Raw genomic sequence first — 138,812 nt, forward strand, 5'->3', positions numbered from 1 at the left:
ACTCCCTAGGATTTGTTGGACTTTGTGGATCCTGAAGGGACTCCATCATCATCCACCTCACACATTCCTTCTGATGTTCCGCAAGGCTCCATTTTAGACCCGATTGCATATTCTATACACATGCTACATATTTGTCAGACCAAAATATTCTAAAATATAGCTTTGTTGTTGTTGATATAGAAATATGCTTCCTCTTGAGGCCTGCTGTCCTAGGATCCTGGATGTTTTGTTGACATAAATTAAATCTCTCCCCTTATCAACACATGAAATTGCTCTGTTATCTTCAGTTACATCCATTGCCAAAACTCAGTTCCATGCGATCACATCCCCTTTTGGAGTAAAGTACTTGATGCATTCCTCTTCTCAAGTGTGGACATCTCTAACTCCTTCCTTTTACATATAAATCAGAACTCATCTCCAACTGGATCAAAATGCAGCAACTAGAGTTCTCACTGGTATCAAAGATGACATCAAATCACTCTTGACTTTGCTTTTGTATATTGAATATTGACTTATTTTGAATGGATATAAAAACTTTTACTCATCACTTTTAAGGCAGGTCTGGGTCTATCTCCAAGCCCAAGTGACCCGGCATGTGACCTCAGATCCTTTGGTGGGGCCCTTTAGCTGTGCCAAAGTTGAACTTCTAATTAAAATGTGACCATTGTTTGGCCTTGGCCTGAGAATGACCTGTTTGAGCAAATAAGACTTGGAAAATAAGTAACCTCATTTGATTCAACCTGTCAAATTTCTTTCATAATACTTTTTATTCTGTTTGTTCTTTTATTTTACTCGTTTTATGATTTAATTGGCCAAGAGGAATGTCTTGTTATACAGCTTTATTTTTTTTGCTTTATTGCCTTTATTTTATGATGAGATGTTTTCTTTTTTGTTGGTTTTTATTTCTTTACCGTCTTTCTCATCTTTCCTATCTCTTATTTAAAGACAGTAACAGTTCTCAGATCTTTTCCCTGTTGTTTCTATAATATAGATTTATTTTCAGCATTGTTGGATACTTATTTTTAATTTATCATCTCTATCTTGTACTTTTTTGGCCGTATGGCATTGAGTGTCACTACCTCCGACGTTTCCTGTTTTTGTTTGCTGTAATGACATTTAGGTATCTGTCTTATCATTTTCACAATGGCCTATGTTACAGAGAACTGGTGCCACTTGGTTCATTTAAGGCAACCTTACCGGGGTTAAATGCAGGGAAGCTGAGGTGTATATGATTCACGTTGCCCGTCTGACCCTCGCTGTTGCTGATAAAATGCTGATAAGTATCTTTTGACACATATCTTTTTTTGTAAGGCAATGTAATTAGTCTTTCAACAAATTGTTAAACAAAGTAGATAAAAAACAAGGACAAATGCTGTATTTTAAGTGTAAGAATGTTAGGAATTAATCCCTGGTTGTTAGGTGTTGGATTGTTACATAACTGAATGTCACTGCTGATCAGCAAGTATTTACTGTACTTATATAATGGGAATGAACTGGATAAAGCAAAGAAACTCAAAAAGTTAAAAACACAATGACATGATCTGACACTGGACCAAATAAAAATTGATCAGAGTACTGTGACCAATGTTTTTACGATGTGTACTAAGCACGCCAGTGACCAGATTGTATAACAGTTTTTTTGTTTTCCCCTGTAAGTCCTTTGCTTATGAGCAGAACTTGTTTCTAAAGGAAATAGAAATTCAAGGTAATAGAAGAAGTTGATTTTGATCACAGACCTGTGGTGATCATCGCCCAGTTTTAATCTGTGGCAAGCAAAATCAAGCAGGTAACAGTCAGCATTAGTTAATTTGATTTCCATGTATAATTAGGTCATCATGTGGAATTTGTTGGGCCAGGGTCAATCAGTGACTGCAGAGGCTCTGGGTTCATGGACTTGGAAAACACTCCAGATTTACAATCTAATAACAGTACTGCATTCTTTAATTCTTTTTGAATGGAGGATGCACGCTGTATCATTGCATCTGTGATGAGTATTGTGTTATTCAATCAAATTACTGAATTTTGCACTTATTTCAAAATACCACAAACTAACTGAAAAAAAAATGCCTTGAAAGCAAGTCAGTTATTGGAAATTAATGCAAATCTACATTGAAAACTTTTACAGTAAATGATGCCTGAAGCAAATATCTTTTAACTGCGTACAGCATATTATTTTCAAAACATTACAACCAAAAAAATTGAACCACCAGTATCTAACATGTTCCTTGGTACATACTCCAACTCACCATCAGTACAAGAAATGTCGAAATCCATTCAACCTTTATTCAGGAAAACTACAGATGGACGAAGAAGGAGGGCAGAAACTTTACCTCCCTTGCATGGGTAAGATATCTGAAACTTTTTTATGTCTTTATAAATCTGCAGCACTACATGAGTTCCATGTGAAACTTACTTTCTTTCTTTTATTTTTTTCAAAACGCCAGTGAGTGCGAGGACCTCTTGCCCCGTCTCTGTTACCGATAATATAATTAGCCTCGGGTACCCTTCAGCTTCAGCTTTTGAGCTGCCCTCATTTCTTTATGCGTCATCGCTGCCGTGGGGTCCTCGCCTGGTGAAGACACTTGGATATGGCTTCACAGCAGCGCGGGACCGCTTAGCCACACCAGGTGCAGGGCTTTGGAGTAAACGCGTCTTCAAGGAAATAACGTTAGATTCAAAACTTTGATTATGCTTTTTTATTAAGTTTTAACTCTGGAAGAAAACAGACAAAACAAAACAAAAAGGATATGCGCGCTACTGTTTGCTGGGATGTGTATGTGCTTCAGTCGCTGTTTCGGCACTAAATTTTGGTGTGTGCGCGCCAGCGCGCAACCCTCTAGGGACACCTGAGGAATTTGCGCTGCTGGTTTTAGGTGGGACGGTTCTGCCTCGGAAAAAGGGAGCGCGCTCCTCTCACAGTGATATCACTGACATCTAAATTGAATCTGCGGCTCCAGGAGACTGACATGCTTTACAAATTAGCGAAGCAAAGCTCTTAACATGCACGTCGGTAACCATCAAATTACATCAAACGCGCCCTGTCATATTTAGCTGGTCGGAACACTTTTTTTTTTTTTTTTTTTTTTTTTAATCATTCGCGCACTGGAGTGATTTTGCAACAAGCGTAGTTGGAAACCGGGTTTTCTCTGCAGACTGAACTGAATCTTGTACAATGAGTTTAAGAAGCATCATTTTGTTTATCGCTGTCTGCTCTTTTACCGCTTATTATATTTATGAGCCCATCCCTGATGAGATTGAGGAGAGATGGAAACTTATGCTGACCAACTCTTTCTTCAGAAGTCTCAGCCACCTGGTAAGGGAAATGTTTATGTACTTGCAGGATGTTTTGCTTCTTTGGAAATAAATCTCCTTTTGATAAGATTGTAACGCACACGATGCCCGTTTCCTACATGACTTAACCATATGGGCTTCGAATTGACAAACATGTAAACATTTCTTTCTTGTCAATTCTTTCAGAATATATTTACAGGTGATTTATTTCCCCTGGTTGATGTGAATATACACACTGGTTGTACCAGATTATGTCTGATGATAATCCATGTGTGGTACAGTCCTGCTCACCTGTTCTAATAATAGACCCTATTAAGGGAACTCCACTTGTTAATGACTGTTAGATGCCTGTGGTTAACTGCAGTCCTTTGCGGTGCTGCTAATGGGACTTCATTATACACTTCAAACACACAGCTAATGCATGCATATGTATGTATCAGAGGAATAGCAATGAAACACATTCTTCTGATGCATGTTTCCTGCTACAGAATATTATTATAAATTATCTAAATATTATATACTTAGTTCAATTAAATAAAAAAGCTTCAGCAAACATGTAGTATGTAATTATGTATTTCAGGCTACAGATTGAGTGCTGCCCATAACCACACAGTGCTATTCTAAGTGTGTGAAATACTTGTTTAGGAAAATGTAAACTATCACACAGCATTTACAATTACATTATGAAATAAATTATGAATCGTTATCTGCTCCTCTGAGTGAGTATTTAATCCCAGCCTAAGGCTAAGGGCTGAATTTAAGGGATGGCATGCTGAAGATTTGAGTAAGTGAATTTCTTTCTTTTGCTTCAAATCAAATGTATTGTGGTATACTTCTTCAAACTTATGTCAACCATTTGTAAACATGATTTTGACTTTCAATTAGGTTTATGTATGAAAGCAAAGAGACAAAATGTCTGAGTGTTTTCTTTTTTTTTAACCAAATTGCTGAGTGCACTGACAGAATAAGATCTGCTGATGAGCTTGTTGTAGTAGCAGGAAAGGGCATCAGCTGACTCACCTCATGCCAGCCACCGGCTGCCTTTGTCAGCATACACTGCACTGTATCTTTTAAATTATGAGTCATTGTTCTGTAACATCTCATAATCATTTTCAAACTGTTGGCATTTTGGAAACAGTAACTGTCACATGACTATAGCCTCCATTTCTTTCTCTATAACACAGCCACATGGTTTCATATCCTAGCCATTTCCTTTTTGAATATCGTGGTCAAAGACTTTGTTTTTGAAGGATGAACTGGGTTTCCCTGGCTTTACTCTATGCATGAAAGACAGTATTAATACCTTGGTATTCGTGAGCCTCTCTTTATGCCATGCTCTATTTATCTTTCTAGGCAGACCTCAGTGAATTTCTGGGGCTGAAGGACTACATGGGAGTGATGTACTTCATTACTCTGGCTGAAGAAATTGCACCTGTGTCAGACAAGCATGTCAAGGTGACGGAGATGAAGCTGGATGGAGTGGACGTACTGCTTTATGAGCCAAAACAACAGGCTGGTGACCATGATCTCCGGAGGGCCATTATATACTTCCATGGTGGAGGATGGTGTCTCGGGAGCTCAAGTTAGTTAAAAATTTTCTACAAGTTATGATTTGTAACTGTTGTAAGTATCTCTGTGACATGTAAGGCAGTCTTTTATTACGTTAGATGTAAAAGTCAGTTTTATTGATGTGCCAAAGGGCTCTACAACTTTATATCAGCTTCAGATGACAGAGTTAGAACACAACTATAAACAACAAGTTAACTGTCAAACAAAAGTCAGCGCGTTCTTCGTTTCCTGAGGAAATGAATGCTGGCTATTGTTTGAGAAGAAGACAGGGTGAACATAAAGATGTCTGTCTTACTGTGACTGATCTTGTGATGTTTTCAATGGTTCTAACAATTACAATAAGATAGATTTGCTTAACAGTGTTACACCTATGTAGGGTGACATATGATGTCAGGAATATTACGTGACTTTATGTCATCATTGCCACTGGGGGCGGCAGTGACTCAGTTGGTAGAGCGGGTCGTCCAATGATCACAGGATCGGCAGTTCAATTCCCGCTCCCCGCCCCATTTCAGAGTGTGAGCTGACAGTGGGAGGTGTCAGCTCACCTGCTGAGGCGCCCTTCGGCAAGGCGCCGTCCTCTTTTTAAGTCACTCATTAGGGTGCACCACAAAGGGGCTGCCCACCACTCTACCCCCACTTTAATGCATGCTCACAGGCCCCTTGTGTGTGTGTGTGTGTGTGTGTGTGTGTGTGTGTGTGTGTGTGTGTGTGTGTGTTACGTGCCTGTACACACTATAAATATGCATGTGAATAACTGTGTGCTAGAGTTTGCCAACAATTTCCCTAAAGGGATTATTAAAGTATAGTGTATTACATTTCCATTACCTGCTCCTTTGGATTAGATTTTAACTGCATGTTGTTGTCAATGATCTGTTCTGATCGATCTCTGCCTCTTCTGTTTATGCAGGAATGTCTCCATATGATCTGCTGGCCAGAACAATGGTCACTGAGGTAGATGCAGTAGTTTTGTCTGTGGAGTAAGTATTAATACATACATATAAATCACATTTTATGCAGTATTATTCAGTACTGAATCAGCGACTGTGCAAATTCCTCTTCTTTTTCTCTGGCTCTGACTCCGTGTTCATTTCATTTGTGCCTTTCCTCTTCCATTAATCACTGGCGAGATGGAAGTTAGGATGCAGCGGAGTGAAGCTAACAGGTTTTCATTCGGGTCTGGGGAAGCTTTTCCCTGCTGCAGCTACACTCACTGTTGTTCTTTGACACGTCCGGCATTAACTGTCCCACTCAGTGCTTTATGTCCTATGCCAGTGCTCTCTCTCCTTATTCACTTTGGCCTTGTCCAGTCAACAATCATACTAAAACATACTAAAGTACTCAAGTTTGTCAGCGAATGGCAATGTCAAGTAAAGTTGATCTGTGTGTGTGGGTATTGTCTAATTTGGCTCATATAAATTCTTATTTTTAAAAGAGTAATTTCAGCATTTCCAAATTCGGACATCAGTCTAACAACTGGATCAAAACACTTTAAAAGTTACATTAACGGGTTATGGTCCTGTGCGTGTAAACGTGATACAAGAAAAAAAAACAAAACATTGTTATTTGAATATTACAAATGGGTTTGTATTTGTTTGACATTCTGCAGTGGAGTTTCAATAAATGAGATCATTCTGAGATGCTGTCATGCACACCCTGTCATCTTTGTTTGATTTTATTCATTCACTGGAACATTTGTTTTTCATTAGAACTGCAATTAAAACCAAATCAATTTAGATTAATGTGCAATGAACAATGTGTATTGTGATAACTCTGTTCATGCGTATTACCAATCAGGCTTGTCTAAAGTTACCCTGTGTGGAGGTTTTATAACAGACAAATGAGCTGATGTAATGCTCACTGCTGGGTTGATCTTCCACTGCTTGGTGGACCAACTTTTGTAACGTTCATTTATTTAGTTTTATTTACTTCTTTCTTTCTGCAGATATGGCGAAATAAAAGGAGACTGCTAATCTTCTAATAGCTTTTTATAGGAGTGTTAAAAAAGCTAACTTCATGTAGTAAGATTATAATTAAAGTAATTAAAATGGCCCTGTACCAATTCCCTAAATCTGGATGATTGTACAGCCTTTCATGATTTGCATTTTGTCCCTGAAAATGTCATTATGTTGATTTACATTCACAATTCTGTGCATAATCATGGCCATCAAGACCAATATGTATTGATGAACTAATTTTAATAATGCCCTTCCTATTTTTCCAGGTATCGACTTGCCCCTCCTCACCACTTCCCTGTTGCGTATGAGGATGTGTACCGAGTGGTCAAACACTTCCTCCAGAAGGGGGTGCTGGCCCAGTATTCTGTGGACCCAGAGCGTGTTGCTGTTTCTGGAGATAGTGCTGGGGGCAATCTAGCTGCTGCTGTCTCTCAGCAGGTATTGAACCAATGTTTTTTTCTCACAGTTAAAGTCAGGGTGAACATTTCTATTAGTTAAGACACAGTGGGACTCTTTATTTGTCTTATTATGAGTTGTCTTATAACAACTAAAACGAGCAATGGAGCAATATCCTCACAATCCTTTGCGTAATCCTAGAAAATGTTCTTAAAACATGGACAAGAGTTTTGCTTTCAGTAAATTTACATTACACAAGTTATATAGAAAGGAGAAGAAGAAAGTCCACTTTATTATCCCCAACAGGGAAATTTCTTTTACACTCAGCTACACATATTTGTATTAGATACAATGTTGTGTACATGCCCCTGAAGCACAACCACAACACACAAGGGGCCTGTAGGCTTGCAATTCGTACACACAACAAACAGTACATGGGGAGGCAGAGTGACAGGCAGTGACTTTGGGGTGCACTCAATTTGAGCAGCTTGCAAGGAGCATGACGCCATGCTCAAGGGCGCCTTGGCAGTGGTTGGTAGGTGAGCTGACACCTCCCACTCTCAGCCCACACTCCAGGAGGCTGGACGGTAGTGGGAAATCGAATTGCCGACTTCTGATCATAGGGCACCTGCTCAACCGCTGAGGAAGAAAGTTTGGGGACTACTGATAGACAGAATAGGCTTGATTGTGAAGGTAGAATTTGTTGGAAGTCTTCTTTTAAGGACTGCTCAGTAAAGTAACACCTATAGTCAGCAGATGGGATCTGAGGAAGAACAGTCCTGTGATTATAGCATTCATTGAAGTTTTTCATGACTCAGCTTGGTGCTTAAAGCTAAATTTTGCTATAAGCTAGTAGCACAGAAAGACAAATGGAATTAATAACAACATTACCTAACTTACATTTGATTTTTTCAAAGTTAAAAAAAAGTGGAGCAGGTAACCTGGACAATTACCAGACCGTGTTATTGTTGTGGTAACAATATTTGTGCACTCAGAGTTCAAGTATGTGCTCTTTCTCAGATTCTCAGTATTTCTCAGATTTTACTGTTTGTATCAAATTATCTCATATTACCATTGATATCCAAAGTGATAATATAAGAAACATTGTATTGCATTTGGTTTTAAATGAGGCATGGTGGTACAGTGGAGTAGGATTTCAGCTCATAAGAGTCATAGAGCTCAGCAGTGTAATAAACAACAGATACCTGAGGGGTTAAGTGAGAGCACAAACCCTTTCCAAGAGAAGTGAAGCGCTTCTAATATAATCTCTGAGGAATTTAATTTTTTTAGCAGTTTAGATTTAAGTTAAGTAAGTGGATTAATTCCATGATGCTATTCCCCCTAGTTTCAGTAGTTTCATGCACAGTACAGGAACTTGTTGCAGACAAATATTTGCATTCATAACAGTTTTGTGAGCAAGGATGTTTACGTGTGCAATTCCAGCTAGTCTCACACTGATGGGTTAGTCCAGGTAATTGGACTCGACAGTGTGGTACACATTCAACTCTTTAACAAAAAAACTTCATTCAATACGGGATTAAAATGAAGAAAAGCACCATTCCTTAGCCAAACAGGTGGGTGAAGCTGAAACCTGTATTTTGCTGTCCAGTACAATATTCTGGAACAACATCATCAGGAACGAGGAGTCAGATATCAGTTTGGTGCATTGAAATTTGTGTGCAATTTCACAATAGCGACCCCATGATGATCCACTCTAATTGGATGTGGATGTCTCCCAAAAAGTTGCTGCATACCTTTTCTCCTCATTTTTCAAAGGCAGTCACCCTAGGAGATGTGAGGCAGGTAGATACCCCACAGAACTCTATTTCATCAGATTATCCCCTTTTTTTTAGACACTCATATCTGAATCCATCTATTGTTTCTATTTTTATTTACATTTATATCTTGTTTTAAGTCATATTTGCTGACTTTCAGCTAGTTAGTCATCATTACAGTGTGGGGGTTATGCATCCAGAATCCAAGTTCATATGGCTGTCAAGCTGTTACAAGCGAAGAGAATAAATGTCAGATGAAGTGACAAGCAGCCACTCTGGTGGTGTTTTTAGGCCCTCCAATCATCTCTTACAAAACTGTAATGAGCCTCTGTTGGTCAAATAGAGACCAAGATCCTGTTGCTCTCCTCTTGTCTAAGTTCTGTTGTGCTTGGTCCAAATCTGCATACCTATATTAGTGCACTCACATGGAGTGTTCTATATATGACAGAGAGGATTGATTTGGTATTGCTCTAAATAACTCCTGATTTCCATTTCATGGAAAATAAAGAATTCCTTAAATTCTCCCTGTGACAAACCCATGTGCTCAGAAGAAGAAGAAGACACTTTATTAATCCCACATGGTGAAAGTTTATTTCTAAAAAGAATGAAGACGGGACTATCAACAAAAACGGAGTGATTCTGCGCTGCCAATCTGCGCTGTAGACGCCTCCGTCAGTCTGCCCCAGGGCAGCTGTGGCTACACACGTAGTTACCATCATCAAGTATGAATGAGGAGTGAATGAATAATGGATCCGATGTAAAGCGTCTTTGAGTGTCCAGAAAAGCGCTATATAAATCGAATCCATTATTATTATTGTTATAATAATAATAATAATAATAATAATTATTACTATTATTATTATTATTATTATTATTATTATTATTTGTACCTTTTGTAAAAGAGAATCACCGAAGCAGCTCCAGCCTAACATCATTTAAATGCAAAACATGTCAAGGACACAGAGTTGAAGGTTAGCTTTTAAAGGAAAAGCATGTTGGCATCTTGCTATTTAGTTGCCTTATTTAGAGGCATGTTATACTATTCATTTTGAATTGCTGTATTGAGTCAGCTTTAGTATTCATTTTGATTGCGAGTCTGCTTATGTGCCTATGTGAGACTCAGCCTTATTTTATTTCTGAATTGTATTTATCTTATTTAACTGTATTCGTATTGGATTTTTGAGAAGTACACCTGGGCTAATTGGTTTGCTGATGTGCTTGGCCTTTTTTCTTTTGAATTTCAATTATAAAGCACGGTTAACCAATAACAATGTGGATTTCAAATCTTCTCTTCTTGGTGTATTCTATTGATTAGTCGTGCACTACAATTTTGAAATATCCTAGAATTAAAATCCTTTATTTGATTAATTAATTGCAAATCCTGTAATTAATTAGATTATTTTTTTAATCGCCTGACAGCACTAATTATATATATATATATATATATATATATATATATATATATATATATATATATATATATATATATATATATATATATATATGTGTGTGTGTGTGTGTGTGTGTGTGTGTGTGTGTGTGTGTATATATATATATATATATATATATATATATATATATACACACAAACACACACACATACAGTATATATATTGCATGCTTATACATCCGTGTTTTTGTTTGTTTCAGGGGCCTGTGCACATATTGCAGAGTCATCAAAAGTTTTATGTTCACATTTAATCTACTTGAAAGTATTTATTCAAATTTCTTTGAACTGTTCTCTTTACCCCTGTGCACAGTTACAAAAAGAGCCTGGACTGCAGGTCAAGTTGAAGGCCCAAGCATTGCTCTACCCTGTGACGCAAGCTTTGGACCTCAACACTCCTTCCTATCAACAAAATCAGGACATGCCAATTCTGACCCGCACCCTCATGGTGCGTTTCTGGAGTGAGTACTTCACCAGCGACAAGGCTCTTTTCAGAGCCATGATGACCAACACCCACAACAGCCCCGAAACCTCCAGCCTGCTGAAATTTGTCAACTGGAGCACCTTCTTGCCAGAAGCGTACCACAGGAAATACAACTACAGCGCTCCTGCTATAGATGGAGTTAAAGGGGGGGCAGCCTTGAAAAACAGACTATCTCGATCGTTTACCGACCCGAGGGCATCGCCTCTGCTGGTTCCGGACTCGGCCTTACGCTCACTGCCTAAAGCCTACGTTTTGACTTGCGAGTATGATGTTCTCCGAGATGACGGGCTAATGTATGTCACACGGCTACGTGCTGCAGGTGTGGAGGTGACGCATGAACACTACGACACTGGGTTTCATGGAGCGCTGATGTTCAACACATGGCCAACCGAATTCCTGATTGCACGTCGAATGACCGACAATTATATAGAATGGCTCAAACAAAACTTGTAAAAACCTCTTTATTGTTCATGTCCATTCCAGTTGTGCAGGTAGTGGTGTTAGTGGTGGTGGAAATGGTGGTGGTTGGGGGTTAGTACACCCTGGATGATTAAGACAAAATTTTCAAAGAATTGTTGATGCTTCTTCTCATACAGTGACTTCGTAGCTGAGCATGTGTCACAGTTTGGTGCCGCAGTAAGTGAGTCTTTACAGTCTATCAAATGCAAATACTATTCACACGTCACTGTTTTTGTTTGGACCTTCCGCCTGGGTCAGGATCAATGATATAATAAATATAAATAAGTACTATAATAATTAGCTAATGCACGTAAATCAAATCTAAACTGTCCAAATTAGCATTTTTCATTTCCAGGCTAAGTATAGGCAAAGCAGGAACGGGTTGATATTAATCTAGTTTAGCACAAAGGTAACATTCATTTTAACTGACAATGACAGTGAGATTGTTTTTGATGAATCCAGGATGCTGCCTGGTTTGTCAAACGACACTGTTTAACAATGTGCATAACTTCACAGATTCTTCACAGCATTGGTATGCACATACTGTATCTTGTGATTGAGCTTAGCTGGATGTGATGTTGCAATATGTCAAACTGAGTAGTGATATCCAAAACGGGTTTGGCAACCTTTTATCTGCAGCCTTAAACTTACAGCACACCACATATTTCCTCAGGCAAGTGTTCCAGGAAAATGAGACAAGGGTGGTGTTAAACCATCCGTTGTTTGATTTTATCATAGTGTGAGTAAAAGCCTCCGGGCTGATGCCCCAAACAGTGCAATCATTTGGTAATAACAATATTACTTAAGACGGTAGTAAATCTCACCATACCAGCAACAAATAAGCTAGTATAGTTCCTAAGAGACCGCCTTTTTACATATGAAAATACAAGTTAGCAAAGATAAAGGCTGCTTTTGATGTTAAAAAATGAAGTTTTAGTGGTATTGATAGGGGGTACCACAACTGTAATCGGTGATTCTCACTGATTGTATTTTTTTTCCAGTCAACTTTTATTCCCTGGACTTGCAATTTTATCCCTTAAGGCCCAGCAATTGTCTGATGTTGATTGTGTGTGTGCGTGCGTGTGTGTGTGCACGTGTGTGTGCGTGTGTATGGATGCCTGACATCACCCTGTGAATTATCTGCACACGGAACAGCTACCTGAAAATATAACGGAGGTATGAGGTGAACAAAAAAAAAACAAACCCTCTGCTGTCTAATAACTATTTGTTCTTCATGATTTGTTTTTCAAAGTGATGTGAATGATGAAAATATGAGTACCAAAGTCTCAACTTATAGGATGTCATGTCTATTTTTTTTTTAACGTCACAGTTTTTTGTCATTATCAAAAATACAGGTATACATAATTGCATAATGTCAAATTCTTGTCAAGTGACAGCTTTACAATTGTTTTTGGTTATTTAAGCATTGCTCCATCCTCAAGTGTGAACATGACTACTTCTATATGTCTTTTGAAATTCTTACTTATGATTCCCTTTTTTTTGTCATTTGAATTTTATTTATCAATAAACTGATTGACCTTTAACCAATAATCTGTTGTGCTTGTTTGTGTCTCTATGATCAAGTATAGACATTCAAGAGTGGGTATGGATGTAACATAGAGCATGGGGGGAAGAGGGATACTCTTGTTTTACTCGGATGCACTTTCTGTTGCTGAAACTGTTGCATTAAGATCGGTTCGGGATTCATATTCTAAAACGCGACAGCGTTGTTGATCTGCACACATGTGTCAGCAGATTAATCCTAAAAGTCCACCACAAATTTAGTCTCAGATAATGGAAAAAAAAGAAGCTGTTATTTGTCCTCAGGATAACAAAGACAATGAATGTGTGAGTGCAAACAAACTGTTTCCGTACATAAAAAGGATTGTTCAAATAGGTCAGCCTCAGCTACCAGCACACAATAAACAAAAGACACCGTGCCTCTTAGGTGTATTGTGAACTCTGTTCTGCAATATACTGCCATGTTCTCCTGTGTGCTTCCTTGTGTGCATGCACTTATATTGTATATGAACCTGTTTATCCCGTTGTAGATTAAGTAGTGGTTCTCAGAATCTAATAACAGCAACGTGAAATGGATTAAGGCAGATGATTCTTTGAAACTATTACTGTATCATGGTTTTGCACGGATTATACATACAGTAGAGAATGTGGTCTTACTGTGCTCACATGCAAGAATGTGGCTAAGCATGAATAAGCATGCCCACATTGGCCCTGAAAATATGTGCTTGGTGATTTTCTGTCAGGTGTGGTGCAACTTTACACTGCTTGAGAGCAGTCATGCCATTTGTACTGCCAGATTGTGAAATATTTTAAGGCAAAACTATATTAGTTATATTTCCACTCTTCATGAGGAGTTGAGCCGATTCAATTAGACAACTCACTGTCTTTCACTTGTAGATTTTATCACTACAACCTTATTTCTACCTTGAATAATAAATAATTTAACATACAGCTTCATTCTTAACAAACTGGAACCCACATGTCCTCTAATGACCTTCTTGACAGATGTCCTGGATGTGTGTGTGTCCCAAATTGACTCTAGGTGTGTGCGTGCGTGTTTGTCTGTGTGTCCGTGTGGCTCTGAGCGTCCCCCGCCTCATGCCCTAAGCCAGCTGGGATAGGCTCCAGCTCCCTGTGACCCACGACAGCAGACAAAGCGGTCAGGAAATTAAAATGAATGAATAAATATAGTTTGAGTTTGTCCTCAAATGCACTTTTGCGTTGCCTTTTTTCCCTTGGGCTCTGTCTCAATACCAACTCTTCAACCTATTGTGATGAAACAGGATCCTAACAATCAGGACACAGCCCTATTTTCATACGAACTTCATTTCTTTGCTTAGCCCTGGAGAGATGCCAATGTCAATGAAAGGATGGATCTGGCGTTTTGTTGCTTATCATAAATGAAAGAAAGCACCTGATCCTGACTGATATGTGAGAGCTCCATGAAGTGTGTTTGATGAGAACTCATTCCATATGGAAACACCAAAGGTTACACACAGACCAGAATGAATGAAGCTTTAATGAGAAAAACACAACAAGGTACTAAAACACAACTCAAATCAATGAATACCAACAGGTACTGGCCTTTACATACCTGTATATGTACAAGTTTTTATTTTGTTAATCGCTTTATGTTTGCAATGAAAACAGGAGTCAAATTTGTTGAGTTAGTTGTATTTGTTGCTCTGTCTTTCTAACCATCTTTCTTAGCTTAGCCTGAAAGAATTCTCTAAACTTGTCACCAAAAAGAAAGTAGAACACGGGGTTGATGACACTGTGCAAAAAGGCCAAAGGTCGGGTCAAGATATAAAGTCCCTCTATGTACTTCAGTGTACACGGATGCAGTCCTTGCCACACTTGCCAAGATGCAATTCTAATATTTCTGAACAAATGGTAAGGAGTGTAGAGAACTAGAAACATGGCTGCAGCTAATGCCACAGCCCTGAGTGGCCGTTTGAAGGTAGCTGTCCTGCGCTTGAGGCACCTTTCCTGGGCACGAAGCAGATGTGCAATTCGGTAGGAGAAACTGTAAAGTCCAAGTAGAGGAAGCAAATAACCAGCCAAGGTTAGCCCCAGGCTGTAGCCTAAAGTATTGATATCTCCCTTCAGGCTTGCAAAATCCTTGCAGAACTTCCCATTTCTGCTTTTCAGATCCTGGAACATTAACACAATCATTGGAGCGACTTCCACATTGACCACTAGCCAGCTCAACGCAGTCACCATCAGAGCTGTGCGTGGCCTCAGCAGGTAGTGGTTCCGTGTTGGATATCTAACGAGTAGAAAGCGGTCCATGCTCAGCCAAACCATGAAGAGGATGGAAGAGTAAAGGTTGACATGCAGGATGTAGCGGTTGGCGATGCAAGCAAAGGGACTGGTCTCTGATTGGTTGTTTGCATAGAGGTACGCGAGGCGAGGTAGTGTGCAGAGGAAAATTAGGCCGGACACTGCCAGGTTGAAGAGGTAAATATTGCAACTCTGCCAGTGAGGTAAACAAAAGATGTAGCCAAACACAACCAGAAGGTTGCCAGGGAAACCAATGCAGAACTCGATGCCATACACAATTGGAAGGAAGTATTTTTCCAGCATGTCACCAATCTCTGTACAGTTGAGTCCCTACGAGCAATAGAGGAGTGGAGAAGACATCATAGGAAGAGAAAGCAAAGTTGGAATGGAGGTGTAAGAGATGAAGAGTTGAGTCAAACTGTCATAATGTTTCAATTCAACTATGGCCACTTTTCAGCATCACAGTCAGTCAAAAATAAGTAAGGTTTAGAGATTCACATATTCAGCCCAATATGAACACTAAATGGATTAAGGTTACTCACCATGTTGAAGTTGTTGCCTACTAGTCAGTAGTGTGAATACTGAAGAGAGTGTGATCATGTGCAGGTGTAGCGAGTGGAAACAATAAACACAGTTCTAAGGGTACTGGTGCCTCAGGTATGACACGGTTGGAAGGTCCAACCACAGTCACTGTTTATTAAATGGCTGGAATATTTTGGCTTCATTTACACACAGACTATGGAGTAAAACATCTCAGCAGACAAAATAGGTGACTTTTGGTCTCTATGGTTGTGTTGTTTCTTGTGATATCCAACTCGTAATAGGAGTTAAACTTACATTTGCTATGAAATAAGATTCACACATATGTAAAATAGCCGAGTGTGACACGAGTGGGATGAGGATCAACACCTCTAAATCCGAGGCCATGGTTCTCGACTGGAAAAGGGTGGTGTGACCTTTTCAGGTTGGTGGAGAGTCCTTGCCCCAAATGGAGGAGTTTAAGTATCTTGGGGTCTTATTCATGAGTGAGGGAAGGATGGAACGTGAGATTGACAGACAGATCGGTGCAGCTTCTGCAGTGATTCAGTCATTGTATAGGTCCGTTGTGGTGAAGAAGGAGCTGAGTCGTAAGACAAAGCTCTCGATTTACCGGTCAATCTACGTTCCTACTCTCACCTATGGTCATGAGCTTTGGGTCATGACCAAAAGGACAAGATCCCGGATACAAGCGGCTGAAATGAGTTTCCTCCATAGAGTGGCTGGGTGCACCCTTAAAGATAGGGTGAGGAGCTCGGACTAGAGCAGCTGCTCCTCCGCCTCGAGTGGAGCCAGCTGAGGTGGCTTAGGCATCTGTTCCGGATGCCTCCTGGACGCCTCCCTGGGGAGGTGTTCTGGGCATGTCCTACCGGGAGGAGACCTCGAGGTAGACCTAGGACGCGGTAGAAGGACTATGTCTCTCGGCTGGCCTGGGAACGCCTCGGGCTCCCCCCGGAGGAGCTGGAGGAGGTGTCTAGGGAGAGGGAAGTGTTAGAATAATGTATATAAGTTATCTCATATTTACTCTTTTATTTTTCCTTTATTCTTTGTATTACATCCCATGACCATACAAATGTTTATATCTGTGTGTAAGTGCCTTGCTATGTATTGAGTTCTTCTTTTTAGGGAGACAACAGCAGCAATGGGATCACTAGAGTAATAGCAGAAGGTCCTTTGAGCAGGATGTGACCTCTGAATTGCTAATAAGGAATGTCCCTGGTGTTGTCTTTTAAGGAGAGGATGCCGTAAACAGAATGACTTTATTACTCTTTTTTTGGCATCATGCCACAGGTGTTGTACTGTTGTTTCTCTGCCCCCCCATCCCTTAGAATAATAATGTAAACAGGGTATGCCCCAAGTGAATAAAGCAGAGGGTTCGGCAGAGACATTTTGAGAACGGGGCGGAGATCTGGAACTGAGCACATCTCTGTCTGTTCTCCTCGTGAGTAAAAAATACAAACTGTTGTCTTCTCCTTTTTGTGAGTGTGTTTTAAATGTTCTAGGTTGATATCTGATTTTACTTATATGATTTCTTCTAATTTTACAAATGTGTAAAATTATAGAAGTGAAAAAAAAAATGGAGTGAAAAAATTTGCCAAGTTGCTAACGTCAGAAGTTCTAATGTGGATGAAGCAGAGACATTTATTTTTATTTTTTTTCCTTGTCAAGTCAATTTTAAGACAGAACAAGACAACATTCACATCCAAATGTGTAACATTCACCTGTCTGAGGAGGAGAGAGTTTGGATCAATTAAACCACCTATGTGATCACTATTACAAGAGAGAGTGCAACACAAATCACTCTGTGGACTAGTTCTTGCTTCGTAGCATTTTAGACATAATACGATGGTGGAGAATGGAGTAGTCTGGCTGCTAACTGTGTCTCAGAGAACACCTTAACACTTCATAAAACACAGAGTACAAGAACACCTCATTCTTACCTACGTTGAATTTACATCCTTGTTAAATGTTGGTCCAAGATTCATTTGGCTGTGCGAGAAAGTAAATTAAAGCAACTGATTAGACAGTCGTCTGTAGACAAAGACTTGATGTGGTTTTAAACTCTTTCCGACTGTAAAGTGTTACCAGGCAGAGTTAAATTCAGTTTGAAAGAGTTTGTTCTTCATTTAGCCCAAACCCACGCTTGGATGTTTGTTTGTTGATACATAATAGGTACATTTTTTTGTAATACTTTAAAACTGAAGTTGCTGTTTTGATATCCTGATGAAAAACATCTGAGAAATGTGGCAGATTTAGTCTCTGCCAAAGAAGGAGTGAGGCCTTAAAGCGGTTCCAACAGCTGAATTAAAGTTTCATTCAGTCGTGTTAGCTTTAATTATCTGGGGAAAAAAAAAGAACTTCTGACTCACCCACTTCACTTTGGAGCTCACAGATATCAAAACACAACTGCAGTGTTGACTTTTAAATTTTCAAATTATGGCACAAAGAACTTTCCTGTGGTTGCAAAACACACTCTGATCTTGAGGATGATCATTCTGGTAGGGAGCCTACAGTATATTTTGGAAACAAGGCTTACAATGTTGGTCAGGCCTTGGAAAAGCACATGACCTGCTGCTGAGAAACATGTGAGATACAGTCCAAGTAGATTTTTTTCTTACTTTACTCTGCAGAGAAAGTGAGAGAGGTAAAGTAAGGAGGACATGTCCTTAAGAAACCCATTAAAGGACAAACATTGTTTCATTTGCTTATAAAACAGCGGGATGATCATTAATCTTTATCATTCCTGTGCTTCAGAGGCATATTTTTTTTACACTGGAGGCCAACAGTGGGTCAATTATAGCTTAATTTTTTTAACTGACTTTCATTACTGACTTTTTTAGTCTGATTGGTTTATGTTGTCATAAAAAATCAAGTACTCTTGATCTGATAAGTCATTAAAATAGTAGTACAAATTGCTTTACATTTGCTTGTTTATACAGTGAGAACGCCCTCTGGTGGGAAGTATCCTAACAGTAACAATGACTTCAAGGTTTTTTCAGTTTATTCATGCTCATGCTTCGTGACTTATAGTAGCCGTTATGCGACTAACCTGCACACATGGAGTGGAGGCTCATCACAGCATGGATAATTCAAACTGACTGCCCTGTGGACTCTATATTTAGCCTTGAAAATGAATGCACATGTCTTTTTGATCACATGTCAAATATTATGAGGGGCCGTCAGGGACAAAATTCAGAATAAATGCTTTCACAAACACTACTGAAATGTTATAATTATTAATTATTATTATTATTATTAATTATTAATTTTAATAACAAGTTTGAATGTATCTATCTATCTATCTATCTATCTATCTATCTATCTATCTATCTATCTATCTATCTATCTATCTATCTGTAGTACTCTTTTTTGGCATGAAACCATACTGCTGCTCACAAAACAAAAAGTTTGAACTAATAAACAGAAAAAAAGAAGAGACGATTCATTTTCATGATTCAGTTTCCTCCCGCCAATCCAGACCGCATGCTCCTGAAAATGCTCAAAAGAAGAAAATGCCCCACACATCCTATTTTGAGCTGCCTTCCTGTGTCACTGAAATGCCTTCCGTTTCTACTGACATGTCCGACACGTACACTACTGAAATGTCTGCACACGCACTACTTAAAAGTCCGCACACACACACTACTGAAATGTCCGCACAAACACCACTGAAATTGAAATGTTTGCACACACCCTACTGAAATGTCTGCACACACCCTACTGAAATGTTCTCACACACACTATTGAAATGTTCAGTAGTGTGTATGGGAACATTTCAGTTGTGTGTGTGTGAGAGCTTTTCAGTTGTGTTTGTGAGAATATAACATTTCAGTAGTTTTTGTGAAAGCATTTATTCTGAATTATGTCCCTGACAGCCCTTCATAAAATATTACAGCACGCAGTCACAATATTCTTACTTTTCTCATAGTTTCCTACAGCACGACCTTGACTACTGTCTAGTTCTGTGCAATGGCTCTGGTTACTGATAATACATCGCCCATAAGGCATGTGGATTGAAGATATCCTCACAAACTACAAGCTACAACTATCAAACAGTAAATTATTCACTAAACCAGTTTGACACTTGAAGACCCATTTTATATCCAGGAAAACAAATAATAAAAATCAACTTTGTAGAAGAAACAAAACAGAAATCTGTTTTTGAAATGTAATGGACTTCTGTCTCTTGGTGTTTCCTAATAAAGGTCACTGAGTTGCATTCAAAATTGTGCCATTTAAAGTAGATTTAAGGGTAAATTTGAATGCAATGCTCATGCTTGTGAAATTGCCCATAAAATAAATTAAATACACAAATACATTAAGGTGTATTTGTGGCTCCTAAAATAAACTAGAGTGCAAACTTTTGAAATCAAAATTCATATTAACAGGAGAACCACCGTGCATAGAAAAGGATTAATGTAATTGTGTGTAATACATCCTTGTTTTTCAGTAAGGAATTTCATAAGCCATAAATTTACAAAGAGTGCAATGTAAATTTAATCCAGCAGAGGGCAGTACCAAACCAAACGCTCAATGTACTCTACAGTCTGTGGAAAATTACACTAATTAAAAAAGCACATTAAAGTTTGATAAGATTAACTTGAAATTAGAATATATTTCAGTGGAAACTCACATTTTCAAATCATTATCGGCTAACTAGATATCAAGATAGAAAAATGGAAATGGAATGACAACCACAAATGCATAACAGCAATGGATGAAGAATACAAATATATAACAGCACACACTCCCACATGATTTTAAATTTATGTTAACATGTGAGTGAGGTCTGAATGAGTGTCTGTCTCCTGCTGGGCCATTGAGACTGAGTGTTCCCATTTGCTCCAGTCGCTTCAACTGTCCCAGTTCTGGAAAATGGCACACTTAAAGCTTTATCAGTACATCTCTACACTAATTATCAACATGGTTCACATTTGACAGCAAGTTAATTGGATCAGAACTGGGTGTAACATGTGGCTGATTTATGTTGTTGTGGTGCATATCACATGACATGAAGGAAGAGAAAGGGAGAGATTTAACAGAGAGAAAACATCTTTACATCCGGATATTTTAAGTGCAACAGAAAGTTTCTTTTTCTTTTGTCAGTCTCTTTTTTTTCCATACATCAAATTCCAATATTTTCTCACGGACTTCAGTCAGAATGTTTTTGAATAATTTAACCTGTGTAAATTTGAGCAGCAGTCAACTTGGCTCTTACAGTCAGGGTTGAAATTGAGGGCTCCACCTTCCCTCGTCCCTCTGCTGGGGTCACAGTCAGAGCCAAAACTGGTTTACAAATGTCCTTAAAATCCCCTAAACCATCTTCACTTTCCTAAAATGTGTTTGTTATTCTGTTCCAGAGAAACATGATCAGTATCTTCACATTACAACTGTGAAAACAGACAGCTAGATATTGGTTTCTTCGCCATTTACTGTTTGTCTGCTGTTTGTTTGCTCATGTGTGTGTGTGTGTGTGTGTCTGTGTGTGTGTGTGTGTGTGTGTGTGTGTGTGTGTGTGTGTGTGTGTGTGTGTGTGTGGTGTGTGTCATACACTCTACTGGCAAATTAAATTATCCTTTTAATTTTCTCTATTCTGAAAGAAAAAACAAAACAAAACAAGAAACCAGAACAAGAAAAGTGACATTTCCAGATTTTATTTAAATTGAAGTTGTCATTAGTCAATCTTTTTTTTTTTTTTTGCAACCATTTATCCTTTCCAGATTTGAGACTGGAGCTTAACACAAAAAAAAGGTGGGGTGCAACCTGGACAAGACAAGTCTTCACATTGAAAAATGACAGTCCAGAGTCATCCATCTATTTATCTATCTATCTATCTATCTATCTATCTATCTATCTATCTATCTATCTATCTATCTATCTATCTATCTATCTATCTATCTATCTATCTATCTATCTATCTATCTATCTATCTATCTATCTATCTATCTATCTATCTATCTATCTATCTATCTATCTATCTATCTCTCTATCTCTCCATCTCTCCATCTCTCTATCTTGGAGCATCCTTCGACCTACCACTCCACTGGCTTGAACACCTGCTTCAAGACTTTTTTTTATTTTGGTTTCTTTCCTTTACTGTAGATCTCATTTGCAGTAACGTGCTCTCCAGAGGCTTGTTTTACACATGCTGGTTGTGTACGCTGCGTCAGGCTTTCTCAGCATTACTGATATGATAGCCTCTGGTGTCTGCTGGGACATATAAATTCAAAACCACCATCAGGTCAGCTAACATAGTTGCTGAACACGTTTTGCAGATCCAGGACTTCCTGGCCTCAGCAGAGCTAATATCTTACCCTACCATGATTTCACTTCTGCTGCTGATAGCCAGCTCTCTGGGTCAGTCAAGCACAACTAATGACACAAAACGGCTTCTGACGCTCAGAAGAAACCTCTGCCACATTTTAATTTTCTTACAGTAGCTCCAGTGGTGCTTCGCGCATAATTTAAGAAACTATGAAACCTCCCCTTCTCACATTAAACAGGCAGCTGTGCAATTTTCCCATTGGGTCCTTGTCATTCCCAGCTCATGTGAGTCATGAGTTTGTTTGGCAGGTTGTACAATCTCTTTTACAGGAGTTGTTTTCCAAGCACACACCTTTTGAAAGGCTTTTCTTGTTTCATTGTGGGCATCTACGTTTCACAGATGTGATCATTAGTGCACTGCACACTAAATAATGGCCCTCCTGTTTCTGAGTCTTGACTCGGTGACTTCATACAACCTCTACAGGGGGAACCTGGGAGCTATGAAACAGGTTATATTATGTAAAACACATTGCAATGGTTCAGCAAAAACAATGAGCGTCTTGTTAGACACTTTATTATAAGAAAAAAAAACAAATTTCTCGAAAATGTGAAGGGTAAATCAACTGTTATAGTTGACATCTACTTTAACAGCACATCTTGTCACTACTTTTCTGTCAGGCCTCAATCGGTGTCTCTGTCAGCTGACAGTCAAGTGTGGGCTGACGACAGGATAGACTTCCCTTTGCAACAGCCGTTGTTTACTCTGTCTCCAAGCTTCAGCTCAAGTTCTCCCCTCTCTATTTTATTTTCTCCCTTCATTTTTTTTTGCATCTACACTAAGGTCTCCCCTTCGTAAATTTTAGTCTCTTGTCTCCGTTTTGCTCTTTCTCACTGTAACGCCACTCACAAGAGGCGAAGCTAAAGACTTTTCTTGTCAGTTACAGCGTTTGGAACAATGGGTTGTCATATCCACAGCCTCTTAATTGGTGTCACATGGTGTCAGGGGAGTGGGAAATTTCATAACACCACCGAGGTTGTCACACAAATCTGTCTCCACGCACGAGAGACTCGTAGGGGAAAACAACATTTTGAGCAGTGACATCAGTTGATTGTCTTCACTCTAGATTTGGTGAGATAAAAGTAAGATGGCAATTTGAGATTTGACTCAAAAGCAGTGGTGGGCCGTCAAGGCCAGCAAGGCATTCTCTGCTGGTCTAACATAACCAGAAATCACGATAATATTTATGATGAAAGTTAATTATATTTTAATGCATTTTCCTTAAATAAATATATTCAAATATACGTATAAATATATAATTATACATTTGGATATAATATGACATAGGCCAACACTGGGTCAGTGTTCTATTTTTAGGTTAGAGGGGTTTTATCCAATCAGAATTCAGCTAGCTTATGTTGCCAGGTTGACTGAAATCTGCCCAGGACCTTGAGAGTCTTGAATGCAGGTCTCCCTGCAATGTGAGTGAACGAGAACATATACGTAAAGGGACAGTAAAGTTAATTTTAAGTGACATATATGTTATTCATCATTATGAAAAATAAATTATTTTTTTTTATATATGTAGCATCATCCCTTTGGTCAGAAAAGCTTAAAATCTACGCCACAGCAGCTTCCGCATTCAGTGGTCACGTGGGCGTCATACATCACTGGCGCCCAACATAGCTTGGCAGCCATAAGAAACAATCCAATGCATGACGCGAAGAACTCCAAAAATATCATGGTTACCTGTGAGGTGAAGGGTTTTGTCAACAGAACATCAAGAAAACACAAAGGGAAGGGCCTTTCATTCCTTAGAATATTAATTCCACACAGTCCAACAGTAACGAATGGCGGCTAGCTCAATGCTAACATAATATGGAAAATCCCATTGACTGCATTGGTAGCCAGTCAACAGGATTTTCTATTGACCGGCTACCGATCATGGAAAACCTGGGATGAGTTGCTAGATAGTTTACTGTAATGACACAGTAAACCATCTAGCGACTCATCCCGGGTGTCTTCATCTGAATCACATTCTAACAGATATCCAACTAGTTATAACGTCCTGTTTCGGTTTACTGTGTGTATGGAAAAGTTAATTGCACTACCGATAATAACGCGCTAGCCAGTCAATGGGATTTTCCATATTATGTTAGCATTGAGCTAGTCGCCATTCATTACTGGTGGACTGTGTGGAATTAATAACAACTCTAGTTTATATTAATATGTCTTATATCTTCAAATGTATAAGGATCAGGACCTGACATGCTGTTTTTCTATGTTTTATTTCAGTTTCACAGATCTTCTCAGTAAAATGACCTGTCTATTGATATTTCTTACTTTTTTACGAGTGCCATAATCGCGTGATAATCTGGTCATAAAAATTATACAATACCTCCAGTAGCTCTAGACATTAATTAATTATCCACTAAACCTTGGGAATTCAGAACAGATACTATGGGTTTTCTTAAAATGATCTTACCTTCAAGTCTCTTTGTAAATCCTCCGAGGTAAAGTGTTCATGACAGATCCTCGGATCCTTGGTCATATTGACACGGTTTATCCGTGCTCTCCATCTCCTTCCTAGGTTCCCAGAAGGTATTCTAAAGAACGATAGGTCCTTGTCTTTGTGTTTTCTTGATGTTCTGTTGACACAACAGTTCACCTCGCAGGTAACCATGATATTTTTGGAGTCAATTGCATCATGTATTGCATTGTTTCTTATGGCTGCCAAGCTACGTTGGGCGCCAGTGACGTATGACGCCCACGTGACCACTGAATGTGGAAGGTGCTGCAGCAAAGATTCCAAGCTTTTCTGACCAAAGGGATGATGCTACACACATAACATGTATTTTTTCTTCTATTTTTCATAATGATGAATAACATACATATCACTTAAAATTAACTTTACTGTTCCTTAATAGACAGATGCGATGGCCAATCAGATCACGAGTTGGCGATGCTAAGGCCTTCTAGCTGGCCTCACGTTCACCTGACATGTACGTGTCTTGTGATTGGAGACTCACTCTGAGAAGGCGGCACTATACAGACGCTATGCAGACGCACATTTGAAGAGAAACTCTAGTGAGACGAAGGTGCGATCCCTGAAGGAACTAATCTGTTCTAGCTAGCCTATTCTAGCTAACCTGAACTAGCTAACCTGTTCTAGTTAACGGACTGTTTTTGAGGAAGCATGTCATTTATCTAAGTTTTCATATTTATTGTTCTTGTAGTTTAATTTCATTTATATCAAATCAGTTATAACGACATAAAATGACAAATACACTGAAAATTTAAAAAAAAAAGCTTGCCGTTCTGCAATGTGTGTAAATGATGTGGTGCACTTGAGCAGCTGTGAGAGACTTGTGTCCCTGCTGGAAAATAGCCTGTTTTATACCTGATAGAGGTGATGCAACATCTAATAGTGTGTTAGTGTATGTCTGAATTTCGTTTCTCTAGCTGTGGTGTCATAAATGATGGTCATTTCAGTGAGTTTTGTTCTGTGACGTAGTTGTGTGATGTCTATGAAGGTGTGGTCGCGGGGTTCTTCTGTGCCAGTGACAATAAAAGGAGTGGGGCTGACGCCGGTTTTTGTCCCATTTAAGAGAAGTTATAAACATCCTGAATGCCACAGTGGTGGCAGAGGTGGGGCCCGATCACAGTTTTATGGGATGCATTTATGCAAGTTTGACAATGAAGATCATCGCTGAAGGCCTATGTGTGAAATACACTGCCCGCCACTGCTCAAAAGTGAAGAAAGGCGAATAACCCTTAAATAACCTCCAAAGCTTCAAAATCTAAATTCTGTCTGCGTAAAACGCTAGACGTGAGGAACCATGTTTTCTCAGTCAGGTCTTTTACTTCCTGGCTTCCTTGCATTGGTGCCAAAGGACCTGATTTATGTTGCCAACTCTCACTTAGTGGTCAACAGTTCTATAAAACACACACATAGTTATTTGTCTCATTTTGATGGGTTTTGAGAAAAGAGAGGAACTGAAGAGCGATCATTTTTGGAAGTATTCATCGGTTTTAAGTCCTAAAAGTCACTAGCAATTGAAACGTCTGCTCTGTGGTTGAGATAGATTATCATTTTTGTTTTCTCATCTGGACCTATCAGTAACAATAATACTTTTAAGATGTCAGATACGGTTTATAACAAATGCTTGCTTGAGTGTGTGTCTCCATTGGCCTTCATAGCCGCCCAAGCACCTGTGCTGATGTTTCCTCCCTCTTTCATCGGTCAGTAGCTCTGGAAATGTCTTCTCTTCTTCCCAGGTGGCGATTGTGAGTGGCATCATACAAACGTCTCGACTTCATGCTCTGCTGCTCACAGACAAGTTAAAATGCTCTAGGTTTGAAGAAGAAAGGGAACAGTCTCTTCCTGCTTCCTGCTCTCTCTCTCATTGCCCACCTCATTGTAGTTACACTGCACTGAGGTCTTGTACCGTGACACCATAGCTCTCATTTCGCCTCGTGCCCCCAGGTTTCAGGTCTAGAGATTAAAGTAGGTTGGTCTTGACCGACTGACTCACTGCTACCACCATAATGTCTCTTCGTTAAATTATTTACTGTAATTTCTTAACTTTAGGTGTGTTGCCTAAGAGATGTGAATACTAATTGGTCCTCAACCTTGTAGATATTGAAATATCTATGAAAAAGAGTCAGCCTAGCGTTTTTGGGCTCTAAGAGGAATTTAGATGATTTGACTGACTTATTGTCAATACTTAATCTCAAACACTGCAAATGTAAGACATTCATTACATGACTTATATATCTTTAATAGTTAACAATTTCGTCGGTCAAGTCAACGAACAATGCGAAGGAAAATTTTATGTTTTATACTGGAGTATTTAATGAAACTTGATTGTGGAGAATTTATAACAATAAGGTGACACAAACTCGAATTCTTGAGTAGACTTCCCAGTTCACAAGTATTTCTTATCTCTTCAGCACTGAGTTATTGTCCTTATATGGCTATCATTTAACACTGAAAGGCTCCAGTGCAAATCAACTACCATGTTACCCAAGCAAAGGTTGTTGCTTTTTTACCCTTCTATGGTTTAAATTAATTTAGCTGCTTCACATCATGAAATCAAATTGACGTTAGAATTTCTATCGTTGGTTATTTAAATCAAAGCTGTACATAAATGCAGACTTCCAGAGCTGCTTAAATGGCTGCAAGCTCTTAACATCTGCTGCCAAGGAAGCCTTTTCGGGCAGGATTCAAAGAAAAACCCCAAAACTTTAATTGTTTTGGTGTGTATGGTTATTTAGTGTTTTATGGCAGCAAAAATAAGCCTTGCTTAGGTCACCATCTCTGTTTGGCAGGTGGGATGTTTGGCCTATATTTGTTGCTTTTGCCATGAAGGAGGGATAGATACTAAACATTGTTCACCCACCTGGCTTAGACAGATGGACATAGGAATGTGCTTCTGCATCATACTGGTGTGCAAAGCAGATGTACTGATAATAGCCAGCATCAAACAAGAAGGAGGAATGCCTCTGCAGACATGTAAATACTCCAAATGTTGCATCAGGCTGGGAAGGTTTTTGATAGAATTAAGAGAGCTTCCCAGATTTCATTAATCTTTCTTTTTTTTATGGAGAGTGTAAAATTAAAATTTTCTTTTTATATTTCCCATTTTTTTCTTTCATTCCCACTCCTTTTCTGTCTTTCCTTTCTTCATTTTTTTTATATCACTCCTTTGGCAGTGGTTCGACACTAGCTTTTCCATGAGCCTGCTGACTCTACAAACAGCTTTACAGCATTCCTGTGCTGAAGTCATGCCCCCACTTTACCGTTGTGTACACAATACACCTTGCCCCCTAAAACTCTCCAGCGCCCTTCACGAAGGCCTCCTGGGGAAGATCCTTGCCCTTGAGCTGCTTCATTCCATTTTCCGTATTTGACCACAGAACGCCATAGATTGCAGTCGTGCCTCCTGCTCCAGTCATATTTCTTTATCTGTCCTTTGTAAACACTGAGCACACATGGGAGTGTGCACATGGTCAGCTACGTTCTGTGTTTACACGAGCAGGGGGATAGAAGCATGCCGGTGGTTTAAGCATTGTAAACACGTTTTAAACGGATGTCTGCTGCTCGGTATGGGTGATGTCAGTCTGTGTATGACCTGAGCCAAACTTAACATTCTGCACATACAGGCGGGGAAGAGGGGCATCTCAGATAGGAAAACATATGACCAAAAATAGGCAATTCAACGCTGGCGGAGGCATCAGTAGTCTGGAGCAAACATCATTAAGCTAAGAACTGTGACTAGCAGAGCAAAGAATTGAGTTAGGTCGAACAGTCAGCTTTCATCTACACTCATTATGTTACAACTCATTCTGAGACCTGACACACAACTGCTTCAGCATTTTCTTCTGCTCTCCTTCATTCCCTGTCACTTCTTCCTTCCTGTTGGTGTCTACACCATCTCCTCTTTCACTGTTTCTCTCCGTTTCCCTCTCACTCTTTCTCACACACTTAAACAGTTATCTTTATTTCTTTCTAAAGTAAAATGGAGCAAAAGTGAAGCCCTTGCTGTTGGTGAGTGGCATGGCAACCTCCCGTTTTCTTCCCCAATGAGACAACAACCAAGAAGAACTGGGAGGGCGTCATTGAAAAAATAGTAGGGAAACTTAAAAAATGGAAATGGTTGCTCCCTAGAATGTCGTACAGAGGTCGAGTGTCGAGCGATAAACAACCTGGTGGCCTCGCAGCTGTGGCCTTGCTTGGCCTGTATGGACCCTCCATCAGGGTTTCTAGCCCAAATCCAGACCAAATTTGTTAACTTTTTCTGGGATGGGCTGCATTGGGTGCCTCAAGGAGTGTTGTTTTTATCAAGAGAGGAGGGGGGACAGGGCCTCATCCACCGGGCTAGTAGAACAGCCACGTTCAGATTACAGTTCATCCAGCGGTTTCTGACCGGACCTGCGGATCTGACGTGGAGAGAGGTGGCCAGCTGCGTATTCAAACGTGTGAGTAACTTGGGGCTGGATGCTGCACTGTTTTTAATGGACTCCAAGTTTCTAAAGTTAAACGGTTTGCCTCCGTTTTATCATGGTGTTTTTAAGTCATGGGCCCTATTTAAAGCAGCCCGGAAAAAGCTCTGGCTCTCTGTTCTGGTTACTGAAGGAACCACTAGTGCATGGAGCCAGGCTGGATGTCTGCAGTGGAGCCACACCTGGTCTGTCTGCAGCGCTTTGCAGAAGCAGGACCATGACCCTCCAGCAGCTGGTGGACAACGCCGGGCCTGCGCTGGCGGATGCCCAGGCTGTGAGCTCCCTGCTGAACATCCAGTCCACCAGGGTGGCTCAGAGGGTGCTACAACTGTGGAGGCAAAGACTTTCCGGGAAGGAGAGAAGCCTCCTCTTGGACTATAGTACAGGGACTGTGCCGGACAGCAAAGATCCTTTCCCTGAGGTCCACATCAGTCCCCTGTTTGGAGAACTGGAGGGTCCTCTCCTCGGAGATGAACGACAGATCAGCCTGCACACGGCCAACAAAAAAATACTGTACAAACAATGCGTAAAAGTGATCAACAAGAAAAACCTGTGTAACAGAGCACCCACTACCTGAGCCAATAGGAATACGGGAAATGGACCTGACCCGCAGTGGAGACTTCTGTACAAACCTCCCCCTCAAGAAAAAAACAGCCGACCTCCAGTGGAGGATTTTGCATGGTGCTGTCGGTTCCAATGCTTTTATCTCTGTTTTCATCCCTGCGGTGTCCAGCCAGTGTCCCTTCTGTCCCCTTCGTGAGACAGTCTTTCATGCTTTCAGTGAGTGTGGGAGACTTGCAGTGCTCTTCACTCTTCTAACGAATGTTTTTAATTTGTTCAGTGAAAATTTTAGTATCAGGAAATTCAACTACGGTGCTGGGTACAATAAATCGAATCAAAGAAAGTGGCCGCTTTTAAATTTTATCTCTGGAGAGGCAAAACTCGCAATTTACGTGACCAGGAAGAGGAGAATTGAAAACAATACTGTTCAAGAAGCAGCTACTGTTTTTTGCTGTAACATCAGATGTCGCTTAAAACTAGAATTTGGTTTCTATAAAATGACAAAAGACCTGAATAACTTTAGGAACATCTGGTGTTACAAAAATGTCCAATGCACTTTAGTTGATGACCACCTCACTTTTGCAAACTTCCTATTATAATGCACTAAGTTTTATATTGTATTTCCTTTTGTTTATTGGTGTTTAGTGTTTTTGAGTGTTTAGTGTTTTTGAAGTTTCATCTAATGAAAAATTGTAAAATGTTCTAAATTTTCTATTTTTTTTTTGCAAAAAATCTTCTACTTCTTCTGAAGCACTTTAGTGCTTTCATCTAATGTAAAATTGTAAAATGTTTGAATGTGATTAAAGTGTTTTTGCAAAAATCAAAAAAGAAAAATCTTTCTTTCTTTCTCTGTGTGTCAAAGAATCATTCAGGAGTGATACAGTAAGTTCCTTGATGTTGGATGAAATATCTTGTTATACTGTATTTGTCTTTAATCCTTTCTTCTCATCCTAGATGTGAGGATGATGTAAATGTTTGTGAATATATTTGTGATACTTTTCTTAATTTGATTGATCTTGCATGAAGCAGCACACAGTAACTGGAAGAAGTCGTACATGAAAAGATATCATGCTACAGGCTGGTTACATGAACCTAAACACAAGCTAACAAAAAATAAACAAGATTTTTTTCAATGAAGTCAAATTATTATCAAATAAATTAACAAACAACAGCTCATAAATAGCTGTACACTTTATTTCCTTTCAACACAGTTCAAACAATATGATCCAGTTGTTCAATCAATGTATGAAAGCCACTTTGTTCTAGTTTGCTTTATTAAGTAATGAGCTTAATAATGTCTGAGGGTTTCCCATGTAAGTATGGGTAGTGTAGTTCCCCAGGGCGCCTGACTTGGTGTGGGTCTGATCTCTGTGCGCCCCGTCAGGGTACTAAGGGGATTGGATATGCTCTGCTAATGCTATTAGTGCTGCAGCTCAGGATTACTGTCTCAAAAGGAAACGAGAAAAGGGTGTGAAAACTGAAAAATCATTGCTTTGAGAGAGTATGTGTGTGACAGAGATCTGCGTGTTTGTACAAGCTTTTGAGCAAATAACAGAGCAACTAAAAGTTGTATATGGGTGCAGGCTGTTATGCACTAACTGAAATATTGACTCACTTATTCTAATTCACGGTGTTTGGTGTGAGCTGGTTTTTTTTTTCTGAATTTAGTTTGGCTGACCCCCAAGAATTTGAGTTAATTAGTCGATTAAGCTGGCCAGCCGTCAGGAACATATTTTTTTCAGCTAAAGGAGAGTTAGATGTCACAATTATTATTTTTTTTAAACAAAGCCAACATTGAGTTTAATACAGGGATGACTCTTATGGCCTGCCCCGTGTCGTAAGAGCCTGGAAAATAATAAATATCCTTCTCTGATCAATGTGAGTTATCATCAGTGGTAGCAGCCACCCTGCAGGTAGCTTGAGATCGATACAGGAGGAAAATCGTCCCAAACTTAAAAACAGGTACACCATCCAGCATGTACAGTATGAAGAAGACTTCTACCAGATCAGCATCTCATTTTGTGACATGACCAGAGAAGCAGGGTCTTTCTCAGACAATCGAGCTGCAGACAGTTTTATGTATCGTGGTAACAAAACGATACATGAGAGACGAATGGATTATTGCAGTCAAAAAGGTAGACACAATGTTCTCCACAGCCTTCTCTCCTGCTCTGTAAAAGTACATCCATAACCAGCTGCTGAAGACAAGTACGCACTGGCCTGCAGGGAAGGACATCCTGACTTTCAGTCAAGAAATAATAAATAAAGAGGTGTTCTAAGTCACTAAATACTGTGCATTTCACGCGTCAACAAAACATAACCTCATAAGTATGTTTTGTGGGTGCTGAAGAGTCGTATTCACCACAGGCATATTTTTTTATGAGACATTTGTTTGTCCAATCAAACAGAAAATCTGTATCTCATATTGCTCGGGGGCTGCTGCAGGTGATTTTTTCTGCAAATGCAACTGAAGGAAGTTAGATTTTCCCAGTCAAAGCGCAAACATCTGTCAGGGTATATTTGTATTTCCGTGTGTTATTGTAAAATACGTCTCTATAGCTCATAGAGGTAAGTCGCTAATGTCTCATAATATTTTTAGTTATTTTCATGCATCTTTAATCAGACAGTTTGGTTTGTTTGTCAATCTTCCAAAAAGAGTGTTTTTTTAAATTTGTCAGCATGATGATGTAAAAAATATTCAACAGACTGTTAATTATTTTTGTGTCCTTTGACATTGTGAGATTTTTGGACAGTTTTGGTCAATCACACATAAACTTGTTGACGGATTATCATGAAATGGGGAATTTCTGGCAACCATTGAAGTTATGGGGCGTACCCATGTTTTTTTTTTTCTACACGTCTTGAGGCGAGGCTTTTCTCCACATTTTTATCAATTATGCATAAACCACTTGACAGATTTTCATGACACTTGGTGGAGGACTGGGGTAAGTGCCAAAAATGGAACCACTGAATTTTGGAGTGGATCCAGATATAGAGGTGGATCCATTTTTCTCTCTCTCTTAGTTAACTGAGCCCCAGGGGCAGCCATTTTGCTGATGCACGACTTGCTGGAATTTGGGTAGGAGTGTAATTTGATGAGAAGTGACTGCCGGGCCTTGGTGGAGGTGTGTGGTTTATCAGGTGCCCTTCTTGATGCAAAATAATTGACATTTATGTTTTATCTAAAAATTTGTCAATCCAAAGATTCTGTTCTTGATATCCTTCATCCTCTTGCTTTCTTTCTCCAACACAGTCATTTCATCATTTTCTCACAGAATGCTTTTCTCACACATTTACACATCTTTATGTGAGCTACGATGTACCCAGAGACAGTCCTTATGAATATTTACTATAGGTAGTCTACCAAGGGCAATCTGCTGAGATTTGTTAACTCCCACACTGTTTCATGCATATGCATGTATGTCTGTGGGCTTCAGACTTTGTGCATGCATGTGCGTGTGCGTGTGTGTGCGTGTGCGTGTGCGTGTGTTATTTCTCAGTACTCTGACTCTCCTCTAGGCAGAGCTGTGCATTTGGATCAAACCGCATTGTAACCGATGCTGTTAGAAATGTCAACATTGCTCTCACGTACAGCTCCTGGCCTACTGTAGATTCATATGCAAAGTGTTATAGCAAATTCATTTCATTATCTATTTTCATGGCTTCCAACTGAAAGTTTTCCTTCGCTCATGACTTTTTTTTTTTTTTTTTTTACATGTTTGTGCAATAGCACTCACTCAGTCTGTAGATTTTGCTCTGTTTTAGTTGTATGCACGCAGCACACAGCCAGATCCTGCTCAAAAACAGACAAGGTTGCATCTACATTGCACCATTCTCTTTTGAGTGGCATTAACAAGGATTTTTTGTTTTCACCAACGCTTTTCAACAATTCACATTACTGTCTCAAAAATGGGCTGACATTCATCTGTGTAACGCAGTCAGAAGCAGTGGCACTGAACTGGTTGTCAAACTGACAGAGGACAATAAGCATATTTAACTGGTTTAGAGGTTATGTGCCATCGATGGAACTGTCAACTTTCTGATTTTACCACTATCCTTTTTAGTTGCCATTTTTAAAAGTCACAACTGTGTTGAAGACCTACAGTTTCAGACCTGGAAGCACAAAGCTGAATTATAAAAGTATTAGCTTAAAGAATGTAAGGCAATACACAGCAGTATTTTATGTAGGATATCATTTTTACTCATGGAGTCACAATAAGAGCTCTTTCGTATGTGGGTTTTTGTGTATGTGTGTGTGTGTGTGTGTGTGTGTGTGTGTGTGTGTGTGTGTGTGTGTGTGTGTGTGTGTGTGTGTGTGTGTGTTTTGTGTGTTTATATTCTGCATTTGCCAAAAATTTGAGAGTTGTAACTGTGGGTTTCCAAGACTCACAGAAGCTGCCCTTAGCATTTCATTGGTGTTTTACAGTGGATTGTTTTTCAACATCAATACCAACAACATGTAATTTAAAGGTGATGACAACCTGTTGGCATTCATCTGAAAACAGATTGCTGGATGCTGTCTGTACAGGTCATTGCCGTGTCTGCTTGTTACACAAATCATGCAAAGTTCTACGTTTGTTGTTGCCATCAGCTAAAAGGAGATTCAAACTTAATCAGAGAAAACGATGATGCAGTACTCCTGAAGTTCTAATGACAGTAATGCATGCTATAAAAGAAAAAGTGATGTTATTTAGTACTTACAAAATCCTTTAACCCCTTACTGACAGGATTACAACAATATTATAGTTACGATTTCAAGTAATGCATTATTTTGTCCACGACATGTTCAACATCAAGGTACATAGACACCAAATACAGATGCATCTTCTTTTTCTACATGGATATTGTTGCCGTTTTTAAAAAGAAGCTATTTAATCTAGCCTTCAACTGCAGCATCTTCTTGGAGACTTTTAAAACAACAGCATTCAGACAGCAATTCACTTTCTTTGCAAGACTTTCAGAAGCTGCACTTTGCATTTCATTAGTGATGTGCAGTGGAATTTTTTCAGCTTTCAGCCAGCAAATTTAATTTCAGGGTGATGACACGCATGTTTTGGCATTGGAAAACAGAAATGTCAGCATTTCCTGTCTGCTGGGTGTATTCCTAAAATTAAACTTTTTTCCCATCCCTGATTGATTTGTGTCTGATTAAAGTATTGTGTGTGTCTGGTGGGATTCTCACAATGATTCTCACAAAAGTCATTGGATATTTCTTGATGTACTTTGGATGTACTGTTTTATAGTGATCTAACTACATTATGTAAATGTTTTCTAATAGGGAGTGGAGTGATTTAATCTTAGTTAGCACTTAGTGTAGTAGCTTAATCATTAGGTATAGTAAAGTGTGTCTGAAATGTTTAGGGACTTCATTTCTTTCTGATTTGAGTAGTGGAAAATTACAGATCATCATGGTTTTTATGCCCCAAACATGATTTTGTCCTTGATTTATGGAGCATTTCCTATTTATAACATGGAAAGCAAATACAGAGTGAACAGTGTTGGTCCAAGCACAGAACATGTTGACCTGTGTAACTAACTTAGATCTAGTGTGTATTGAGGAATCCTCATTAACATGAAAGTGAGACTGATTAAATTAAATGGATTTAAACCATGCAGCTCATTTAATGCAGATTAAGTGTTTCAGTGTTTTTAATAGGACATCACGGTTAGTGGTATTGAATGCAGCACTAGGATCAAGGCAAGTGCAGAGATGAGTCCCTTTGTCTAATGTAATGATAAAGTAAATTGTAACTTCAATGATTGTCCTCATTGGGACAACATTTGTGGTGCACTTAAACTAAAATGTAACTGCAGCTCATCACATAGACTTGTTATATAGAAAGTCACAAATGGGACTACAGACAACCATCATGAACAATAGTGTTAAATATGGGTCTAATATTTGACTAAAACGTGGATCCTGTGGATGTCTTTTAGGAAAATTGTAATGACAGTAAATTTATTGGACTGCACCACAATATACAACCTTTTAATAAAAACAAAACAAAACATCTACAATCTCTATTTCAGAGAGTATAGCTGGAATGGGATTTAAGAGACAAATTGCTGGGTTAGATTAAGAAATACGTAGTTAAATAGGTAAGAGATATTCTGCCTGTTTCTAAGGTCCTGTGTTTGAATTAATACCACTGATAACAGGAGATGATGAATTTTTGTCTTTTATCAGTAAAAATATCCCATAAAGTAACTCCTGTGGAGGGTTATAGGATTTAAGAACTATGACTGTCAGGCAATGCTGAGCAGAAACTCGAAGTTCTTATTTTCTTCTATTAGTGCTGAGTAATGACCTGTTCTGGTATTGCAGATGGTCTTTCTACGTGTGTTGAGCCAGGAAAGAAGACTCTTGTAGTTTAGTGGAAAGCCAATTTTTTTTTTCAAGTGTTTGTGTTGTTTGTGTTAGTTCAAATTTGGAGGTTTATGCCATGGAAATAATCTCCAGAGGTTTAGATGGAAGTTTGTAGCAGCTCTGTCAGCAAGTAGTTAAATTTGGGATGAACTGCAGGCGTCCATCCATCCACCCATCCATCCATCCATCCATCCATCCATCCATCCATCCATCCATCCATCCATCCATCTGTCTATCTAGTGTTGATATATTGCAGTATACCTACTGTATACAAATACACACACGCGCACGCGCACACGCACACACGCACACACACACACACACACACACACACACACACACACACACACACACACACACACACACACACACACAGTACTTTATGATATGTTTTGCAGATGTGTAATTTGAGAGATTTGTGGATGAATAGATTAGGGAGGGTTCCAGAGGGAGGGGGCATTTACTGGTAATTACCCCAGTGGTCCCACTCCTACCTCCACACATTAACCTAATCAATGGTCACTGTGTTTAAGACGAGCTGTGATCTTATTAATGAATATCTCCAATGAGCAGTGGTCTCTCCTTCTTTCTCGTCTTCTTTCTCTGCAGTTGTGTGCATGTGTGTGCGTGTGCGTGCATGCGTGTGTGCGTGTATGTCTGTGTGTGCGTGTATGTCTGTGTGTGTGTGTGTGTGTGTGTGTGTGTGTGTGTGTATGGTGTGACACTCGTAAGTATAATGTCTCTAATGAATCGATGCGGCACACAGGCCTGTGAACACCTGCTGTTGCCACCGGCCCCAAAGAGCCCCTGGATTTTAAATGTTTGCGTGTTCGTGGGTGTCCCTCCCAATAAGCATGTACGAATTAGCAGACACAATCAGACACACGTATTCTTGTGCAACCATCTGTTGCCTTCCACCCTGTCCATACCTTACTCTGGTCTCCTTGTCTTCCTTTGATTAGCTTGCTGATTAGATTATCCTTGTAAGAATTTCAACAATCAATGCTCATTGAGTCCCACTTTAGTCCCGTTCCCATGGCTACTCGAAAGACAGAGAACAGAACTGTGAGGTTTTTTTATTGTTCTCTCATAACTAGTCAGACTAAAGGCATCGCCCATCTTGATCTGAATATGACTGTTTTTGTTGGTTTTGGTGATAGGCAAAACTCAACAGGGTGATACAAGACTGAAGTACAGAGGAGAAAAGAGAGGGCTGACAGCTTGGTTAAAAGACTGAGTGGCAGGTGTTACCAGTATGATGGTTATACTGGTGGACTCAGCTGTGAGCTGCTAATGCACGGTTCCTGAAAGGAAGCCGATGCCATTGGTAACCATCAAGGGTGGAGAAGAGGTCATATCCCCTTTTCCTCCTCGTTCTTCTCCTTTAGAGCCTTCATCCCTCTATTTCTTCTTCCTTACATCTGTCTGTCTGCTCTTTTTCATTGGTCAGTTCAACGCCACTTCTCTTGTTGATCATGTGACTCAAGTGTGTGTTACGTAAAGGCTGCAGGCTTCAGCGCACTGGCAGGAGTCAGAGGAACGAAACCACAAACAGGAATTGAATCCTGCTTTGAGGAACCACCACATCACCCCATGACATGCACACATATGTGTCTGCACCATCCGTTTGTTATCTCAGAGGGCAGAAGCAATAGTTAGTGATCACATGACCGATGTTTCCTGTTAGCTTTTTGCTAGCTCATGCTAAAAGCAGATATTAAATACAGAAAGTAGAGGCAAGCACAATCAGTGTTATATGTTTTTCTTTTTTTTCTTATTCTTTTTTACTATTTTATTATTCAAACAGAATACACTGACGGAGAGCCTGAAGAGCCACAGGAGTGAGAAAGTGTAGGAGGGGGATGCTGTTGCCAGGGCAACCAGAGCCGCGTGAGGCTACTTCTGCATTGTGTGCATGTGTGTGCATGGACACAGCGTGTGTGAGTTCACCCTCCTCTCCAGACAGGAGGCGAGGACATCCCCCTCTAACACCGTGCAAACAGAGAGAGGAGCAGAGAGGGAGAAAGAGAGAGAGAGTGAGAGAGAGAGAGAGAGAGAGAGAGAGAGAGGGAGAGAGAGAGAGACCAAAACCCCATAATGCACTGCACACTGCAGGGCTGAAGTCGTTCAGATTCATCAGTTCCTGTTCGGAGGGATTGTGTGTGAGCTCACACACACACACACACACACTCACACACTCACACACTCACATGCAGACTGAGCGCTCGAGAAACCCACGACAACCAGGCAGGTAAGACAGCTTTTCTCAGACCGTGTTCACGACTGCTGGGTTTCCAAGATGATGTGCTGTCTGTTACTGCCTCTCCAGAGGAAGAGGGTGGGAGATGCTCTGTAGAGACAGCAGACTGTCATTAATATTTGACATGTTAGGATTCTGACAACTTCCCTGCCTGTTGCTGGTGAATGTTTTTTGATATTGTTTTCTACTTGGAAAGGTTTGAGTTTAGGGTTTTTTCAGAACGTCATATATCTGCGACTTAACTGAAATAGCTCCTGGGAGATCTGCTCAAACACAGATGATTTGAATAGGACAATTTTGAGACTCTGGTGAAAGCGATGCAACTTTTAGAAAAGAAGGAGGAGTAGGAATTGAGGAATTAGGAAAATGCAGATGGATAAACTTATCATTATAACAACTGTTTACTTTTTGTGTACATTGCATACATTCCAGCAAATGTTTATTATAGTTAGTAATTTACAACTTTTAACACCAATGTTTGGTCTAAAGTTAAACAGAGACACTTGCAGTTAATGTTGAAACCAGGCATTTTTGCACTAAGTTTGCGATAAATATTAGGTACATAAATGTACCTATCTACTACCGTTGCCTAAAGTAAGCATATTTTTCTGTGTATATGTTGTGCCTCATTGCAGCCATACAGGCTGATTGGTGCGTAAAAGCATGGCTTCTCCATTACAAGTCATTTTGTGGTTTAACGGCCATTGAGGTTTGGGAGTGTATCTGTTGCGCCAGAGACTCAGGCTGGAAAACTGGATTGCAGAAGCTTACAGCTAAGACTACTTTATTTCTACTCAAATGTGAAATTTCGCTCCTACATTAAGAGTGTGTCTAGCTGACACACAGCAAAGAATCCAAAAACGCTGACTGAATAAAACATAGCTTTCAAACAATGTAATAAATACATTTATTTTCTAATGAAGTTCTTCTGTATGTATGTTGTGCATTTTATTACGTGGATCCAGGAAGCAGTTGTAATGCTGTAACAGACTGTAAAAAGAGGTTTTGTGGCTTTGGAAATATAAATTGTAATTTAAAAAAAAAACCCAAAACGTAACACAGATGCAACAAAAATACATATTTTAAATCTTCTTTAAATCTTCAACTTCAATGCGGGTTTGAGGGAGCATCACTTCTATATACACTTCCCATGGAAATCCACCTGTCACAACGCAAAATGTAGAAGCTCCTCGTTTTCATTATGGTCCCTTTTGTGAAGAGTCCATCTTCATTTTCTGTGTTGTTGACTAATAAAATTATGCAGCAGATACTTATGTGACAATAGCATCTATATCTTTGCCTCCACTCTTTAATAATTCAGTTCTGGTGTTTTGGAGACTCAAAGCTGCCTGTGTGTTGCATGTGTGTGTGTGTGTGTGTGTGTGTGTGTGTGTGTGTGTGTGTGTGTGTGTGTGTGTGTGTGTGTGTGTGTGTGTGCGTCTGTGTCTGTGTCTGTGTGTCTGTTTGTGTGTGTGTTTGAACTATAATAAAGAATAAAGACAGTATTTGTGTATGCCTTCAGTCATAAGTTAAAGAATAGCAATAGTCTAACCACAGGTATGTCAGTGGTGAGAGTCAATGTTTAGTAGCTTTTGAGTAAATGCTCATTCACATACATCCAACCATTGGTCTGCTATAGAGCTGTTTTTTAACAGATTAAAACATTTCTCCCTAAGGTCAGACTCTTTCAAGGCCAGATGTTTTACACAAGTTGGTATTGTTTCAAGGTAATCTGTTTAATGAGTTGATCTGAGATACTCGACAATAGATCAGGTGTCTCCTCTGAATGCTGAGAACGTCTCAGACTTCCATGGGAATGCTCAGCTGAATTCTTTTTCTCTGCCCAGCTCTGCTTAGCAGCACAAATCGCAGATGATATATGGATACAAATCTCCTTGTCTAACTTCTCTAACTTAAATGAGAAAGGATGTGGAGGACACTGGATTCTCTTCAACCATAACTCAATCGTCCTTTTGTCTGCTGCATACAAGGAAATCAGAAGACTAATGAGCTTGAATCTCAGTGTGCATTGAATTATCTACGACTGTATCAAATATCTGGGTGGCTCAGTGGTGCAGTGGGTAGCACTGATGCCTTACAATAGAGTTTGCATGTTCTCCCCATGTCTCTGTGGGTTCTCTCCGGGTTCGCCAGCTATCTTCCACCTCCAAAAACATGCAGCTTTGGTGAAGGTCGCACTAAATTGTTTGTAGGTGTGAGTGTGAGCATGTGTGTTTGTCTTGTCTTTCAGCGTGCACCCCACCTCTTGCTTATAGCCGGCTGAGATAGGCCCCAGCAGACTCTAGACCCACAGGGCAGATAAGCGACTGTAGATGAGAGGATTTCAACCATCTCATCACATTTGGTTGTTTTTTCACATGCATGCAGGCATTCACATATTTTCTTCAGAAAGCATAACTTTGCAGATTAAGCATTTTATCAAAATAAAGCACTCTCATATCTTGCAGTTTTATAAAATGACAGTATACACTTTGAAGACTGTCCGATTCTCAGGTTAGAGAAAACCTTGAGACTGACTTAACCAGTTCCAATATTGCGGCATCTGCACTTTGTTGCTTTAACCCTTTAATACACACACACACACGCACGCACACACACACACGCACGCACGCACACACACACACACACACACACACACACACACACACACACACAACGTGTCAACAGCAACAATTACTATTATTATTATAATAATAGTAATATAATAATAATAATAATAATAATAATAATAATAATAATAATAATAATAATAATAATAATAATAATAATAATAATAATATAGATACAGTGTGGATTATGGCATTGTCAGTCTGAGATCTCCAGCCTACAATGTCAGCAGGACTCTACCAGAGGATATCAACAGCAGCCAGGGTCATAGGGAGTTGGCATTAGTGTGGTGTGGTCACTTCTCTTACTGCGTGATGAAAGCATGACAGCGACATTTTCTGTCAGATGATGATGGTTTGAGTTTGAGAACAATGACTTAAGTTGTTGGATGTCTCAGTTGATATAAACAGGACTGCACAGTCTCACTTGCCTGAATGACAAATGACAAATCATGGTCAAAAATAACTCGTAGGTCTTGAGCATCTCCAAACATAACCTAGCTGTTCACTGGGTTGTTTAGTCTCTCGGAATTTTTAGACATCCACTTTGTTGATGTTGTCAAAATGGAACATGATGAGGGATGCATCGAAAGCTTATAAAGAAAGTTATACAGTATGAATAAACGAGTACACAAAATAGACCATTGACAGACGTAACAGAATAAAGAATCAGAAGAAGAGACATCTCCAAGTGCTGCAGAAAAGAACCTGTTCTGAATCAAAATGCAGGACTTGCCAGTACACACTGTCAACTACAAGCAGTAAATAGTTTATCTTGGTGCTGTTTTGAAACTAGAAATCAGGCTGGAATTTTTTAATGAAATTATTCTTGGTGGTTATGATAATTTCTAAAACTGTATAAAAAAAGGTAAATTAGAAATGGGCCTGAAATAATATTAAACACCAGGGTCTTGAAAAGCCTTTTTATAAAGGGGTAAATGGTGACATATTTAACATTGGGGGAAATATACCAGTGGATGGGGAGCAGTTGATAACACCTCATATACCATTTAGAATATGTTTTGAAGTATATATGCAACCCAAAGGAGAGGCACATGCCTGAATGAATAATTGTGTGTTCTAGGGTGGACAGAGATTTGATTGAAGTTGCTTAAAGTTGATTGTTGGTAATTTCAGTCCTTTTCTCTGAGCCTAGCTTTAAATTACTATGGAACCTCCACAGTTATGTTCAACAAATACCGTAGAAATTCTTCACAAGGGTGGATCCCACTCACTGGTTAGGCGTTGTTTATTGTTTTAAAAACGATTCTGGGATTGTGACTGTATTCGGTAGTTAGATCAGTAAAAATGTATTGTACATGCTAAAACATCTTGCTTCCTTGATTGCTGGCTTTTAATTTTCTCTCTCTTATCTCTTTTGTGCTTCGTTCATCCATGACTGACTGAAGTTTTCATCTTATTTTGTATGATTGGAGCCATGTAGTCTGCAGTAAGACCACCCAAAATATTAAATTCATTGGTCAACTCCTAAATGGTGCTGCCGTGTACTTGACTGGTATTTAAAGATGTGTTTGGTAAAAACGGAAGTGGATCAAATTGTTTCGGGTTCAGGAAAAGTGGGTTGAGGCTGGAAGTGCATTGCATTGACAAAACCAACCAAATCACACAGACACAAACCACAAGCCTCAAGTTATGTGCGATGTCACGACTTGGTTGCATATATATATACATATATATATATATATATATATATATATATATATATATATATATATATATATATATATATATATATATATATATATATATATATATATATATATTAGGGGGCTGTCAGTTTAACACGTTCATTAGATTAATTGCTGTATTTACTCTGCAAATTAACGTGCTATAAACATGCTGTGCTGAGTCAACTTTAGGCTTCATTTTGATACAGAGTCTGCTTATGTGCCTATTTGAGACTCAGCCTTATTTTATTTCTGAATTTTATTTATTTTATTTAGCTGTATTTGTATTGCATTTCTTGGTGTGTTCTATTGATTAGTCATGCACCACAATTTTGTAATGTCCTAGAATTCAAATTCTTTATTTGGGGGCCTTTAGCAGGTATGAAATAAAATAGAGAATACAAATTTGAAATATATTGTAACATAATGGATGGGCAGTTATTGTTTCAAATAAAACTAAGACCCAGGTGGAGGGGCTGTCCAGTGAGAATGAATAATCATTTTTGTGTACTTCTGGTCCTTAAACCTGTTGTTTTTGGCTGCATGAGGGTGAAGACTCAATGAGAGGGGTAAATTTGTCAGGATTAATCCATGACTCCCTTATAATAAACATCCAAATTTTATTAGTTATGATAAAAACTTTGAAGATAAAATGACTTATTAGAAAGCAATGTAACAGTCTGTTAACAGAATTGAGCTGATGCAATAGCAGGGTGTGAAGAAATAACTGTTTGTGGGTAGAGTGCAGAATGTGGCTGTGTTAATTGGCTATTTAGTGATTCCACTAGGAATGATTGATTTAGTGGGAGATCATATTGGGAAATTAAAACAAACTAAATAAAAACAAAACTATAAACAGTAGGTATACCAGCTGGATCCGCCCTGTCAGAGACATGCAGTATGAAGCCACAATGCTGGGTTGTGTCTAACTGGGGAAAACATCAAGTGAGGCTGAAAACAATTAAATTACTAAAATTACAGATCAGTTATACCGTAATGTTTGAAAAGTTCCCATTTGGTCTTGAAAGAATCCAAATTTCTAATATACCAAGTCAAGTGGTTAAACTTGGAATCTTAATGTGTTGAATAAACAATGGCTAAAATGTCTGCAATGTGTAGGACTTGACAGGACAGGACCTCCACTCCAGATGTATAACCATTTAATTCATAGTGGAGGTTAGTGGACCAAGATCTCATTCGAGCCAGTGTGTACTATCACAGTCCTGGTGAAGGGATGGAAGTCAATGGAAGCAGAAATTAGTCCAACAGAACCTAATAATGAATCATCAACAATTTAAATCTGTTGTCGTTCCGATTCTGGGTTTCTTTCATAGACCAACAAATTTGATCTAAGTTTATAGCCAATCATTGTTGAGCACATTGGGCACAGGTGAGTTGATTCATTGACCAAATGATCTGAACAGTGGTTCAGAGATAGTAGCAAATGAAGGCAATGCAAGGTGAGAGGTCATTGATGCTGCTGCTTAGTTGAATAGTTTGTCCAGTTCCACATTTGAAAAACAGGAACCCATGGACTATGAGGTAGTGCTTTGTGACAACACACCACACATGGTCTCCACCAGGAACAGGAAGTGGGGTGGGGAGGATAGCATCTGAAGTAAGCTCCATCGTGGGAGGGAATAAACTGGACAATGTGATTCAATCACTGCCAACACTGCAAGGGTCAAAATGGGAGATGAGAGTTCCTTGCAGCCAAGAACCACAGACTTCATTCCCACTCAAGCCTTGTAAGCCTGCAGTATAGCTATCTGCCCCCATAGATCCTCAATTATCCACTCAATAGAATGCATTGCCCATCTCCACAGCTTCCTGACAAGGTCTTGTATTCTCTAGTAGATGTCCAAATGAGAGTACCAATAGTCCGGAGAGACAACAGTTACTAATAAATGTGGTTTTGTGAGTTGTGGACAATCACAAAAGATCTATATGGGGTGATGGGAACAAATTGGTCAAATCTTAAACAAACACAGGCTCAACAATGGGCTCCACAGTGTAAAATAGACCTCAATGCATCGCATGCAGGAGGAACTGCTTGAAAAGACAGTCACTGGCACAAGCTCAGACACTGGGCCTGCTGGGATCGATCAGTTTCCAGTCAGCAGGATTGGTAAGTAAGATATCAGTTCAGTAACTGGTGCTGGGGTTGCAGGACAGTGATGTTGAAATTTACTGTCCCCAACAACACCTCCACTTCCTTGTTGGCCTGAGTGATGCAATCCAAATGCCTTGTTACACTGCAGCCTGAGACAGTGATGTGGCTCTGAGTCACTTGGTAACACACATCAGACACACACACACACACACACACACACACACACACACACACACACACACACACACACACACACACACACACACACACACACACACACACACACACACACACACACACACATACACCTCCACACAGACACAGACACACACACATGCTCACACAGACGCACAAGACACCATGGCAACAGAGCGGTGACTCTTTCAGTCCTGTGAGTGGACTGAAGCTGTGGAGGAGGGAAGATAAAGCTACCAGCTAGCACTGCTGCTCATGTCCAGCTTTTATTATTCCTAGCCTCTCTATTGCTTCATTTTCTGCTTGTCATTTTGTGTTCATCGCCATTGCTATCTAAATGAAACATTTGTCTTTGTTTCACATGATAAATTAAAAAAAGAGCTAGAGGAAGAAAAATGCTAGCAGACTTTTTTAAAGGCATTGATTGTGCAGTACCTGACACATCAACAGAGGGAATTGTGCTGATTCCAGAAAGCACTCTGGATTGCGTGGCGTTTGTTAACATATTACTTTCATGTTGCTCTTGTTACACTCTCACTCTCCATCAGACTCTTTCAATTAAAAAAACAACAACAACAACTTTATTTATCTGCTTGTCTTTTTTTCTAGTTCTTTTCGCATCATTTGTGTAATGTTGCTCCCCCTCTCTGCTCCTGTCAGTCATGTTTTATTAAGATAGCAGCAGAGATAAAGCAAGCACGGTTTAGGGGGTTGGGGGGTGCACGCAGGTGGACAGGTCTTACAAATGACATGTGATTGAGATTTAATGCCTGCAGATCCAGATGGGTAGAGACCACATGGAAGAAGAGAAGGGATATAGAGATTTTGGAACACTGCAGGTAAATTGCAGGTTGGTTTCCTGTATCATTTTCACAGTCTGATTGTCAGCATTTGTTATGATACAGACATGCAGACTCACCCTCACGCAGTGTGAAATTTTGAGAACGTGGCTTTTGAGAGAAGTTTGTCTGAGTTCCTCCTCTCCTCTCCTCTCCTCTCCTCTCCTCTCCTCTCCTCTCCTCTCCTCTCCTCTCCTCTCCTCTCCTCTCCTCTCCTCTCCTCTCCTCTCCTCTCCTCTCCTCTCCTCTCCTCTCCTCTCCTCTCCTCTCCTCTCCTCTCCTCTCCTCTCCTCTTGTGAGCTGTGAAAGGTGAACTTGCTGCCTGCTGTGGATAAATTATGTGTGACATGTTTAGCTATGCTGCCTTATATGGAGAGTGGTGTATCTGAATGCAGTGGGCTTCTGCCAAGAGGGAGGGAGGTGGAAGCAAGTGAGTGAAGGACGGAGAGGGAAGGAGGAAGAGGAGGAGGAAGGAAATGAGGCAGGGGAGGGCGAAAGGCAAAGGAAAAAGGAGGGAGCAGGGGCAGTGACAGGGGGAGTGTAAGAGAGGAGTGCCGTGAAGCAAGCATGAGGTTTTCACTTTCCATTCTCCCCTTAGTAGCAGTCAGATGAGTCCTTGCAGAAATACAGTAAGTCTTTGCTGCTTACTCTGTTTAAGTGTGATATTGTGTGTTTTGTAGGTGTCGGGTTGTCATTTGTTTTTGGTTACCATACAGAGAAAGTCGTCCCTGCTTGCCATTTTCACTTTTTTGATTTTTTTTTTTAAATTCACCATCTGGACGTTGAGTGTGATGTGTTGTGTCTTAGTGAGTACACTTACATATGCAAACAGCCACCACGCTTCATTGCTATTTTGTGGGAGCTTTGGGCAGGAAAGTGTTTTTAATGTGGAATCAAGCTGAACAGAACCAGTAACATTAGTGTTTAATGTTCCACAGACACACACACTGGCACACATTCCTGCTCGGGCAGACCGCACTCTGTCTTTCTCTTTGTCTCTAGGGTTATCCTGAAATCCAGTTGTATGACTCCAACTTTTGATACGCAAGCTAACTATGGACACATGAATGAAAACACACGGAAACACACACCGACTTACTCAGAATCGCACACATGAACAGGATTACACTCACCCTGTGTAATGACTGGACTACTATTGGTTGCACTACAGCTGCCCTCAGGAAATGACTGCGCTCCGTCATTGCCTGAGACGTCTGTAGCCATATGTTAGACAAGTGCATGAACACACAAGGGCACATGCGGAAGCATTGAAATTTGCATTTTTGAAAAAGCCCTAAAATGTAATGTTTGACACTCTGATATTTGATATACAGTACGATGTTTTATTTCTGTCAGTCACAGCACTCGTTTTAAAATTTATGTAGGATTTAGGTGTATTTCATTTCCAGTAAAGATCTATTGAGTGTCTGAGATGCATCTGTGTTCAGGTCCAAACTCTGAATAGTTAACCCAGACAACCTTTATGTCTCATTTGCCATTTTTCCATCGGGTTCTGGGTGCCTACACCTGATGTGTCCTGAACAGCCAAGATCACATCTTTTGATGCCAATATTCCAACTGAATATAAGTTATGATCAAAAATGTCACCTAATGTAAGAACATGACCAAACTGTAATGACGCCAGCTCTTAACCTAATAGCTGTCATATAGCTTCAGCTTTTACCTTCCTTAAAGTTAGCAAAGTCACCCCCCAAATAACTTCAGCGACCAGATTTTCTGCAGTCACATTTCACATCTTGAATGGCACACAGGAGAGCGCCAGTCTCTGCCAAGCCCCCCCAGCCACCAGTTTTTGGTGATATTGAATCCAGCAGTATTGAAAAAAAATGTAAAAAAAGACTTCTGGATCTTCCTTTTTGTCTGGATGCACACCAAAAATATTGGTTCATTTCTCACCCAATCATCCCTCCATTTTCATGACCGAATTTTCATCCAGCAGCTTTTCATACAGTCCTACAAATAAATAAACAAAAGCGACAAGGAATATTACAATTGTTAAACGATTTTTCAATGAACGACCGTGCGTCAATACTACCTTACTTTGCAAATATAATTGCAATATTCCAATACGAAAGACAATTGGTTAGATTCATTTTAGACATTTGGGAAAAGACACGTCACACAATCCATCCATCTATATTTCCTGTTTCTTTGAATACACCCCCTTTGCCCTGTAAACTCTGCACCTCCCATTCTCTTTCATAGTTTCTTTCCTCTCTCTCTCTCTCTCTCCCTCTCTCTCTCTCTCTCTCGCTCTCTCTCTCTGTCTCTCTGTCTGTCTGTCTGTCTGTCTGTCTGTCTGTCTGTCTGTCTGTCTGTCTGTCTGTCTGTCTGTCTGTCTGTCTGTCTGTCTTCTTCTTCTTAAGGCTCCCTGTGTTTTTCTTTTGGTGTCAGTGTCCCAGAGGGTTGAAAAAAGCTTCTCTGCAGAATCAGGGCAGAAAGATCTACGAGGTCATTAGAATATCTGGATGGCAGAGGCACGCAAATACATCACCTTGACTAAACATCACCTTGACTAAACAACTGCGTGTGAGTGACGAGGCAGAGGATGCCTACTTCCCTGTGTTTGACTTTGTCTTTGATGATTGAAAAAATAATGAAAAATTAGTCGTGTTTTTTCATTTGACCTTGTTTTTCTTTGTTTTATTTTCTTGCCCACCTTGTTTCATTACTAAACTAAACTGTCCTTTAGCAGTGATGTCATCTCTGGGCTGTTCTCAGCAGGCATAGGGCAGTCTGTTGAATACGAATGAATGCAGTGTGCTTGTGTACATTATTGAAAAAGTGTTTGTACATAATGACATGAACACTCATATTCCCTCATTTGAATTCCAAATTTAATTATCAAGAAAAAAAGTAGGGCAGATGCTGTGATCAGAATGACAGGATGTGAGTGGAGTGAGTGAAGCCCTGAGCACTACAGACAGATTGTCTGCCATTTGCTGCGGGTACAAATGGAAGATGTGGTCTTAAGGCCTCCGCTATCAGCCTTATTCGCAGCCTAAATAAGTAATTATTGCTCATTTATAAATATTATTTTGTTAAATCGTAATGCTATCAAGAAGTAGTAAAATGGTAGTAATCTTAGAACATATGTTACTCCCCACCTATATATTTGAATAAGCTCACTTGAAAAAGTCTCACGCTGTCACGCTATCACCAACTCCACCCATTACCTGTCAATCAAGCGCCATACCAATCACGTCGCATCTGCCAGAAGGAATCACGTGAGCAATATGGCGTAAGGCATCTGTTACGTTAGGAGAAGAACTATACACGGACTTCCCAGTTAACATAATTTTAGAGTGTCATAACCTTTCCAACAATTTTCAAGTTTTTGAGCAGAAAGTCCAAACAGCAGAAACGACACAGAAAACGGCAACGAATTCTGAGTTAAACTAGCTGGCTAGAATAAACAGTGTGTCCAGCTATGGTTTCCATTAGGAATGGGACAATCGATGTAGTATCCAAAATGCTCCGCGAGCATTCGACAAAAATGGTCTTTAAGTAACTATATACAGTTCTGTTCATGTAGTCAGCTAAAAGAACTTCTCTAAAATGGCTTTTCCACATGCTCTTTTGACAGGTGCCTTTTCCTTTAACGTTAGCTCCTTTCCCAATCTCACAATTAGTTGGCTTCGCAATGCCCGTCCAGCACAATCCCTGATTTTCCAGCACAAAGTCGTTACGTTACCACGTTGATTTTTGACTACGTTGGGTGCACTTGGTTCATAATACCAATACATTTGTTTTCATATGTTTGGAATGAAGTCTGATATTATTGTTTTTTTATTATTGTTACAGGCAAGTCGTTACTCATTTTAGTACTAGTACTGGAAGGTAGTTTATTTTTCTGATATTTAATTTGGGAAAAGACTTGAAATTAATTCCAAAGCCATTAGCCAACTTAAAATTGTGACTTATTGTATTAATGTCAGATCAGAGTAACTCTTAGTTAACTCTTTTACAAGCGCCGTGGCTAAAATGCAAACTAGCAAATTAAACCTTATGTCACAAACTGTACTTTGTCACTACGCTTTGTCCTGGTGCAATGTTCTGTCTTGGTTCTGCCCTCATCTGCCAGTGTTGGGACTGCTGGTATTGTCACAGTTGAATCTTCGCTCCATCTGCTTCAACTGATTTCTTTTTTTTTTCCTGTCAACATTTCCGCATCACATTTACATGTTGTTGAAAGTTTCCTTTTTTTATCCATGAGTTTTAAATTTTATCCAGGTTGGGGGTCCGCATTCCATCTGTTTCATTAAGATGAGAACGACCAAAGCTGGTTAAGCAGTAGGGATATGAGAACGAATTTCGTTTATCACAACCAGATATAAAACCCTCCCATCACTTTTGGGTCAGTAGTCACACAACACTGTCAGCCTGCTGATCACGGCACACACCAATTGATTTTCAACTGCAGTGCTTTTGTCTCTATTTTGATACTATGTGGTTTATTGGGCCAATTGTCCATCAGCCCACTGGGAAAACTCCCGTCAGCCTATGGTAGTAAATGCATTTGTCTCCACTGAGGACCTCTATGTTATTTCCGCAGATGTCAAGTTGAATTATTGGCCATTGACAACTGAGCAGTACAAATAATCCCCGTTTGGCCAAATCACAAGGCAGGAACTCAGTACTTCATATGTGCTGATATGATTAGGAAGACTGGTGGTAGATCATTTATTTTGGGGAGCATCCATTCCATTTCAGTAAAAAAAAAAAGAATCCAGTCTGCAGAATGAGAAGAATTCACAGAAGGCCAAATACTTAACCGAGTGAGCTTTCTAATTTTTGTAACTGCAAAGCTTTTCTGCCATTCAACTCCTTATCAGTAATCATCTTTCTGTTAACAAACCGTGTCTTGCCAAGGATTTTCTTAATGTCTTAAATTAATTTCATCTTGTTGTGTTACTCTCTGTCTTAACCCCTCACCCACTCTATGCTCTCAGATCATTAAACACCAAACATTTCCACTTTGCCTTCCCTGTCCCTGATATTTTTACCTCTCATCTGTCAGCCTCTTTCATCCATTTACAACTTCATTTTTTTATTAATAAATGTCTTATTTTTGTCTAAAAAAATAGACTTACAGACACCTACCCATGTTTCAAATTTCACACATCGAGAATGCGATCCTCTACCCAGGAGAGGTACTTTTCCTCTGGCATCAATCCGTTTGTTTCAGTCTATATCTTAACCTTTTTGTCTACATATTTATTTTTCTGTTTCTAGGATTCCTCTGCTCCCCCCAATCTTTATCTACCCTCCCACCGACACTGACACACATACATATATACTCACACATACACACCTTCTCTATTTCTATTCCTGAGAGGAGAAGAATGGTCTGGCAGTGGGTTGGTTTATGTCCATGAACTCAATGACACCCTCACTACTACTGCATTACACCACATTAGCAATACCAATGCCAGGTACTCGCACCGCAGTAAGGATTATTACAAGCAGCTGAGGAGGTGAGCAAAATTTTTGCACGCAATCACATGTAAATGCCCTTTTCACATGCATAAATGCATGTATCTTAACATACTTTATTATCTCGCGTCCCCTTTCACGTGGCTGTCAACTATGACAGCCTCCTCCCCGTGTCTCTGTGCATGTCAGGCTGTTTAAACACTTGTGCTGATATCACAGTGGACGACAGCTTGCACACGTGCCACTTGACTGCCCTCGTTGCCTCCCCTCCCCTCTGTTTGAATTACAGCTGAAGGAAGGAGTCATTGATTGTGAGTTTGTGTGTGTGAGAGCACGCACAGGAGACAGTTGATGTTGTGCATATGCATACATATTACTCATACTGTCTCAAATTTAAATGCACCAAACGACCCTCTCTTCGTCTCTGTAGCTGTGTATCCTCCGTAGATGAAGCGGATCTGCTGTCTCATGGTCTGCGGTCATTACTAATGTGTGTGGATGTGTGTGTTTTTGTGTGTGTGTGCATGCAGGCGTGGTTCTCACATTCTAGGGAATGGAATGGAGTCTGAGATTACCCTGATGGTACAATCTGAGGAAACATCATCATAGTACTGACCAGAACTCAGTCACACATTGAAGACAGCCAGATCAAATCACCAGCTGGCAAGGGTGTGAACCTTTATATTCATGTGTGAGAGTAATTAATACAATCGCCCCCGCAGCAAGGTATTTGAGCTCATTACCCTCTCTGGAATGTCCATCAATCAGTGTTCCTGACATAGTTTAGGCAGAATTTCTTTCTAATATTGTGACTGAGACAATTTCATTTGATGGAAGCCAAACACTTTATCTTTGGCCAAAGTAAGATGAGAAACTTGTTCGGCTTTCGTTCTTCACTGTCATGTTACTCAATGTTTTCTTAATGAGCCATGTCTCCATCATTAAAGGGAGTATATGTAAATCTTAAGTACTACATTTGAAAAATAACTAACCTTTCCCATTTATTAGAAGCCAGTTAGCTACAGAATCAGTCTGAACAAAAACTTAGTTTTGTTAATAATATTTTAACTGAGGCGGAGTGGGTAGCGCTGTCGCCGCACAGCAAGGCAGTTCCCGGTTCAACTTCTGCTCTGTGTGGAGTTTGCATGTTCTACCCGTCTCTGCATGGTTTCTTTCCTGGGCTTCTTCCCACCTCCAAAAACATACATTTCAGGCGAATTGACCAGTTTCAGATTGCCCGGAGGTGCGAGTGTGTGTGTGCATGCTTGTTTATGTACATGTGGCTCCGTAATGCACTGGCATCATGCCTGGGGTGTACCCTGCCTCACGCCCCCAGTTGGCTGTGATAGGCTCGAGCAACCCTGCGACCCACGACAGCGGAAGGAGCGAGTGTAGAAAATGAATGAATGAATACTTTAACCGGTTAATACAACATTGGAAGTAGTGTATAAAGAAGGGGTTAAGGTTAATTCGATTAATTTCAGGTGTCACACTGTCAACACATATGTTCAGGTAAATTCAGAAAATAGAGCTTGCTGAAATCTATAAATGAAAGCTTAAACCAATTTTATCAAAAAACTTCAACTGTTTGAGAATGAAGGAAGAAACAACCACATAACCTCCTGCAAAGCTTGTTAGTTGAGGTAGAAATCCTTCATTGGCACACAATCCCTCAGGGTTCAACACCTGTTTATCTAAGTTATAACCCAGCTAATGGGTAACAGTGTTCCACTGGTTATACTGGCTCAGAATTATATGTGCATCAACAAATAAGTAAAGATAACAGACGAAAACTGGCATCTTTTCAGCATCATGCTACATTATATACTTTATTACCACTAAATATATAGTTAAATAACTGCCTAATTATAATTAAAATATTTTGTTTGGATTATCTGGTTAAATTATAAATTCAAGGAGATTTCAGGACATTTGTAACATAGGAAGTAGGGTTGGTATGAAGGGGAAGGATGGTGGGAATGGAACTGGACTTAGACTTTAGAAATACAAACCCAAAATTGACTTAGAAAGAGAGGACTTGCCAAAACCGGTTGGACTGACAGTCATGTATTTATAGTTATTGAATATTAATGGTGCAAGTAAACATCAATAATGATGTCAGGGTTCAATCATATTACAGAAAATCTGATGTCAGAAAAGCGAGAAAGTTCAGGGGTGAAGGGAGCTAAAGCAATCTGACGGCAGCCATTGGTTGCCACGTTACCAAAAGAATAGTCTTGTTTAGCGCCACCGCTCCACAAGGATTTGTATGTTTAGCAGAAAAATCAACCCCCAATCATTTATAAACAATCTTAAATAAATTTTGGCACATCATCAGATGCTTTAAATGTTAATGTTTCATATTTTGTGTTATTATTAATTTTAGTAGACTTGTGTAGCTACTTGGAGTGGGGCAGCATCTCAACACTCTGTAATGATTAGCTCTTATTGTCAGTAGCTCATGCTTCAGCAAATGTGAATATACCATTTTACATCACTTTAGCACCATTTAATTTCTAGAATAGCGAAAACTCACACAATAATATCACTCTGTATGTTTCTGGGTCAGAACAAGCTGTGCTAAACCCAATCGGAATTTCTGACGCACTTACCTGCTGCTTTATTGTGCTCCTTTCAGTATTAATTGTGCACTTACTCTTAGTGCCAGCCTATGAAGAGAAAAAATGCAGATTGAAAACAATGTTAAAGTCTTGTTGACAGTGTTTAATCAGACATTTTTTATCATCGTCCTCAAGGTTTTCCAACAGTTTTGCTCTTGTCTGTTTATGTAGACTGTAAAATGAAGTCTATCAATGTGTTTCCTTCTTTCAAGTCAGGATGTTAACAGGCAAGATGCTAATCAGTGCAACAGGTCACCTGTTTAATCAATTTCTAGGGCAGCAATCAGGACCATCCATTCAACTTGTAATTCTTCAGTCTTTGCATATTGCAATGAGCATTATTTACGTTGTATTGTATGTGTGAATATATATCTAGAATATAAGTAATCATCTGTTATTTGATAAACATTATAATACTGTTCATCAATTTTGCTAAATGTGCATTTGCCACAGTTATTTTGGGATGCTTTGGGATGAAATTAGGTTGGTGTTGGGTTTTGACACAAGTACTTGGTGAATATACTGCTCCAGAGTATTATCTGGTTCTTACAGAATATGTAGTGGCCAAAAAATGACAGGAACAAGCTCTGCTAACAGAGCATTATGAGGAACTGTCATGTTAACTTCTCGCATACGTAGAGCAGTCCCGTTTTAATTTCCATCAAGAACATTGTTGATCTTTACACTGCATACGTCTTGAATATATTTGTACATATCTCTTTGAATGTAGCGCTAGGAAGGACGACAACACAGCAAAAGAAACAACAACAAAAAAAACGTTGAAAAAAATTTGGCTTGATTAAAGCATCTCTGTCACACCTTAGAACTGAAGAGTAAGATCAACAACTCAGGGTTTGGATGATAAATTGCAGTCTTTGTATTAAGATGTCTGCATGTCTCTTGGGATTGGTGGATAAATACTAACTACGTTATTGTTATTCAGTGGACAATCTCAGAGTTTAGTGGTTCCGATGTCAAGGACTTAATTTGAAAACGTGGTGTTAGGCTTTTCAAACTGTTTCTACTATACTGCTACAATGCCAGACTGGGCCCTTACCACTTTGTCCTTACTTTACACATGATGACTTTGCAGCACATTACTGTGAAACCAGAAAGTAATGTGCTGCACGAACAAGGAACAAGGAGAGGAAAAAGGGGGTTAAAATGGTGGCAGACTAAAACGAGGAAAGCTACTATTAAAAGAACAGCTATGTTGATTGAGTTGTTTATGTTTGTATGATACTCAGACTGCAACTAAGCAGAAGGCAAACATATTTCTAAGAAGAAATAGTTGTGGAGAGAAACACATGAGAATATTGAAGCATATGTGAAGAGAAATTGGAATTGTGAACAGGTGAAGACCAGAGAAAGATAAATGAAGAGAGATGAGAAATGCCATGATGGTATCAAAAAGAGTGCCAATGGGGCTTTGGAATGGACCAATATGATGCATTTTTCCTCACGCAACTCTTCCCTCTGATTCCTTACCTTTCAGCTCTGGCAGTCGCCTTGTTGTTATTGCCCTCTCAGACCAGACACCAGCCTCTGTCTGCCTCTCATTTCAGTTATTGGTGCCAGTTACCTCAGTCATTCTTCCTTTGTTCTCTGTCTTCTCTGTCACCACCTCTGGTCTCTTCTGTTCTGTTTAATGCTCTATACCTCTCACCTTGCCTCCTCCTAATGGTCCTACTGTACTGGTCTTAAGTACATGAATTTTAACTGAAAATGCTGTGAAATTAGTGTCCAGTATCTACTCACACAAATGAATGTCTAGTCCCTTGCTCCAGGCTTTCAAATTTTCAGAGGTTGTATTTTTTGGATTTTGAGCCCTTCTTTGAATCTTTGACTTTAAAATAATGTCTAAACATCAACTTAATGCCAAAGCAGCAGAAACCTGCAAAGTATTTAACACCAAGGACACTAAGGCCACTAAAATGTAGAAGATGCTGACAACAATAAAAATGTTTTCTTCTTACTTTGCAGCAACTTTTTCCTATTGTTCTCCATACTCTGTCTACTATGCTTGAAACAGTCACCCAACAGAATCTTGCATTCTAGAATCCACTTTCTGACTGTCCTCTTACTTTGTGCTCTTATTTCCTATTTTCTTCTGGAAGTCGTTGATGGTGAACAATGGGTACCTTCTGGTCCTTCTATACAACTCAATCCTTTTCCTTCTCTTGTTATCTAGGATGCAGATTTGAATGTGTTGCCTCAGCGGTGTGAGATGTCAGTCAGTCAGTCATCTTCAGATTACCACCGCTGTATCCGCTGTAGCAGGTCATGGGGAGCCAGAGCCTATCTCGGCGGCATAGGGCATGAGGTGGGGGCACTCCGGGCACGACGCCAGTGCACCGCGGTGGTGTGAGATGCTGAGGGATTAAAGCTAAATTCCATGACTCATATTGATATCTACATGTGTAGTACTGCTATCGACATCTATTGAGGAAGTGAAATAAAATAATTGTTTTCTGCAACAGGGGATTGATTTTATTTGTCAGAATATAATTGGCATGGAGACTCTTCAGGTAGCTTGTTATCAAAAGGGATCTTCATGGAACAGCAGCAAGATGAAAACCCCAATGGAATCCGAAGTGGAGCGGTGATGGTGGCTGATGATTCTGCTGAGACTAATAGGGCTGGAGAAGCTAATGAAATGATGATGTTGTTGTACTCCAGGGCTGGAAAATGATGTAATGTCAGCTTGAAAAACACTGGGAGTACAATGAATCATACTTGAAAATACAAAATGATAGACTAGCAGTGAAGGTATGTTGCTTTGCTGTAGGATTAGAATTGGCCAGATGATTTACACATCATCTGGTCATCTGTGAGTTTTCTGTTACATCAGAAAACATAACCTAATACTAACTAGCTAAATAAACTATAGCTCAGTATGTAAAGAAATAAATACAACTCAACTTTTGGAAAGTTTACGAACGTCTTTAATTTGGGACAAATAAAACTTTGGAAATGAGTTGAAACTGAGTTGTTTTCCATAATTGCTGGTCTTTTGCAGGGTTTTGGGGACTGGAGACTATCCCACTTGACATTGAACAGAATAACAGTGGATCGTATGATAACAGGAGGGAGCATCCACATTCACAGTTTTTGAAAATTTAAAGACCTGTGGCCTTCATCAAAGTCATCATAAAACCATTGAAAGGTGTAAACCATAAAAGTTTTAAAAACACCAAAAATATAAAACTACTATGAAAGAAATTATGTATTTTTCAGTACTAATGCATGTCCCATGCATAACCTTTTATAGTAAAAAATAATGCTAAATTAAAAAGATCAAACGATAATTTTATAATAATTTTATATGAGAGAGATGTTTGTTGATTCTGGGGGATGGAAATTTCACAAGCCTATTGGCTTCTACCCATCAGCCCTTTTTTTTCGGATGTTGTTGATGTAAATGTGATAAAGGTGTGAAGTCTGTTATATCAACATGTCAAAAAAAAAACCCCAAATAAATACATAAATACAAATAATGATACCCATGTTCCTTAATAAACAAGCTCCTCATTTCTCTGTCAGCCTGGTGCAATGATTGGTCTGAAACCTGATGACCACTTAACCTACTTGTCATTATTGGTACCTTCGTAATTGATATCTGTACATACACATCCTTTTAAAATGTTGTTTTATGATGTTTATGATGACCCTCATGAAGACCACAAGCAGTCTATTAGTAAGATTGTTCTTGATTCCCGACTGTTGCTGTTTTTACCACATTAGACGTTGCTCCCCTTTTCTTGCACCTTGGTAGTCAGTGAAAATGATCAGAAATCCATTCTATGAGTTAACTATCAGAGCCAAAGTGATCCATAATCGATCTCTTTATTAGCCCCAGAACCAGGTATTTCTAAAGACATTACTTTTTTCCTCAAGCTTTGATGAAACATCATTTGAGGAGCCTAAACTTGGCCAGTCAATTGTTGATGTGATTGGTGTTTCTGAGGTCACCTTTGAATCTCTGTTAGTATGGCTTTATAAGAAATCAAGTGCAAAGGATTTGAGATATCTAGACCAGGATTACTTTGGTAAGAATAGGGATTGTACTCATGTATTTGCTGTTGTTGTCTTAAACAAAAGTGACAGGGTCATTGTTTTAATATGTTTAGGGTCCCTTAAACGCTGGGGCCAGTTTTGTTACTCTTCATCTGTGTTTCAAGTTTCTGGATCCAGGAAGAAAGTTGGAGACCTCGGAGAGAACTTGTACCAATCATTTTGTTGTGACATGGCCACTAATCAACTTGTTGCCCAAAACGGATAAGACATAGTTAATTAAGAAACGTGTTTTAGTGTTTTTAGGACAACTTAAAAAAAATCATCACCTAGTTATAACTTAAAACACATTTGATAATTACTGAAATTATCAAATTTATAATTTAAGTGTTGATGCCATTAAAATCGCTTTTCCTGGAGAACATCATGAATTAAAGACATGAAGTGATCCAGATCAGTGGACTAACACAGGATCAACCAACTGTGTTTCAACATGAATCTCACAATTAAAATTAAGTACACCACATGTCAACAGTTTAACAGAATGTATAAGATGTTAATGAAGCAAAACTTAATGCCAGGTTTTGTGTTGTAACTTTAATGAAGAGTATTTATTTGTGTTTGTGTCTTTTGGTAACTTTGTGACATCAGGATTTTGGTGTATTTGTAATATCCCACAGCCTTCACTGACACTTTTCCTGCAAGTTATTACCTTTGGTAGTTGATCCGATGGTGTAATAATATCTACTGCCTCCAGCTACAGGAAATGGCCATATGCATTATTCACTGCTGCTACGATGCTTATTGATGACTCCTTTATTTATATATTTCCTCATTGCCAGATTCATTCCTCATTTTAACCCTTTTGTTTCAATCCCTTATTTTGATATGAGTCTCATTTAACGAGCCACTCTCCATCAAGAGGACAGTAATTGTTGATGGGAATATAGTTCAGCTTGACAAAGGATGCATTAATTTGGAGCCAGCCTTTTTAAAGATGTGGGTTTCATATATTAAAAGTTATCCTTCTTCATTAGATTCTGATGCTCATGGCTTCTCATTTTTATAGCTATTTATACTCAAATGTAAATGCTGTATTAATATCCAAGAAAAACATAACTGTTAGAAAGCTAGCATTGCCTCAGGACTCAGGATAAGTTTATTTAAACTTTATATGCTTCATTTTCATTCATGCAGCTATTGTAAATGGAGCATATTTTCTTTTATACTGGTGCATTGCAGAGTTCATTACTACTGGGGTATTCATTAGTTTTTCTCACTGAACACAAATATCCAGTCTGCTTAAACCAGAGACCGCTGAAGCACTAAGGGGATGACTATGGTGATGGAAACACATTTGGAATACAGGGTGTTCAGTATTGGGTTCTGTACTGAACTCATTATGTTTATGTCATATAAAAGTTCCATTTCTAAAGTTCATTCCTGATCTGTCTTCTGTAAGAGATCACAAATACTAATATTAAAATGGACTTTTGGATCACTCAAGCTTTTAGAATGAATTATCTGATGTAGTTTAAGACAATTTTATGATGACATTGACAAATAAATTCTCAAATAATTTTTTTCAGGTTGCTTTTTTTCAGTCTGTTCGGACCAATGTGTAGATGTGCAATAATTTTTCCAAGTGGAAGAGTGAGGTTACAGGGAGAAGAGATCAAGGAGTTGGGGGATTTTAAGTATTGAGGGTCAACAGTCCAGAGCAATGGAGAGTGTGGAAAAGAGGTGAAGAAGCGTGTACAGGCAGGATGGAACGGGTGGAGAAAAGTGATAGTGTGATGTGTGATAGAAGAGTTTCAGCTAAAATGAAAGGAAAGGTGTACAAAACTGTGGTGAGACAAGCGATGTTGTTTGGTCTAGAGACAGTGTCACTGAGGAAAAGACAGGAGACAGAGCTGGAGGTAGCAGAGATGAAGATGCTGAGCTTCTCTTTGCGAGTGATCAGGATGGATAGGATCAGGAATGAGTACATCAGAGGGACAGCACATGTTAGAGGTTTTGGAGATAAAGTCAGAGAGGCCAGACTGAGATGGTTTGGACATGTCCAGAGGAGAGATAGTGAATATATTGGTAGAAGGATGCTGAGTTTTGAACTGCCAGGCAGGAGGCCTAGAGAAAAACCAAAGAGAACGTTCATGGACATAGTGAAAGAGGACATGAAGGTAGAGAAGAGGATGCAGAAGACAGGGTTATATGGAGGCAACTGATTTGCTGTGGCAACTCATGAAGGCACAAGCCGAAAGGAGAAGAAGAAGGAGAGAAGAACGGATACAGATAGTGATGTACTCTCTCATCCCTATTGTTGAGGTATTGAATTAGTTTCCAAGTTCCCTCGGTGTCAGTGCAATTGAGCATGTGTGGGACGTGCTGGATAAAAAGTCCGATCCATGGAGGCCCCACCTCACAGCAGACTAGACTTAAAGAATGTGCTGCTCAAGTCTTGGTGCCAGATACCACAGGGCATCTTCAGAAGTCTAGTAGAGCCCAGGCTTCGATGGGCCAGGGCTGTTTTGGCAGGAAAAAGGGGACCTTCACAAAATTAGGCTGGTGGTCATAATCAGGGTGTGATTTGTCAAACAAAAAAAGAAATTAAAAAAACAGAGGGGGAGGATGTATTTTCTTGAAAAAATAAGCAATCAACTGGCCTAATTTGTTTTAGGCTAATGCAGTGCTTCGCGATTGTCTTCTAATAAGCTCTCCTGGAATCAAAAAATATTTTGAGCGTGTGTGTGTGTGTGTGTGTGTGTGTGTGTGTGTGTGTGTGTGTGTGTGTGTGTGTGTGTGTGCGCTACACATAACAGGAGCACATTAAATGCAGACATGAAAGTACCATGAAAGTCTGACTTCATGTGGCCTTTTCTGCTTTCTTGTTGGCATGTCATCTGATCGTTTTTGTCCTTCTTTTATCCACATTGCACTTCTGAGCAGGAAACACATCTCACCCATTGATAGTGATGAAAAGGCGTTTGCGTTTGTGAAAGTTGGAGTTATTTCATATTTTACTTTCTCTTCTGGGGATAATTGGTTCTCAGGTATAAGCAGGAACCAGTGTTGGCTGGGTTAGGTTTGTGCCCGGAAGCATTAACAGTTTTTTTGACTATTTCATGTTAACTATTGGTGTACTTAACTGAGAAACTTAACAGAAACAAAACGCTGTCGTGTGGACGTAAAAAAGAAATCATGCGGAGAATAAAAGATGCGTTTTCATAAATATCAGGCTACGTGTGGACATGGCCTTAGTGGGAACCTGATCCCATTAAAAAACAAACTCAGATAACGTCACCACATTTTCAATGCATGCATACAGGATCTGAATATGACCAAATATGAAATATGGTTTTTTTTCCCCAGAACATTATTATTCATTCATTTACCAAACCTGCTTCATCCGCTGTTAGGGGTCGCGGGAGAACATTATTATATCACAGTACATTTGATCTTTGACCTTTTGGGTATTAGGTATCTTCATTTCACCATCCCATTCAAATAGATATTTGTCTGAAATTCCGACATACTTAGTGAACAAATTGTTAATAAATGACTCACAGCTTGCCAGGAGGTCGTATTGACCTTCACATTAGTTCACGCTTGAATCTTAGATGACATTCCAAATTTTCCAAGATAACATGAATAACCCATCTTACTTGGGTAAGAGTGTTTTTTTGTCTTAATAAGGTATGTTATAAACTTCTTTCTGTTTTATATAGAAGTCATGCTTCATGTCAGCTTATTTGTAAAAGCATGACTATACATGTGCATGTGACCTAAAAATGATGTAACCATATGTGGGATGTTGGTTTGATGATACTCACTAAAACTGTAGCAGCTGTGGGAGTTTTTGAGGGCCAGTCTGTTCTTTAAACATCCGGATGTGAGCAAAGAGGTTAGAAAGAGTTTGGATGAGTGGATTTGAGCAAGAAGGAATGTTTGAGATGCCTCTCTCTCTCTCTCTCTCTCTGTCTCTCTATCTCTCTTTCCCTCTCTCTTTTTCTGCTTCTGATGGAGATCTCATGTAGTCTCACTTGTCTTTGTCTGTAAAGACGTGTTCTTTTAATGAAAGTGTTGATTTTCAGATGTTAGCTTCTCAAAACCTTGACTGTCAAATTGAAGTCAGAACCAGTCTAATCAGAATTTTCTTCACGTAAGGATATAATGTTTTCATACAGGTTCATTGGTCGGTGGTTGATTTGCTTGTTTGTAAGGAGGATTATTCAGAGACTGCTGAATATATTTCTATGTAACTTGGTGGTTGGGTAATATTTGAGCCAGGAAAGAAGCCATTAGTTTTTGTTGCAGATCTGAATAATCAGACACGGGATGTTTTTCTATGTTCTGCTCAATTGATTTCCATGAAACTTTGTGAAAGGATGTAGTTTGGGCGTGTCAAGCTGAGCAGACATGTGTAGGATTGTTCCACCGCAGTGGAGATTTGCAGTCAAAATGATTTAGTGTTGAATATGATGCTATTTATTTCGTATTGTGTCCAGTGTCCCCCATCCACAAACACAGCAGTAGAAATGTAATTTTTCGCTCTTTCATTGTGTATTTAATCTCCCTCCTTCAATGTATTTCTTTGAAATAAATTTTCTACGCTTAAATGCGTGAGCATTACTGCTAGCGATATGGTGTTTGATTTGATTTTCCAGTCGAGAGCCTGGCAGTGTCTGTGAGCCCTACCATGAGACAGGATTTCCAAGAGAATGACTGGAAAAACATGTCTGAATGAAGCTGTGCGTATGAATGCAAAATTGTCCCTGTGTGTGTGTGTGTGTGTGTGTGTGTGTGTGTGTGTGTGTGTGTGTGTGTGTGTGTGTGTGTGTGTGTGTGTGTGTGTGTGTGTGTGTGTGTGTGTGTGTGTGTGTGTGTGTGTGTGTGTTGTGTGTGTGTGTGTGTGTGTGTTTGTGTATCCGTGTGTGTTAAACCCTTCTCCACTGACACTCTTCCCTCCTTCTCCACAGAGAGAAGTGCCTTCTTTCGTTGAACCCTTAGGCTGTTTGGGTCTCCTGAAGCCACCTCTGCCTCCGTGCCTGTCCATGTCTGCTGAAGTCACCATCCACACAAGGAGCCCGGGGACTACCGTTACTGCCAAAGTCATCTACTGAACCAGACTCCACATCACTGATACCTCCCTCCATCTCTGTTCTGTCCATCTGCCAGACCTCTCTCCATCCATGCCTCTCAGCCCCTCCTCTGTGGAAGTCAACCACTCCTTGCTCCTTTGCAGACAGACCTGATAGTGAAGACAAACAGCTTTAATCGGTGGCTGTGAGCAGAACGAGATTGCCTCTTTGCTGACCCTTCACCACAGCCTTCCCCTGCTCATCATCCCCCTGTTCCTTCTGCTTCTCCTTCATCGTCTCCTCCAACCCTCCACCTTTTCATCATGGGCCAACTCAATCAATAATGTTTTTGCCATTCATCTCTTGTGACATTTCAGTCAGGGAGGGACGCGATACAGAAGACTAGAGAGAGAGCGAGAGAGCGAGCGAGAGAGAGAGAGAGACAGCGACAGAGACAGAGAGAGAGAGAGAGAGAGATTACAAAGCAGACATCTGTGGCTGTCACCAGCCTTGGCCCTGGTTGACAGGCGGTGAAGGATTCCTATTACAGCCATAGATTCTTAAGATGGGCCTCAGGTGGTAGGCGAGTCCCAGGTTTCACAGGAGTCACCTCAGAATCAGACCCCGGGGACAAATCCACGTAAAACTTCCTTTTCCCATGTCCTTAACTTATTTTTTCTCATCATTTGTCCCACTGTCATTACAAATATACAGACATAAATATAATTGTTGGACACCTACTGCTCTCAATTGACGCTTCCTGCCTGGTTCAAAATGGCAGTGAACGTGGCACCGGTGCGGGATACAAAATGGTTGACGTTAGAGGTTTGTCGGGAATTCCAGAGAGGAACATGCTCACGGCCAGACAGCGAGTGCAAGTTTGCCCACCCTGCTAAGAGCTGCCAAGTGGAAAATGGCAGAGTCATCGCCTGTTTTGACTCACTAAAGGTGAGTAAGACGACAAACACCTATTGAGTTTATTCATCACTTTCCCTTACTCTCAATTTTCTAGTCTCCAACATTGATGGGTCTTTGTGATGTTTTGAGTTTCACTTTGGGAGGGTCAGGGGTGTGAGATCATCTTTCACCTGTTGAGAAGGTGTTGACATACAGACAGACGGACAGACAGATAGAACGGAAGGCAGGAAGACAGATAGAAAAATATTCCAAGTTGTTTTTTACTTAATTTCAATCTATAATCGCCAATTGAGGTCATTTAAATTCCATTGCTACTCTAAATACGCAAATAATATTCCCTAAGACTTACCAGAAACAATAACAGGACATAAAAACAACAACTAAACAAAGTAAAATACTGTTGCACCGTAATGCACCGTAATGTAACTTTTATATCTCAACCTCTACTGAATTAATTTTATCCTTGGGGTGTAGAGGCCAAGCTTTAAGCCACTGTGGTATTCCACTGTACTTAAGTGAATGACGCGCTGATGCGCTTCCTGGTCATCAAAAGAAGAAGAAGAAGAAGAAATGCTGCAGATGAAACGCCAACAGGAAAGTCCAACATGAAGTCGAACATTAAGAACTAACTGTTCACTTAGTCTTAAATTTACAGTGGTATTTTGATATTACATATGAAATCTTAATCTATGGGGTATTATTGTTAGATTTCGGGGAGGGTAGTACTTTTTTTTTCCCCAGTATGGTTTGCAGCAGAAAGGGGAAGTGCAGTAGTCGGATATAATGGCAAGCGGTTGTTCGTATCTACAAATGTTTGTAAGTTGAATGTTTGTATTTTAAGGACTACCTCTATAAGGAATTTATGACTATATAAAATACAACAAACTTTTTTCTCAAAACATTGAACTTCAAACAGATTGTACATATAGTTACAGCTTTTAAGGAATACAAGGGAATTCCCTCCCATTCTCCCTCTCACGTGATGTAAATGCAGCATCACTGAAGTTACAAGACTTATATCAGGCTCCAACTATGAAAAAAAAAATTAAAAAGTGAAGGATGGCAGAATTTCACGGGCCAATCAGATTTCAATTAGGGCCAGGACTCCTCTGGACCCTCCCCTGGATCCAGCCATGCTCTGACATATGTGCCAGTAATAAGATTAACATCTGTGAATCAAAGTTTCCTTCACAGGTACAGAACTCGACAGGACTGTCGATTAGCACATTGTAAAAGTTTCATTCGGCTTGTTGGTCATCACATTAAGACTAAAGGGGGAACCAAAGAAGTAGGGCAGCACACACAGTGTTTCATGTTTGTATGTGAGTCAGTAAGTGTAAGTCTGTGTTATTTTGAGGTCATGCAGCACAGTGGGGGGTGTGCTCAGACGACTCTGAAATTTACTGTCTATTTTTGACCCAGCACTAGGACAACATACTCCCACTATGCAGCTCCACTCTCTCTTTCCCTCTCTGTCTCGCAGACAAAAAATATTAAAAAGAGAAATGGAAGGAAGAAGACAGTCTGAGTGGAGAGTTTGTGGAAGAAAAGCAATGATAGAATAGAGGTGAAGTTATTAGTACTGGATGGTGTATTCCTTGTGATAAACATTTATGTGACGGACCAAAGAGTCAGGCACAAGAATTCACGGAGTGCACACATTAAAGGTTTATTATTCTCAAAAGTATAAAAACACTGGATTAATAACAGAAAAAAGTTGTGTTATTACAGTATAAAACAAGGATAGAGAAAAAAAAGAGCTGTTCTTGAGTCAACTCAATAGAACCGTACTGAAAAACTTGGTGGACATAAAAAGAAGTTCATACTGTTTATACTGAGCCAAAAAGGGGGTACTCATACAGGCTGGCCAAACCGAATGATAAACATTCAAATTTCATCACATATAAATCATGGTTATACGAGTCCAGTTTAAACATGTCTTAACCATACATGACAAAAAAAACGTATCTGAACAAAGATTTGTTTTGAGTTTTCTCATTAATGGGCCAGACTCCAGCTTTGCCTCTTCCAACACACCTCTTCCAGTATTTCATTCAACCCATTCAGTTTGCCAACTCGCAGCCAGGAAGTGAATGGGAGACCAAACTGCCTGAAGGAGCACACATGGGTGGAAGAAAAAATGATGAAATTAACAAGTATACAAACCATTGACAAACAGGAACAAAAGCATGTATGGTACATGAAACAATAACAATGTGTGCTGACCTTATGGCTTGTGGGAGTAATGTGGGGTGAAGTGATTACCAACATCAGATTCTGATGTCATCCCGGTTTAAGTTTCTTTCATTTTGAGGTTGTTGAACCTGAGTGCTGATGCATGTTTGGGGTTCACAAGTAACTTTCTACAAAACAGACAAGAGTCACAAACATTCAGGAGTAAAGGCTACAGCTAAACTGCTGATTGGACAACTTTGCCATCATTTTACATCGTTACTCAATGAAAACAAGCTCATGGGACTAAAAATAAAAAAATATAGAATTTAATTGCTCCAGATGAAACTTTATGTCTTGAAGAAGTAATGATTCAGATCATTATCAGTGTTATTCAAATGAACATGTTTTGACTAATGCCAAGGAAGAAAAACACTTTTTTTTCTAAATTAAAAGTGTGCAAGAGGGCTTATTATGGGGCAATCCCTGTTGCACACTTTTAATTTAAAATAAAATACCAAAATACACAAGTTTAGATCCATGCAAGACTTTAATAGATTAAAAAAAAACAAAACACATTACTTCCTAAACAGATCTCACAGTCAAATAATGGGTGTATTCATAGTTTAGCTGTATGATATGTTATCTTCTACATCACAAACCAGTGCAGGTTTCATTTAAAAAGGAAAAGCAAGCATTCTCTCATGCTTAAAGTCACCGCTGAGTTAATGTTACTGAAATGTAATCAAGACTATCTCTAAGCTTAAACTGTGAAACCACAAAGACATTAATCATGATGTTACTTCTTGAGTTGAAAACATGTAGATGAATGTGGGTTTGTTTTTTTTTCACTAGAAATATTGTGATCACACAATTTATAGGAAACATCGTCAGGAATCAACTTACTTCAAATGAAACACAGGTTCCTCATGAGCTCTAAGAATCACATTACTCTAATTTATCAATCTAGTTTGGATCACTGTGAGTAGCGTGAGCAGATCGCATGCTTAATTCACCAATGGTAAGAGTTGTAAATGCTCGGCTATGGCAGCATGTGTCATGAGACATGGCTGAGAGCCAAACAGAAACACTGGCCCTGTAATATAATAAACTACTTACTGTATGTGAACTCATCTAAATGTGCATGTACACACACAGAACTAGGGTGTCATACACGACACAGGCAAACAATCCTAACACATTGTCAATTCGTGCTACCATCTCATTGTTCCAGATGATGGAAACGTGTTGGAGATGGCATTATCAGTCACATTAATCTGTGCATTTTGGCTCAAGTGAGCGCAACGATTTATTCTGTCTACTGTGTTGTGTATATGTCATCTTTCTCCTATCTGATTGGCAAGAACGGTGTTATTCAGTATAACTGGAGATGAAAGCTGGAAGTCGGTCAAGCCGGTCCAGGCGACAGCTTATTTATGGTTTATAAATGGAAGGCGGGAGAGAATGATATTAAACCAGGCATTGTGTTATTACAGTTCTTGCCTGCTTGGTTGGATTTTGTCAGTACAGGTAAGACAGGAATGGGTAAGGGGGCTGCTCTGCTGGTGCATTGCACAGATCAGAGAAACAGACAGATTGAGCCAGAGCGGGTGAGAGGAGGCGCAGCAGAGAATGTGCAGGGAAGCACTAAGCCGAGAGCCCTTCCTTGCTCTCAGTGCCAGGGCATTCCACCGGATTGCTCCCTTCTGCGCCTCTGTGACATATTGATAGATCGTCTCTATCTGCACATGAATTCATAACACAGAGCTTGACATGAGGAGACATGGTGAGAAGGTAGCCACAGGATACAGGAAGACCTTGAGAAGGATGTGGGAGCAGCATTCATGGATTTTGTTGTATTTTATAGAAATACCTTTGGTGGCTCGCATCTTTTTCCTTTTACTGATGGATCTTGTCTGTGTAGGTTCTCAGTTATCCAGGTCATGGTTCTCCAAAGCTGTTGAAGTCAATCCACTGGACGTTAAGAAAGTTCTTGAAGACGTTTCATCTCTCATCCAAGAGAGGTCTTCAGTTCTGAAGGTGGCTGGTCATGTCCCAGTTTATTAACCCTGTGGGATGTGGTAAAAAAAAAAAAAAAAAGATTGTCTCAGCAGATTGACCCAGGTGATGTGTCTCAATCTAATGACCCTCATTAGCATACAAAGGTGAAACTCACATGTCTGCGACCCCCTTTGACACCCCCACCAACAATCGTTGGTGGGGGTGTTCAATGACAGTCGTTGGAATGTGAATAGCACTGACCACATCCCACAGGGTTAATAAGCTGGGACATGACGAGCCACCTTCAGAACTGAAGAAGACTCTTGGATGAGAGACGACTTCAAGAGCTTTCTTAACAGTGGATTGACTTCAACAGCTTTGGGTAACTGATGTAACTTCTTATATTGAAGAAGATTCCTGCATTGGTTGCCCATTGGTCTATGTACTGTATATAGTACAGTATGTTGTCCTTGTCTGTCATAAAGTTAATACTACCTCTTTAATTCTCATCAACCTCTTCCTTCCTAAATTACCTTATGTTGTTTACAAAGTTGATTATTAGAAGGTCAATGCAATTTATGAGGTTTATGACCTTCAAAATACCCTGGTGTTTTGTGTTTGTCAGAATGTTATAGCGAACTCCAGACTGACATGAGATTTTGTGGCGGACTGATTCTTTTCTAATTTGATCTGATGTAAAATAAGCAGATGGTGCATTTACTCAATCTTATCAACGAACCTGTTAACCAATGGAGAGCACACAGTTCAGCATTTATGGTACATTTTCTCGGCATGTCAAGGCTCATTTCTGTTGGCCTTTGATTTAAAACAATTCGATCAATCCGGAAATCCTTGATAAAATGTTCAGTCCTTTCTGTCAGGGATTTGAAAACCAACCTCCTAATGCAACATTTATTTCTGGAACATTTCCAAACATTGGACCTTCAAAATTTTCACAGTATTTCTGTTTTCTGCATTCCAGACATTGATACATGAAGTATATATTCGTTAACTGACTGATGACATGATCATCAACATAGTGACACATGGAACTCTCTGTTGTTGAAGGACTAGAAAACAGCTCATATTTCTGCTCAGTTTACAATTAAAGGTTTATCATAATTAATATTTATCATCTGTTTTGCTGTTTTATTATGTTTTTAAGATTACTGTACTTGTTTATCGTGGACTTCCCCAGACAGGCATCAATTATTTGTTGAAGTAGTTTTCTGATGATGTCAGCTCCAACAACACAAAACATAATTTTTGGCATTTAGATGTTTTTCAAATTTCCAACATGTAACCACTCATTCTCACTCACACCCACTCGCCATCTGTAACTTCATTTGGGCTGTTTCCATTGGAATGCCAAATAAAATCCACACACACACACATCAGATTAGATGTAGCCATGGATCCCACAAACTGGACACAATGGATGAAACGTATCGTGTGTTTGCTCTCTCGCATGCTTTTACAATTATTTTTCTAGGCTGAAGTTTACTCATATGTACAAGTGTCACAAAGGACATCATTCAGTATGAGGGGCAACAAGATGCCAATAGTTTTCAGTGTCACACAGGCACTTTGACAACAATGTTTTAAACCCAAAATGCCATCTGGACCTTTTCCAGACATTTAGCTCAAGCATACCTAACCACAATTCCTGCAAAATGAGCTGGTCTATTGTTTGGCAGATGGCAACTAGATTCTGAGGATCATTATCACCCTCCTCTTCAGGTATAAGCTCTACATGTGGTTTAAATTAATTATATCAAATATATATCAGCAGTGGAGTAATATATTGATTTATGTTTCTTAATGGGTAAGACATTTTTTATTTATTTTTATTTTTTTACAAAGCGGTGTGTAAAACAGCTGGTTGTATCTTAAAAACAGAGTGTTTGCTTGACCTCCTGGATCATCCAACAGGAATTGAGGAGCTTATTGTTATTATCAGTTGGAGATGAACATGGTTTCATTGTAAGAGTATAAAAAGCAATCCGGGGGTATTTTTGGCTGACGGAACACAAGAAACTGTTATCAGACTGTGATGAGAAACAGGTGAAGGTGAGTCAAAGAGCCACAGGAGCGCCACAGCAGTACAAAGAACGAGCTACTGGTGGCGATGCATCCTTTCTACTGACATCAAAATCCTTTTTCTTTCATTTGAATTGTCTTTGTTGATATCTACTATAACTGATCAAAGATGCCTCTCTAAAAAGACTACACGAGAGTTTTTAATACCAACAAGATTTTAGATGAATTAACAGACAGATGAAAATCCATGGAACCACTCTCAGCAACCAGAATGGCACAATATTAAAGTTTAAAGAGTCACTCATTTAAATTAGCACTACTGGGAATAAATTAAGATTTCAGAGGAAGATATTTGAATTCAGTTTCAGAGACCACTTATAGAAATAGCCCTTTTTCTGTCTGTTTTTTTCATTCTTATGCTGATTAGATTTTATCCCAGTGATTTTTACTCTCTATTATCATGCAGTCTAATAAGCACACTCAGGAATTACTATTATTTTCAAGGAAAACTAAATTATATGACCAGCCTGTAGTGCCCAGGGATATAAATCTTTTGCGTTTCATGTGGGCTTTTACAGGAAATGGTCTGTGACTACTGTATTTTAGATGCTTTTTCTATGTAGCACTGCTCATTCTGATCATTAAAAACATGATGTTTCAAAGTAAAATATGTTGTATGGATGAAGTGAATTTTTTACATAAAATAATTTTACCAGTTCTTAACCTCTGTGTTCTTCAGGCTATAATAGCAGGCTCCTAATGTTTAAATAATTAATAATTAAATTAGCACAAGTGTTAAGATGCAAATTCATGAAACAATTCTCATTAAAAATAATTGCATGAGGAATAATTTCCATTTCCACAATCAGTTAACTTATTTGAAATTCGAAATATTTTAGGGGATTCATGGAATGGATTGTGCTTTTTTTCTCAGCAACCCTTTGAGTTTAACATTTTGGTTATAGGTTAGGGTTATAATGTTTAGTGAGAATGACCTGTCTTATTGGAGTGAAAGAAACACTGAGCAAATGAATATAATTTAAATGCATATGAAGTTATTCCAAATGAACTGCAAGGATGTTTAAATAAACATTAACCAATCTTCTATATTTGCTCCTTGAATGAATCTTCTGTGCCCTCATTGAACTCCTGAATATTAGGTTTAATCATCAGAGCAGAACGTTAACGCAGATGTGAAAGGTCGATGGTGAAATCAAAAATCCTTTAAGGCTTACCTAACTGTTTTTGTGCTACACTCACACTCTTTGGTGTTCTTGTTATTGTACAGTGGGAACTGCTGACAGCTGCATGTTTAGTAAATTAAGATTGATAAGAAATATTTGCAGCTGTATGGGAGCGTAAACCTACGTGTAGCATCCAAAGTAATATTTATACATTAGACCCTGAGGAGAATTCTCTCTCTGTCAGTAATTGAATGTCACCTTCTGTGTAGAAGAACTAATAAATTGTCAACTACTGGCTGTTTTGTGATGATTGGCCAATCAGACCCAGAAAGCTGAATAATCAGCAAGTGGAGATGCTGTCTTTAAACTGAATCAGTGAATGAAGTGATTGCAGTAGCAAAAATGTTTGGATAGAGTAGTATTGATTTGATTTAAGTTAAATTTTAATCTAACCAGTGCACTGTAGAAGATTTTATAGCTGAGGAGAACCTCGTTTGGCAGCACAGTGGCGGCACGGTGGCAAAGTGGTTAGCACTACAGCCTCACAGCAAGAAGTCAAACCCCAGCAATTTTCAACATGGCAGTGCACCCAGGGTGCAGTAGCTCTGGACCAACTCTCCATATGACCTTCTAATTTCCTTGTACCATCTGCATAATGACAAATAAAGGTCTTTAATCTTTAATCTTAATCTTAATATTCTATGTTCTACGGCAGGGGTGTCAAAGTCAAATACACGGAGGGTCAAAAAAACAAATTTGCTAAAAGCTGAGGGCCAGACTGGTACATTGTTTATTAAAATGTATTGAAATGAACACAGCCTATTGAACCAAGAGCTAACACAGTGTATTATTTAATGATTAAATAAATAAAGAAATATTTTGTTATGGCTTTGTCAGTAACTTCAAGGGGAAACTTTTTCAACAGGCAAAAAGCAAGAAAGTAAATGTCCTTCAAAAACAAAATATGTTCCTTAATATCAAGATTAAAGCATGAATGAAATTGTATGCATTATAAACTGAAAATACATTATTGTGCATGCATCATTGCTCGGACAATAACAATATTGTGCATACACAATAATAATGCATTATTGTGCAAAATTTTTTAAAAGATTAAAAAATTATTCTGCTGATCTACGATCCTACCAGTCACTGCTTTCAAATAGTAACAAAAATTGTCTGCAATTTTCCCTGAGTTCATTCAACTAAAATAAATATGAATAAATTAAATTAAATACAAAAATCTATGGCAAACAGACAAAACAGTACCTTCAAAGAGAGATCAGGTCTTGTAGAAACAGATGCAAACATGTAACTGAAACGTTCCTGCTGTGTGATGCTCACTTGTCCGAGGTTGACCCTGATATTTGATGGTGTCTCATCTTTTGTACAAGTTCATGAATGTTCAGGGTCAGGCTCTGAGCTGAGGAAATCCTCAGGATGGAGTGAAGGTGTTTATCAGTCAGACGGCTCCTGTGTGACATTATGTTCAGCTTCATCAGAGAGAACAATTGTTCACACAGCTCTGTGCTACGAAACATAGAGAGCGTCTGAGCAGCTTGGATGTGCAGCAGGGGCATTGCGTCAGAGATGAAACGTGCAAACTAAGCAGAAGACACAAAGGTTTACAATTTACCTCTCTGAACATACGCTCTGACTCCCACCTGGGTTGAAACCCCCTGCTCTCAGCGTCCACCTTCCTTCTAGCCATTTTTGAGGAGGGGAGTAGCTACATTCAAATTCTGCTCGGACTGCTGATAAACATCCATCCATTGTCATGACTGCTTCATCCGCTGTTGCGGGTCACGGGAAGCTGGAGCCTATCCCAGCTGGCTTAAGGAGTGAGGCAGGGAAAACTCGAGGCCAGTGCACCACGGAGCCACACAGAGACAGACAACAACGCACACACTTATTCCTACAGTCAATTTGGGATTGGTCAGTTAACCTGAAGCGCATGTTTTTGGAGGTGGGAGGAAGCCGGAGAACTGGGACAGACACGTGGAGAACATGCAAACTCTGCATTGGGCGGGATGCAAACCAAGAACCACTTAGCTGTGCGGCGACAGAAATACTCACTACGCCACCCTGCCACCCTGCTGATAAACACTGAAATCATAAGCCCGCTTGCTGCTCTACCGTTGCATTGTGGGGAATGTACGTTTGGTGAGTGCAAAACAACAGAGGACCGATGTGACCTGTGGGCCGGTTCTAATAATAAGTAGAACCAAGGCAGTCACAGACTGTAACATCCGATGACACCCCTAAAATCAAAATTTTACCCTGACCTACTTGTATAGTTCAAAGATCAAAGCTAGTGCTTTGACCTACTGACACTGATCAAAGCACCAGCTTTGATTTATGGTCTTACTCACACTGGCCTTCTCCCTCTTCTTTCTATCTTATCCGCTTCCTGAGTGTACAAAGGTTGAAATTTGACCCTGGCCTACTTTTCTCAAGGTCAAGGTCATCATCTCATCTTCATCTCCTTTGCCACCTGAGTAATGTGCTTTTTTGTTTCATCTTTCTATCTGCCACAGTGGCAAAGATATTTGGTGGACATACTAACGGACGAACGAACAAACAAACAAACGAAAGAACGAACACACACACGAACACTGACAATTACAATACATCACCGCTTTGAAGCAGGATGTAATTAAGTATCATGCGGCGGGCCATAAATAATTTGCCGCGGGCCAGATGTTGTCCGCCGGCCTTGACTTTCATATATGTGTTCTAGAGGATGTTCAATTCAAGTTTGTTTTTTTTAAAAATTGCAGCCAAGTATTGTGCAATATAAACAAACAGTTCAAGAGTATCATGAATTTTATAAAATAAGGCAATTGCTGCTATGCTTTTCTTACAGTTGTAAACATAACAAGCATATTCCCTCTCAATTCTTAAAAAGCATAGAAACCAATTATCGTTGCAGAAACCAACTTTTGCGTAAACAAATTTGGTCTCCGATGACTTCTTCGGTTGTAATGATTTAGAACGCATAATCTCACAACACAGAGACACAACAAAAGACATCTTAAAAGAGGCTCGCACACCAATTTGTTAAAGATATTCATGTACGTATGTACTAGTGCACCATGCATACTTTTATAAAATATTGTTTACAACTACGTGTGTTGTATGAGGCTTTTTTTTTCATTTTAAGAGCCATCAATGATAATAGGCTGTATTTCAAATCATACAGCTCTAATGAGAGTTTTTGTGAAACCATTCTTTAAGTTAACTGAACTTGAACAAGCATCTGCATATTAATGAATCAACAGCTGTTCATTCAAACTGACAAATACTTAAGTAAATACAATTTACCTGCATTTTCTCAGTTTGACAAGTCAGTTCTTCATTTAAGGAAAAGAACATTTGTTGTTACACTGAGGCCCCGTCCACACAAACTTTTTGAGAACGCATTTTTTTTCACCCTGCATTGAAAACGATTTGTGTCCACACGACAACGTTTTCAAAAAGATCTCTGTCCACATGTATCCGCATCAGTGCATTGATCAACACGTGTATAAGCAGAACAACTCCGAGAACAACAGGAGAGACCGGGACGTGTGGAAATTCACGTCGTTCCTCCTGTAGGACAACCTCCATCACAGAGTTCTCCCACCAGCAGGCAGCACATCCCGGTCTGACCCAGAACTGATGCCGGGCGATAAATGAATAAATAAATACATATATAAACTTCATGACACATAAATAAAGAAACAGATGAACAAATATTTAAGTGCAAAGCATGTTTATCAACGCATCTTTGACGTGGAGCTGTTATACATCAGGAAATAGTAGGTTTTAGCTACGTTTGTACATGTAGAAATGGGTCACATGCATGACGTCACAGCGGTTTTCCTTGCAGGGACACGCCCCCCGGATAGAAAAAGTTGCGGTTACACCGTCCACACAACAATGCAGACCCAGCATTTTCAAAAAATTCGACCTTGGCCAGCGTTTTCAAAGAGTTGCGTTTTTGTTCCGGATATCTGCGTTGTCATGTGGACGGACGGCGTAAACACAATAAAAAAGTTGCATTTTCAAAAAGTTCCGACATCGTGTGGACGGGGCCTAAATGTCATATGATTACATACATGCTGATATATAGACGGCATGGCAGTGAAGTGTGTAGCACTGTGGCCTTACAGCAAGAAGGTTTTGGGTTCTATTTCTTCATACAAACGTATGCTATCCTTGTGTCTTTGTGCGTTCTCTCTGGGTTCCCTGGCTTCCTCCCACCTCAAAAAACATGCATCTTAGGTTAATTGGTCACACCGTATTGTGTCCGTCTTTCATGAGCCTCAAGATATAACGGTGACATGTCCTGGGTGTACCCAGTCTCCCACCCTTAGCCAGTTGAGATAGTCTTTAGCAACACCCTTGACATACAAAGTGGAAAAAGACAATTATGGTCATCTCGTCTTGAAGAAAATAGATGGATACAGACTCCCACCCTCCACTGATGGATCACCAGTCAGCCTACTGGTTTCTTTGTGCAATAAAAATTTTGTTCATCATCATACATTAAAGCAAAAAAAAAAAAAAGGTGCCTACTGAAAGTTGAATAAATTTATACAACTGCACAATGTACAAAATTCAGCAAGTCAATGTGAAGTCAAACAACTTCCAGAATAATCTGTTTGTAAGATCTTACTTACCATGGAACAGAAATTGTGTATGAGTTCATTAGAAAAGTTCATGCGTTCATTAGAAAATGCTCTGTATAATGTTCTCCTCTGTGCATGTAGCAGTATCCATTTTTACATTTCTACGTTACATATAGCTGCTCAAACACGAGCTAACTGATGCTGGGAACATGTAGTGACCTATATTAATGGTAGACTTTAGTCCTTGAAAAGAGTGAGCTGAGGGTGAAAGCAGGAGAGAGAGGAAGAAGAATGTGTGAGACCATATGTATCCAGAAGGGACCCCAGTAGAAAAGAGGAAGACTGTGTGTGTGTGTGTGTGTGTGTGTGTGTGTGTGTGTGTGTGTGTGTGTGTGTGTGTGTGTGTGTGTGTGTGTGTGTGTGTGTGTGTGTCAGTGTACAGAGGGAAGCAGTATATTGGATAAGAACTCTTTGAAAGGGAGAAACGTGCTGAACACTGTTAATCTGCCCCATATCTGTATTCTACTGTCATGGTCTTCACTCTCATCCTCTCTTCTCATTACCTCTGTTAATCTGTCTCCAGTCAAGCAGTCCACCCCCCTCATCTCCACTCTTCTCTCTCTCTCTCTCTCTCTCTCTCTCTCTCTCTCTCTCTCTCTCTCTCTCTCTCTCTCTCTCTCTCTCTCTCTCTCTCTCTCTCTCTCTCTCTCTCTCTCTCTCTCTCTCTCTCTCTCTCTCTCTCTCTCTCTCTCTCTCTCTCTCTCTCTCTCTCTCTCTCTCTCTCTCTCTCTCTCTCTCTCTCTCTCTCTCTCTCTCTCTCTCTCTCTCTCTCTCTCTCTCTCTCTCTCTCTCTCTCTCTCTCTCTCTCTCTCTCTCTCTCTCTCTCTCTCTCTCTCTCTCTCTCTCTCTCTCTCTCTCAGGAATCCCAGACACTTTTATTTCCACTTCGCAGACTATCATATTTTTCTTTATTACTTTTCATTATATTTTGGGGAGATATTTATCTGGTTGGGGTTTTGCAAACCTCCTCTCCAAGGAACCATCACCTTATCGTGGTGGAGAGGTTTGTGTGCCCTAAGGATCCTGGGAGCTATGTTGTCGGGAGTCTTGTACTCCTGGTAGGGTCACCCAAGGCAAACAGGTCTCAGGTGAAGGGCCAGACAAAGAATGGTTCAGAAGGGAAAAGAGAAAAATGTGACCCTGCTCGGAGGAAGCCTGGGGCCCACGTCTTGAGCCAGTCCTGGATGGAGGCCCGCCAGCTAGCGCCTGGTAGCCAGGTCTGCCACAGAGACAGGCCGGGCTTAGCCCGAAAAGGCAAATGGATTTTTCCCACCCCTGTGGACCCACCACCTGCAGGGCAGATTGATGGGGTCGGGTGCGCTGCCATATAGGTGGCAGTGACAACAGAGGGTCAGGAAAAACAAGACCCAGATGGCAGAAGCTGGCTTTGGGGATGTGGAATGTCCCTTCACTGATGGGGAAAGAGCCGGAGCTTGTGTTGGAGGTTGAGCATTACCAGTTGGATCTGGTGGACCTTACCTCCATGCACAGCCTCTGTTGGGAACCAACCTCCTGGATAGAAGTTGGACCGTTTTACTCTGGAGTTGTGTCAGGTGTGAGGCACCTGGAAGGGCGTGATTGGGAGGAATGGCCTCCCTGATCTAAACCCAAGTTATTACGTTGTTGGACTTCTGTGCTAGTCACGGATTGTTCATAACTAACACCATGTTCGAACACAAAGATGCTCATAAGTGTACCTGAGTCGGAAGTCAATGATTGTATCATCTGAACTTCAACCGTGTGTTTTGGACACTCGGGTGAAGAGCGGGGCAGAGCTGTCCATTGATCACCGACTGGTGGTGAGTGGGTCCGTTGGCAGGGGAAACCTTTGGATAGACCTGGTAAACTCAACGAGTAGTGTAGGTAAACTGGGACGTCGCCTTCAATTCACACTTCTGAAGGAGCTTCTCGTGCATCCCTGTGGAGGCTGGGGACATCGAACCTGAATGGTCGATGTTCAAAGCTTCCATTGCTGAAGCTGCAGCTGAGAGCTGTGGTCTCAAGGTCTTGGGTGCCTCGAGGGGCGGTAGCCCTCAAACACTGTGGTGGACCCTGGTGTACTGGGAAGCCATCCGACTGAAGAAGGAGGCTTTCAGGGGCATGTTGTCCCTGGGAACTCCTGAAGCAGTTGCAGGGTACTGACAGACCAGAGGGTTGCAGCCTCGGTTGTGATGGAGGCAAAACAGAGGGTGTGGAAGAATTCAGAGAGGCCATGGAGAAGGACTTTTGGACGGCACCAAAGTTGCTCTGGAGGACACCTGAGGAGGGGAAAGCGGGGGCCATCCAAGCTGTATATGGTAGGGGTGGGATACTATTGACCTCGACTGAGGAGGTAGTCAGTCGGTGTAAGGAACACTTTGAAGAACTCCTGAATCCAACTACCCCAACTGACCCATCCTCTGTTGCAGAGGCAGAGCTGAAGGATAATGGTGGGGGATTCTATATATATATATATTATATATATATATATATATATATATATATATATATATATATATATATATATAATTTCTTTAAAAAGTTTGGGCTGGGTCAGGCTTGGATCTTACAATCTTAAGCTCGAGCCCGAGTCAAAAAAAAATCAAGCCCGACCTGAGCCCAAAGGTATTGTAGCCCGAACCGACCCGAACATAGTTACTGACTTTTTGAAATTCGGGCCGGGTCGGGCTTGGACTCGGGCTTAAGATCTTACTTCTAATGCAGATACAGAGAGAACATACGAGCTCCTCACAGAAAAGCTCTGGGTGGAATTGACCTTCTTGCTGTGAGGCAACAGCACTACCAACATCATGCTGCCCACTTTGCCCAGAGAGCCTACATTCTGTTCTCATATAGCGCTCTTTTCAAAAGGCTTTAATTTACATAATGAAAATTAGTAAGGAGGAGAACGGCCAGCAGCTGTTGACATTGTTAGGCTCTATTCATTAGCAAGTCCTCCCCTGAAATGTCTCTTCTAAATGTCTCTGTCCTTAGAGAGCCCACCATTTTTATATCCATCTGTGGATATGCTGCCTCAGCACAGACATGCTAACACGCACATCCATTTTTGAACCTGCTGCATCAGCATGGAGATATGACACAACAAGATCAGAGCCAAAATAGATAGAAGGGCATCCAGGAATACCCTATCACCACATGGAATTGTCTCTCTTCCTTCTTTTGGCACCTTTCATCCTTTTAAGTTTTAATCCTCAAGTTGGCTACACCTTCTACTCTCAACCAACAAATGTGCCCATGCTGACTTTCAAGCGTTTTGTGTGTCCCCCCTCTGTGTGTGTTTTCATACAAGGCTCTATGGCCCAGGATGTCTCGGCAGTCTGAAGTTAATATTAGCATCTCTGCATGTGGAGTCGTGATGTCCCATTGCTACTGCTGCTCCTGCTGCTCCTGCTGTAGTGAACAGAATACCTAATCAGTTATGGTCTGATCTATTCTTGTTATTCAGTCTCACTCCCTCTCTCCAATCTACCTCCAAGTCTTTCGTCCAAGTTCACTGATCACCTCTCCTCCTCTTCTTCCTCCGCCCTTTTATTTTCCATATTACCTTCCATCTGCTTTTAAATAACATCACCTTTAATTCATTGAGACTGATTACCCCCCCCCCCAACAAAAAAAGAAGAAAAAGCCCACTACAGATACAAAGGTGTAGTGCAGTGGAGAAGTAGATGGATTGTGTGAGTGAGTGGGTAACAAAACATTTGATAACTTCTAGACCGCAAGTTGTCCGCCAATTTATTGTCAGGCTTTTGTCATTTGGCAGCGTCATAATTCTGTCTAGCTTCTCCTCTATTTCCCTCCCCTTCAAGCTGTCACTGACCCTCCACTCTTCATCTGATCGGAGGACTTTGGGTGCTTAACGGGCAATTTGTGAAGTGTAATCATTCATGGAAAATATGCACTTATCCCTTACTGCTGTGTCTTAAACACATATTTATAGACACATAGCATTCCCAAACGCGGTTATTAGGAAAAGAGAAGATCTTGTGAGCATTCATCTCAAGGTTGGTAATTACAGAAGAGCAGCATTGGTCTCAGGTAATGGTATCGCCTGCCAGGACAGGCATGATGTTGGAAACTGGAATTTCTCACTGCTGCTTTATTGGGCATTCTTCACTGATTATACTGTATATGTGCATGCCATCATTGCACGATAGCTCACGTAATGGAACAAAGAAATTAAAATTGGATGGAAAAGAATTTGGGTGTACGAAGTGTAAACAAAGCCAAATGTGTATTTGTTTTGGATTAAACATGCTGTATGAGTCAGGAAGGTTATGTAATGTTTATTCTCTTTACAGACGCTCCCTGTACCTGACGAGGTCTACAGTCAGACAGCAGCTTAGGTTAATTAGCAGCTCTAAATTTCCTGCAGGTATGGTAGAGAGTGGCATGACATTACAGTTGTGAGGCATTCAGGCTCCAAATACAACCCTCAAAGGATGTCTTCTTTGAGTTGACATAGTTTTAGTCCGTAACAAGATTCTCTGGGGTTCGGATGATTTATAAAAATGTTGATTGATCTTAGAACATTTTTTAAGTATTTTGTTTGCCACCAAAAAAAACTAACCACGTATCTCACGAGCAAGTAGTACTGTATATTGAAAATATTTTTCTGAGAGAAAGCATTGCAAAGTATATCAAGTTGCAAATGGTGGGATAAGATAAGATAAGATAAGATAAGATAAGATAAGATAAGATAAGATAAGATAAGATAAGATAAGATAAGATAAGATAAGATACGAAAATAAGCCATTTTCCACTCTACAGTGGGGAAATTTTCATTATTTTAGCAGGATTATCAGTCAGTCACATTATAGAAGAATGGACACTCAACCACAAGATAAATAATGAGAATAATAAGAGGTATAAAATTATTATGATAAATAAGTATTAAGATAAATAAGAAGAAGCAAAGAAGTCTTCTTCTTTTCCTTTCGGCTTTTCCCTTCAGGGGTCTCCACAGTGAATATTTTGCCTCCATCTAACCCTGTCTTCTGCATCCTCTTCTCTACCTTCATGTCCTCTTTCACTACGTCCATAAACGTTCTCTTTGGTCTGTCTCTGGGCCTCCTGCCTGGCAGTTCAAAACTCAGCATCCTTCTACCAATATTTTCACTATGTCTCCTCCTGACATGTCCAAACCATCTCAGTCTGGCCTCTCTGACTTTATCTCCAAAACCTCTAACATGTGCTGTCCCTCTGATGTACTCATTCCTGATCCTATCCTTCCTGGTCACTACCAGAGAGAACCTCAGTATCTTCATCTCTGCTACCTCCAGCTCTGTATCCTGTCTTTTCCTCAGTGACACTGTCTCTAGACCAAACAACATCGCTGGTCTCACCACAGTTTTGTACACCTTTCCTTTCATTTTAGCTGAAACTCTTCTATCACACAATACACCTGACACTTTCCTCCACCTATTCCATCCTGCCTGTACACGCTTCTTCACCTCTTCTCCACACTCTCCATTTCTCTGGACTGTTGACCCTCAGTACTTACAATCCTCCACCTTCTTGATCTCTTCTCCCTGTAACCTCACTCTTCCACTTGGGTCCCTCTCATTCACACACATGTACTCTGTCTTACTGCGGCTAACCTTCATTCCTCTCCTTTCCAGGACAAACCTCCACCTCTCTAGCTTCTCCTCCACCTGTTCCCAGCTCTCACTAAAGATCACAATGTCATCTGCAAACATCATAGTCCATGGGGATTCCTGTCTAACCTCGAAGAAGTAGAGAAGTAATATACATAATTATGAATTTACAATTTTTACAATTTTTTTTACAGTTTCTTGTCTAAAAAATGTACTTATTGCTCTGTGTAGAAATTGTACTTGCTGCTCTGCAAAGTACTATGAAACAACATGTTTGCAAATAGACACTCAAAAATCAATACAGGCAATGCAAATATACATGCAGTATGCATGCAGTTGCACATTCTAAACAGGATCTGAAGTAGATTTTCAGTTTGTTTCTTCCAGACGAGCTCCATTCTCAAAGGAGTGCAGTAAACAAGCTATGACTGAGAGTGATTTCTGACTCCACATCTGTCATTAGTATGTTTGTTGTTTTAATTTTCCCCCTGCAATTATAAACATGTATTCATGAATTTGCTTTTCCCCAATCACTCACTCCTTTAATTAGAAAATAATCAGGGTTGGAGGAGGGCTTCATTAAATCTCATCCTTGAGAGCCATCAGCCATGAACACAGGAGTGGGATTTTTATCACGCTTATGAAAAGAAGTCAGACACCTCCTCTCGCTTTATTTTGTCTGCTCGAGGATTGGATGGCAGATCAGAGGACAGCATCAACACACTCAGGCAGAGGAATGATCAAATGATGAAGCTGAAGAAAGAAAGTTTAATGGAACAGAGCAATAAAGTAAGAAAAGAGAGGGAGTGGTGAAAGGGATAGAGAGAAGAGAGGAAGAGATCATTAGAGAAGTGCTAATTAACAGAAACCACGCTGTTTAGGAGCACTTTGTCTCCATGCAATATTGATTTGTCATGACCATTATGGAGCGGATGTTTTTTGCTGCTTCCTGCATGGGTTCTCTCTCTCTCATTCTCTCTCTCTCTCTCTACATACATTTGACCACTGCTTGCAGCTATCTGCAAAACTCACATCATCACCTTCTTGCTCTTAATTTTTTCTCTCCACCCTGACGCATCAAGCCACGCAAGTCTGCAGAGAAAATAAAAATAGCTGTGAAATGACCCAAAGAGACCATTTGGTCTTGGAAATGCCTGCTCCTGTAATTGCGTCAACATGACATTAAATATGAGCTAGGGAATGTGATCGCTACAGAGAGCGGGGCGATGTCGACAAGGAGATTAAAGTGAGAGAAAGAAAGAGACAGCAATGAAATGGAGTGAGCGTGAAGGGTGATGGATGGGTGCATAGACATCAAATGGTGTAACATGGACAGTGATGGAAAGTTAGAGAGGAAAGAACAGCGAGGAGATGGCGTATGGATGGAGTGAAAGTAATAACAGAGGAGGAGAGCGTGAGAGTGAACAGGAGTCGTGTCAGTCGTCTGTTCAGTTTGTGCCACGAGTGAAGAATGTCTGTAATATCCCTTTATTGTTATGGTGCATGTTGCAGGGCTTGCTGTTTGACATTGTGATTCCTCAAAAGGCTTTAACAGGATTACTGCGATAACAGGCTCAGCCACCAGACAGATAGAGCAGCTGTGCTGCCGTGTGTTGACTTGACTGGACACTGTGACACAAAATATGTGTCCTTGGTGACACAGAAATTAGTCAGATCCGCAACATTCATGCAAAACAAATAACTAAAGCAGCAGAGTCTGACCTTTCTAATTTGATTATGGTTTCTGTGAAACATTAAATCAACATAAACCGAGTCAGTTGTGAGACGGGCTTACCCTGCTGTTACCCTCGTCTTTACTGTTAGTGGAACAAGTCATTGTTGATCAATGTGGATCGATGTGGAAGAGTGTGCAGCCAGGAGGTATTACGTGATGACCAGAGGGGAATCGGCCTTCTGATATGTGGTGCTATTTGTGTGTGTGTGTGTGTGTGTGTGTGTGTGTGTGTGTGTGTGTGTGTGTGTGTGTGTGTGTGTGTGTGTGTGTGTGTGTGTGTGTGTGTGTGTGTGTGTGTGTGTTCCTGTTGTCTACGTCTCACTTTGGCTCTGTTTGTGTCTTTTTGCCTCGTAAATGGTCCTTTGCTGTGGCGAAGCCAAAGTCCTGAGGGTGAAACTTTCTTCTTTAACCTTGGGTGGAAAATGTGTAATGTCAGAACCAATCCATTACGTCTGAAATATAACACCCCCTTTCATCTGTTTGTTTCTTTTGTCAAAATTCATCATGAATACCTGATCGTAAGCCTTTAGTTAGTGGATTTTTCAGCTCAACAGTTGTTTGTGATAGAAAGGATTACATGCTGAAACTGTGTATTAATGGTTTTTCCCTTTGTATTTAGCTTTGACGGTTAGTTCTCCAAAAAAAAAAAAGAGACTGCGGCTACAGATAATAGGTAGTTTGTGTGTTAATGTGCCTTGAGCATGACTGTGCATTGCTGTATGCGTGTGTGCTTTCAGGGACTATCATCACTTTATGGGGTAATGAATGCTAATCCTCTCTTATCAGTTTTAACCTCGAGGCAATGACACTAGCTGATGCCAGTACAGCGACACCCTTTGTTGGAGGAGAATAGGAGAGTTTGTGTGTAGGTGCAGGTCTGTATGTGTGTCTGTGCGGACAGTTACTATACTATAAAAGTCTCAACTCACATCTGAGAACTTCTCAGCAGTTCTTCTCACTCTTGGCTCCAGGGTGTGGTCTCATGATCGTCTGTCACATCCCCTATGACTCATCAGAAGTAAAATAGAATAGAACATTCCAGGCCTCTGACTCTGCTGCATCTGATCTGACCTGATTTGAAACCAATCCTCAGATTATAATGCAAACTGGGCATATAAACGCTTTCTCTGTGTTGGTGTGACTGTGAATATATCTGTTTCACGCAGTTCTCACTGTCTTTTGATTTCATATTGGTTCCACTTGGTTCAGCTGCTGAGGATCACAGTACAAATCAAAGGCAGCTGCCAGTCTTTGTCACCAAGCTTTTGTTCGTCCACAAGCATGACTTCATCTTCTACCTTTTGTGTAACCTCAAAAGTAGACAAGCAAAACATTTTTTAAATTTTGTTCATGATAGATGTTGTGAAGCAATCTTAAGAGAGTGTGGCATTCAGAAGAAGATTAAAAAAAAGAAGGGAAGGTTGGATTTAAAAAGAGAGGTGTATTCGCAGAGGCCAGCGAAGCCCATATGTCTGCAGAATGAGTTTTACAAAAATGGACAGGAAATAATTAAGTCTAAAAGCTGTTAAATCATGTTCATAGGCCATTTAAATGGATCTGCTCTCTGCCTGCCTTCTTGGCACAGTGAATGGGAAACAAAACTGAATTAGACTAAACTTTAAAGATTGTGAGAGTAGAACTCTTTAGTAGGGAGAGGACGGATGAAGGCAGAACAAATAAAGATGAACAGACAGAGGATGAGGGAGGCAGGAAAAAGAAAGAAATTCAGACGAGTAGACAGGGAGGGCTGAATGGCACATCTCAGTGTGTGCGTATGCGTGTGTGTGTGTGTGTGTGTGTGTGTGTGTGTGTGTGTGTGTGTGTGTGTGTGTGTGTGTGTGTGTGTGTGTGTGTGTGTGTGGTGTGTGTGTGTGTGGGTGGGTGGGTGTGTGTGTGTGTGTGGGTGGGTGTGTGTGTGTGTGTGTGTGTGTGTGTGGGTGTGTGTGTGTGTGTGTGCTGATGAATGTGTGTGTTTTTCTGTCTGAGGGGAGATAGTGCGGTAGACCTAATGAGAACAAAGCTAATTGCCTTCCACAATTCTACGGTGGCATTCCCACAGGAGCCAGGACAACACTTGCCACCTGTACCTCACCCTCTGGAGAGAGAGAGCGGCTCTGTGCAGATGTTTTCATTTGAACTGTTTTAACACTTGTTTTTAAGTTGATGTACAACCATAGTGAACCAACGGTGGTGAACGGCGATGGGAGACAAGCTCATCTGCTGACTAGGTGAATTGTTTTCTGCTATGCTTTGGAGCCTTTTATGCACACTTTTTTTTCCCCCGCATCTTTTGGATTTTTCAGCTTTTTCTCACAATAAGAAACCGTAAGCCACAGCAGGCTGATACAGTTACCATTATTCATCCATTCGTCTTCTTGAGGATGATGATATTATAATCATCTTGTCTTCAGCTCCTTATCCAAATACAGTTCATGACTTGTGATGAAACCTATCCCAACTGGTGACAGGCAAGACTCAAGGTACATCCTGGACAAGTCGCCAGTTCATCATAGGGATACACAGAAAGAAAGATGCCCATTTACGCGAAAACTAACCCTAACACGTACAAACAATTTGGAGTGACAAATTCACTTAAGCTGCAAGGAGAAACTGCAAAGAAAACCCTAGTTGGAATTGAACCAAGGACCTTCTTACTGTGAGACGACAGTACTACCCACAGCACTGCTGAACTGCAAAAATTACTATTCAATTTATTTGTGTAGCGTTAAATCCCAACGTAGTTATAAGGAGGCACTTCACAAGAGGAGCTGGTCTGGATTGACAGCTTACCATGAAGAAGAACAATGTAAGGAAATACTGCCTTTCAGCAGGCAGAGACCTCAACCAGATCCAAAGCTAAAGGAGGGCGGTCCCCTGCTGTAACTGATTGGAGTAATATAAAGGAAGAGAGGGAGGGTTGAGTGAGGGAAAGAGATGGGGAGATACAGTAGATGGGAGGAGAGAGAGATGGAGAGGATACAGTAGGTGAAGAGAGAGAGAGAGAGGGTGTGAGGGACAGGGACAAAGGCACATGCAACCATAGTAACAACGAAGGCTAATATAACAGCATACTGATGGTGAAAGATTAAACATGGAAGAATTTAACTTGATGAGTTGGTGATGTCTAAAACATGTCACCAGGTGGACTTGTTATGAAACTACAGTACAGGACAAGCAGCAATCTGATCTGTTTCTCTGGCTGCAAAAGTACTTATACCTTTAATGTTGCATGAAAGGCATTATTACTCATAAATGTAGTAGACTTCATGAGGTGTTACCAAAGTAGATGGCTGAAATTGCATATTAGCATTTGTAGCTGTAGGTTGCAGTTTTTATTCCATTTTCATTTTTTAATTTAATTTTAATTTTAAAGTTGTTTTTTTTCCATTAGTATCAAGTTTCAAGTTTATTTATTCTTATATCGCCCAGATTCACAGAAAATGTCTCAAAGAGCTTTACAATCTGCACATGGACGAATCCTTCTGACCTTTGTGTACTGTGAGCAGTACGACCCTCACATCGGATAAGGAACAACTCCCCCCAAAACTCTTTTAACAGGAAAGAAATGGATGGGAGAAACCTCAGGAAGACTACAGATGAGTGGTCCAGGAGCAGACACACAAAGCAATAGATATTGAATATACAGATTAACAACAAAACAATAATAATAACAATAACAGTAACAATAATAATAATAATAAATGTATGACACAAGCATGCTGATCCATTCAGTAGAGTGAGTCACCACCAGCAGATGAAGCAGAGGTCACCAATTGCCAAGGATCCACCACTCTGAGGACAGAGCAAATAAATGCCTAAATCGTTGTTCTTTAAAAAAAATAAAGTGTATAATTACCCCCAAATTACCCCAGTACTTCATTGAACATGAAAAATAATTATAGCATATGATTTAGATTAATGTAACATTAACATAGACCCCTTTATCCACACAATTCAGCCATATACGACAGTCGATAACAAATAGGGGGCCAGCTAAGCTCTGCAGTAGAACAGGGCTGTCAATTGCAATGTGGCTAATGATCCTGTCCCATCATTTTTCCCAGTGCTGATGATTTTGTTCCTGCACCCATTCAGAACATAGCGAAACAGTCTAAGACTGGGTAGCACTTTTGGGACTTGTACTTGATGCTTTGGTGTATTGCTTGCTGTAGACTCTGCATCATAGAGTTGACGGTCTCTTTAGCTTGGTACTATCATATCCACGTGTCTTTGTTACATTCCTGTCCACACATCCATCTTTCTCAGGTGTGTAAGGGCTTATCCCTCTGACCTATTAAATGAGCTTTTAAAGTCATTAACTAATCCAGGCTATTATGCTAATGCAACCAGTGTTCCAGATTTGAGAAATATTTTTAAAGTTATTACATGGCTTAGATAGACACCAAATAATATAAATGAGACGAAGTGAGACAGAAAAAAGAGAAGACAAATAACAATGTTTTTACAATGATCATGGGTTTGCAGACAGAGTGGATTCTTGATGTGTACTAATTTGTGTGCGTGTGTGTGTGTGTGTGCGTGCGTGCGTGCGTGTGTGTGTGTGTGTTATTGGCTGGCCTGGCAGCACTCTCTGTCCTCAGACAGGCCGTTCTTTGTGTTGTGTATGATGTCATAATTTGTCTGGCGATCGCTTGCCAAAAGGAACCTTTACTGACAAAAAGCACATGCCCGGGCATTTGTGTGCATCTGTATAAAATATATGCTTGTGAATTCTCATCACAGCCCTCATCCAGACGGAGCTTTCTTGATTGATGGTTGTCTCTGGGAGCAGGACAGATAGGCAGTGCCATTGGGAGCGGTGCCATCGGAAGAAAATTAATAATGCACAGAGGTTCAGGATGGTAGCTGTCCAGACTTGAACCCTTCTGTTGTTATACTGGTCACGGTGTTCGTTGTGAATCAGCAGCTCAAGTCTGAGAGTAGCTCAGAACTGTAACGGGTCAGAGGTAGGACCCACGTACAGCACAGACTGAGACCAGATCAGTAATAGTCCAACAGTTTATTCTGGGGTTCGCACAGAATGGCAGCAATATTCCAGACAAACAGTCTCCGTAACCAGGAATCCCAGGTGACAGGTATCAGAACAGGAACGAGCAGGCAGAGTAGTCAAGGACAGAAGGCTGGTCAGTTTACCGGGGCAGAGACGAGGAAGACGGGTCGAAGACAGGCAGGGTCGTAACCGAGGAGGCAGTCCGGAGATTAACACGAGAGAGCTATGCATGACACAAAGACAATCTGGCAGAGACTGAGAGGAATGGGAGGGTATATGTACTGAGCCGGCAGGTGATAATCAGGTGAGGAAACACAGGTGAAGGCAGTTGCACTGATGAGTTTGGAGTGGAAGGCAGGTAGAGCTGGGCGGATGAGGGGAAAACCAGGAGCGGATTGTGACAGGACCCCCCCCTTCAAGGGACGGCTCCAGACGTCCCAGACTGAGCGGGGAGGGGGGAGGCCGGAGGGGGGCTAAAATTCCTCTGAGACAGCGGAGTCCACATCGTCGTCCGCAGAAGAGGAAGATGAGCCGGAGGAAGTGTCCACATCCGAGCCACCATCATCCGGTGGGTCGGCAGGCCCATCAGCAGCAGGTCCCCCAGGGGACGGGATGGAGGATGGAGCAGGCTGGTCCGGATGCAGGCGGTGAAAGTCTGTGATGAGCCGAGGATCCACGATGAACCGGGCCGGAATCCAGGAACGATCCACCGGACCGTAACCTTCCCAGTCCACCAGATACTGCACACCACGTCCACGGCGGCGAGAGCGCAAGAGGCGCTTGACAGCATACACAGGACCACCATCGACAAGCTGAGGAGGAGGAGGGGGTGGTGTAGGGGGAACAAGAGGACTCACCCGGACAGGCTTGATTTTGGAGACGTGGAAAGTTGGGTGGATCCTCATGGACCCTGGAAGCTGCAGGCGGACCGCTTCCGGGTTAATGATGCGAGTGATGGGGAAGGGCCCCACAAACCTGGGAGCCAGCTTGCGACTCTCCACCTTGAGGGGCAGGTCACGGGTGGAGAGCCAGACCCTCTGGCCGACCTGGTAGGCGGGAGCAGGCTTGCGGCGCTTGTTGGCGGCGGCAGCGTAGCGGTCAGCAGACTTCAGGAGGGCGGTGCGTGCTCGTTCCCAGGTGCGCCGGCAACGACGGACAAAGGCTTGAGCCGACGGGCAGGCCGCCTCCCTCTCTTGGTGAGCAAAGAGTGGCGGCCGATACCCATAGGCACACTGGAAGGGGGAAAGGCCCGTGGAGGAGCAGGTGAGGGTGTTGTGGGCATATTCCACCCAGATGAGTTGCTCCGACCAGGAAGCAGGATTGTCAGCCGTGAGACAGCGAAGCGTGGTTTCCAGGTCCTGGTTAGCTCTCTCAGTCTGCCCGTTGGACTGGGGGTGAAAACCAGAGGTGAGGCTGACCGAGGACCCCAGCAGACTGCAAAACTCCTTCCAGAAGATGGACGTGAACTGGGGGCCCCGGTCAGAGACGATGTCGGTGGGCAGACCATGGAGCCGAAAGATGTGTTGGAGGACCAGACTGGCAGTCTCTTTGGCAGAAGGAAGCTTGGGAAGGGGAATGAAGTGTGCCATTTTGCTGAACCGGTCTACCACTGTGAGGATGGCAGTGTGACCCCTGGAGGGGGGTAGACCGGTAACAAAGTCCAGGGAAATGTGTGACCAAGGGCGATGAGGGACAGGCAGGGGGTGCAGGAGGCCGGCTGGTGGGTGACGAGGAGTCTTATTCTGGTTACAAACAGGACACGCGTTGACGTAGCCACGGACATCCTCCTCCAGCGAAGGCCACCAAAAGCGCTGCTGCAGGACATCACAAGTGCGCTGAATGCCTGGATGACAGGTGAGCCGGGAGGCGTGCCCCCACTGGAGCACATCGGAACGGAGCCTAGCCGGAACAAACAGGCGGTCAGGAGGACAGGAACTAGGACCGGGCTGATCCTCAGCGGCTGCTCGCACCCTCTCCTCGATCTCCCAGGTGACGCAAGCGACGAGGCAGGAGGCTGGAATAATGGTGGAGGGTTCAGGTCTTTCATCCGGGCTCTCAGGAAATCGGCGGGACAGTGCATCTGGCTTGGTATTACGGGAGCCTGGCCGATAGGACAGCGTGAAATTAAATCTGTCGAAGAACAGTGACCAGCGGGCTTGCCTTGAGTTCAGTCTCTTGGCCGAGCGAATATATTCCAGGTTGCGGTGATCAGTCCACACAATGAATGGCACATTGGCCCCCTCTAGCCAATGGCGCCACTCCTCCAAGGCTGCCTTTACCGCCAGAAGCTCCCTGTTACCAATGTCATAATTCCTCTCTGTGGGAGTGAGACGGCGAGAGAAAAAGGCGCAGGGATGGAGCTTCTGGTCTTTGGCGGCGCGCTGGGACAGGATCGCCCCCACCCCCACGCTGGATGCATCCACCTCCACAGTGAACTGGCGCTCTGGATCGGGAATCTGGAGGATGGGGGCAGTGGAGAAACGAGTCTTGAGGGTGTCGAAGGCTCCTTGAGCTGCATCGGTCCAACGGAAGGAGGTCTTGGATGAGGTGAGGGCCGAGAGGGGAGATGCAATGGAGCTGAAACCTCTGATGAAGCGCCGGTAGAAATTGGCAAAACCCAAGAAACGCTGCAGTTGCTTGCGTGTCTCCGGGACCGGCCAGGAGGTTACAGCCGAAACCTTAGCAGGGTCCATCCTTATGCAGTCTTTGGCAATAATGTACCCCAGGAAGGAGACTGAGGGTACATGGAACTCACACTTCTCCGCCTTGACGAAGAGGGCGTTGTCCAGGAGGCGGCGGAGGACGGATCTGACGTGGACGACGTGCTCCTCCTGGCTGCGGGAAAAGATCAGGATGTCATCCAGATACACAAAGACGTACTTATTCAACATGTCTCGGAGCACATCGTTCACCAGGGCTTGGAAAACTGCAGGGGCATTTGTCAAACCGAAGGGCATCACACGATACTCGTAATGCCCTGTCGGGGTGTTGAAGGCAGTCATCCACTCATCTCCCTCCCGGATGCGAACCAGATGATACGCATTCCTCAGATCGAGTTTTGAGAACACCGTCGCCCCCTGGAGCAGTTCAAAAGCCGTGGAGAGGAGCGGGAGGGGGTAGCGGTTCTTAACCGTGATATCATTAAGTCCACGATAGTCTATGCAGGGACGCAGTGTTTTATCCTTCTTTTCTACGAAAAAAAATCCTGCGCCAGCAGGTGAAGAAGAGGGGCGGATGATCCCTGCCGCCAAGGAGTCTTTAATGTATACCTCCATGGCTTTTCTCTCAGGGGCAGAGAGAGAGTACAAGCGTCCCTTGGGAGGTGATGTGCCCGGTAGCAAGTCAATCGCACAGTCATAAGGGCGGTGTGGCGGCAGGGAGGTGGCTTTAGCTTTGTTAAATACCTCTTTTAGGCAGTGGTACACAGCTGGAACCCCAGTGAGGTCAGGAGCAGGAGTAGAAGCAGGAGCAGAAGAAGCTGACGACGCCTTGAGACAGGTCCGCTGGCAGGTCGCGCCCCACTCCCGAACGGAGCAGGTTGTCCAGTCGATGTTAGGATTGTGCAGGCGGAGCCAGGGGTACCCCAGAATGACGGGCTGGTTAGGTGTGGACAGAAGCAGAAACTGGATGCTCTCACCGTGCCCCCCTGGCAGGAGCATGCGCACCGGGTTGGTTTGAGATGTTACCCTCCCCAGCACATGTCCGTCCAGGGCTCTGGCTGCAATGGGCGACGGCAGCGGCTCCGGGCGTAGTCCCAGCTGAAGAGCGAGGTTCTCGTCCATGATGCTCCCATCAGCCCCAGAATCGAGGAGGGCGGCGATGGAGTGGGAACCAGAAGGCAGCAGGAACTTGGCGGTGATGCTTGGCCTTTCAGAGGAGGCGGGATCAGCGATGGAGCTCACCAGTATGCCTCCGTTCACTGGTGAGCTCTGGCTTTTACTGGGCACCGGCTGACGAAGTGTCCTGGCTGACCGCAGTAGATACAGAGGTTCAGGCGCTGTCTTCTCTCCCTCTCCTCAGGTGAGAGGCGGGTGCGGCCAAGCTGCATCGGCTCCGGATCCCCCTCACACACAGGGGTGACTGAGGCAGACAGGAGAGAGGTCGGCGCCGCTGTAGGCTTGGAGCGAGGAGGACTGCGGGGACGGGCAGGGCGTGGCTGGAGCTCAGAGCGTCTCTCTCTCCGGCGTGCCTGGATGCGCAGATCAATGCGGGTGGCGAGTTCAATCAGGCGCTCCAGTGTTGACGGCAGCTCATAAGCGACCAGCTCGTCCTTGATGTATCCAGCCAGGCCCCGCAAAAAAACATCACGGAGGGCGACCGGGTTCCAGTCACACAGAGGGGCCGTAGTACGAAAGTCTATAGCGTAATCCGTGACTGAACGGCTGCCCTGGACCAGATCCAGCAGTTCTCGTCCGGCGTCGGCCCCCAGAGGTCCAGTACCAAAAACCTTCCGGAGCTCGTCGGCGAAGGACCGGAAAGATCGACAGGCGGGAGTCCCTCTCTGCCACTCGGCAGTGCCCCACAGACGTGCCCGCCCGGTGAGGTGATTGACGGTGTAAGCCACCTTAGCCTCCTCCGAGGAGAAGGTGAGCGGCTGGAGGGAGAAAATGATGGAACAGTTGCAGAGAAAGGCGTTGCAGGTGGCAGGATCGCCGTCATAACGCTCCGGTGCTCCCACGTTAGGCTCCCGGATCGAAGGTGGAATGCCGGCGACACCCGCTGAGGCGGACGGCGGAGCAGCAGCGCCCGCCGAGGCAGGTGACGAGAACGTGGCTCCCGGTGAGACAGACGGTGTGAGCCCCAGGGCCTGGGTGCGGGCGTGGAGACTTGCTACATCACACCGAACTTGTGCCAGAACCTGCTGGTTTTCTGCTGCAGCCGCAACGGAATTCGCAACCAGCTGGTTAAGCATGTCCTCCATCCGGGAGATCCGGTGATCAACCTGTGCTGGATCCATTTATGGCCAGATTGTACTGTAACGGGTCAGAGGTAGGACCCACGTACAGCACAGACTGAGACCAGATCAGTAATAGTCCAACAGTTTATTCTGGGGTTCGCACAGAATGGCAGCAATATTCCAGACAAACAGTCTCCGTAACCAGGAATCCCAGGTGACAGGTATCAGAACAGGAACGAGCAGGCAGAGTAGTCAAGGACAGAAGGCTGGTCAGTTTACCGGGGCAGAGACGAGGAAGACGGGTCGAAGACAGGCAGGGTCGTAACCGAGGAGGCAGTCCGGAGATTAACACGAGAGAGCTATGCATGACACAAAGACAATCTGGCAGAGACTGAGAGGAATGGGAGGGTATATGTACTGAGCCGGCAGGTGATAATCAGGTGAGGAAACACAGGTGAAGGCAGTTGCACTGATGAGTTTGGAGTGGAAGGCAGGTAGAGCTGGGCGGATGAGGGGAAAACCAGGAGCGGATTGTGACAAGAACAAGTGGCAGTGGAGAAAGGTAGTGCAGAAAAGATCAGAGGCTATCATTGTTAGTTATGGGTGTTAGTTATGGGTGTTAAGTGGGAATGACTAATTATGGATGGGTAGAATAAAAGATCAGTCAGAATTCATAGGTTAACACAAGGGTGAACATGAAGTGAAAGCAATGCACCGCTATTGAACTCCCGGAGAATGTAGACCTGCCAGAAAAACACTGCTGAAATCACCCAGACAGACTGCTTTGATTAATATTAATCAAGAAAACACACTACTCACCTGACCCCCCCCCCCGCCATTTTCTCTCTGTCTGTCCATATTCTTCACTCAGTTTTCCAAATCACTCCCTTCCTGCTCTTCTTTTCTGAGGTTCTTTATGCTGGTCTGTGAGTGGAATTCGGCAACAACTGTTATTCTCTGGAATGCCATAGACACATTCATCAGAGAACTGTTAATCTGCAGAGGCAACAGACAATATTGAAGCCACATTTCCACTGCTTTGCTCCTGCTCTACTTGACCCAGCATAGTTTCCTATCGGTTGCTTTCCTTGTCATGCAAAAGTGTTGTCTTCAACGCAATACTCAGTTGTAGTCTATTTTCCATGATCCTGTCCTCAGCCGATTAAGACAGGAACATGTGTAAACCCTCGGTATAGTGGCTGCAATAGTAAAAAGATTATCTGTTCGAGTGTAGAACCCATTGATTTGTATTGTGCAGGCTAACTTGTGAATTGACCAATCAGTTATCTGTAATAGCTGACCTTTTGTTACCTGATCATTTGAAACCACAGCGAGTCAAGTACTAAAAAAATTAGAGAAGATTCTGGGTGATTGTTTTGGCAGTAGAAATTTGAAAAAAAGTCAAACAGAATCAAGATGGCACTGCAGAGAGAAAATTAACAATGGGCTTATAATGACGCTGTCGCTGAGGCAAGAGCTTTCATCTGGATGGTTGGTTGTTCGATCTCCACATCCTCCGGTTGATGCACCTTTGATCAAAATACGTCAACCAATTGGCTCCTCACACACCTCAAGGGTTACCCACTGCTCCTCAAGTCTGGGTCAAATCCAGAGAATATATTTTGCAGCATCGTACTACATATGTAACAACTAAAGCATCTTATCTTATATAGTCGATAAGCACATGCTGTAATACTTCGAAATACAAGTTTAATCCACTCAAACATTTTCCCATTTTAAAATAAATAAAAACAGTTCAATTGATTCCAGCCTTGTAAAAAAAAAAGCCCCAAACTCCTCTAAATAATGGGAAAAAAACAAACACTTTTACCAACCAATAGACTTGTATACTTTGCCTGTGCATAATTGATTCTACTGCATATAGTATATGTATATGTATAAGTTACGTAAATGATGATAAAGTATGAAAAGAAATTCGAAAGTCACAAGCACATGCGCCATACGTCTTTATCTGCAAAAGAGAAAGAGGTCCAGGCTCAGCTGATGTTGTGTTCATCTGCCAACATGCGGTAAAGGAGGAGGTGTGGTTTCAACTGAACTTGTATCCACCCAACAACTAGCGGCGGTGTCCTAAAGCACGGCTCATATCTCGGATTACTGTATGTCGAACAAAAAAATGGCAACTGTCATGTTTCAGTGCATGCTCCTGAATGCCCCGCCCATCTTCTGTGTCCACCTATTTCCTATCCTGTCATTAGTCTGGTTGCTAGTTCGCTCATGTTCCAGCCTTTACCTTGTCATAGTCTCGGATTGTCTTGAAATGCACGATTTTTACCTATTTTTTGACCTTGCTTACGTTTTTGATACCTCTGTCTTGATCTGACTGCCTTTCTCTGTACTAACTTCTGCCTACCATTAAACCTGTATTCTGGATTTTTCACCAGCCTCTGTCATGTGTTCAAGCCCTGCATTCCCTGTCCCACGTTCATGACATCAACAGATTATATTTCAAATAACTCGTATGTTGAAAGCTTATATCTCAGGGCACTACTGTACATATACTGTATGTAGCATCAACATGACTGAAAATGTTGGGTTTTATTTTTGATCATGGTGGTGGTCAGCATTGCTTGATTAAGACATAAACCACATACAAAGATGTTATAGAGAACAACTAGAATGGCAGCTACCGAGTGTCACATCTAGCAGATATAATGAAACCTTAGCCGTTATTTGGAATTGTGTCTCTCTGCACTTTGGAAAAAAGTAAAAAACTTATTTGACAGTATTTTGCATTGAAAATTGACCACATTTACAGTAGCTTATATAATGTCACAACATTTATTTTCATACAGTTACATCAATCCTTTATTGATCTTATACTGATGATGGACAAGTCGGTTTGCTGCGTCAAGTCTTATCCAGCATGTCCCAAAGATTGTCATTGGGGTTAAGGTCTGGATTCTGAGCCATGTGTGAAAATGATGTCTCGGACTCCCTGAACCACTCTGTGGCCTTGTTATCTTGGAATATATCTGGGCCACCAGGGACGAAAATAGACGAAAAAACCCGGGCATTTATTTTATTTAGAAATACCTCAATTTTTGGACAGATAACGTTGTTGATATGGGCTTGTGCAGCAGCTGCACAAGGCGTGGTTGGGGCATCATTTCATCTACCTTCATGTGCCCATCCCTTTTTCTATTGCTCCAGAGTCCAATCTTTATGCTGCCGAGTAAATTAAAATCTTTTTTTTCAGAGTAGCAACACTGATAAGTGGTTTTCTCAAGGCTACACAGCAATTTATTCCCTCAAGTTCTGTTTGCATTGAGCGTGAGAAAATGCTTTTCCTTTCATTACTAAACAGTGCAGTGATTTCTAACGCTTTTTTGCAATCTGATTTCACCATTAATTTAACATTTATTCAGGATCTTAACTATTTGCTATGTTAAACTCTTTGAAATTACTTTTTTTGGCAAGGCAGTGTTGTCTTTATGCTTCTTTTACTTCTTTTTTCCCCATTCAAATTCAAATGATCCAACCCTTCAGCATTTAAACGCTTGACCTTGTCTTCAAATTATTGCCTATACTGCTCTGTGCTGGACAGGTAAGATACAGCAGTTTTGTATTTTTCACTTTAGCCACTTCTCAAGGTTGAGAGTTAAAAATAAAGCATTGCAGGTAGCTCAAGCTAAGCATGTTTGTATTCATTTACATGTGTAGATGTTCATGCAGGCACTTGGGGATTTTGGGCTTCATTTTCAGTGTTACATTAGTCAGCATCAATGACTTTCCCTGTGTGATTTTGCATGTGTGCTGATACAGTGCATGCATGTACTGTAAGTGCGTGTCTGGAAACTGAAATATGGCTGAAAGATATCTGGTGTAATGAGGCCAATATGATTTATAAGTGCAGAATGCTCCTTTCCCTCAGCACATACAGTACATACACACTCACACGCTTCACTCACTCACTCACAGTTTCTTTGCTTTCTTTTATTTGGTTAAATGCAAGTAAAGCAATGCTTTTTATCCTGCAAAAGCAAATTGGTTCAAGTTTTACAGTCCATATTTAGTGAGTCTATATGGAGGAAGTTCATCAAAACCCCGACATCTTAAAAGCATATTAGTGTTTCAGTGGAAAAGGAGCAGACAGGTGAAGGTGGAGTGGAGTCAGTCTGAGTCTGAAGTCAAACACCAATCGGATGGAGCACAACTTCAAATCAGTCGATTCCAAAGTCAACCTGTACTAATGCTTTTTAGACCAGAAAGAAGGCAGGACATGGCAAAAGTGGGTGAGGATTACAGCAAGACAGCAAGACGTAGTGGGGTCAGAGGTGAGTAGAGCTAGAGTAAGGTCAGTCTTCTAAAGAGTTACCCACCTCAAAGCCATTCTCAGACTAAAATGAGCTAGTTCACATTCATGCCTCACAATTTTGAAGTCTGAATGGGATTTTCATCCCTGTGGCTGCAGCGTCAGATCTACTATTCAGATTATTTTATCTGTCCCCAGGATGCTTTTGTTTTCCCTGGGTGTGAAATCTCATTAGAACCCCTTCCCTCCCCCACCCTAACCCCTTTCTGTAACTTCAGTGATTTTTAAAATCCTGCCCTGAAGGAAACGTGTTGTTGTTTTACATGACTTTAACGTGCAATGGACAGAGCCACGTGTATTTCTGATATGGCCTGTTTGCCTGTTCTTTTTCATTTATTCCTTTGTCAGGTTTATTTATATTGTATGCACTTCATAATTTAAATTATCTATTTTTTTTAATGTTTTGTTTGTCTGCACTTATGAAATTACAGAGATCTAGTATCCCAAATAGAATTTTGTTGCCTCAATGGATAATAAAAAATCTCTACATTTACCAGCAGATGTGACAGATCTTGTCAAAAACCAGATTAGAGAATGTCATTCTGTTTTTGTTTAGGAACAAAGGCTGTGGCTGGCAGGTTTGTGTGCAGCACAGAGACGCTGAACGCTGTTGGGTGGCTGTGGATGTGACAAACAGGGACAAAATCAGTTTTCATTGGTGTTATTCAGGCCACCTGATGCATGCAAACCCAGAATTTAATCTCAGTTTTCATCTGCTTTATTTTCCATGGAACAATGACTACTTGTTTCTACTAAAAGCAGCTGTCTGACACCACCAACTTCACAAATTTGCATCGAAAACACGAAATCAAAGCGAAATGATGTGGAAAGCTGCAAAGTTTGCTCTCAGTTCTTCCTTCTGATACCATTCAAACTACACATTAAAATTATGATGTGAAGCTATTTTGTTCTATAATGTATATTCTATATAATTTATGTTTGTTTCTAATACTTACATGAGTGGCAATGTGTCCGGAGCGTCTCCGCTCCGTATGCCCCTAAGTCCGCAGGGATAGGATCCAGCAACCCCTGTGACCCGCAAAACAGAATAAACAGTTCAGAAAATGAATAATATTCACACACACACACACACACACACACACACACACACACACACACACACACACACACACACACACACACACACACACACACACACACACACACACACACACACACACACACACACACACACACTTATTTACTTTTTACAGCTAAATATGTAAATGACAAAGCAGCAAATCAAGGAGGAGCAGGAGCAGAGGACGAGGCTTACTCATACTGAACGTTATCTATTGACCCAGCAAATGTGTCCTGAAAATCAAAAGGCATTAACCAATTAGCATTGATCAATAGTCACAGCCACATGTGGACAAGTCTGACAGGGAGGATTGTTGTTGTTGTTGGCTGGGCCAGTGGTATGACCCTCACCAATAAAAATGGACGAAGAACTCTTGATATGTTGATGCTCTCAAAGGCAAAGTAGTTTCCTGTTGTTGCCAGGCAGATCGGGCTGCATGAGGAAATATAAAAGGAGAGATTGTGAAAGGACAGCAGAAGCAGAGGAAAAGGGGGACATATGGTAGGATGAGAGGATGAGTGGGAGAATGGATGTGTGAGGCTGTGAAAGCAGGTGTCCTAGTGGGCCACAGTGAGAAGCAGGTAATCTCACTGAGATAAGCAGGAGCACTACAGCCGACCTTTATTTCCCTGTGGGAGGTGGTGTTGGTGCCCAGTTGGTATTCACATTCCCTGGAAATAGATTCATATCAAGAAATAAAGGGGATGGGGGGAAGATGAATTTTGAATGGGGGAAGATTGAGAGGAGCAAACAGGAGAAAGTAGAGGCGATAAAGCTGGGTTTTTGTCATGCACATTCTTCACACATGCTGTATATGAACATTCACATACACAGATCACACCAGCAGCTCTGCACCTTCGCTGCTCTGTATTCATGACGAGGAGAGCAAATATCAACATGGGATTGCGATTGTAAGGGGGATCGAAGTGGAAGGAATGCAATGAAAGGGAAAAGGGGGGAGTAAAAAAAAACAGATTTCTAAAATATTACACCCATCAGGGTGAGTGTTCAGTAGAGCAGGCCTTATGAGAGTGTAAATTACATTCCCTCCTACTCCCCTCGGGGTGCCAGCTGCTGGATGAACATAATCACTTGAATCACCCAGACACACAAACACAGGAGCACAAACATCAGAATGTCAGAGCCGTGACGTCTGTTTATTTGTTGTCACAGAATTCTCCAATCGTGTATCGATCGGGCTTCTATTCTCAGCTCGGTCTCTTTCTGATGTTACGTTATGAATCGACTCAAGACTAACGCGTCTCAATTAGGAGGACATCAATAGCCTTCATAAAACTTTCAGCCTTTGATATGGTCAGCTGACAAATCGATATTCCTGCAACAAACTCTATCACCTTTTCTTCCCTACTTTTATCTTTCTGGAAGAACCATTATGCACATGGAGATGTTCTTGACTCTTTTAAACACTAGCCTTTTCTCTCGCGTTGAACAAAGATGAAAATCTGAAATAAGTCATTTGTTGTTGCAGTTACATTGTTTTTTTTATTGTGGTCTGAAAAAAAAAGCCCTTTTAAGACATCATATAGACAAATTACCCTGGTACAATCTGACTTTTTTTTTCAGATGACTCATGTACTTAATATTTAGCTATGCTGTTAGTGATCCTGTCAATCTGTGTATTACAACCACTGAGAAGCTAATTTGTCCCCGAGAGACCTTGATGAAATTGACCATAGTAATGAGGGCGCAACCTTGTCATAAACAGGGATTTATTCTAAATCCAGAAGCAGGCCCAGATGTTACAGATGTTTGGTCAGCGACCTGCTAATTGGGAGACAGCAACTTGAGTCAAGGCTCATTACTTTACATCAAGCAACAATCCCGTGAAACACTTTTCTAATTTGCCTCTTTCTGTGTCTCTATCCTCCCAATTAGGGTCGTTGTTCCAGGGAGAACTGCAAGTACCTGCATCCTCCTCCCCACCTAAAGACCCAACTGGAAATCAATGGAAGGAACAACCTCATCCAGCAGAAAAACATGGCAATGCTCACCCAGCAGATGCAGTTGGCAAACGCCATGATCCCCGGCACACAGCTGCAGCCAGTGGTGAGAGGACACATGTACAAAACACACACTCTGCTTTATGCAGAGGTCTGACACAAGCCTTGGTGTGTTTAAGATATAAGAACTGTATAAGAACTGGAATCTGCTTTTGTCAAAGCAAGGATTAAACAGCAGATTGCTTTTTAAAAGTTGATCCTGCGGTCTAATTATCATAAGAGGATAAGAAAATAGAATGTGTTTTCAGATGAAACCCCTTTCTTTTTAGGCTATATAGGTTGCACATCAGCGTAATGCAGAACTGAACATTTTAAGTTTTCTTCAGGCCTCTAAATATTTTGAGAGTTGTTCTCTGGCCAGCTGGCTGACTTTCTGTTGGCTGCCCTCAGATACAAATATAACAAAATGAATTACGCCTGACAAGCTATGAGAATGTAATTTTTTGTGATAAATTTTAAATGATGCACAGAGCATTCACTCAAAAAAAAAACATTCATTGTTTACCACTTTTCAGTTCATTTTGACACTTTAATTGGAATTTTCCAGTCAAATTGATAATAGAAAACTTCCTGGATATGGATGTCAGATCCTGTAGAGTGATTCATAATCAAGGTAGGAAATGATTCAGTCACTATTTAGATCATACATGTGTGTGTGTGTGTGTGTGTGTGTGTGTGTGTGTGTGTGTGTGTGTGTGTGTGTGTGTGTGTGTGTGTGTGTGTGTGTGTGTGTGTGATTTCTTATTAATTAGATATTAAGTTGAAAAGGAATGTGCAGTACAGCTTAATTTCATCTAAGTATAAAAGTAAGTTGGGGGACGATCAGATTTTTACTGGGGCCAATACCACTCTGGCCCCATGACACCATCATCACCCATCATTGCATCAGTGACATCACATTGCTCTGGGTTCACGTTGCTCTCTTCAATGATCTTTAAGGTGGTGGGCAGAACTTCAACTCGTTTATATGAATCCTTCTCTGCTCTGAAACCGCAATGAGCCGTGTCTGTCAGGTTGAAGCAAGGTCTTCACTTACCTTTATGTTTAATTGACAGGACTGGAGGAAATTGTCTCACACTATTGCAAAACACACTTCAGATACTGCATGCTTGTATGTGCATGAGCATGTGCACACACACATGCACATACATGCACTTTTAGCCTGTGGTTATCACCTTTATCTGGGGAAGGGCGTCTGAGTTTAGAGGTCCATTGAGAGGAACAGAGGAAATCCTGAAAAGGTTTTAAGAAGCCATAGATATCCCTGAGACTGGAAAGCCTCCCTTTACTGTTTATGTCTTGGGGAGAGAGGAAGTGAAAGGAGGATGAGAGGAGGAAGAAGAAGGCAGGCTGACAAGGAAGGACACAGCTGAAGAAGAAAAGAGGGACCAGACAAGGTACGAAGAGATAAATGGACACGGTAAAGATCGGTAAAGTTAAAGAGATGGGATGACAGCTGTGAGGAGAGATGGCTTTAGACCTGTCCTACAAACAGAGGTCTAGGAAACAGCCAAAAGGAAGGATAAGAAACAGCTTCAGAAAAACAAGGGAAAGATACTGCCAGATTTTCCGGGACTTTATTCCTCCAAGCTTCCTTTTTGCCTGAATGTTTCTGTGATACTATACCTGCTGTTCTCCCTCTTTTTTGTCTACATCTGTACTTTCAACACAAGACTGCTTTAATTTCACATATGCAACTGTAAAAAGGTAGAAATAATTCACAGGCCGCAACTGGATGGTGCTCACGATGCATTCTAGTACCAAATCAACATCATTGCACAGACCATATTACAACGCTCATTCAGTCAGTCAGTCAGTCAGTCAGTCAGTCAGTCAGTCAGTCAGTCAGTCAGTCAGTCAGTCAGTCAGTCAGTCAGTCAGTCAGTCAGTCGGTCAGTCATCAAACATGCCCTGAATCAACCAGACACATCCATGGCTTTTGCCTGTTTTGTACATTATGACAGTTTATTTCTATTTTATTTTTATTTTTTCTATATGCGTTATTGTGTATTTTATTTTTGTTTGGTTTATAATCACTTTTAATTGGCTAAACTTGTCCAGTTGTCTACACTTGTAATCCTGAGATATTTCCTTTTCAAGTACTGTCTTACTTTGGCTTATTGAGCTGTAACAAAGTTTTTTTTTTAATGCCAGTGTTTATTACAAGGATATTCTGGCTGGGTTTTATTCACTCTCATAGAAAAAAGTATTGACTGAATAATTTGGAAATGAGATACCGTAATTTTAAAATGTCTGGCAGATAAGCACTTTGACACAATTCACACAGTTTGTGAATAACCTTGATACGAGACATATTCTTCTGTGATAGTATACCTGCTGTTCTCCCTCATTTTTGTCCATATTTATAATTGCATTTATTTTCAGTTTAAAAATCTATTTTGTGGCCAATTCTAAGCTGCAGATCATTTAATTTTTTAGGTTTTTATTATTGATTCTTAGAAAACGAGGAGACCTCCAGGTTGGCAGCATGCATTTTGTATGAGGCTGTCTATGTAAGAAGAAAAGAGCTACACAATCCACAACAACCCTGCTGCAACACAACACAAACAGCACAAACAAGACATGTAGTAGGATGTTTTAACGTTGCTGTTGCTGCTGTTTATACATCCTTAACGGTTTTCAATTAGTTTCCACTGTGATTAATGTCAAGAAGCTGCTCTCTCCTTTTTGGAAACAATTCAATACTAAGTGATGAGATTTTCCAGGAGTGGCCATTAGCAGTGTCACAAATATTTTGCAAGATGACATTACTGCATTGTTACAACCTCCTGAATGGCAAGTCTACTCACAGACATCACACTTTCATTATAACCTTGAGGTGTTAAGAATCCAAACTTATATCTGACTATCATTATAACCTTGTGATAGGTCACAATGCTTCAGACTGTCCAGAGCACAGCGCAGGAAGAATTACAGCCTCCACCGGGTCCCTGATTTTCTGATTAGTCTTGAAAGAGTGAGGTTTTGGGAGGAATGTTGCTGTCCAGCCCTGGCTGACACAGCTCTATTACTCACTGTGTCATGTTGGCAAAGACTCAGAAGATGATTCTGAGACTGAGACTGATGTGCAAGGAAAATACAGTGTGTGCTACATTAGCTGTGCTACCCCTTAGCCTCTATCTCTCTCACAGAATGTGTATTCTTTCTTAATAAAAGTCTACGTAAAAGTAGTACGCCCAAAATAAATGGACACATAGCTTTATGTTCCTCATATTATTAAACCTGCTCTATATGTGTACAATCTCTCTTGTGAGAAGTGTGTAATTCCATCTGCTCCATGTGTGTAAAATTTGATTCTACATATGATGTGTAAGCTTCCTTCATGTGTTACATCAAAAGACAAGCAGCTATCAGAGAAGACATTATTTCTTCCCCTGATCTGAGTCCATTATAAGTCTATTTTTACCACCTTCTTTCCCTTCATATCCCACAGCTGCTAGCCTCTGGTCGGCTCTAATTATCTGCAGACATCTCTTTGGTCACAATACTGTTGTGTTCAAGGGATAATTTGAATGGGGAAGGACTGAGAATAACTTTGCACATATTGGTGCATACAATCATCATTTATAAATATAGACATGTGGACTTTATGAGAAATGTGAGTGAGGAAACGTCATGTGTTTCTCACTCGTGACCATCTCTCATTCTGCTTGTGTCCACAGCCCATGTTTTCAGTCACACCTGGCCTTGCAACCAATGTTAGTGCTGCTGCAGCAGCAGCGTTTAACCCCTACCTTGGCCCCATTTCGCCCAGCCTGATGCCAGCTGACATCTTGCCCAGCGCCCCAGTACTGGTCACCAGCAACCCCAGCGTCCCTGTACCAGCTGCAACTGCTGCTGCACAGAAACTCATGAGGACAGACAGACTGGAGGTGAGAAACACATTCACAGATACAAATATGAAAAAAAAAAATGCAAGAGGATAAGCAGATGCACACCTCGAGAGGATTTGCATGATTACTTTTTCACTTTCATATCAGTCACAGATTAAAAGATACATTATCAAAACACTTGTCAACATCGATAAGGATTTTTTTCAAATCTGTGCAAACAGATTGAGCTGTGAAAGCAGAGCTGTGCCTGTTTGAATATTAATGGCCTGGGTTGGAAAGTCTTTCCTAAACAGTTTCTGCTTGTAGACTTTAATTATGTATCTGCTACAGTAACTACATGGCATTACCATAAAACAGTGATTCCCCAGACTGAAGCAAAGAGAAATGAGAGCATCTCCACAAACATCACACTTGTCAGTGCTGAATCCCATCAACAGGTTGGAGACAGCGTTAGTGAAGGTACACAGTTAGTATGTTGTTTTTAAAAAAATCTTTAATTCTTTAATGAACACCATCAGTCATTTGAAAACCAATGTGTGGAGCTCCTTTAGGTGTGTATGTTCAGATGGTCATTAATTGCACTGTACTGTAAGTCAATCTCATCCATTATGCATTCCTGCCAAGCAATCACTTGTAGCAGAATAATGGGGAAATCATTGCAGAGAGGCAAGAGGTGTGTAAGAAGCATAAGGTTACATTGAAAATGTAAGATTCAATATGCCAGGACTCGACACAACTAGCAAGGGGGAACCCAAAAGCATGACAGAGTAGCAGGCGGTTCAAGACTCAAAAAAGTTTAATATTACAGGCAGGGTTCAGGTTCCGAATAATCAGTCCCCTCCAGCCTGTGTCTCCACTCCTCGAGTACCAACTTCACCACCAAAAGTTCCCAGTTCCTGATGTCATACTTTCTTTCGGCGGTTGACAACTTGCGGGACAAGAAGGCACAGGGGTGGACCCTCTGATCCTCAGCAGTCTGAAGTGTCCACTTCCACAATAAATTGCCGGGCAGGGTCTGGAAAGATCAGAAGTGGAACAGAAGCAGACCTGGCCTTTAACTCCCTGAAAGCCTCCTCCGTGGCTTGGGACCACTTGAAGGAAACCTCCTGAGAGGTGAGAGCCATGAGCGGGGCTGCAACTGAGCTATAATTGTGGATAAATCTCAGATAAAAATTTGCAAGCCCAAGAACCGCTCTACCTCCTTTCTGGAAGAAGTCATGGGCTAGGCTATTATCGCTGAAGTCTTGGCTGGGTCCATCGAAACCCTACCAACACCGATGATGAACCCTAGAAAAGAGACCTCTGAGACATGAAACTCGCACTTTTCCGCTTTAACGAAAACCTGGTTCTCTAAGAGTCTCTGCAGGACCTGACGTATATGTATCACATGTTCCTGTTTGGACTGGGCAAAAATCAGAATGTCATCCAAGTACACAAAAACGCAAGCATTACGCATATCACGAAGCACATCATTGACTAAATTTTTAAACACTACAGGGGTATTAGTCCGAAGAGCATTACCAGGTACTCATAATGTCCACTAGGAGTGTTAAAGGCCGTCTTCCACTCATCACCCTCCCTGATATGAACCAAATGGTAGGCATTCCTTAAATCTAGCTTAGTAGAAATAATAGCCTCCTGCAACAACTCGAAGGCTGATGAGTAGAACCAGATCCCTGGTCCTGACTGATCTCATTGAGACCCCTGTAGTCTATACAAGGTCGTAATGTCTTGTCCTTCTCTACAAAGAAAAACCCAGCACCCACAGAAGAAGGACGAATAGGGCCGGCTGCCAGTGAGTCCTGAATGTACTTATCCATGGCCCTTCATCTCTGGAACAGATAGGGAATAAAGTTTACCCCTAGGAGGTGACGGTCCCGGATGAAGGTCTATAGCACAGTCATATGGCCTATGTGGAGGTAGAGACGTGGCCCGCGCTTTACTGAATACATCCCTCAAATCAATGTACTCCTCAGGAACCCCGGTTAAATCTGGCGATCCGGCTGGCCTACAATGATTGAGGGTTGACAGGGCAGACTTGAGGCAAACATTATGACAATGTGAACTCCACTGGAGAGTCATCCCAGACGTCCAGTCTATGTGTGGGTTGTGCCTTAGCAGCCAAGGGTATCCCAAAATCACCGGTTGTTCAGGCAAGTGACTGAGGTGAAAAGAGAAATTTTCTCTGTGGTTTCCATTCCAAACTCATTTGGTGAGTTACCCGACACAGAAGACGACCATCCAGTGCGTCGGCATGGATGGACTCAGCCAAAAGTTCTTTACTGACGCCCAATAGATTAGCCAAAGTCATGTCAAGTAGGTTAGCGTCAACGCCAAAGTCAATTAACACACGTACCTTGATATCCTGACTGGTGCAGCGAAGTAAGGCTTGCAGCACAGATTAAGAGGGCACACTCAAGTTTATTGACCAGCTCACCAGCCCCCTCCATTTAACTGGTGAGCCCTGCCTTTTACCAGACATGAAGAAATGAAATGGCCAAGCTGGCCACACTAGAGGAAAATATTTCCCCGCAGACAATGCTCTCTCTCCACTGGGGACAGACATGCCTGACCCAATTACGTTGGCTTCACCTGACCTCTAGAGATGTCCTCCTCTGACGGCGGCGGAGGTAGCGGAGAAGCAGATGCGGAGCGGAACATCCTGACTGTATTGAGACAGTAAGCCCTCTCCCTCCTGCGCTCCCGGAGACTGACATCAATTTGAGTGGCCAGGGCCGCAAGGGATTCGAGAGCCGCGGGAGGATCACGCGTCGCCAATTCCTCATTTATATGGTCTGCCAACCCGTTATAAAAGGCGCCGAACAGGGAAGAGGGGTTCCACTCGCTTTCAGCTGCCATGGTGCGGAAGTCTATGGAGTAGTCAGCTACCAATCTTCCCTCTTGGGCCAAGTTCAACAAACCCCTGGCTGCCTCTCTCCCAGGAGTCACATGATGAAAGATCTTCCGCAACTCGGTAGAGAAGGACTGGACAGACGCACAGACAAGCAACTCAGCGAGCCCCCAGCCACAGAACCAGTCGCTGACCGAGCAGGAGTTTCAGGGACAGCAGTGGGTTAGGACGACTTGGGAGTGCCGTCGAAAACGCAGCAAGCTGTTCCTGGAGGACGTTCATACTGCGCTCCTGGTGGGCGGTTGTGGACCGAATGACCTCAGCTAAGAGCTGGAGGTGATGGTCATAGTGCGGGGTCAAGCTGAGTTCTGATGGTGAATTCTACAGATCAAGATTGCTGTCGGCTTGGTTCATAGTGGACAGATTGTTCTGTCAGGGCTCGGACATGACTTGCAGGGAGAAACCCGAAAGCATGACAGAGTAGCAGGTGGGTCAACACTCAAAAAGGTTTAATAGTACAGGCATGGTTCCGGTTCCGAGTAAACAGTCCAACAGGCAGATGAATCAGACAAACGGTAGGCGAACAGGCAGAGTCCAAAAACCAGGCGGGGTCATACACAAGAGGCAATCCAAAAACCAGACCGACATATCCAAGGTGGAGTTTACGAAAGGCAGGGTCCGGGAAACAGGCTGAGTCAATCACAAAAAAAACAGAACAGTCAGGATTCAAAGGCTGGAAGGTCATGGTGAACACTAAACAATCTGGCAGAGAGCAGAGGGCTGAGCAGACATATGAAGAGTGGAGACTGATTGGGGAGTGGCTGCAGGTTTTGTGGAGAGAAGGCAGGTGAAGGGAATGAGTTGATTGCTGATGAGACATGATCTGGAGTGACACGACAGTTAGTGACACCAAAACAAAACAAGCAATGAGACAAGAGGTGTGACAGGATATCGGGGTAATTAATGGGGTAGAGTCTCAGGAAGTAGCTGGACCCCTGATTGATCAGATGACATGTGGGGTGAGAGGGGGATTCATTGACAAGAAAAATAGAAGAAACCCTTTCCATGGGAAATCAATCTGCACCCTTGTGGTCATCAGGGGAGTGAGCTGGGACAGACAAAGACAATGGAAAGTGAAGACGGTGAATCAAAGCTAAAGACATTGGGGAAATTCTAAGACAAGACATCTTGGACTGCTTGAAATGATTATTTGGCCTTGTCCACTGAGCTCCAGTCACGAGGCAGAACTCTTTATTACCTGTATTATACTATTATTATTGGCAGGGAACATATACTCGTCATTGCTGTGAGACCAGTGGTCAACACTGTCTACTGGTGATGCTCTGTGATTGGCTGATGACATACCCTGGTTCAATTTGTCAGGAAATAGGTTGGCTAAAAATATCTTTGAGAAAGGGGACAGACTTATATTAGCCTGTAGCTAATAGCTTTCTAGAAGAAAGTTCACCATCTTGGATCATTTTCAAGCTGCCTCTGTGTCTCTAACTTGTTGTCTTTTTACAATGCATAAAGTCATTTATTGCTTTACAACCATGGTGATGTAAATGGCCTCGTAGGAAAGTTACCATGGGGACATAAATATAATTAACAGGCGCAGTATTTGCTTGACTGACTAAGCACTTCCACCTTTTTAGCTCTTGCTAGTACTTGATTAAGCACCGTTAAGAAAACAAGCTGATCCACACCTGGTGTAGAGAATATCAAATTGCTTTTACTCAATCCTCCCCATTTTTCCTTTAGTTTTTTTTTTCTTACCATGCCAGTCACACTCACTCGATCCCCAGTGACTCTCGCTGTCTCCTTGATCCTCATCTCTCCATCCTCTTTAATCATCAACTGCTCTTAAATTTTCCTTTCTCTCCCTCCCTTCATCCCTCCCTCCTTTCCTGCTTCAGCAGCCTCTCCAACATCTGCCTGACAACAAGGCAGTCTCTCTTAAAAAAAAAAAAAGCAGTAGCGGCAGTGGTGATGCTGGCAGTGGTGAGGATGTAGACATACAGTTGTACATTAGTATGTGAATGAATAAATGTATGGAGAGGTGGGCAGGAATAGAGAGAGAATTTCATCTCATCGCTCACACTATGATAGTGTGTGTGATGAGCTTTCATGACAGGAGAGCAGGGGAACCTTGTAAGACAACAGCATCGGTGGCCTTTTCATGTGGCAAATGTTTCCCAACAAAGGAGATCCATTCCTTATGCAGTGAGACGGGTAAACAGACATTTAATAAATGATTTGTTATATGTCAATGAGAAATACAACCTACCATGAAATTATATTTCATTTGTTTAGGAATCTGTTTCGGACACAGTGGTGACTTAACCAGGAATCTTCAGTTGCGGCACAAAAAAATGACAAAATGTAATCCTAGGAAAAGACTGAACCTCGTAATTCCCATGTGCTCCCGTTATGTGTGTGCGTGTGTGTCAGAGTGATTATGTGTGGGCTGGTGATTACGTCACCTACAGCCCCCACTGAGCCTTATACTTATTATGAGTCTCAATGAGCCTCTGCTATCAGATTGAGGCATCAGGCTTCCAACCCATCAGGCCGATGCTGCTCTCTTCTGTCTCTCGGAGGAACAACAACACTGCTCATTTGAATAATGGCGAAATGCTGTGTGATTGATGAGTCTGTAAACACCAGTTATGCTCTATTCTGCTGATCAATCAACAGTAATGGCTGAAGCTGCCGTTAAGTTTGATTGGTTTCATCTGGTTAAGTGATTGTCAAGTTGTGAAATGCTTGAAAAGATTGATTACCTCATCAAATGAGGGTAAAGGGAACTTTATGAAGTAACTTCATAATACATGCAGATTTAAGTTTTTAATGTTTTTGAAAGTCTCATGATCATGTAAGCACATTTATAGATAAAGTATGTGGTTGTTTGTATGTTTTTGTGCATTAGGTGTGTCGAGAATACCAGCGAGGCAACTGCACACGAGGAGAGAATGACTGTCGCTTCGCCCACCCTGCAGACAGCACTATGATTGACACCAACGACAATACGGTCACTGTGTGTATGGACTACATTAAGGGTCGCTGCTCTAGGGAGAAGTGCAAGTACTTTCACCCTCTGGCTCACCTGCAGGCCAAAATCAAGGCCGCCCAACACCAAGTCAACCAGGCTGCGGCTGCAGCAGCCATGGTATGTACCCGTCCTCGGACTACAACACAAGCTGCAGAACCTCCAGTGTCTCAGAACAGCCAGTAATCCACTAATGAGCAGCCAGAGGGCAAACTTAAACCAAATAAAGCCTGAGCCAGAGTTAAGTTCATGTTGTTATTTCAAAACAAGAATATGAGTTCAAAACTTTTCGTTCCTTCTTTTTTGTCTCTCTTCTCTAGTGGGGAATTAAAATAAATCATCAAGCTCTTCTAATATCAGTGTGCGTTTATTAAACTTGGAATATTTGGCCTTGAAGCACAATCCAGCAGCTACACCATGAAGCATAAAGCATTGATTAACTTATGGATATAGTTGTTTGAAACAACATGTTCTAGACTGTGCTTTAACTCAGAGTCTGTAAAGTGATCTAATGATCAGTGAGATGGCAGACAGTCTATTAGCTTCAACCTGCAGTCGTTAATGTGCAGTATGCGAGTGAGCCTCGTCCTCTGCCCTGCTCCACTTTGTTTTGCTGTGTTCTCATTTACATATTTAGCTACGCAAAGTAAGTAGGTGTGTGTGTTTCCTTAAAAGACAATCGTGGAGACAATTAAATTGTTTCTGCTGTGCAGTGATCATTAGGGACACAATATACTGTAGTCTTCCTCAGCCAAGAGCTGTACACTGTGTGCACAATTATTAGGTAAGTGAGTATTTTGAACTCATCGTTTTCATATGTTCCAATTCCAAGCTCTATAAACTTGAATTCAAATTGGATTTAAGCATCATCAGATCTTAAATCCAATTTGAATTGGATTTAAGGGGGGGGGGGTCTAAAGACATCATCTCCGTATATTATGCCGTGCATAATTGTTAAGAATGTTTACATCAGACAAATTGATAACCAAAAGATTTGGAAGAGCGGACAGTCTGACTGAAAAGTCAAAAAAATTGTAAAATGTCTTTCCTCGGGATGCATTTAAGGTACTGATCACAGGATAAACCAATGTTATGTTGCAAAGAGTCAACAGGATAATACAAGAAACCTGTAGAGAAAAAATATGCAAATAACAGCTAATGACTTGGAAAGAACTGAATGCGAAGCTAACGAGAATCATTACCCTCCATCACTGTCATATTCTAGGATATTGTAAGTATGAGGTGCTTGTTTCACAAACACGTGGATCAGGTTTTAAGGAAGACAAAGTGATAACACGGCCCCCCTTCTTCACTTGAAGTAAACACTACTGAGATCATAATCATTTTTCATACTAGTAACTGTCCATATTCAGATACTCTTCTGATAAAGCCTAACAGTCATGCATGCGGTGTAAATGACATGAGTTCAGAGGTCAGCTGAAGCCAGATGACAAATTAGCCACACATCAGCTACATTACCTTTTTTTTCCCACATCTTTTAGCATTCCAGTGTATCTTCTATTACAAAGCTGCAGTGCACTTATTAAAATATATGAAATAAAGTAATGCCATTATACAGCAAGCACAAGATGAAATATATATCTAATCACATAAGATGCATGAAATAAAAAATGTTACTGACTCCACAAATGTGAATGAAGTGTGATTTGTGCCTTATTAGTGGCACATTGTATCTAATGGGTAGTTTTGATTTTTTTCTGAAGATGTCTGTGTAGGTTCTCAATTATCCAGATCATGGTTATTCAAAGCTGTTTAAATCAATCCACTGGACTTTCATGAAGTTTCTTGGGGACGTTTCACCTCTCATCCACGAGGCTTCTTCGGTTCTATGAATATGAATAGCACTGACCACAGCTCACGGGGTTAAAAAGCTGAGACAAGACCAACCATCACTAGAACTGGGAAAAAGAGCCTCTGTGATGAGGGGGAAACGTCTTCAAGAAACTTCAAGAAAGTCCAAGGGGTTGATTTTGAACAGTTTTGGATAACTTTTCTTAAGCTTTCTATAGACTGTGGTAGGAAACCAGCTACTCATCCTGGGATTCCGTTAATCTGAGGTCACTCATAAATTTGATTTATGGCCTTTAGTTTAACTAAATCCAGTTAATTTAACTAATCTGCTTAATAAAATGAACCATCCTCTCCTCTAGCTCAGAGCACTTTACAACCAAACAAAAGTACATTTGTTTGCAAATGTACTTTTTTTTCTGTTTGTTTTTTCTGTTTGTTTGAAAAAAAAAAAAATCAGAGGTCAATAATTATTACCAGTAACTTTACAGCCATTAATGTGCATGCCCTAGTCTTGTTATTGTTCTATATTGCATTCCAATGATTTGTTTTTATTTGTTTTTGTTTTTTTTACCAACACACACTGCACTGCTGCCCCATGATGCACCTCCGCTTGCTGGTTTATGTTAATGCGCTTGAACCCCATTGGCCCATTCTCATCATGTGCTCGCTGCCTGCTAATTAAGACTCAGTCGGCTGTCAAGTCACTGAAGCGACCCCTCAACTCAACTTTTGACCTGGTACTATGACCTTTCACCTTTTAGCTGGCATGTAGCTGTTTGTAGTGAACATATTTTTTTGAAGTTCTAAATTATTGTCAACATTTAATGATTAGGAAACACTGAGGAATGATGAAGTGATTGCAGCCATAGATTTTGCCTCATAAAATGATTAAAAACTGATAAAATCTGAAACATCAGGAAGCCGGAATGAAAAACTTCAAAAATAAAGCTTTCAGTGATCAATTCATCACCTGAAGTGAATCTCCTAAGTAATTACCAGGCATGGAAATGTAATAATGTACTGTGTAATATGGTTTGTTAGTCTCTGCATGTGTTGTGTATGCCATTCTTCATACTGCATGTGTAATTGTTGAAGACTTACAGTATTGTAGCAGCCTTAACTCAGCTTATCGTGTACTATTTGCTGCCTTCCCTAACTACTTCAATTACAATATTGTTACAGAAAAAGTACATCATTGGTTCTCTAAAATAAACATTGTAACATGTTTAGGGTAGTGTTATTACAAGTAAGGTAGAAGTCACTGTTAGTGCTGCCTTGTCTTTCTCTGACGGAGGTAGCGCAGTGCTTTTCTTGCTGGCCAGTGATTGTAAGAAATGTTTGGAGGGACGATTTCATGTTCTAACGGAATTATTTCTTCTCTCTGCCCTGAATGTCACTGCTATCATTCTTTGCTTTTCTTTACTCCCATTCCTTTATTTTTGGTGTTGCCCCTCCCCCCCGTCATTAGGGGATCCCTCCTGTATTGCCTCCTTTACCAAAGAGACCTGCACTTGAAAAAGCCAATGGTGCCACCACTATGTTCAATGCTGGCATATTCCCGTACCAACAGGCCCTGGCCAACATGCAGTTTCAGCAGCAGGCTGCCTTCATACCGTCAGGTGAGACTTCAGCCTTCTTTATTTGATTTGACGCAAAGATGACAAGATGCTGCCTGTCAGATCATGTAGGTCCACCCCTCAGCCAAAACTCAGGGAAGAAAAAGGTCTGGTGAAGTGTAGTGCACACAGAGTAACATCCGCTGTTGTTCTCAGGCATGAGGCTGATACCATTTATAGATTATATAGAGTACAGTATACAGAACAGCAAGATGGTTCTGAGTTCGAGCCTCAGTCTGTGCAGAGTTTGCATGTTCTCCCCATGTCTGCGTGGGTTCTCTCCGGGTTCTCCGGCTTTTTCCCACCTCCAAAATCATGCACTTCAGGTTAATTGACCGTTCCAAATTACCCGCAGGAATGAGTGTGTGTGCATGTTTGCCTGTCTCGGTGCACTGGCGTTGCCCCTGGTGTTACCCCCGCCTCATGCGCCAAGACAGCTGGGATAGGCTCCAGCTCCCCATAACCCACAAAAGCAGATGAAGCAGTTAGAGAAAATGAATGAATATATATGAATAGAGAGAGAGAGAGACTGAGAGATACCTGTAGATATATATCCATATAGATTTAGTATAGAAGCAGACACAGCTTGTGATTTCAGACCTACATCCGCTACCTAGTCGTTTTATGCCCGTCTGACAGACTAAGAATATTTTTCCATGAGATGTTCAGATACTCAGATCCTCATAGGCCTCACACTTGTGTGCTCTCACATCACTGCCACAAAGTTTGAGGGTTTAGAAAACAGGTCATTCAAAAAACCACTGTAGTGCCAACAGCTGTTGCCTTACTCACAGGAGAGGACCACCGGCGTTAAAGCTCTGCTTCTATTTAGTGGAGCATATGCAGCTGAACTATAAACTGGGTCTAGACAGTCGAGGACTGAAAATTTTCATGAATGATGTTTTAAATCTAGTGTTTTATTAATAATCAGGTTGTTTTGAAGCGCAGTTTGTTGTTACCCACGTTAAGTCCAAGATGTTTGACTATCTTATATTTATGTTATCACATTTGTAATGAGTTGTTTTGATTTCTTCTCCCCCCTATTCACTCCACACCCTATTGCAATGCATGATGGGCAGGCTCGATATTGTGTATGACACCTGCAACAAGTGTTGGTAGGTGCCAGCTTTCCTTACCAAACTCATATGTCATTTAACTCAGAACATAACGTGAGCCTATTCTATGTTTTGTGAATTCATATTTTGACATGGACCCAAAGTGGTATACAGTATGTATGAATGCCAATTTTGATCATGATTGAGTGTAATTTCAGTTGGAAATTGTTTTTTCTTATTATACACTGTAACAAAGCTTGTTTTGCCACAGTTTCCAGTCACCTAATGCTTGTTGCAGTATGATCTTTCCTTAACTCCTGCTTCATTTTATTTCCATCCCGTGCTCTCTGATGTAAAGCGCACTTCATTATCCCGTCTGGTTATACATGACAAATACGGTACTCATGAGGTGATAACTTGCAAATAGATTTCATATGAAGATGTTTCAAATGGCTTTAACAGATGTTTTTATGTTTCTGAGCTTTATGCAGACATACCTACAGATAAACATAAAATCTGCTCTGAATGAACTGTTTGTTTGCCTGTTCCCTCCAAGTACCCATGATGCACGGTGCTACTCCAGCCACTGTGTCTGCAGCCACATCATCTGCCACAAGTGTTCCCTTTGCAACTGCAGCAACCAATCAGGTTTGCTTTTCCCTTATCCCTCAGTCCATCTGCTTCTCCATAACCCCCTTCTCTTTCTCTTTCTCTCTCCCTCCCTCCCCCTTTTTTCTTTTCAGCTTTGACTTTCAGTGGGTGTATTTTTTGGTTATAATTCCCACATGCTTTTTAAATAAATATGCATGAATGTGAATGTGCACGATTCAATTACCATGCATCTTTTTTCCATCTGTGTCTTCTTCCTTGCATTAAACTTTTGTTCTCTCTCTCACTCTTTTATTTTCTCCCCATCAATCAGATTCCAATAATATCTGCAGACCATCTGACTAGTCACAAGTATGTGGCCCAGATGTAGGAGTCTCAATCAGAAAAGCAGGTACAACCCGTCTTTGGAAGACCCATACTTTATGTCATTTTGAATTCAGACTTCTAAAATCTTCTTCTTTGTTCTCTTCTCAGTATGATTATTGTCGTTAACAAATAATTGCAATAGTATTTAGTATTTATTTTTATCACTTCAAGTGACATTTTCATAATTTGGAAATAACCTTATTGATTTCTTTCTGGGCCTTAAAAGAGAACTGATAGCTCTCACTTAAATATGATTAGTTGAGCTAATCAATCTAAGCATGAGAAATGTAAGCACACAACTATCCTTACACTTTCTGAAGGAAACTGACGTACCGGTACCTCTTAAACTTACAAATTACCCCACACACAGTGTCCTGCTCTGTAACGAGTGTGGGGGAAAAAAAGAAAAGAAAAAGTTGAAGTACTCTTTTAACAAATAGTCATTCATTTCCCCCCTTTTCCATATTTATATTGGTAAATGCAAGCTCAAGTATATTTTGTTCTCTCCTTATGTAATTTTGTCTTATGTTCTTGAGCAACCTGTAAATGTATTGACATGTAAAGAAAAAAATATGTTTTCAAAAACAAAGTTAAGGAAGTGTTTACTTCTTGAACTTTCAAAAGGAATGACGTCCATGCTCGACCTGTGGTATTTTAATGGCTTTGTCATGTATTTAATTGAGATTTGTTACCATGAAGATTCCACTGAGGTTCAGATAGAGAAAGCAGCAACTTTATGTTGCATTTCATTAGGTCACCTGTAATATCATCATGTTGCCTTTACACCATTAAGCTGATGCATGCAGGGAAACTTCACATCAGCTTACATCAGATCAATAGCTCAATGGATGATGATCCCATCAAGGTCTATCCTCTGCTACAGTTTTGCAAGGGCATTTGGTGTAAGAAAAAAAAAAAGCCTTTTGAACAAATCTGTTTTTTGAATTTGTATTTTTTGTCTTTTGTAAGACTCAAAGTCTTTCGTGATTTTAGAACCTGAAGGATGTCTAGAGTCAGCTTTGTTATGGCTTCTGTTTTCTACCTTCATAATGACTTGCTGTGTTTTCGAAAACCTTTTTAGATGGAACGTGGAGCCGGCTGGAGTTTCGTCCAAGAGTAGGGGTCAACCTTCATGCCTGTAACATCAAAACTAAAACGAAGAATCAAATTTCAACCGGCTAGGAGCAAATCTGCATGTATCATCGGACACACAGTTTGTTAGAATTTTCATTTATACTTCATGCACACTATTACACAAAGGAAAAGAACGTCATTTGCATTAATATTGCCTTTCACTGGGTAAAGGCAACTTACCTTTATTCACCGGACACACTTTGAATGTTAATATGTGGTAAATGTGTGGAGCAGTCATAGAAAAGAATCCTCTGGATTGTTGCTTCAGTTTGACCAAGAATCACGACTTATGTTTGTTTTTTCGACTGTTGGTTTTTGGCCTAAATGTGTTCATTTGTTTATACAAAGAATTTGTTTATGATTTTATATTGTTTTAAACCAATAAAAAGGGAAATGACATTGCACTCAGAGGCAAAATAGCACCTATATGTCTGTGAAGTGTATAACATTTGTAGCCTACCTTGCTCTCTTTTAAGCACATGTCTTGTGTCCTTGCAGGAGTCCCTGTAAAGTGCCATACATCTCAAAACACATGAATGATAATCAAGCAGTGTTAAGTGTTAAACCTGACGATTCCCTTTAATACGTCTGTTTTCTCTCATGTCATGACCTGTGATTGCCTGCTTATTGGGTTATCTTCATCAAATTGTCTGCTCTATTTAAATCTACTGAATGAATAGTTTAAGTTTTAGACTTTGTTGTTGGTGTCTAGTCAGGGTAACAAACGTATTTGTGCTGATACAGATGTCTCCATGATCATTCAATTGTTTATTAATGCTAAATGTTGGATGAGTGGGGGAGGTCTTGCACGAAGACTCTCCATGTGATGATGTACTGATGAGAATCTTTGAAACAACAGGGTGATCAGTGGATATCCAAACTGCTGAGATACAGGAGTCAAAACGTCCACCAGGTGATGGACCTGATTTGGTTTTCTGTTTATACAAAATTTTAAGGCAGATCATTAAAATGTTGTGTATATATATTGTCTGACACATTTAAAAATAACTGTTCAATATGTCTACCTGAGAATTTTTTTCGGTTCAGCCAAAGTCATTTGTGTCGCTGTTACTAAGCATTGTAAGAGACTAATGGGACAAATTATGGGCGCTGATGGCGAGCCCAGAAGACATGAAAAGAAATATGAAAAGTAGATCTCTAGAACTCTTTGTGTATGTTGTTCTGGTTTTTCAGGCATATTTAATTAGTGGATAGTACAGGGAAAGAAATGCGAATATAAACGATTGTATTGCTCATCCAAAGCCTTAGAATGTACCATCGGGTCAGCACAATGCAACACGCCATCTTGAACCATCCAGTTGCCTAATTCATGACACACACACACACACACACACACACACACACACACACACACACACACACACACACACACACACACACACACACACACACACACACACACACACACACACACACACACACACACACACACACACACACACACACACACTCTCTCTCTCTGTGTTTTAGACAGTGTTTTCTTAACTGGTGGTTTTCTGTAGATGAGGACAGTTATATTTGTTTGAATTCTATTTTGATATTTAGTTCAGATTTTAAGTTTTGCTTGCTATACAGTATTATCTTATTATAATATTAGGTAAAAATGTGTGTGTTTGTGTCTTTCCCATGCATAGTTTCTTGAGATTCCAACTAATGTTAATTTGGTATGATTATGATTGTAAACTCAATATTTTCTATGTTATGCATATTGTTGAACTGTATGCATATTGTTCATTTCTCTAGTCTCTTTGTGTTCTTTGAACAAAGGTGTTTTATATGAGTATCCAACAGTGATGAAGTAACAGAACAGAGAGGCTAAGTTGTCACTGTGGCAACCATTGCCAATAACCAATTAATATTTTAATGACTATAAGGTTTGTAACCAGTCCTACAAAAAAAAAAAGGAATATTATAAAAATCTAGATCTTAGATGTTTAGGGTAAAGATGTTATTTTCTACTGTATCCATTTCAAATTGTAACTATTGTTTTAATATTTTTACTCTCCCTGGAAATTGGGCCATGTTGGACAAAAGCTGCATATTTGAAAACTTGTTGGGGGTGCTGTTGCTGGCGGGGTCATGTGAATGTGTGGAGTAGGGAACTGAGTCTCTTTATATGCCAAAAGCAAACAGCAAGGGTGGGGTGGGGAAACTCGAGGCGACATAGGTGATAACGGTTTGACTTTTTTGCACTTCTGTATATAGCCAAAAAAGAGAGAATCATGTATATTGAGATCTTATTTTGAATAAAAAAATGTCTATAATGATATGGAATTTTGCTAGGATAACAAAAAAAAAATCTTGAAAGGCTGAACAAAATTGCTTGCATCAAAGAGGTCACTGAGTTCCAACTCTCCGACCCCAAAAAAGGCCAAGTGTTACTCTTCTTTTTTGTCAGCAGCTTGTAGTTTGCCAGGTAACCTACCGGAGGAGGGGTCCACTGTACCCTCCAGAGTAAGGGCCTGACTGGGTTTGTCTGGTACCCTAACCTGCCTGTACGAACAGGTCTGTGTGCCATGGCCATGCCCTCCCAGGCCCAACCAATCACAACACATTATGTCTCTTTACTCAGAGAGGAATGCATGTTACAGGAAATTCATATTTAAAGAAAAAATCACAACAGTAATATTGAATAAGTAAACATGTTACACAGGAATATGTATTTACAGTATACAATATTTTATCAATGTAATGGACTAAAACATATATAAAAATACAAAAATAGAATAGTGGTTTATTTTAAAAAAAAAAAGATTCCTCAAAATGTACTCACAAAGGTTTTACCACTTGGAGAGTTGAAATACATGCAACACAAACACCATCGCTATAAGTATGTTCTTTATGTTGATGTAAGCTGTGCTTCTAGTAGATGAAACTGACTCCAGAGGAATGTAGTTCAATCAGGCAGAATTTAAGAATACAGACCGAAAAGTCATTAGTTAGGTTGTTAAGTCATTAAAACTTTGTCATCTCCTACAAGCACGCATGCTTACATTTATAATATAATGTAAACTGAACTTTTTTTTTATCTGTTTGTTTTCTCTGCCTGTAGTGCTAATATGATGTATTCTGTCTTATGCTGCTGTTTGTTTATGCTTGTTTTACTGCTCCGCGCCCCCTGTAAGGATGTGTCATGTTTGCATGCACGCCACCTCCTCTGAAAAGCCCCCCGTGGAGAAAACTATGGATTGTCGCAGTCTAAAGCCATAAAATATAATCTCATCGGAACCAAATGTGTGAGAGGAAACCTGAACAAAAAACAGAGGTGGGAAATTGAACCTTTTGAAGCTGACAGGAATGTGTTTCCTGGGGTTTTATTAACTACATCGTGTAATAACTGAAGCCATGAATGTAGCTAATTTAACCTGTGCTTTGCTGCGCCAGCTTTGACTGATGTATGTCATTAAGAAATATTGTTTCTCGATACATTTTTTCATGGGGCCTGCATTGCTATATTTGATTCTTGCTGTTATGAATAAAAAAGTAATAAAAATTTACAAGTGAACTAAAGAAAAAGTCTCTTGATACATTTGTATATAAATATATTGAATATTATAATTAATATTTAATATCTGGTTTGTTTATTCTGTAGAAACAGACAGATGTAAAAAGAAAGCCGTGATTTAACTTCGATGTTGTTGTCACCTTGATTTTGCTAACCACACTGGGGAAATATTCCATGGCATCACCTCATCTAACTCTGACATTAATATTATTTTGGAGGAGTTTGCATGCTGTCCCTGCGTTCGTATGTCCAACCTTCCTCCCACAGTTCAGAGACATGTAAGTTAGACTGGTGTCTCAAAATTTCCATGGATAAACAGGAGAACTTGAGTAGTCAGTCTCTTTAGAACCCCTGGTATCCTGATCAGGGTGTAGACTGACTCCCATCCAATGATCGTGAGCTCCAGCTCCAGTTTCTTTTCCAAAAAAGGAGCCCAAGATTGGATTTTCCTCTCAAAATGTCAAGAATGCTGCTTGTTCAAAGATGTGATGCCCAATCTAGCCACCAGATAGCACCATCTGTTTATCATTTGAGACTAGCGGTTAAGCTTCAACAGTACAATGCAGGAATCTGCCTTTGCCTGTTAGTCAATCACTAGAGCATGTAAATGTAAAATCTGCGCATGGGATCATTTACCTATTGAGGTATTGTGGTAGACTTAATTGAACAATAGAGATAATATCCATAGCAGTCCGATGGTCAGAATTGCTGGATGGCTTTAAATTAGCAGTCCAAAGCGCTGCCAACACAGCTGGAGCTTTTATGGAAATGCGACTAAGCCAGCATGAACAGGAAGCTGGCGGCCATCACTGTTCATGCATTGTCTCCCTTCTCGCTGATCCCTGCATCAGACTATTCTATTCCACCATTTGGTGTTGTCATTCAGTCACACTCACAAGCATTGTGTCTCTACTTCCATTTATTCATTCACCCATACATTTGTTTTGTGTCTCTCTCTCTCTACTTTCTCTTGTACTTGTCAATCCTATAGTTCTCTCTTTTCTCTGCCTCCCTCCCTCCATCTCTCTGTCCACAGGCATTACAGACAGACTGTGTTGTGTGGAGACTTAATGAAGCGGTGCTGATCCAATAATCACAACTTCTGTCGCCCACCTCACAAACTATGATGTACGGCCCTCATGACCATCTCACATACCAGTGCCCTTCAACATGGTTGTCCTATAAATAAGAGAAAGGGAGAAATTCTTTCATATCCAGTAAACCTTCAATATGAGTAAGTGAATTTGGATTTACTTCTATGGAGGAGCAAAAGCTTTAAATACTGCAGGAGCTAACCTTGAGGGTTTCCACATTAATATCTATAGTGCTATAGTTGATGGTGTTAATCTAGAATTTTAGTTGTGTTCATTTTTTAGACAAATAAACCCAAATAAACCCTTTTATTTAAAATAAAAAAATAAAATACCCTGAGAAAACCCAACACAAGAGGGATTAAAGAGAAATGCATCACATGAGGTATATGTAATAATTTGACTTTTTGGTCATGAACAGTCAAGTTTGTACATCCTCCCACCGGTGAATGAGTCTCAGGAGTTTCTGAGGAGATGTCGGTCTCCTCCTGGTTTTGAGGGAAAGGGAACGACTCTGGAGCTGGACTTCTGCTGAATGTAACGTCTCTGCTCCAATACTCAATCTCTGGTTCCAAGGCTCTTGTCGCAAAACAGAAGGAGCTTCGTTGAAAGCTTATAGTTGGTCCAGATTTGGAGTCAAGTTTTCAGATGCTGATCCAAATTTAACTGAGGGTCTTCCTTTGCAAGGCCTCCTACTCAGCTTTCAGACTTCGTATTGCACGGCGGCTACTTTGCACTGTCTCCACATGCTTCCTAATATTCATGCCAAGCTTTTGCTGCTGGCTTTCCACTTGAAGCCCAAAGTTGATGACATCATTCCTATACTTTTCTCTGTGTTCATTCCTTATCTCACTTTGATGCCTCGGGTTCATCTTTCATCTCCTCGATTTCTTCTAGAAGAAGTAACAGACATGTCTGTCTGTGGCTCAGCTCTCAACATGTCTTGTATTTTTATTTTTACTTGTTGCAAATGCAATGTCACCCTGCTAGAATAGAATAGAGGGATTTATTGTAATTTCACAACTGTGGCAACTTGGATGTGGCAGTAATAAGTCATCAGTAATAAATAGTACAACAGTTTGATTCCTGCTGTTGCCAAGCTGTGAAGAAGTGCTCCAACATCTCTGGTTGGAGATAACTTTTTCTCCTTCTGTGTCTGTAGCTTAGCGTTGTAATCATGGTGATCGTATGATGTTTGTGAAGTGCTTCCTTCTCCTTCTGCCCGATCGTATCCCTCACTGATCCGTTATCAATCCAGTGCTTTCTTCAGTTTTCTCAATACTATGCTTCACCAGCATCTCGAGCTCTCCCTTGGTGTGTTTGTCCTCCTTGATGTGCATTTCCTTCATGGTTTTCTTTTGCTGCACTTGTTTCATTAGTTGTTGCTCGTCATTCAAATCTGTGATGATCTTCTGTTGACAAAATAGTGGAGGGGATTGGAAGATTAGGTGTTGAGACACTGACAATTGGTTTGTATTTAAATGTCAGGCTGACACTAAAATATTTTATGCACAATAAATGTCATTTAATGAAGGAACTGTCTCTATGGAGAAAAAGGTTACAATGAAAAATTGAATTTCTATTTGTAGTCCATCTGTGGACCAAATTGGGATGTCAATTTTTTAAGTAAAGAGTGAAATTAACAGTTGAATTTAACATTATAAAAAAAATTCCAAGGATGGACAAATGCTCTGTCTTCAGAGAACATAGTGTAAAAGATGATGGGAGAGAAAAGGTAGCTTGAAGCCAAGAAATAAATAGAAAGCCTAAATGAGGAGAAGGCAGTAGAGCCATTAGGATTCAGATTCAGAGCCCCTTCTTGTTCGCTATGGTGATGGACAGGCTGACAGACGAGGTTAGACAGGAATCTCCTTGGACTTTGATGTTTGCAGATGACATTTTGATCTTTAGTGAGAGCAGGGAACAGGCGGAGGAGAAGCTAGAGAGGTGGAGGTTTGTCCTGGAAAGGAGAGGAATGAAGGTTAGCCGCAGTAAGACAGAGTACATGTGTGTGAATGAGAGGGACCCAAGTGGAAGAGTGAGGTTACAGGGAGAAGAGATCAAGAAGGTGGAGGATTGTAAGTACTTAGGCTCAACAGTCCAGAGCAATTGAGAGTGTGGAAAAGAGGTGAAGAAGCGTGTCCAGGCAGGATGGAACGGGTGGAGAAAAGTGTCAGGTGTGCTGTGATAGAAGAGATTCAGCTAAAATGAAAGGAAAGGTGTACAAAACTGTGGTGAGACCAGCGATGTTGTTTGGTCTAGAGACAGTGTCACTGAGGAAAAGACAGGAGGCAGAGCTGGAGGTAGCAGAGATGAAGATGCTGAGGTTCTCTCTGGGAGTGACCAGGAAGGATAGGATCAGGAATGAGTACATCAGAGGGACAGCACATGTAAGAGGTTTTGGGGATCAAGTCAGAGAGGCCAGACTAAGATGTTTTTGGATATGTCAGGAGGAGAGATAGTGAATATATTGGTAGAAGGATGCCGAGTTTTGAACTGCCAGGAAGGAGACCTAGAGGAAGACCAAAGAGCAGGTTTATGGATATAGTGAAAGACGACATGAAATTAGTTGGTGTGAGAGAAGAGGATGCAGAAGACAGGGTTAGATAGAGGCAATTGATTCGCTCTTGCGACCCCTGAAGGGAAAAGCCGAAAGAAAAAAGAAGAAGAATGTCAAGATAAATGCATAAATGAAATTGCATGCATTAAAAACTGAAAATACATTATTGCGCAGGCATTATTGCATGAATAATAACAATATTTTGCATACACAATAATAATGCATTATTGTACAAAAAAAAAAAAAAAATATTGTGCTGCTCTACATTCCTACGAATCACTGCTTTCAAAGAGTAAAATTTAAAAAAAAAATCAAATCAGTTGTATCTCTTCTCATGGCTCTTTTCAGCAATTTTCCCTAAGTCCATTCAACTGAAATAAATATGAATATTTAAAATCAAATACAAAAATTCTGTGGCACACAGACAAAACAATACTTCCTTCAAAGAGACATCACATCTTGGAGAAACAAATGTAAAAATTTAACTGAATTTAAAACTGAAAATACGTTCTTGCTGTTCGATGCTCACTTGTCCGAGGCTGACCCTGATATTTGATGGTGTCTCACCTTTTGTACAAGTTCATGAATGTTCAGGGTCAGGCTCTGAGCTGAAGGAACCCTCAGGATGGAGTGAAGGTGTTTATCGGTCAGACGGCTCCTGGGTGACATTTTGTTCAGCTTCATCAGAGAGAACAATTGTTCACACAGGTCTGTGCTACGAAACATAGAGAGCGTCCGAGCAGCTTGGATGTGCAGCTGAGGCATTGCGTCGGAGACGAAATGTGCAAACTCAGCAGAAGACACGCAGGTTTACCTTTGACCTCTCTGAACATACGCTCTGACTCCCACCCTGTCACGAATGGCAGGATATGGACCCAAATGCAGGACACCAAAGGCAAATCTTTCTTCCATGATTAATTCAAAACTCAAAAAATTCTCCAGACAGGCAAGAAACAGAACAGACGTCCAGGAACCAAACTAAAGAAACGAACCAGCAACTAGCTCTCATCCCACCTGGCTTAAAAAGCCTGATGATGATTACACCAATGAAGTTTAGGTGTAAATGCCAGTAACTGTTGTAAGGAAGCGCCTCAGGTGTGGAGAGGAGCAACAGGTGTGGAGCCGTGGCTCCACCCACGAGTTTGGCCTCTCTCCCTGTTACACACCAGCACAGCCACACTTAACCATGAAACACCTGGCTTGAAACCCCCTGCTCTCAGCGTCGATCTTCTATTTAGCCATTTTTGAGGAGGGGAGTTGCGAAATCAAACCTCTGCTCTGAATACTGATAAACAATTAAACCAAAGCCCGCTTGCTGTGCTACAGTGACTTCCGCTACCATTGCATCGTGGGGAATGTAGTTTTGGTGCATGCAAAACACCAGCGGGTCAATATGGCCTGAGGGCTAGTTCTAATACTATTAAAAATCATCCGGGGGGCTATAAATAATTCGTCATGAGCCATATTTAGCACGTGGGGATTGACTTTGACATGTGTGCCCTTAGGGCACAAAATAAAAAACAAAAACATTTGTTTGTTTTGTTTGTTTATTTAGGTGTGGAATTACATTAAAACAACTAGACGGATCTTCATGAAACTTGTTTGTTGCAGAGGAACCAACAAGAAGAGTGGATCCAGAAATGTAATTTTCTTTAATAATCCATTACGACCACAAGCTATCAGCTACCTTTACAGACTTTGATCAAAAAAGTATTGGAGAAATGAATGAAATGAATTTTTCTCCACTTTATTGTGAAATCTTCTTGGAAGTCTTTCAATGTACAAAGTGTACAAACTGAGACAAGGTCAATTTCTATTATGTACATGGTAATGAGATGACTACCTCCAACGTCAGAGAAAATCAAAAGATCAGAGAAGAGGGTGGAGAGAGGTCAGTCCAGGGTTGATGTATGATTAAAAGGATGTGTTGCTTTATTTTCATCAACATCTTCACTTGTTGTCTCCTTTGCAATCAATTCATCATTTTTATACATCTTCACTAGCATGAACCCTCCTGCTGTGTCTCCCTCACTGCTCCTCGGCGCTGCTGAGTCACCGCTTGACTTTCACTGAGTGCCACTTGGAGCACAGCTCAAACATCCAATTTTCTAAAGCTGCATGCGGGAAATGTGTGTGTGCGTGTGTGTGTGTGTGTGTGTGTGTGTGTGTGTGTGTGTGTGTGTGTGTATGTGTGTGTGTGTCCAAGTGTAATTTGTGAATGTGTCCAGGTATGTGTGTTTACAGTAAGGTTCTGTCAGTATTTTCCTCTGCTGATGGAAAAAGATGGTGAGAGTAGCAAAAAGTTAGTCTGATTACATCTCCTCCTGGGAGAGGAGGTATTGATCAGTTCATCCTTCACAGAATTTAACACCGGCTGTCTGCCACACATCCAATAACAGGAATGTTATTTGGTTTTGTTTTCATGGACTCATGCAACTGAATGCCCTTCGAAAACACTTTGGTATGACTTGATTTCAGTAATGCATTTGTCACTATTTTTTACCAGCAGGCGTGATTCATGAATCAAGACCTACTTTGTGAAAGCTGGAGGACACTGTGCTATGAAAAGCCTCAGAATGTGCTAGTTTTATGGTGCATCTGTGGATGTAAACATTTAATATAAAGTTTGTAAGAATTTAAGACTGATTCAATGCACGGTGGATGGACGGATGGATGGATGGATGGATGGATGGATGGATGGATGGATGGGTGGGTGGGTGGGTGGGTGGGTAGGTAGGTAGGTAGGTAGATAGATAGATAGATAGATAGATAGATAGATAGATAGATAGATAGATAGATAGATAGATAGATAGATAGATAGATAGATAGATAGATAGATAGATAGATAGATAGATAGATAGATAGATAGATAGATAGATAGATAGATAGATAGATAGATAGATAGATAGATCTCTGTCGAGGAGCTCGGTGACAGCAGTCTCTACTGAAGCTCCTCTCCTGGGAGAAGGCAGTGTGCATGGGTGGCTGTCCCACAGTGATGCTCTGACCTTGGACATATGGTCCTACTCTCTAGAACTGTCTCCACAGAGTCCAACCTATGGTCCCATGAGGAGCCCCCATGCTGCTGGTCACCACTGATGTCATGCAGTCCCCTATTCAAACATGCTGGGGTCTATCTGTCAGGTAGTTGTTGATCCAGTACACAATGTGGGGGGTCCACAGCCATGGTAGTCAGTTTGTTCCACAGTAGCTGGGGCTGGATGGTATTAAAAGTGCTCAACAACTCAATGAAGAGCATCCTGACAGCACATCCCCTGATGTCCAGCTGTGGTAAATCCAGTGAAAAAGTGGGTCTAGCGAGTGTAATTGGTGAAATGGGTCCGTTATGTGCAGCAACTTCAAAAAAACACAGCAACATTCAAGCAGAGCAGAGGAAACCTGCAGAATGCTCATGCATGGGCAGTAAAGGCAGGCCATAGAGTCCTCACGTAGAGATGTGCAGAAAAAAATGTAAATTAAATGACATTTCAGAAATCAGATGCATTGTTCTAAGTTGGTGATGGTGAGATTACACGCGCACACACACACACACATACACACGCATAGTCTTCAATATACGAACATAATTGGCTCCGAGTTTATTCATAAGTTGAATTGGTTGTAAGTTTTTATTAAACTTCAATCCATAATCGCCATATGAGGTCATTGAAAGGCTGTTTCTGCTCTAAATACAAAAGTACTATTCCTGAATAACAGGACATAAAAAAACCCACCTAATATCACAGTTCTTTATTTGTGTCAGGTTGCGCTGCATTGCTGGAGTGTGGCAGGAGGCGGGGCCAAACATGTTAGCGGAGCCTCGTCTCCACACCTGTGCCTCATCGGGTTGACTGGCCTGAGGCACAGGTGTCACAAGTTAGGTTAGAACCCATATGCGGAACACGAGGGGAGAAGTTCTCATTCATAGTTTATTCAGACAAGCAAAATCTAGGAAACTCAAAATAAATCTCAAAATTTCCAACAAACTCAAAGCATGGGGAAGAAAGACCCAATCTGGCCCAGAACAAAAGGAGAAGCAGGATTAAAGAGCCTCAGGCTAATCAGTCTAATGAGGCACCGGCGTGGAGACAAGGCTCCGCCCACAAGCTGGGACCAGCACAGCAGAGCAACATGACACAAATACAGAACTGTGACACCTAATACATAATATTCTAGTACCATAATGTAACTTTCACATCTCTACCACTTTTGAATGAATTTTAGCCTCAGCAGTGTAGAGGCTAAACCACTGAGGTATCCCATCACACTTACGTAAACAACGCACTGATGCACCTCCTTGTAATCAAAAGTCCAACACACAACTTTACGCTTGATTACTGTTTTTATTTCCAATAAATATGTTAGTTAACTTGATCAAAAATTAACATCAACCAGCAAAACATTCAGAGTTCAGCGTTTGTGTCAGTTAATGCTTCCAGGCAGAAACCTAACCTGAAAATATTGGTTTCTACATCATTTAGCTAAAAACACATTATAAAATAAAATGCAGTTGCACGTCATTTTGAGTTCTCTATTATGTTAGTTGTTTTTTTTTAATTCACAGAAAAACAACCTTAATAAGACGACTGTCAAATTGTTAATGTTGGGTTTAAAACTTCAGATCACCAGTGGAGAAGTTCACAATCATAGTTTTGATCAAATAATAAAGAAAATCCAACAGGTTTCTGAGGACAGCAAAGAACAGACCAACGTGCAAAACCACATAATACCATGTTAATGTACAATAAATAAGAAAAACAAACAGAACCATATTAAAATACATACGTATAGTTCCAATAGCTACTGTTAAGCATCACTTGTGATTTGTTTTGAATTACTTAGGATTACCTCTCGCAAAATCAGTGATGCAATTGGTAGTTTTCTGAATATGATAACTCTTGGATAGTAGGAATATAACAAACCAGGGAGTGTGTTACAACAGACAGGGCATTTTGCTAACAGAATGTGGGTCATACGATAAGGGTACTGAGGGCACAGCTGTAGCCAGAGATGAACAGAGGCTGTTCACATAGTGACAGGATGTCCGACGGCATAACATGTCGTACACAAAGACGTGAATAAAGGAAAGGGAAAGAAGGTCAACGAAGGCACGACGTAGGTCGGATTAACGCACTGTGTGATATCCTTTATTGGGAGTTAATTAGCCAGTCATTTGTCTTGACAGAACTGCAATGCTATTTGAAGAAGAATGAAGCAGCATTGGAAAAACTTGGCAGAGTGAGAGCTGTGCAGAGCGATAAAGCCTGAAGAAAGATCCCACTGTGATACCAGAATGCACAGGAAGAAAGTGGGGGGGGGGGTCTGTTGGAACAGCTGTGTTGTTCATCCCTGTGACAGGACTCTGTGGACGGCTAAGGGGATGAAGTGGAGAGAATAAGGAGCCAAAATGCATTAAAGTCAACACTGTCATGGTATCAGACTGCAGGTTAGGAGGCGGCGAGAAATGGGGGAAGGTATTGGTCACCCATTCAGTCGAAAGAGAGTATTTGAATCATCATTATAGATCGACAATTCATACTACACAGCTTATATATGTGGGTGGATGTGAAATTCTCTTAATCCATTCCTTCATTGATGACTTTACTCCATAGCACGTTCTTTCTTTTCATTGCTCTCTCCTTATCTTATTAGTGTGTGTTTAACTCACAAAGCGTTCTGTTCACTGAAGCTATCATCAGGCGTTTTTGGCACAATAGCAGTTGGCAACTAAATCCGCACTGGTGTAATTAATTCACAGTGATTTGCGAAGAGTGAATGGAGTCTATGGCTGAGGAAGACAGTTCAGTATACCGAACCTGTATCTTCTCTCACAAGGGGCTGAAAGCCCCTCATCCAACCCTGTACGAAATAATAAAACATAAAACATGACTGACATCTCTGAAACTTACATTATTTAGAGAAGCATGGGCGACTCAAGGGAAAACAGCCAACCAATCAACCAATCAACCAATCAACGAATAAATGGACAGGTGAAAACACCCTGGTAGTAGTATTATTGGAGTCTATATTACATTTCAGCTCTTAAATCCTACATGCTAGACATTTAAGAGTGATATATTATTCCAACATTTATTCTGTAGCAAAGCTGAGATCCATAAGTGATGAGCACATCATTATTAGCCACTAGACAATTCACTTAGTCTCAATGGGAGATGTTTTTACAGTGTGGTTTGTTGTACACTCATTCTCTTTAATGGGAAGGAAACACATTCTGATTCCTGTTTATAAGACTTTGCTGCTTTGACCCATGGCATACTGGCTGGTGGTATTCAATGCCCTGGGAATGAGACATTACTGGTCCTACAGAATGGACAGACATGAGACTGCAACTAGCTTTCCCATCTAATTCTCATAAAATAGAGGAATTAAACATTTTCCCATCATGTCTCAATATTACAGCTCCTGTTCCTGTTTGAACCTTATAGTGCCAAACAGGAAACAGGAAATGCTTTTGCATTTTATGCAAAAGATAGGAATCAAAGTTCAGAAGAAGTAATTTGTTTAGTCTTCCCTATTTTTTGTGGCTTGAAATCCCACAGCACAGAACATTGTTTCATTTTATTTATTTATTTTATTTAAACTAAAGTCAATAAACTGAAGCTGTCATTAAACACAGATGTCTCATTAAAACCCAGTAGTGTTTAAAGAGAACTAAAGACTGTTTAGAGTTCATTAGTCTAATTTATCTGCTAACCCCTGCCCCTGTGCCAATCCCACTTCTGTGGTCCTTGTTGTTTTTTAGGATAGTCAAACCTGAGATCAAAGTTGCTCATGAGCCTTCATGTGAAAAATCAACAGCACTTTTCCTCAGATAGATGCTATTCAATCATGAATTGTTAGCTGCACAGAATACTTTTTTTTTTCCTGAGCCTCTGGCGGCTTGAGGTAGCAAAAGGTAATTTCAAATAAATTAATATTAGGCTAATATTTGGCTGTCAAATAAGTCAATAATAACAGAATGGTGGATGAAACTGCAGAAGCAAAAGTTGCCTTATTAGGCTTGGAAACTGGTGCCCACCAGACCTCACAACAGAGGTGACACGCTTCATTTCATTCCACAGCACATCAGCATTTTGGTTTCTCTCAGAGGTCTACCTTCATTTGTTAATGCAAGCCCATATAAACGTGTCCGCATGTTATCACATTAAATAATTACCTCAGCATTCTATTTTCAGTGTCAGCCCTTATGTATCTCAGTCAGACTGAGACGGTATCCTTGTGCACCTGGATGAGACACTCCAAGCCTTAATTTACCTCTAGTGAAACCATGGAAACGTGGGAAGACAAGAGCAGCTGTACAACTGTATACTGATAAAACTGACTTTAACTGATTCCCTCAACCCAGCCATGTAATTTTGCTCCAAAACTTAACCAAAATGTGGCTGTTTGGGAGGGTTTCACATCAAATTATGATCTATCCATGTTCATCACACATGACAAAGCATAGAAATATGACAGCATTTAATGTGCTTACTATTAACACTATTATGGACGCTAGACAGCCATAACGCAGCAAAGAATTAAAATGTGCAAATTATGTTTGCAGTACATGTATATTTGGAAATTTTATTGTATGAGATGGGCACAGAGCAAAAAAGGTTGGGGTGCATCCTGCTTCTTGCCCAGAACCAGCTGAGATGGGCTTCAGCAGACACGTGACCCACAAGGCGGGAAAGCAGCTGTAGGTGAGACGATTGTGAAAAAAAATGAATGGATGAATGTCTTCTGTCTTTGGTTCAGCTTCTGAAAAAGAAGGAGAAGGTGAAAAAGGGAAGGAGGAAAAAGAAAGGAAGTGTGGTTAGATATTCATGGAACTAGCATTACCAAAATCGTTTTGACACAAGAAAGCTGAAGCAGCTTTTGTGCTGATGTTAATTACGTGAACGTCATGTATAAGGAGTCCTATTTTTCCACTTCGATTCCAGGTTAGCTGCTGCTCTGTTAACTTTGTACCTCCATAGAATATAAAAAATAATCCAATATTATGAAAAATTATCTGCCATCAATTAGCATTAGCAGACTAGCATTACATTGGCTCCCACTAAGTTTGCTTACTGTACATTTAAAAAAAAAAGCTTATATGGCTTCTTAAGAGTGGGATGTTACCCCAAATTGTGTGTCTGTAGTATTTAAACTATGAAGGTTTGCGCTTTCTGTAGGGAAGTAACTACAATAGTTTAGATGATATTATTATGGGGTGGCAGTGGCTCAGCAGTAGAGCCATCGTCTTGAAGACAGGATCGCCCAGCCATCGGGGGTTCAAATCCCGCTCCTGCTCCTGAACATCCCAGAGTGTGAGCTGATCGTGGGAGGCGTCGGTTCACCTCCCAGCCACTGCCGAGGCACCTTGAGCAAGGCGCCGTCCCCCCTACAAGATGCTCATTGGGGCGCGACCCTCATGCACAACCCATCACTCCACCTCCATTGTATCACTTTATGTCCTCTCTTACTAATTGCATGCCTACAGGCCCCTAGTGTGTGCTGTGTTCAGGGGCCTGTAACCTCTAACCCATGTGTGTAATTAACACACACACATATATATATATATATATACATACATGTGTGAGTGTGAGTGTAAAAAGAATTTCCCCAAGATGTATAAATAAAGTATAGATTATTATTATTATTATACAGCAGCTTAGTGCGGGTTATCACTTCTATGAGGCCATACATAGACCACGCTGAGCACTCAAACAATGTAATGGGGACAAGAACTGATGCTTAGCAAGTATGTTCACCAGCAGTAGAATTTATAGCAGATGATGTGCAAGTTAAGACAATTCACTATGAGGGTGATAAAAATAATCTTCATAATCCATCCAACAGTTGTTCACGTATTATCCCAAAATAGCAGACTGATATCTCCCCCCATACGGCTCTAAAGCTGGGTTTTTGTGTGCATTGTCAAAGTGATTTTTAAAGGAGGTTTCTTTACATCAAACTAAAAAGTTCGTTTTACACAGTAAGCTCTTAGTGAGACCTTTGAAAGTTCATTCTCAACATCAAGTCACTTCCCTCAGTGCTACTCAGTTTGAACCCAGTTCCCAGCCTGCATTTTCTCATTTCCAGTTAAATACTTAAGAACTCCCATGGTGCACTGCTGCCTTCCTGTAATTTTTTTTGACTCCAATAACAAGAAAGGATGACTTGTTTCATGACACTCCCTCCTCTCCCAGACGTAACACTGTTTCTGCCTTTCCCTTTTCATATCTATCAGTTTTTCTCTCTGTTGTGACTCAATGTTCAGTCACTTCCTCTCATATTCTCTCTCTCTGCTTCTCTTTTATTCATTCAACCTTTGGTCCTCCTCTGCTTCCTGCTGTCACATCTCTCTTCTCTCTATGTGCTGTCCCTTCATCTACCTTCTAACTCTTCCTCCCTCCTGCGCTTCATCCATTTCTTTCCTCGACCCCCTTTTGTGGTGCAGAATATTAATGAGTACCAGTCTAACAAGGACAGATCCGAAATTTGCAGGCCCTGAAAACTATAAATAATATCTCATCTTATATTGCACGCTATATATCGATTACACACTGTATTTGTTTGACCTGACTGATGTGACGTAGCTTTTTTGTTAACATGTAATATTCTAATCACTCTTGGTGTGAGTCAGCATTTTCAAGTGTGTTTTGTGTGTGTGTGTGTGTGTGTGTGCGTGTGTGTGTGTGTGTGTGTGTGTGTGTGTGTGTGTGTGTGTGTGTGTCTAATGTGAGTCAGTATTTAGGCATGTAATCTTTCAACAGACCATATCAAACCACTCTCCTCTGTAATTCATTTCTTAAGTCTTCTCCCTGTAGAACACGGTTGCCATGTTTGTAATAACATTCCTTAGCGTGTTTGAATGCATTACTTCATGCATCACATGCTGTCAATCCACACTCCCAAAGATGTTTTGTTTCTTGTACTTTGTCTCAAATGCACAAACTGCCAACTGCCAATAAAATGCATTGTCCATCTCGTTTGAATGTTCAACAATTTTGCAGTGGCTTGGTTTCCTACTGAGAAAAGTTTAACAAACACATTTTCTTTTCTGTTATTTTCTCTTCCTTCCATTTTTTTTTTTACTGTTTCTGCCATCATCTGTCTTCATTTCATTAATGGATTTAGTGCAACAGAATTAGACGTTAATTCTATAAGGTTGTATACATACAGTGGTTTGTTTTATTCCAGGATTATAAGCGTGTAGTCCACAATTATAGTCCCTCTGCGTGGAGCTTTCCCCCTGGCATGCAGTACAATTACGTGGGGTGAAAAGGAGAGTCATCCAGGAAATATTTGATTAAACGTTTTGTTTGGATGGTGGCAGAGTGTGGATCGATACGGGGCTCTCCCAGAAGCATTGGTAATGTACATCCTGTATATGTCACCCAGTCTCTGCAAGTCAGTATCAGCACCACTACATGACCACACCAAGAGCATTAGGCTAATGCGCACCATTAGGCGCTACTCTTTCACCCCTACTTTGCTCTAAACATCTCAGCATCCTTGTTTCTAGTCTCTGGCCAACAAATTATTAAGTAACAGAAAACACTCTTCCTTCTGCTACCCACTGCATTCATCCCTCCACATTCTTCGCAGTTGACACTAAAAACCACTCAACTTTGAAAGATGTGTTGTCTTTTAACCCTTCTCCTCTCATAAAGCAGCTTAAGTACATAATTTTATTTTTAAGGGGTTTACCATTTCAAAATCAGTTTAGAAATGTACATGTTTTGTCATCTCCATTAACTAATGGAAGGAATGGAGGTGAAAACTGAGTAAAAACAATCTGCTATTAGAAAACTCAGAGGTTTGGGTATACTCTTTGAATATTGTGGGACATCCATCCACCCATCCATCCATTTCCTATGACCAGATATCCTGTCCAGAATCAAAGTACACACTAGAAGAGTTACAGCTCTTGTGGGGGAGGGATAAAATCAATTTTAAATTTCTCTTTGAAAGCATGAGACTCTTATGTGACTTCATTTATTTGAATATTATTTGGCCAGTAGAAATACTAAAACTAAACAAAATCAAATACAAAACTAAACATGTCAAATGGAATATAATGGGTCATCTTATAAGGTTATCAGAGCTCATCAGAAAATCTGTGTGGAGCGTTCCCAAAAAGAGAGAGTGGCCCTTTTTAAATGATTTTGTATTGTAATTGGGCGGCACGGTGGCGCAGTGGGTAGCGCTGTTGCCTCACAACACAACGGGTCCGGGTTCGAGTCCCACTCTGTGCAGAGTTTGCATGCTCTCCCTGTGTCTGCGTGGGTTCTCTCCGGGTTCTCCAGCTTCCTCCAAAGCCCAAAAGCATGCTTCAGGTTGATTGGCCGGTCCCAAATTGCCCGTAGGAGTGTGTGTGTGTGTGTGTGTGTGTGTGGTTGTCTGTGTCTCTGTGTGGCTCCGCGGTGCACTGGCGTCGTGCCCGGTGTGTCCCCCGCCGCACATCCTATGCCAGCTGAGTTTAGCTCCAGCTCCCTCTGACCCGCTACGGCGGATGAAGCGGCAGAAAATGTATGTATGTATTGTAATTATATTTTATCTATTTTTTAAATTACTTTCTTTTTAAGAAAATTGGGAAAATAATGTAAGTATAAGTGTAAATAAACCATCTGCACTCCAGAAAGTACATTCCAATTTAATAGCAGATATTGTTTAAATAAAGTGTCTCAACCTTTTGCAGATTTTTAACTCACCGATTGTTAAAACGTTGCCTCGGGCCACCTTGTAAATAAATCAATGAAAAATATCACGAAAAACAGATGAGGCTGAATAAAAAGAAGAAAAATAAATAGGGCTGTGAATGCCTGATGTGACATTGTCTGCTCTGATCTTCATCTTAGAATCGGTGAGATACTTGCTTCTGGGAAATATTGAGGTCATGTCGTTGTGTAGTGGTTTTTATGTCACTGCACTGAGGGCACATTTATTCTCTAAGATGGACAAAGTGTTCCCTTGACAATGTGTCTGGATAATCAAACAACTCCTCACTGATGTGATGAAGTATTTTAGCACCTTTAGATATAAAAATAAATCACCAGCATGGTAAATTATCTGCGACCTGCCAATGTAAATAACTGGACATCACATATATTTAGGATTAGTTGGGTACCCTTTATCCTCCTTTTTTCCCCTCTGCTTATATCATACTTAAAACTGAGTATCACCACTCCCTACTATTGTATTGATATGTGTTCGTATGAACATTCTCAATTGTTTTAGAACAGCTTTCGTGGTAATTGTTAGAAGAGTGATTGATTAGCAAGATGTGTACGTTTGATGCATAATGTAGTGTATAAATAGACAAATTTTGGTGCTTTCTTAGCATTTCCACTATGCATTGATTTGATAATTTAACATAACTAATTACATACAGTAACAAAAGTGCTGTGTGCACATGCTTGATGTTGATATTTGGTTTCACTTGGAAACTGTAATGAATGTGTGTTGACATTGACCTCTGGTTGTTTGAGATCCAGAAGGATCTCATTTCCCCTTATTTGGACTGGTTGAAGGGAGAATAATGATGCAGGAAACATATCGTTAACATAAAGACTTTTATACAACAGGATTTAGGCAGACTGCTACTGCTTAAAAAACATGTTGTTAAAAATAAGACAGTAAGACAAAGAACACAATATTTTGACAGTCAGATTTCTTCATTGTTGAAGAGATTCCAGTCGTTCCAATTAACAAAATGACTTCTTAGTCCAGTTCACAGCACTTACAGTACTTGCAACGATGCATTTCAGCCATCTGTTGGTGAATGCTGCCTGTTAATCTAGATATATTAATGCTGAGAATGTCATACGTTGAAATTGCACCAAATTCGACCCTGCACCTTGGGCCTCCAGCAACTTGCATGCCAAGTTTGAAGTAGATCAAATGAACGGATCTTGAGGGAGGTGAATTACATACAGACACACAAAAATAAATCAGAAAATAGTAATAATAATAATTATTATTATTTTGTGATAAAATCGATGATAATAATTATAATAATAATAATATAATTATTTTTATTATTATTAAGTATGACTAATATTATTATGTCTATTATTAATATTATAATTATTATTGTGATGAAAAGCCATGAAACAACATAGTGCAGTGATAACTGATAGATAAAGTATTCCAAAAATAAAGGAAATAATGCCAAAAGATTTTTACGAGTAGTGATCGTACATCACAACTTCACCCAATAACTTTAATCCTCATCTATGAACTTGATTTTCGAATCTTGGAAGAAAAAAGCCTGTGTTCACACCACAGCCGTTTCATAGAGAATCACAAATCAGTTGTGCTCACTCCGCTGTGAAATGTCTGACAGAATGGCAGCTAAGAAACTGCATCAGTGCTGTATTTAAACAGAGCAAACACAATGACCTTCTCCTTGCTTGCTCAAAAGGCTCTGTGACATTTAGCCTCATTGATCAGATTTTTTTTTTAAAACTACCTGTTCGTCAATGTGTGCCGGCAAAGGTAATTGATTCTTTGTCATTTAGTTAAAACAGGCTGACAATGCTGATACGGGGTATGCAGACAGATGGAAAGAATGAATGAAGATGAAATAAAAAGAAGAGATGGTAGAGCGCCTGTTCGAGCGTGTGGTGGTAATAAGGTTCAGACTGTTGATCATGGTTACACCCAGAGGAGCCCTGGGGAGTAGCTGACCTTTGTGTGTGTGTGTGTGTGTGTGTGTGTGTGTGTGTGTGTGTGTGTGTGTGTGTGTGTGTGTGTGTGTGTGTGTGTGTGTGTGTGTGTGTGCGTGCACTTTCTTTTTGGATTCATCCAAATAACTGCAACATCAAGAGATGAAGGGAGATTTCAGAGAAGTCTGTCCAGCACGACTTTGATTAACTGATTTTTTTTTTTCACTTCACCACTCAAACCATTCCCACAAAAAATGGGGTGTCATTTAAAACTGAATAGACCAGTCCTACCTCAGAGAAACATGTTAAAAAAAGAAATTAGAGCAGTAATTGAGAAGTACTGTATTAAAACAAGAAGAAACACGACTATCTTGTAACACCGTAGGTTCATATATTTATTTTACTGCTAAATACTCTCTCACTGATCTTATGTACTGCTAATGTGACAAAGGCACACTGTGGAGCCCTAAAGCTTAAAACTTGATTTTTACCTGTGCTGTAGAGCGCACACTTCTGCCAAGATTGAACAGTCCAATAAGTCTGTTCAGCATCATCATCAATGAGTTCATATGTCTTTACTTGTCCATGGCCCTTTATCAATGTATAAAAATCTCATGATAATTTTTGCACTGAACTGTTGACAAACAATAAACCAACTGGTCAAACGACCAATCAATCAGCTGATAGACCAACCAAACACTTCGAATAAATCATCCAAGAATTCCATTTAAATATTAGTCTCCATTAATTTAGGAATCACTGTTCAAATGCTGTCATTTACGACTACTGTGATCTTAACAGACTGCTTGTTCATAGTTGCTTTTGCTTCATTCCTGTGTGAGAAGAAGTCTGTAAAAATGTGTTTGTTATCTGACAAAAAATTGTAAATAACAAAATGCATACAGTCTGCTGTTGACGGTGAAATACTTGAAAATATTCATTGACATAAGGAAAGTTGAGTTTCCATTATCAACACATTAAGTTTGGTGAAAAGGCTCCTAACGGATATAATCTGGGAAATAATGAGTGAAAGAGCACCACTGCTTAGAGCTGAAATTTAATATGACTTTATTTGGGGCAAATCGGAAGTACGACAAAAGATATCTCCAAGAGGTTACTCAGAAAACTCGAGGAGAACATCAGTTGAGCCCGTATGCA

At 40.8% G+C, this 138,812-nt stretch overlaps 3 protein-coding genes across 11 annotated transcripts in view; 2 read left to right on the forward strand and 1 right to left on the reverse strand.

Annotated features, from left to right (window-relative positions):
- Positions 1-12,930, forward strand: part of aadac (arylacetamide deacetylase) — a 44,050-nt gene extending 31,120 nt beyond the window's left edge. Inside the window, exons 2-6 of one of the 3 annotated variants that reach the window (XM_068316832.1) lie at positions 2,253-3,313; positions 4,645-4,873; positions 5,771-5,840; positions 7,085-7,256; positions 10,750-12,930. In XM_068316832.1, the coding sequence (XP_068172933.1) occupies positions 3,173-3,313; positions 4,645-4,873; positions 5,771-5,840; positions 7,085-7,256; positions 10,750-11,373 (1,236 nt within the window). In that variant the 5' untranslated portion in view covers positions 2,253-3,172 and the 3' untranslated portion in view covers positions 11,374-12,930. The remainder of the gene's footprint in view (positions 1-2,252; positions 3,314-4,644; positions 4,874-5,770; positions 5,841-7,084; positions 7,257-10,749) is intronic. The other 2 variants (XM_068316833.1, XM_068316834.1) reach the window with 2 other exon arrangements.
- A 1,601-nt stretch (positions 12,931-14,531) lies between these two features.
- LOC137597157 (succinate receptor 1-like) lies at positions 14,532-15,511 on the reverse strand. The gene has a single exon (XM_068318126.1). It carries the CDS (start codon positions 15,484-15,486, stop codon positions 14,554-14,556), a length of 933 nt encoding a protein of 310 aa, XP_068174227.1. The 5' UTR covers positions 15,487-15,511; the 3' UTR covers positions 14,532-14,553.
- A 22,543-nt stretch (positions 15,512-38,054) lies between these two features.
- LOC137596372 (muscleblind-like protein 1) lies at positions 38,055-120,344 on the forward strand. 7 transcript variants are annotated; one of them, XM_068316836.1, is made up of 11 exons: positions 38,055-38,166; positions 62,706-63,755; positions 100,346-100,516; positions 104,154-104,363; positions 110,105-110,344; positions 112,720-112,773; positions 113,505-113,655; positions 114,732-114,767; positions 115,264-115,355; positions 115,630-115,707; positions 116,764-120,344. In XM_068316836.1, the coding sequence occupies exons 2-10, from the start codon at positions 63,582-63,584 to the stop codon at positions 115,684-115,686; spliced, it is 1,185 nt and encodes a 394-aa protein (XP_068172937.1). In that variant the 5' UTR covers positions 38,055-38,166; positions 62,706-63,581; the 3' UTR covers positions 115,687-115,707; positions 116,764-120,344. The 7 variants fall into 7 exon arrangements, with proteins under 7 accessions (XP_068172937.1, XP_068172936.1, XP_068172938.1 ...); XM_068316835.1 differs by lacking the exon at positions 38,055-38,166 and adding an exon at positions 46,129-46,266; XM_068316840.1 differs by lacking the exons at positions 38,055-38,166; positions 62,706-63,755 and adding exons at positions 78,381-80,167; positions 81,414-81,535.
- Positions 120,345-138,812: the final 18,468 nt, after the last annotated feature.

This window comes from Antennarius striatus, chromosome 6, assembly GCF_040054535.1.
Source record: "Antennarius striatus isolate MH-2024 chromosome 6, ASM4005453v1, whole genome shotgun sequence".
Classification (NCBI taxonomy): domain Eukaryota; kingdom Metazoa; phylum Chordata; class Actinopteri; order Lophiiformes; family Antennariidae; genus Antennarius; species Antennarius striatus.

Bases quoted from the DNA above. Each gene is read 5' to 3' on its own strand.
- LOC137596372 (XM_068316836.1), top strand. From the start codon at position 63,582: ATGGCAGTGAACGTGGCACCGGTGCGGGATACAAAATGGTTGACGTTA. The intron at 104,364-110,104 runs GTGAGAAACACA...TTTGTGCATTAG, and splicing joins TGAGGACAGACAGACTGGAG to GTGTGTCGAGAATACCAGCG. The intron at 113,656-114,731 runs GTGAGACTTCAG...CATGATGGGCAG, and splicing joins GGCTGCCTTCATACCGTCAG to GCTCGATATTGTGTATGACA.
- LOC137597157 (XM_068318126.1), bottom strand. From the start codon at position 15,486: ATGCTGGAAAAATACTTCCTTCCAATTGTGTATGGCATCGAGTTCTGC.